The sequence below is a fragment of the Oenanthe melanoleuca genome, chromosome 1A (genome assembly GCF_029582105.1).
Source record: "Oenanthe melanoleuca isolate GR-GAL-2019-014 chromosome 1A, OMel1.0, whole genome shotgun sequence".
Classification (NCBI taxonomy): domain Eukaryota; kingdom Metazoa; phylum Chordata; class Aves; order Passeriformes; family Muscicapidae; genus Oenanthe; species Oenanthe melanoleuca.
The window spans coordinates 47,373,115-47,517,293 of record NC_079334.1 but is presented as its reverse complement, the minus strand read 5'-3'; the positions used below and the strand labels follow the sequence as shown (position 1 = coordinate 47,517,293).

The window sequence follows — 144,179 nt, the reverse complement described above, 5'->3', positions numbered from 1 at the left end:
TTTTATTAATGTTGATTTAAAAGGTATTCTTGTAGTGGGCATGGAATATTAGAGTTTAATAATGCAATGGCACTACCTGTAGATAACATTCAAGAAGATACTATTTTGCTGTCATTAACTTGCTGACAAAATCAGTGCTAATTGCAGTCACTTCGATTCTGGTATGCTATTTTCTATAAAAATTGGCCAAAAAGAAAGAAGTTTCGTTTGATTTTCATCTCACAGTATTGATTATAACTCTATTTCTAAATTGTATAAGTCTCCGGGGGAAATTTTGTCCTTTGTATTGACATAACAACTATTTTAAAACTTAATCTTCAATAGTCACTCTTGCTTCAAATTGGGGAACAAAGTTTTTCAGGTATTTCACACACATTCACTTGTGACCCCTGTAGCTTCAGAATCATTCCTAAGTACCCTGCCATATGTCAAGAGGCTTTATTAATTACTCCTATTTGGTTGAAGATGCCCTCATTGCCCGTTTGCAAAACAAGGCTATGCATTTTACATAAATGTAGATTTTTCTTCATGTTTGGTGAGCTAGCTGGAGAAGCTAAGCATCTCCTCTAGGGCCCCAGGAACTCACTGTTAAGGATTAAGATACAGGAATAGAGTTAACTGCTGATACTAGATAAATAAATTAAAGTCACTTTTAACAAACACCAGCCCAAGACAGAAGTCAAAACAATTGTGTACTTACTAAATTCAAGATGCTAATTGTTTTCAAAGATTTCTCAAGAGAAATGCACACTGAAAAAAGTGAAACTAAAGACCCCTCCATCATTCTGGTATTCATAGCAATTTAAGTCAAAATAATTCAGAACACACATTAAAACACGTCTGTTCAGGGTATCAGGATTGATCCTTATTACTTTAAACATTTAACTAGTAGTTTTCCATGCCTAAGACACCCGTTGGCAGACAATTATTTTGAATATTTGTTTACTTGATTAAACAATGACAGATGACAATGGATTCACACTGCTAGTTGTTTGGGAGTTTGCATGAAAACACAGTGTGTTTATTCTCCTAAGCTATATATAGAATGTAGAATAATGGAACAGTTTGGGTTGGAAGGGATCGTAAAGATCACCTGTCTTAAAGATCATCATTCCAACAACCCCATGTAGAATTATTGAATCATTTAGATTGGAAAGTACTGCTGAGAGGCTGAATATGTAAAAGAATAAATACAATTTTTTGTCCAAACAGCCTGTCTAGTGATCACTAGCAGCCACGTAGACAACAGGAAATGAAACTTTGGGGAAGATCTTCCAAAATTCACAAAAAAAAAAAAAAAAAAAAGTTTAGGACATGTTATACATTCTCCAGTAACATATTACTTATATTTCAGTCAGCAAGTCTGATCTCTTTCCAGGTTAGAATCTTCCTGCATCTTTATCTTCCATATTTGATCTGATTTTATATGGAGAACAGGTGCAAATCAAAACCAAAAACAAAAATCAAATTATAGTAGATCCTCATATTTTCTCAATTATTTTCAAGGTGCCTTGAAGTCTTGCTTCTTCAAATTAAATTTTCCAGGTTCTCCCGGATCAATAATAGAACTGAATGCTCAGATTGGAATGAACATGTCTTCCTTTTCATCTCTTCAAACAATATAGATGCTTCTGGCACTTCTGATACTTTTTTCCTCAGAAAGTGTGTCTCACTATGCAGATTTATATATTTTAATAGGAATTATTAAGGTGTGGTATTCTAATTTTGTGATGAAATTCTGGCATTATATTACTACTATTTCTTCACATAGAAAATAACATAATCTTTGGACATTTCACCCCAAGCTAGACAAATGAGAAGTAACTTCCAGCATTTTTCAACACCTTATAGTGTCACAGTATTAGTGTACTGGACATGGGGAGTGCACCAAAAATCTTATTAATCTATGAATCAACTCATAGAATGGATTTTTTTGCATATATATACATATATATGACATATATATCTGGGACTAATCAAAAGTACTCAAACTATTAAGTAGGTACTATCAAATGTGTTTAGAATTCTGTGTTCACCAACAAAGGAAAGAGGGATAACATTTTTTTAAACATCCATAGATCCTCCTAAAACCAAAAGGAAATCACTGTAAGAGTCAAAACAAAATATCCCCTCATTACTATCATGGGAAAAAATATATAGGGAGTTTGATTGTGTAGGGCTGTAACTCTGTTGCCTTTGTTGAAGTTGCACTCTAGATCAAGTTGAGGGAGGATTAGGTCTTTATGACTGCATAGTATTTAGCAGATGCCACTACAATAGTCAAACAATGCCTTTATTACTTAAAAAAATTTAGAAACAGAAATGATCATATAAAATATTCAAATATTATTTTAATCTTTTCCCAGTATTTTTTTATTTCAAATATCAAATTGAGTAATTCCTTATATTTTATCTTTATTTCCCAGTCTTACTTAGAGGTTCTGGAGAATAAACTGAAAGCAGATGGCTGGGTTTACAAAGATTTACCTTACACAGTAAAATGAGGCTCTGTGCAGATGGACCTGTAGATACTAGTGCCAGTATTATACCTTATCCATATGGATCACAAGAGTTATGGCAGAAGTAATTATTTTCAAATTCATCCTTGGATACAAGCTAATAGCTCCCTGTTCACATGACTCTATTCTTTCTAGTTAGTAGCATTGGAATAGCAGGAAAAAGCTAAATAAATATTGACGTGTTTGCATGATAAGTCAGACACAATACATTAACTAGTAGTTCAATATTTTTCAAGAAAATACTTTTTCTCTGGGTGTAGCAACATAAAGCATTCAGGGGAGCATGCATTGTGTCAGATCAGTGTTTTCACATCAGAGGATTCAGGTTGCTGTGAAATTTTATGGGATAAAGTCTGTGGAGCTAACAGGCAAGAGGCAGTAAGTTGATGGCATTATCTATGACAGGAAAAAGTTGCTGCAAAACCTTTAAGAACTGAACTCCATTTAATCATAAGTCTGTCCTCCAGGACATACTATATTCAATAGTATACTGGGAATATTCTTAAATCATACTTTTCACTAAATCTGGTGTCTTGCTACCAGCCAGGTACAGATCCTGCAGCATGTTAGGTGGAGATCCAGTGGGTTGGGTATAGTGTAAGAACCATGGGATGGACTAATCTTATCACTTAAATGAAAGACTCCTCTAGTGGTTACCTTAAAGACTGATAAAGGATTTAGGATTAGGTTTTTGAGAAAGATTTTGGAAGAACAAATGTAAAGGCACCAGCAGGATTTTTGGACCATCTTGTAGCTAAGGCTTTTTCTATGGCTTGGTTAATATATGGGAATATTCATATTTCAGACTTACTTAACAGAAACTGCAAACAGGAAAAAATAAATACAGAAATGCAATTTCTAACAATCACAAACACAGAGGTGTCCCTTCCCAGATGTTGTTATGGTCTCTTTTAATAAGAGTATGATTTTAAATGTTGATGCTGTCATTCACAGATCTCTAAAGAGACAATGCACAGGGTTTCCAGTTTCTAGTGTATCTGAAATACACAAATCCATAAATAAAGAGCCAATGATCTTTACAGAAAGAAAATCATAGATGATACTTTTTCATTTAAATATTCCATTGCTCTTAAAACATAGTTTTTCCTATTTTCTTCTTCAGTTGCTTTGTGAAGCAAAAAAACTTTATGAAGTTTTTATTGTCTGATCACAAAATCACAGATCAGTTAGGCTGGAAAAGACTTTTGAGATCATCAAGTCCAAATTATGACCTAACATCATCTTTTCAACTAGAGTGTCACTGAGTGTCACACCCATTTTTCCTTAAACACATCCAGGGACAGCAAATCTATCACCTTCCTGGGCAGCCCACTCCAACGCTCAGTCACCCTTTCTATGACAAACTTCTTTCTAATGTCCAGCCTAACTTCCCCTGGCCCAGCTTAAGCCTGTGTCCTCTTGTCCTGTCTCTGGTTCCCTGGGAGAAGAGACTGATCCCCCCTGGCTGATGCTCCTTCCAGGTGGTTGTAGAGAGCAATAAGGTCTGTCCTGAGCCTCCTCTTCTCCAGGATAACCAACCCCATCTCCCTCAGCTGCTGCTCACAGGACCTGTGTTCCAGACCCTTCCCCAGCCTTGCTGCCCTTCTCTGGACATGCTCCAGCTCCTCAACATCCCTCCTGAGCTGGGGCCAGAGCTGGGCACAGCACTCACAGCACTCACAGTGCCAAGTGCAGGAAAGGAATCACCCCCTGCTCCTGCTGGCCCCTCCATCTCTGACCCAGCCCAGGATGCCCTTGGCCTTCTTGGCCCCCTGGGCACACCCTGGCTCATGTTCAGCTGCTGGCACTCAGCACCCCAGGGCTTTGTGTGCCTGGGCACTGCCAGCCACTCTGCCCCAGTGCACTGCATGGGGAGGAGATTTTATATATTTTGTCTTCAGGACTGACAAAAATGCCATATATAACAGCAACAGAAGTACATAAAATCTATCTGAACAACTTAATAAAAAATTCTGAAAGAACAAAACAATATAGAACAATACAAATTCTCCCACATGAAATTTTACTTAGAGTAGTTCAGCTAACAGCATAGCAATAAATGGTTAGCTTGAAATACTTGCAGAGGTAATAACATTTTAGAGAAATTTGTTTCTGAAGGTATGTCAAAAATACACTGGTTTCAGATGAAGATGTTTTTTTTCTCTACCAAAAGAAATAATTTTCAGTTTAAAAATAACTTCTGCTTTCTATTGATCTAATTTTGCCCTTGGCTACCACAGGCATGATTTGCTTAAGCTGAAAGAAAATAACAGCTGTGAAGTTGTTCATATATGATGAATGAGAGCATAATGTGTAACAAAGTACCTAAACCATAATAAGCAACAGAATATTGCTCAGTTTAAAGCCTAAATCAACACTACATCCTTATTATTTACTGAGGACAATTTTGTGCATTTGCCCTCAGAGGCCCAAGAGTTTCTTGCTTAACATGCCACTAAAATTGTAAAATCCAACTATCATATGAAGAAAGTCACAAAGAAACAAGTAAGCATAATATTAACTGATAAATACATGGAATATAATGAATAATTTCTAAAAGAGGAACTACCACTCACCTCTGAAGATTGCTAATCTGAATGCGAAGCATTTAGCAACAATCCCAGCTCCCTGAACTGTTCCTCATCAGTGCTTGGGCTTCAGATCCTCCCCTGGCTTTGCTGCCCTTCTCTGGACACACTCCAGCCCCTCAGTGTCTTTCTTGCAGTGAGGGGCCAACACTGGACACAGAACTCGAGGTGTGGCACCAGTGACAAGTACAGGGAGACAATCACTGCCCTAGTCCCTTGGCCACACTCTTTCTGATCCAAGCAGGATGCCATTGGCCCTCCTGGCCACCTGGGCACACACACTGGCTCATGTATGACAGACTGCCAAGGAGCATGCCCAGGTCCTTTACCACCATGCAGCTTTACAGCAATTCTGCCCAAACCCATAGTGTTGCATGCCATTGTTGTGACCCAAGGGCAGGACCTGGCACTTCTGCTCACTGAACCTCATCCAGTTGCCTCAGAACATGAATCCAGCCTGTCCAGATCCCTCTGCAGAACCTCCTGCCCTCCAGCAGCTTAACAATCCTGCCTAACTTAGTGTCATTTGCAAACTTACAGAGCAACCCTCAGCCCCTTGTCTAGGTCACAATACAGATAATAAAACACACCACTGGTGACCAGACACCAGCTGAATGTAACTCCATTCACCTCCATCTCTGGTCTTCAGCATCCAGCCAGTTTTTAATCCAGCAAAGAATGCACCTATCAAGGCATGAGCTGCCAGTTTCTCCAGCAGAATGCTATGGGAGATAGTGTCAAAGGTTTTGATAAAGTCCCAGTAGCTTTTTGCTCATCCACTAGCCAGTCACCTTGTCAAGGAAGGTGATCAAGTTAGTCAAGCAGGACCTGCCTTTCCTAAATCCATGCTGAGTTGATCCCCTGGTTGTTCTGCACAAGCTGCAACATGGCACTGCAGATGATCTGTCACTTGACCCTACCCAGCAATGAGAACAGGCTGAAACCCTCTAGTCCCCCAGATCCTCCTTTCAACCCTTCTTGTAAACACAACTGCTAATAAATCACAGAATCACAACTCACAGATTATGCTGAGTTGGAAGGGCCCCAACAAGGATCAGCCTGTTCAGCTCCTGGCCCTGCACAGAACATCCCCAAGGGTCACATCCTGCCCCTGAGAATATTGTCCAAACACTTCTTGAATTCTGTCAGGCTGGTGCTATGACCACTGCCCTGGGGAGCCCGTTCAGTGCCCAAACACCCTCTGGGGGAAGAACCTTTTCATAATATCCAATCTAAACCTACTCTGAAACAACTTCAGGCCATTCATTCAGGTCCTGCTGCTGATCACCACAAAGAATCAGTGTCTGCCCCTCCTCTCCCCCTCATGAGGAAGCTGTAACTGCAGTGAGGTCTCTCCTCAGTCTCCTCCAGGCTGAACAGACCAAGTGACCTCAGCCACTCCTCACACAGCTTCCCCTCAAGGCCCTTCACCATCTTCATTGCCCTCCTCTGGCCACTCTCTCATAGCTTTATATCTTTCTTATGTTGTGGCACCCAAAACTGCCCAGAATATTCAAGGTGAGACCACTACCAGAGAGTGTAGGACTGGACACCCACCTCCCCCTTGCCCAGCTGTGATGCTGTGCCTGATGCACCCCAGGACAGGTTTGTCCCTCCTGGCTGCCAGGGCTCTGCTGACTCACATTCAAATTTCCATTGACCAGCACTCCCAAATCTCTTTCCACGGTGCTGCTTTCCAGTATCTCATTCCTCAGTCTGTACATGCAGAGCTGCCCATCCCAGGTGCAGAATCCAGCACTTTCCCTTGCTGAACTTCACATGGTTGGTGATTGCCCTGTTCTCATTTATTGAGGTCTCTCTTCAGGGCCTCCTTGTCTTTGAAGGAGTCAACAGCTCCTCCCAGTTTTGTATCCTCTGAAAACTTGCTCAGTATCCTTTCCTGTACAATGTCCAAGTCATTTATGAGGATGATGAAGAGCACAGGGCTGAGGATGGAGCCCTGTGGAACCCCACAGTGACAGGTTCCCAGTCTGATATCACCCCATCCCCTGTAACCCTTTGTGCCCATTCCATGAGCCAGTTGCTCACCCATCACATAAAGTGATTACCCAGCTGTGGGATGGACATTTTGTACTAAGAGTTAGCTCAAAGCTAGTGTTTCCTCATTGATTACTGTGGGCTACTATTTGATAAAAAAATATGAATTTTGTTTCTTTTTAAATCATAGGATTTAAATAGGTCTAGTTTACTACTGTACTTCCCCTTACAGTTTTGTTCTTAAGCAGAAGAAATGTATCATAATGTTTTAACATTAAAAGTATTTTACAGTAGCAAGATTGACTTCATGCCAAGCAAATTTTATTCCCTTACATTAGCTTTTGGAAACTAAAGCAAACACATCAGTGATTTTATGTCATTCTCTGCAAGACAGGAAAGAAATGTGCAATTAACGCTGCAAGCAGCTTTAAAAGCTTTTCTCCTAGCAGCAAACACAACTAATAAAATCAACAGCTCACTTTTTTACAGGATTTTTTAAGGATTTTCAGCTTACATGTTTGCTGACATAATTTGTAATAATTAAAATAATTCTGAAATTGTTGTCATTATGAACTCTGGAATATGATATTGTGATAAAACTATGTCTCTCATACTTCATACTGTAATGAGAAGATAGTCCACTATTTTAACAGTCACAGATGGGTCTTTTTTGCTTTATAACTCCACTCCTTCCAAATCAGTAAATTCTAATTAGATGTGTATAGAACACAGAAGACTTGATCAGATTTTCAGCATTGTCCACTCAATGAATTTCCAATAAGATTTTTAGAATGTTTAAGGCTTGAGGTATGAAATAATTATTGCATTAAATAAAAGCTGCAACTAAAAATAATAATAAAAAGCAACAGCAGAAACTAATTTTTTAGCAGAAATGTTTCTTTTAGTGTCCATATTGTCATGCATAAATATTATGTTTAAAATGGATACTAGAATTCAAGGTGGTTTCTTATAGAGATGTTCCCTTTTAAGAAGATCAGTAAAGTATAAGTTTCTCCTTTTTTTCTTTTTTTTTTTTTTTTTTTTGGGGGGGGAAGTTGTTTTTTTTGTTTGTTTTCAAAGTTATGAACTCTAACAATTAAAAAACACTTCACTGGAATGTAATGTTGTCTTCCATATGCCCTAGGGGAACAGCATGCTGAAAATGCTGACACTACATTCTGTAAAGAGGAAAAATACCAGTACTTGTAAGTAAAATCTACAGTGATAATGCTGAAGGAGACAGCAAACATGCTGCAAACAAGGCTCTCTGCAGAAAGGAGGAAGCCAGAAAGCTTTCAGAAAATAAGGCAAGTCAGAACTTCAGATGTTCTGTATGAGAAATATGCTGAGTAAAAGGTGGGGGGACATTAACAAAGCTGTGGCCATTGTTCAGTGGTGGTTGGATGTATTGTGGATATTCTCATACAACCAGGGTGGCAACAGGTAACTTTTAGAGATCTTCGTGAACCTGGACAAATCAAATGAATGTGAAAAGAAGATTCACAAAGTTAAATTGTTCAAAGTTTCTCCCTGGGGCTAAATAGGCTTTCTGCTTTTCTTATATGACCAAGAAATACTTGCCAAGTGGATGTAGCAGTGTTAGGTTAATTCCTTATGAACTGAGTTATGGACCTTTCTAGTTCTTGTGGTTTAACCTGCCAGGCAGCTGAAAGCACAACCATTCACTTGCTTGCCCACAGTGGGGTGGGGGAGCAAATTAGAAAAAAGTTAAAACTCATGGGTCAGGATAAGGATAGCTTATTATGACAGACAAGAAATGGAAAATAATAACAGCTATAAAAGAATATACAAAACAAGCGAGGCACAATACACTTTCTCACCACCCACTAATAAATGCCCAGCCAATCCCTGAGTAATATTTGCTGCCTCCCAAGAATTTCCCTCAATTTTACTATCTACCATGATTCCATATGTCTGAAATATTCCTTAGGCCAGTTGAGGTCAGCTGTCCTGGCTGTATCCACTCCCAGCCTCTTGTGCCATCATCCTCTCTGACAGGGAATAATGAGAAGCTGAAAAGTCTCTGACTTAGTGTAAGTGCTCAGCAAAACCATCAGTGTGTTACCAACATTATTGTTATCCTGGATCAAACCACCACACTGTACCAGCTACCAGGTAGAAAACCAGCCCTGCCCCAGCTGAAATCAGGGCACTAACCAAGATGAGAGCTGCTTATTCTAGGACACCTATGGCTTGTACTCTTTATTAGAGACTTTATTATATGTGTCTTTGTATTTTAAGACTCAAATAAGCCCTTATTTTTTTTTTTATTAGCTATGCTTTCATCTGAGCTAAAGGGATGGTAATATGGTTTCATATGCAAATATTGCAATAAAATCTCTTCTAAGTAAGTGGAATATCCTATTTTGTCACCTCACTGTATGATAAGCAAAGAAAGATAAATTAAAGTACTTGTTTAGGTCTGTACCAAAAAGGTATTATTTTAGGGTTTTATTTGAAAAAAATAAAATAAAATATTTCTTTCTTTTTCAAGAAAAGCTTTTTTTTTACAAAAAATGTACAATATTCCAGAACTGCATTTCCTAATGCTCCTTAATTTTGTTTCATATTTTCATTTGCAGAGACTAGTCCCTCATTCTGCAACCATCTCTACTGCATATATTTGCATGAACACACAATCAGGAAAATAATGTTGTTTCTAATTGAAGTGTATCTTTTAGCCTGAGTGAGACAATTTCCATCTTTTGCTTTTACAAAATATTTATGAATAGCTTTGAAATAAGCTTTGAATCACCGAAATATTAATTTCAATATTATTAAATGCTATACCAAAATTATATTTTGTATTTACTTCAAGTGTTTTGCTCTGCTGAAACAAGACATTTAGGTCAACACAAGTTTGGTCAACACTTTAGCCAGACCAAAGCTGTTCTTTGCTGGTGAAAAGAATTGAGGCTGAAATATTTGTTTTTAAGCATATGCCATTGCTCTTGCATGGTGTGCAGCCAGCCTAGGCAGCTGGCTCACTCTTAAATGGGACATCTGCTGGAGAAAATCCAGCCAGGCTCACAAAAAACTGGTTTTGCTCTGCAGAAGCAAGTGTGAGACCTGCCTTTAAAGTCTGGTGGAGGAGTACTAAATAAGCTGGCTGATGCACAGAAAATTTGTTAGGTCTGGGTAATCTCCAAACTGAGAAGATATGTGCCACTTTGTGAATTGTAGGCATAAGAGGATAGAGAGAATTGTTCACCACTTTGCTATGTTCCAGATTACTCTACAAGGGATTGCTACATTTAAATGAGTTTGGTTACAGAGAAACGATGTGGAGCATTGTTCCCACACTTAGCATCATGTGGTTAGATGATTGAGGTTATAGTTGGGTTATAGCCATCCAGTTCTGACCCTAAGGGCAGGAGAGATGTCAGCAACCAGTGAGACAAGAGGTAAAGAGTAATAAACCCCAAGTATCCATATACTGAGGCATCAAAGCATGTCTAAATTACAACTCTAATACTGATTAGAAACAAATCCTCTCCCAAGCACAGTGCAAACTGCCACACAAGAAATTAATAACCTTAACAAAGCCTTTAACCCGTTCTAGGAAAGGAACTGCTAGAAAGGATCACAAAATTTATCAACAGCTCAGAAATATCTCACTTGTTTCAGAGTAGCATTCAACCAAATGGTGTGTTATTGTAAACTGTCTATGTTTTCAATTTTTCTCTCTCACTCTAAGTTCCTCTCTCCATGTCTCACAGAGCACTTTATGTCATATATTGTGTGATACTATTCATGTGTCATTATGTCAGAATCCATCCATATAGATTACTATTCTCCATCACAGAATAATAAACAAAACCATGGAAAAGTTGTTCCCTATTTCTTTGAATTGTTCTAGCCATCAGTGCTAAACTATAATGGCTTCTAGTCATCTGCAAATAGATATGTCCTTAGGGCTTGGAGGGCAGTTTATTTTTCCTGAATCACAGTATAAATGTGATGCAGTTGAATAGACATTGTAAATGTACCCAAACTGCTATAGGGCCTTCACAATGCCAAAATGAGGACCATAAAATTTTCTCTTTTTTTTATCTTCATAAATGGAGCTAATTTTTGTTTTAGAAATAAAACTAACTAGAACAAACTAGAATTACATTGAGCTGGAAGGCAGAGACAGAGAGTAAAGTGAAGTACTCATAATCCAAGGGAAAATGGTCAGTGACATGCCACACTACTGAGACACACATAAATCTGTAGGGATCCACTCAAGGGCACTGAGGAAAGTGCCAGGAGAGATCACTAAGCCCCTTCCCACCATTTGCCAGCCAGTCAAGGGGGAGCTGGTTGTCCAGCCCTACCCTCTACTAGTGTGGTCTTACCTTGAATATTCTGGGCAGTTTTGGGTGCCACAATATAAGAAAGATGTAAAGCTATGAGAGAGTGGCCAGAGGGCAATGAAGATGGTGAAGGGCCTTGAGGGGAAGCTGGTTGAGGTCACTTGGTCTGTTCAGCCTGGAGGAGACTGAGGAGAGACCTCACTGCAGTTACAGCTTCCTTGGGAGGGAAAGAGGAGGGGCAGGCACTGAACTCTTTGTGGTGATCAGCAGCAGAACCTGAAGGAATGGCCTGAAGTTGTTTAAGGGTAGGTTTAGATTGGGTATTATGAAAAGATTCTTCCCCCAGAGGGTGTTTGGGCACTGAACAGGCTCCCCAGGGCAGTGGTCACAGCACCAGCCTGACAGAATTCAAGAAGTGTTTGGACAATATTCTCAGGGGCAGGATGTGACCCTTGGGGATGTTCTGTGCAGGGCCAGGAGCTGAACTGGCTGATCCTTGTGGGATCCTTCCAACTCAGCATATTCTGTAATTCTGAGATAGCACAAATAGATTGCTCATTCCACTCAACCAAAACAGATTACTGTACAGACCAGTACACTGTGGTAAGAGTTAGAATAGGCTAAAGATTACAAAATTGTTTTGCTTTGTTCATAAGAGACTGAGGAAAAAAAAAAGTCCATCAGCCATAAAATAATGAAATCATAAAGTAGGAAATTAAGTCTATTTCCTTATTACTGGTGGTCTTCCAAGCTTAAAATGTGGAAAAGCTAGAGGATGTGTATATGGGGAAGGTCAAGGTTAGTAAAATCAAATAGCTGCTGAAAGAACCCTTTACTTAGAGGCATTTGCTTTAGAGCTTCAAGTTACTTTTCTTCTGTACCTGCAAAATACCACTACTGTGCTTCTTATAACGTGTGCTCCTGTAGACAAGGAGTTTTGACACACATGCTCCTTCCTTAGGCTTTTCATAATGTATGTACTTACGTCCTAAATACAGTCACAAACTCTGTAATAATCAGTGGGCCATACCAGTCTGGGAAGCTTCTTGAAGTGTCTCTTACCTGGTTCCCCAGGAAGGCAACAAATCTTCCTTTATTAATTATGGAATTAGTCCATAATTCTCAACAGTTAATCCCAGAGGCTGTTCCCACCAAAAGTAACACCCCAACAGGCTGTGAACTGCAGCAAATGGATGAATGTGCACCATATGGAGAGACAGACTCCTCTCCTGTCTTCTCAGTTTTCTCCTCTGAAACAGCTGGAACCTACATTTGCTTTTTGACATTTCCGTTATTATCTTCAACATGATCTTGCTGTTTATCTATTGTTTTCTCACTTAGTCTTTTCCCTTCTCTGTCCTTTGCTTTAAAGTGCTTTCCTTCACTTTATATAGGAGATTTTGTCTCTTTCACACCTTCAGGTTCATTAAAATTTTACTAGACAGAAGAATAAAGGTAACTTCTTTTGCAACTCCACAGTGGGCTAGGGTCTAGATATTGAATGGCATTGACATCAAAAAACAGATTCTGGTCAAAGGATATCTGTGATACTATAGCACGTTTGAAGAAATGGTAAGACTATTAAGAGGTAAGAATAAAATATTAAATTCAAAGAGCCTGCATTATTCAATAAACCTGAGACCTTGCTGATGAACACAGGTTAGCTAACACACTGTGAAAAAGGGATTCTTGTGTATTGTGAGAACAGACCCCACTTTGAAACTTGCTGCGTCTCAACAAAATCATGATATCAAACAGCCAGTCACACATAGGTACATACATTAAACTGCACCACTTCTATTGAAACTGTTTGAAAATAGCACTTTCTTCTGCCTCAGATCTGTTTCCTCTACATCCTCAGTGTAACACCTGCATACTCCAGGGAAAAGCTAAGTTTGCCACTATTGGACTTTGAAGTGAAAATAGCAACGAGGAGCTGAATTAGCTTCTACATCTTTATGGATCATCAAAAAAATTCGCATTTTATGCTCCAGAAATATGATTCAACCATCTTTACTGTTTCATAATTTAACATCAATGAGACTATGCCTTGAAGGCATTTACTGATCAATAGAACTATTATTACAGTTTATAATAATTGAGAAATAGGTAACTTTAGGGAAGTTTGTAGGCATGTCAATTAAAAATTAAACACATGTAATTAAAACTCATTCTAAAACAGCAAAGACAATCCACCAAGTTTTGTCCTTTGCAGCCATTTTTCTGCACAATCTTTCCCCTTAGAAAGAGTGACATGAATGGAGCATTGACCCAGTTATTAACCTACTGTACTTGTTCTACAAAGAACAGCTGTTGTCCATCTCAGAAAATTGAAAGCACCTTAATTCCCATTGTAATGAAGGCCTCACAGCTCCATTCCGAGAAATTCTTGTCAAATATAAAATACCATCTAATTAATCCAAGTGTTTTTGTGTCTTTAAATATGCAGTTGGCAATTTTTTACAATGTAATAGAATAGCTTAGTGTACACTGTCTGCTACTTGCAAAAAGAACAGACAATATATAAATACTGAATAAAATTGCAAATGTCAAATTTGAGAGAAAAAATATGTTGCTTGTTCAAAATTGAATGAACACTTTATAGAAATGTAGAACGTTCTGCCCCAGCAGGTTTAGTTACTCAGACTTCATTTTACTATATTGTGCTAGGACAAAGATTTATGTCTCCATTAGAATAAAAGAGAACTAACACAGACTACATTGGTTTTAAAGTAGAAAAACAGGAAAAGTAACATATTGCCAGGACCAGTGTTGAATATCACCAACAGAGACAAACCCATTGCTAAGAATTTCTGGAAGATTATCCAAGTTCCTCATCCAGTTCTGAGCTCTATTGCAATGAATTATCAAGCTTTCCTCTTCCCTGTGGCACAGTAGGGACACACTGGTTCCAGCAACTGTTTTCCCAGGTTAATCTAACCTCTAACATTTCATAATCCTGGGACAGGGAATGTCTGAGAATCCAGCATCTTTACAATTCCTTGTACCTAGGAGTTAAAGTTTGGGTATTTGTGATGTCACTTCTGACCACAGATAGTTTATACAGTCATCCAAATGCACAATTTTACCTATTTCATTATTGTCTTCTTTTGTAGTAATTCAGTATCCGTACATACTGAATTAAAGAAAATGGAAAATCAGCATAGTCACAAATATAGCTAACATGATTACCACTAAAATCAAAATAAAGAACCGTGACAATAGTTTAAATAATCCTGTAGAAAATAGAAATTCCCACTGTCTGAATATCATATTACTAGAAAAGAGTAGCTTGTGAAAACCAAAATGAGAAAAAACATACTTTTTTTGAAATATTCCAATTACTGTATTATTTTATTAAATGTGTTGTATGCTATCTTATTTTATAAAATATGCTGTTATATGATGAAGGCAGCATTGAAAATAAAAATGAGGAAGTTTACACATAGAACAGATTTCTCTGAAGTACATACAAAGTTTTCTAGTTTATGTAAGTGAAGTGGTTACTAGATTGTCATTTGCTAGTTCATTTTAAGCAGTGTTTACATATATTTTTCCACAGAGTCAGAATGCATTAGAATGTAGATTTGTGAGCATGTTTTCTGTGCTGGGCTGGCTCACCATTTAAAGTTAGGTCTGCTACTTAAAGCAACAGATTACATTAGAGTACCACATCCCCCTATTCTATTATTTCCAGTACATCAGAATGCAGACAGCAGAGGATTAAATGGGATGGACCAAACTGCTTCTGACCATTTTTTCCTTGTGTGATGGCAAGGGCCCCAAATCCATCTATTTAACCTCTCCCCTCCGAAGCTCTCCATCACATCTACAGCCTTTCTTTTTCCTTCTGCATTTCTAAGGTGATCACACAAATTCCACAGTAATATCATACATATTGTAAACTTTAGAAATCTATTGCATTATCTTTAAAGAAATATATGCCTTAAAGCAATTTAACACAGTCTACCAATGCCAATTCAGCTGAAGAACATACATCTGTTTACTGAAAGGCTTCTGTTCCCCTCCTTTGCAGCACAAAGAGAAAATACCATCTTTAAACAGGATGTTGAACAGAATGCTGCTCATAATTCAGTAAGCAACACACTTCCTTCTGAGCCAGAACTGGAGTACTGACTCAGCACACTGTTTTAAAAGGTTTCTTTTTACTGTAGCTGCCATCTTTCAAAATTATTTTTACAGGTGACATTCTTTGTACTGGTGGACTCACTCTTTCCTCTCAAGTGGTCCATTTTATCTTTCATTCATGTAGTTATTTATTTCTTAAGCAATGTCCTAACATTTCTTAGTCATATTTGCAAAAACATATGGGAAAATAAAAACAAGCAACTTTGGGTTGCTTTTAATTATTTAAATAATTTTAAATTATTATCTATTTAGTATGTGCTCCATGCAAGAACTTTCCAGCACTCTGCCTCAACAGACTTGTAAAATTACCTGGCAAGCATTTCACAGTATGTAAAGGGTTACTGTTAAGGTACTCTCTTTGTCATCTCTTCATAAAGATTTCTTCTTCATAAATGAATAAAACCTAGCTACAAGAAATGGCAGAAGAATTGAAAAAGGTTCTGACAGAGGACCTTTAACAGGTCATAAGCACAGCCCAACTGACAAGTAGCACTTTGTCCGTGCCAAAAGAAGGTTTCTGGTTCAAAGAATCACTGAAGTTCAGGGTTTGGATGGATTTGTGAGAGTGTTGTCAGTCTCTTCTCTTGTCTGTAAACTCTCCCATAGCAAAGGCCACTGTGGAGGTGAAAGGAAACATTCAAGTCAAGATGGTGACAGCCATTCGGGATAAAGGCAGAAAGTTAGAAATTATTATCTAAGCCCTGCCTAAAACACATAATTCTTGAACAATAAAAATTGTTAGTAAATTATATTTTTCAGAATATTTTTCAGTTAGCTAAGTTGAAATTTCGTTGGCCAAGATTTCAATCTTGCATAAACATGCGCCAAAGAAATAAAACACTAAACAAGCCAGTTTAGTTGTACTTTCAATTCTTTTTGTCATATTTATTATTTTGGCAATCATCTATGTACATTCTTCAAAAGTCATAAGTTTGGACAAACATTTTGCATTTGTTCTTCTTTTTTTCACCTCAGGGGTCACAAGGAGTTTACTTGTTGCTCTTGTACCCTATGAATTGGGGGTAGTCTTGCCAGTACTGATGCAGCATCATCCTGTAGAAACAGAATGTACATGACCCTTAGCACGTGTTTTGTTCAGCTTTCCTTTCCTTAGTTTATTTCTTCCCTCCTGTATTCTCAACTGTACAATCCATTTCAACTCCTTGACTGCATTTCTTTTTCTATTTTTTCATTCTGTTCATATTTTTTCTGTTTCTTTTTTATTTGCCCTCCTTTTCCACCAGTTCTGTGTTATCTCCATGTTTTCTCAAGAACTAGTCTTCCTTTGTGTTTTTTCTCACATCTTTGTCCAATTTTCAGTGCTAGGCTCTTTTTTCCCTTTTGTCTTGCAATTTAGAAAGCTCTTGAAGCCAAAGCTCTCCAGCTTATGGTTAACCTATGAGAGCATCTATTCCTTCCTAGTTCATTGTGTTTTTTCACTGGTTTTTTTTCCAGAATGCTTCTGTAAATTAAAAGGCCAAGACTAGACCATTTTTCTCTTGGCTAGAAAAGAACAGATTCACATCATGCAGTCTTAGTCCATTTCCATCACCAGCAAGCTCACAGGGATCATAGCTGGAATAGGATTCTAGCAGCTGCAGCTGGTAAATCAGGATCCAAAATTTATATGAGCCCTGATGGACTCCTGATGGGGTGAAGTTGGCATGATAATGTGTATATCCTGCCATAAGGAGAAATATAACTCTAAAAAACATTGTTAAACATTGCATCATGGTGTCTGTCATTCTGGGAGAACTAAAGGGCTTTTTTTCTCCTCCTGGATTTTCCTGTTGTGTTACAGCCAAGACAACCATTTGACCATAGCCTTTTGAGGATTTCTTCATGCAATGAATATCATTGGTGTATAATTTAGTAGAAGACACTAGAGATCCTGACAATCAGTGCTTTTTGTTTTCTTATCCTCTACTACTATTCCTTTTCATATTTCAGAAAGAATATTAATATATCCCTGAGTAAGAACACAGAGTGAAGTAATATCACTGGGGAAGAAAGTTTACTTATTAGCACAGTCTCTGCAGATGTACATACTCTCATCAGATACAACTGTACTTCTAACTCAGCAAGACCAGAATTTTACCATTTTGCCATTTACCAATTTTTTGCTGCCTCTGTGTGGCCAACTGTTCAGTAACCACAGGTCAAAGAGTCAGACATCAAAGAGGGTATACATCAATTATGCAAGGAGCTGAGCAAAACTGTACATACAGCTCTTGCCATTCAGTCATTTCAGCAGTGTTAATGTTATCAGCTCTCTGTAACTCAGTGATACCTGCAAGTAGCCCCAAAGTCCCTCTGGACTGATCATACAGGAACACAGCCCTATTCTAAAGACATTACCATAATTTTTAAGCAAGACACCAGTGACTGTGATAATCCAAGTGAAAATATAGTGATGAATGGTTAATGCAATGCAACCATCATAAAACTACATATGCATGAAAATCATTAATTTATATCTTACTGATTTATTCAGATTCCATCCATCACAGAGCCTAGTCACACTGGCTTGGTTGATGCATTGCTGACTGTAGGCAGGTTCATTCATTTAAGCAGGAGTTACAAGCAGATGGTATGTGCTTTTAGCAAAGATTAAGGCCACAGTTTTGTGCATGGCAATGTGTATAATGCTGTGAGTACATCACGTACATGAGTTCCTTAGTACGTCACATGCATTTAAGCATGGCTTTCCAGAAATCACTTTTCCAGAACCAGATCCTTTCCATATACTCTATACAAGGGCCAAAATCTTGAAAGGAGACATTGCTTTTATTTATGAAGCTTTTTATTCTTTTTACTTTTGTATTGCTTCTGTGGCTTTCTTTTTAAGATATTTCTATTGCTATTAAAAGTCCATGTATGTGTATTTATAAACCTGTGATTACCATACTACCAAAATTTTACAATTATGATGAATCCTTCAGCCAAGCCTGCATACTTCCACCCAATCTGGTTGGGAAAGAAATTCTCTTTCTACACTAGGTATATGAAGCACTGCAGTTACCTCCCTGTACTTACTGGAAGTCTCTCATTCTCAAATCTAAAGAGTAAGGATCTGTCCTGGATAACCCAAAATGCTATTGTATTCCATAGCTATCTGTGCTATTGTCATATGCCCAAAACCATTACTGTCTCTTGAAGACCAGCTGCCAGAAACAAACTGAGGATGTCAGAGGGTGCCAGCACCTTCTTAAGGTCAGGGCCACTCAGGCAGAAGCATCTTGTATTTGTCTTTTGTTCTCAGAGGGGAGGGGAGACAGTGCAAGGCAGAAACCTTCTTTTGTTTCTTTCTGGGCTCTGGAGGAGGTTGCTGTCGTTGGATACTGCTAGGAACCAGGGAAGCAGCTTGGATTTCTCACACTGCTCAAGGAAAACATAAAAGAATTATAACAATGACTATGCACCTGAAGGGTGTGTGAGAGACATGATGTTTACAAGAAAGCATGTTTACTAGGGGTATCACCTCTCTTGGACCAATGGAATCATTTCTATCCTTGGTACTATGAACTACCCTATATAAATGTAGTGTTTCTTTAAATAAAGGCTCTTTTTGCTTCTCCATTGCACGAAGAACTTTGTCACTATATTCTTTTCGCTGCTCCCATGGCCCAAATGCAACAGGTTGCTTCATGAGAGGCTGTATTTTGCAATCCAAAACTGTTTCAGAGTGGATTTCACAACATCTGTCCCCAGTGTGGAGCTGGTCAGGGCTAGGCCACCATTCTTGACTGGTGGATTTTCTTCCTCCCCACACTGAGGCAGTGGCCTGAGCACCAACCCCAGCAGGTGCAGCAGGAGCAGGAGGAGGCAGCAAGCAGCAGCACTGACCCCACACAGGCACAGACCCAGAATTGGGGAGGGTGACACGGCCAGGCCAGAGCTCCAGGCACTGCCAGCACCCCCATCTGGAGCCAGAATGGCTTCATGAGCTCCTGCCTTCCTGCTCCTCTATTCCAGGGGAGGGCTGAGCCCAGCAGGACTGGTCTGCCACCTTTGCCTTTGTCTCTTGGGCCATCTTGGAGGAAGGGTTTGTCCCTTTTGTGCCCTTGTCTCCTGGAGGTCACCTATGGAGCACACCATCTTGGGGGAGAGCTTTCTCCACCATTTTGTTTCTCTTTGTTCCAGGGAGTCAGGGAGGTTGAGCAACTTATAACTAGTGATTATCACCATTATTTTTCGCCTGTTGCTGTTTCATTTTTAAGTAAACTGTTACTTTTTCACTTATATCTACTCACATTTGTCTCTCCTTAGTTGTGAAAAAGGAACGGTTAAGACTAAAAGGGGAGACGATTAATTTTAGAGTGTCCTCCCCTGAAATTGTCTTAAATCAAGACAGGATCACACATGGAAATTAATCTCCCTGGCCAGAGATATATGCAAGAGTGACATGTATCTTCATTTAAAGATCCTCAAACTTCATAACTCTCTTGATGCAGGTGGAAATGCATCTAGTAGTTATATCATGATAGTATTTACCACACTACCATATCCTTTTTCAGGTATTCTCTGCCATTCCCTTGCTTGATTATTCATCACAGAGCATATATTATTCAGATAAGTTCCTGCTGATTAAAAAAAAACATGTTAGAAGTACACAACTTGAAATTTCACTGCTTAAAACTCTGTCATCCTAGTGTGATTCTCTTCCCTCCTCAGTTCTCTTTCTATTGCTGCAGGGAATGAGTATTTCAAGGGCTCACTGTGACCAGGCTATGGCACCATAAAGTATACATGCTTAGCATTATTTAGAGGGAAAATTGCCTTGCAAACAATAGCAAAAACTCACCCTGAGGTTTGTTCAAAGTCCTGTGGGTTTCCTCCAATCTTAAATTTTGGGAATGCACTGCCATCCACAAAATACACATTTTAAAGATATATATATATGTGTATTTATATATATGTATATATATGTATATATGTATATGTGTGTGTGTATATATATATAACACATATATATTTAATATATCTTTCTACAGCCTATCACTACTACTGCAATTAGTTTGCATTCATGGTACGTGGTGCAGCATGGAAGAGGGTAGAGACATTTATTCTCAGCAGCAGTTATGGCATGTGAATATAAAATACAGACATCAATTTAAAATAGTGCTGACATGTCTTATACCTCCCATATATAAAAAATAGTGTAGGTATACAGCAGAGTTGTCTCTCATAATAATTTTCTTCTCATCTACCACCACTGATTTTAATGAAGTTACTTTGGATTTACATTGGTATGCTAAGACAGGAGGTCTACATTATAAAAATATATAAATGTAAGGGGTTGAAAGAGGCAGACAGCTTAAAAGCTCAGAGACCTTAAAAAATGTGATTATGTAGGAGGACACACTAAATCATGGTAATTTGTGTGTACTTGTCTCAGATGACAAGCCATGTTTGAATGTTTGAAAACTTATCTCTAGAAATACATGACAACAATTGCTACAGCTATATACTTTCTGGATATATCCTAGTGGTAAAAAACTGTAGAGATAAACAAGGCAGTATATCTGTGTACAACTGCTGTTTAAGTGAATGAAGTAAATATTACAGTCTGCTAGTAAATTCAATACAACTCTGTATTACTTATAACATTAAACTTGATATATCATATACCACAAAGAAAAGCATTTATGATGGACAGCTGTGATGTGAGAAAAATAACAGGTGCTAGAGATCAAGCCTGAGGAAAAATCAAGGAAGAGTTCTCTTCAAAAGCACTTTCAGCTACAACTTGTTTTTTTCCAGGTTATTAAGAGAAATGCCAATTCTCCAATTCAGATAGTTCCAGGCAAGAAAATATTAGTGTTAATGTAACTTCCAAAAAAAACCCAAAACAAAACAAAGTAAAACAAAACAACAACAACAAACAAACAAAAAAAAAAACCCACACACACACTGAACCTTTTCTCATTTCTCATTTTCTTTCCAGTTCACCTCATGAGCATGTGGTCTCCCAGAAACTCTGCAGGTTCTCTCCTCTGACTGTAATATAGATAACTTTGCTTGAAGGTGCTTCAAAAAAACCCACCCAGCTCTACAGAAAAAGCTGAAAAATATATGATCTTATCAATACTCTCTATAATATCATTTCAGTAATCACAAATCTTGAACAGCAACTGGTAAAAAAGAAAGAGGCAACAAGGAATATTTGTTACCCTAGTGTGTAATATGAAAAAGTGGAAGTTTTCTCATAGTCTTCTTTCAGTTAATCTAAAAACAGTTGTCCCCTTCAATTTTTTACTATTTTTTATAGTATGCCAGACTTAACACAAAGATAACTTCTTTTACACTGTTATTCAGTAAATACCAAACATGGTAGCTTAAGGTACCCCATTTTTAGGATTCAGTTGCTTACATCTGAATTCACAATGCCTCAATCCCAAAATGAAGAAATTTGAACAAAATCATACATGTGTTTATTTAGGCTATTACTTTTCACCTGGGGTTAATTTGACCTTTTCAAAATAAGCTATTGTTCTATATGATATTTCTGTGTCTACATCATTGTTGCACCTGAGAACTGAATGTTAACACCACTTTATAGGTGTAAATAGCAAAAAGATTGCTTCTCCTGGTCAGTTTGGGATTTTGGTGGATTTTTCCCCTAAGGATGTATGTTTAACTGTTCTATATCACTATTTAACTACAAAAAAGAAGATTGTTAACTGGGAAGATGCAAAATTCTTTTTTTCACAGACATGCTGGTTTTCTTCTGGCTAAACACTAGAAAATGCTACAACAAGCTCACATTATAGTGCAGATGACTAATAACTTGCTTAATCACTCACTACTGCTAGTTAAATATGAAAATAGTAATTGAACAACTTTTTCATATTTGGAGGCAATGACCTGCCAATGCAATAGGTATTTTTAGTTTTATATAAATCTCTAAAAGACACACCATGTGTGAAGGCCTACAAGACATTAAGTAAGTCTCTGGGGTTTTAAGTTGCATACATCCAAATAGGAGCTTCCCAAAAAACACCTTATTGCACTGAACTTTCTTCTTAGCCTTATTTCTGCTACAATGCAAATTGCTCAAGAAATTGCAACTTTGGTATGTTCATGGACAGGAAAAAAGTGAGATCTTGGTGGCTGATGATGAGCAAGGAAGCTAGGTAAATGTCCATGGGTTGTGTTTATATTTTTATTTTTTTAGGTTTTATTCAACCATAAAAAAGGACAGTACTAAAAATAAATCTGAGCAAATAGCCAAATTTAAATAGTGTAATTATATACAAAACATAAAAACATCTCCCCACTCACAGAAAGTCACTGGCAGGCCCTACAAACTTGTCATTTAGTACAAGGGTCTTCCTCAGCTGATGACTGTATTGCACCTTTCCCAATTTTACCATGTCTGGCTTTTTCCTATTTATTCACCTTGCTCTACAATAGTTATTTAAGAACACTACTGATGATTTATTTTTTTAAATTTGCATATTTGTGATCTATAGCATGGCACACTCTGGTGCAGATTCCAGGTTTAAAGCTGGTTCTGTTTTCAGAGAATTTTGGAGCAGTGGTCTACCAGTCCTTATTTCACAACTGATTTACCAGATAGATTATGCTTTGTGAGGAGTACTTGTGCTGTCTGAAGGGAGACAAGAGCTGATTTTCTTACTAAGACCTTCTACACAGTCAATGGGTATCAGTAGTCTGAAAGAAAGCAGAAAGAAAGAAGCAGAGATTGCTACAAGCCATATCTGTATTTCTGAACAGAAAACTAGCTTTTATTATTTGTTATGTCTCGGCTCAGGAGGTAGAGATTCATCTCCTTCCTTGTATGTAAATAAGATTGTACCATAATTATACTTGACTCTCATCAGTTTATCTTCTTCAAGAAACAACCTATCAACTCCTTTGTTTATTGGCCATTTTATTGATAATGGGTGCTATTAGTCAATATTGATACAACTATATGTTAGTAAAGACATAAAGTTGAAATATTGACTACAAAACAAAAATATTTAGTTTGGAGGAAAGAAAAAAGACTTTGAATTTCCCCTTAAGAAAAATGCTGCATTAAATTTAGCAGTCATGAGACAGTCATATGTCCCAGAAATCTATCTTGAGACAGAAATACTTTTCTGCAGTCCATACTGATCACAGTTCATAGAATTGCTGAAAATTAGAGGTTAGGAAACATTATTCTCCAAGTGTTATTGTATGTCAAGTCTCTTATTCAGGAGTTAAGAAATTATTTACAATTATTTTCATTTTACTTCACATTGATTCTATTTGTATAAGTAGCCAAGATTTTCTTGTCTTTTAAATATTAAAACCACAACAACAAAAATAAAACAAAAAACCCAAACAAACAAAACACTCCAGTAATCCCAGTACTGTCAGTTACCAAATTTAGAAAACCAAATATACATAATGAAGTTTTTATCTAGACAAGAGAATTGTAGCATTTTTTTCAAAAAAAACCTCTCTACTAGATTAAACTGGATTAAACAATTGTCTAATCAGGTAGCATCATCTGGTAACAGAAAAGGTCACCGTGGTGACAGAAAATCATTATCCTACATACCAGCATTGCCCCTTTGACTCCAATTTTTGTGACTCCCATAATACAGAATCAGAGAATTGTTATCGTTAGTAGGGACCTCTGGAGGTCATCTGCAAACCTTCCACATTCACAAGTGCTCCATCATTGCTTGGTCAAATCCTTGTGTGAACCAGCTGTTTTACAAGATCTCACAGGATAAGTTTTACCTTTATGATTTCAAAACATGCTCTGAAATGCAAATTGAGTTAAGATTATACTTATGGTAAGAGTTAGGATTTGCAAAATGGGCTTCTCTGTGTACTGCAAAAGTTGCCTACACAAAGCAACTAAGAAAAAAAGGGTTACATGGCTAAGTAAACAATCTGATTAATTACTAAGACCACTGCTAAAATTAAAATTTGGGTTGTCCTCAGTGTGATGGTCTGAAAGTTTTCATGGATCTTGGAAAATCCGTAGGGATAAAACAAGGAAAAACACTAGCCTAGTCTTTATAGGCAACATGAGCCCTGGCCTCTGAGTAGATTGCATGTTAAGGTCCCAATTTATACAAGCTGGCTTCACTAATCCACCATAAAGGTCAGTCCTGAGATTAAGACTTGGATAAGGGCAGTTGTAATGGCATGTTCCATGTCCAGTTTAATGCCAAATCCCCAAGATTCCAATCAATAAGGACTGAATTTCATAGAGACTAGCTACTGCTGACAGTCCAACGCTAACAGGTTTGCCTAGTCAGTGTCTAAGGCTGGGCTTTAGCACGAGACTGAAAGCCAAATTGTAAACTGAAGAATTGTCTCTCCTTTGGGATTTTGAAGGGCCTGGAGGAAGAAGTACAAATTAGGGACTAGTAATAATGGACTCTGGAGTTATATACTTCTCACTTTAAAGTCAGGATAAAACTTAAGGAATGAAAAGTGTGAGTCACAGAGCTGTGTTGTGTTGTTTCTAAATAATTTTCTACACAGGTTAAAGGAGAATTGGACTCCTATTAGGATTTCTGATGGTGTTATAAACTACTCTCAGATTAGAATTGCAATCAGATTAGGACTACATATGGAAATGCTGTTTTAATTGATGAACCTACAAAAGGTGAATAATGTTTCTTATTATATGCTGTCTATTTTATGTTTTACATCCAGGTTAGGCTTAGAAATAAGGTTAGGATTTTGGAAAATCTAGATTGAAGAACTGGTTTTGTAATCTATTCTAGGAATCTTACTGTAATAAAAAAAGAGCTAATGGTAACATGCAGTTATTTGTCCTGCTGTGTGTGTAGATAACTATAAGTAATAAAAATGTCAAGGTCCAAGATCAGAATCCCAGGGTGAAGGTTCCAGGGCTCTGTTGGCTAATTAGTTCTGCAGATAGTTCCAGGGTGAAATGAGGACTGCCTCAAGTAAGAAGGCACATCTTTCAGTTTGACTGCTTGGAATAGAATTGCAGAATCATTAAGGATGGAAAATACCTCCAATATCATAGAGTCCAACCTTTGAGTGATCTCCACCACATCAGCAAAACCACAGCACTAAAGTGCCACACCCAGGCATTTCTTGACCACTTCCAGGGACAGTGACTCCATCACCTCCCTGGAAAGCCTGTTCCAATGTTTGACCATATTTTCAGTGAAGAAATTTCTCCTGATGTCCAACCTGAACGTCATTTGTGTCATCTTGAGAACATTTCCTCTCCTTCTGTTGGTAGTTGTCTGGGACAAGAGACTAACACCCAACTGGTTACTCCCTCCTTTCAGGGAGTTGTAGAGTGATAAGGTCTTCCCTGAGCCCCCTCTTCTCCAGGCTAAAGAACCCCAGCTTCCTCAGCTGACCCTCTTATGACTCAATCTCTAGACCCTTCACCACCTCCATTGCCCTTCTCTGTATATCTCCAGGCCCTCAATGTCTTTCTTGTAGTGAGGGGCCCAGAACTGGACACAGGACTTGAGGGTGCAGCCTTGATAGTGCCAGGAATAGAGGGACAAGGTAGAGGTTTTGTTGATCCCCTTCCATTCTTCACCAAGAATCAAAAACTTTATCATTCCATTGGCTGTGCCCAAGGCAGCCTCTGGCCACCTCATCTCCCACCAGCCCTTCTCTGTTCATAAGTATCAGGTGTAGCAGGGCACTTCCCCTGGTAGGCTCAGAATATAGTCAGAATGAGAATTTAATGTACTATTTAAATAAATTGTATTTCTCACATCTCCTGCAAGGCCTCCAGTTCCTGACAGACTATACAAAAGATGTCAGGGGCCTTATTTCCATTACTACATTAATTGTGTTACTGATCAAAGATACATTTAGGGGCATTAGATTTCAGGTTTTTAAAGTCTAGTCCAAACATCTGCAAAAACCTTCAACTATACAGGATGATGACACCTCATCATATAATTTTCAGTGCCAGGAAAAACAGGTTTGTCCAGTTTATGACTATGGTTAGGCAGAACATTAATAAAAGTAGCTCAGAGGCATATTACTGATTATTCTATAAAAGCTGGAAAAGAGAGATGTGGAATGGTGACAGCAGGAACTGATGGGCTATTGCTAGTATTAATTTAAATATGGTTGATTAACCCTAATTTTGGTCTAAATTTTAAACCAGAGTTAGACTGTCCTCCTAATTCAGGTCTACCTGTTTGAATTTAGTGGTGGGTCCAGTACAGTTTACAGATATAATCCTGGCTAATAGAAAGAAATTATTTTTCCAAACAAGGTGCAGTTACACAGCCTTTGAATAAAATTCAGCACTATGCTGAGTTTACAAGTTGACAAAGCAGAAGCTGAGAGATTTGTGTTTATTGATTGATCTTGGAAGGTCTTTTATTGCAATATAAGGGAAGATAATAAGAGACTTATTGCTCTTTTAGACATGGGTCTTATTGCTTGATCAGTAACTTAGATCTGTGAAGGGTGAAGATTACCATGGAATATTTCAGAAAGAAAAATGATGTCTGTGTCTACCTGAGATTTTTGCCATTTGTACAGGAGGAAAGACTGCATTGTATTCAATCTTGGTTTACAGTTTGGATCAATGAGAACATTGGTCTTAGGGACAGAAAAACAGGCTGAAAGTAGGGGTTTTATTCTTCTGATTAATCCCAGAAGTCCTGTGGAACTAAAAAAAGTTACTGAAGAAAATCAGAAGCTAAACCCTTCTAGAAGATCTAACTGGTGAGGGGACACATGGCTGGTAAGTCAGGCCACTATTCAGGCTAGGCCTGGTTGAGCTAGCTTCAGGCTAAATGTGGAAAAACAAAGTGTTTATTAGAGTTTCCTCTCTTGTTTCAAAACAAGTCCAGCTTGTTTTGAAAGAGCCAATTTGAACTGAGGTGATAAAATTTTACTGCCAAAAAAAAGGCTGACCAATGTTTATTAGGCTCCAGTCACATAAATGTACATGGAGACTAAAATTAACTTAGCCTGCTGGTTCTGGCTGAGATGGAATTCATTGTCTTCATAGCATATATGGGACTTTGTTTTGGATTTCATGCTGAAATCAGGGTTGATAACACATTGATCACATTGATGCTTTAGCTACTGCTCAGCAGCACTTAAATGTCAAGTCCTTTTCTGCCTCTCAGCCCTCTAGTGAGGAGGCTGGGAGTGCACAAGCAGCTGGGAGAGAGCACAGCTGGGATAGCTAACCCCAGGTGATCAGAGCTGATCCCATCATGCTGAACAATAAAACCTGCAGCAAGAAGGAAGCAAAAAAGTTCAAAGTTAGGGAATTTGTCTTCCCCAGCCACTGTTATGTCTGACAGAACCCTGCTTTCCTCAGGATGGCTGAACCCCTGCCTGCCCATGGAGAGTGATGGATCAATTCCATGCTTTAGTTGCATGAGTAACTTTTGTTACACTGCCTTTCTCTCAACCCATGAGTTTCCTCAGTTTTATCCTTCAGATTCTCTCCTGCATCCCATTTGTGGGAGAAGGAAGGAGGGAGTGTAAATAGCTGTGTGAGGCTGTGCCTACTGGGGTTAACTCTCAAAACCTTGTCAAGAGCAGCCCTTCAGGCAGAGGTGAGAGCACTGTGAGTTGAACCATTTTGTTAGCAGTAAGACTGATGATCAGTCTGGATCCTCACATAAAACAGATCTTGCTTTATAGCAAAGCTTAGCATTACGATTCAGAATTACTGATAATCTTCAATTGCATTTTCAACTAAAAAAATAATACTTCAGGATAAACCTTAAGCAGGTACAGCTTGAGCAATTCTCATGGGTATCCGGTACAGAAGGGAGAAAGTCTTCAATTTCATTGAGATGAGACTTTAAAGTTGAGCTGAAAATAGATGTCATCTTAAGAAAGGACTAAAAGTACATTTCATTCCCCAATATTTTAAGTGGACTTTCAATAGCCCTAAACTCTGCTAATCTACAAAACTTCAGCTTAAAAGTTGTTTTTACTTAAAAGTTAGACAGAAAATTCTGTGGGGTTTTTTTTTTGGGGGGGCGGGGGGGGGGTTGTTTGTTTCCAAATTTGGTTTACAAATGAACTTCAAACAAGACAGCAGTTCTTTAACGGATTTCTTGAATTCATTTGAATAATGATTTTTGTTTAAGCTTTAGGGTGGCTTCAGAAAATCAAAAAACATAGAAGCAATTTAATTTTTAACAGTATTCAGAACTGACATTAAGAGACATATTGGTTTGATTTAGGTTTGATTAGGTCTCACAGGGCTAATATATCTCTAAACAAGCCTAGGGGATAGGATGATGGTTATGGTTCTATAACCAGGGAATGATGCTAAAGCCTAATTGAAAGAAGCCTTTGAGACAGATGGGAACAAGCATGTAGTTGATGTAATTGACAAAACAACTTTGTCTTCAGACACAAAACAGGTAGAGAGCTAAAGTTATAGGTGGAGTTTGGATTCATTTACAGGAAAGAAATCATAGAAATATATTGTACCGAGGAGACCTTTAAAAAAAACAAACTATACAGGCTCAAATTTCGATTGAAAAATGTTTACCTGATTTCATTTAATGTCCTAGATTGGCCTAGGCAACCCTGGGTTAAACTACATAATTCTAAGTTGCCAGATAACTGACAACCTGACAAATTTCTATCACATTGGCACAGACCAAACTATACTTCTCCTTTTCTCAGCTACCCAGGGCACATCAAAGAGGTATGGAACAGTTATGCTTTTTTTTTTTTTTAAGCTAACATTTTTGGAGGTTGAGGGAGTTTTTTATTCTTCTTTTTTCTTTTTTTCTTTCTTTCTAAATTGGGAACATTTTATTTTTGTTTGGATAATATGCTTATTGTTTCACAGGTTTTGGACAAGAGAAAATGAACTTTTCTGGAGACCTTTTGACAAGATGTTTTTGTGACTTCTCCCTGCTAGAAGACATCTGCTGAAAACAGATCTTGAAGACAGACCTGTCTTTCAGATGTCTTTTGATGCACAGTGTTTGAAGTGAACACTCCATGAAAAATTTTCCCTATCTACCAGATATCAACAGAATGTTTCCTCCAGGTGGGCACTGCAGGTTCTCACTGCAAGGGGGTAGAGGAAGGATGAAGGGCTAGAGACTGTGCTTTATCTGTAAGCCTCAGAACCAACAATAATTCATAAGTCTAGACAGGAAAGGGAGAAGGAAAGAACCCATCCATACCTTATATCAAAAAAATATCAACCAACACCATCCACTCCAAAAAAACATACCTCAGTTATGTGAATCACAAATAGAGAGCATGAAGAGTGGAATGCTTAGTTTCAGAGCTCAGAAAGGGAAAACATCTGGGCAGACAATGACCAGTGTTTCTCAAGTTCACTTTATTCTGCTTCATACTACTCCTCAAAGATCTGAAAGCTTGTGTCTTGGCCACATTTGGGAGGACTTTTACATGGCTAACCCAAAGGTCAGCTTCAGACCAAATATCTATTGCCTCATCTAATACCACAGAGAACCTACAGCATCTAAGGAAAGGTCCCTGGTGTTTTCTCTTAATGTTGCTCTTGAAATAGCTTTGCTGTCTTGGCTGAAGAATCCAAAAGGGAAATCCAGTTGGATACAGACATTTTTCATAAAAGTTTCAGCACCATATTGCAGAATTTTGACAGACTACAAAATCTGAAATGATGCTAAAATTACATCTCCCAGCCCCTTCAAGAATAATGACTAGATAAGTAATATGTTCTGCATGCTTTTTTAACAAGTTAAAAAAAACCAAAACCCCAGCCAATTAAATGAAAGTGGAAAATAATTTATCTCACTTTAATATTTTAGCCTTAAAAAGAGAGAAAACATGGAAAACTTGACAATGTAACAAATCTTGCAAACTGCCACCTATTAACTAACTCTAGATACACATTGAAAAACTAGAAAATTTCTGAGTTGAGTCGGTATGGTAAACAAGACAGCATCACCTCCTCAGATTTAGGAAAGAAAAAAGCATTCAAATGCCTTTGCTGAAATAAGATCCCCTCTAATCTAATGGGTCATGGCTTAAGAACAAATTCCAGATAGTTTTCCCAACCAATATCAAATGCACTAATGGAATCACCTTCATTTTTATTCAGTATGGTAGTAATAATAAAAAACCTTTGCAATCTGCTCTGGAACCAATTATGTATTAGAGAACCTGGAGCATTTCCAAATGTGAGGAGGAGAACCTTGGGGTCAATAGGATTAACTCCCATTTCTTCAGCTTTACTGTGCAAAGAGCACAGAGAGCATGATAGGTTTCTTCAGCAATTCAGTGGTAGTTTTACAGGAGCTGGCAGAGTAACTAATAAATCCAGAGGCACTTCTGCTGCTGTTCATCCTGCTTGTGGTGGGTACCAGACAACAACACATTATCCTCAGGAAAACAGCTGATGCTCTTCAAAATGCTAAAAGGGCATTTTTTATTTGGAGATTTTATGGGGGGCTGTTTGGGGGGGGATTTTAAGGTTTTTTTATCTGCTACTCTTACTACTTTAAACTATTACTCAGTACTTGATCTTTACTAGGGAGAGGCAGGTGATAAAGTAGAAGGGAAAAACTGCTTGTGATCTAACACTAGTCTGCTTTCAACAAGCAGATTTTTATTAACCTAATGTTAGGCAAAAAATTCATCATAATGTTCTGTGTAACAAACAGAACGTAAAATAAATTCTGAACTACTGAAAGATGAAATTATATGTTTCAAATTCATATTAAATTTAAGCCAGTACTATGGAAATTTTCACCAACAAGCTAATCCAAAAAATTTGAGCAATAAAGTAACATCCACCATAAAGAACTGAAGTAAAATTAGTTCCTATTCACCAAAAGCCTACTTTTAGGCTTTTATTTCTTAATTCCAAAGAATCACCTCAATATGCAAAACAAAAATGCTGAAAAAATGCTATTCTGGTGTTTTGAGTTACTTGTATGTGTTTGACATAGAGCATCAGAGGAGGGGAAAAGGTTCTGGAACTGCTGGTAAAATTGAAAAATGAGATGTAAATGCTCATTGATCTGAAGCTAAGTCTTCTGATAAATGCACTACCTGTTCAGAATGGCTTATTGAACAGAACTAAGTGTTTAAAAGCCTGAAGATGCTTGATTTTTATCCTATCTATAGGGACAGGGTACAGCTATGAAAATAACCCTAATATTCACCAAAGTTTTGGAAATATTTTGGTGCAGAGTCCAAGTCTTGCCATACATTAACATTTTCCAATGAAAAGGCAAGGTTAAATATGCCCTGAGAGTGCTACTGCAAAGAGAAGGAAAGGCAAGTTTCATCCTGGCCTCATCTAAGCTGCAATGGGGTGCACATATGCACATATGGTGAGGATAATTGAGAAGCATTGATACTCTCAATTCCATGTGCAGGAGGTGGTGAAATGCCAGCATCAGACAAAAACTAATTTTTTTCCTAAAGGGCAAACACTGTCTGCCCTCTCAAAGGGTCCATGAATAGAGAAGTAGAATAGGGAAAGAGCATATTGTCCCCAAAGTATATGGTGGATTACTGGCAGAGAGGATTGCTTGTAGGCTAGACACGTCCACTATTGATTTAAAGTTCCTTCTTTCTATCTCCGGGGCAGATTTGAAGTAGTCATTCCCTTATGTCCAAATGCAAAGATGATATTTTTGTGGAAATATCAGTTGCTTCATGGTTTGTAGACTGAAAAAAGCACTAAATTGGGAGAAAGGCGAGGTGTCCTCATGCCTGCTGATACTCTGCCCTGAAACTAGCATACATTTCCATCACCTGATTGGCACAGACTTAGGGAGAAATCAACTGGTGATGTGAAACCATGGCTGCTATCATGAGACAGCAGATCTCAGAGCTGGCTACATACAGGCTGGTCTTTCTCATTCTAAGAAATCCTATTTTCCTGCCTTGAGACACAGCAATGACTTTTACAAGGTGACTACCAAAATCCTGTCATAAGCAAAAACGTGGTCCTGTGTTTCAAACACTTAGAGACTGATTCAAACGCTACCAGCATTAGAATGTCTTCAAATTTATTGAGATTTTTGTATATTCTAACATGAAAAGGGAAAACTTCTTACACCAGAGGCAGGATTAATCAATAAGTGTTGAATTGGTTCATATAATGACATTTCCCCCTAGCTATTCTGAAGAATTTCATTCACGAAAGAGAATGAGACAGTCATTTTCATTTACCAGTATGTCAGGGATTTCTAAACAGGCTTTGAATGTGTACATTCATTTAGCTGTATCCCTGTTTGAATGAGCCTTAGAGTGATTCACCAAAGCATTTGAGCAGTCATTTCCCCCTGAATTCTGGAGGTTAAGTTTCCACTCTGCAATCATAATGAAAATACATAAAATAAAAGGATGCACTAGCTACTGATAAAGTCAGTAGTCAGTACAAATTCAATACAACTGATAATTTTTTCATAAGCAATACTAATACAAGGTTATGACATTTCCTGTACTTTATCACTTTAGCTATCTTTTTAAATTGCCAATTACATCACTACTAAGGCTGAATATTTTCAAGCAGTTCAGTGGAACCAATACAATGCTTATGGGTTTTTCAGCTTTCTTATAAAAATTTTTCATCTCAGAGTCTATATAACACACTGTGGTATTTTTTACTTCAGGTGTTACCTTTTTTTGAGAGAAAATGTAGATAAAGAGGTTTTGCACTGAAAGTGACCAAATTTGTGTGGAAAAAAAATCTGTGCTTAAAAACTAGAAGTTTTCACTTTGCAGTAGAAAAAGAAATTATTCATTTTTCAAAGGACAAAAATGATGGTGAGAGCATGGGCATGCCCCTGAAGTGCACAAGAAGTGATAGCAGTGGTCCCCAGACCACTGTTCAGACTCTGCAAAGGAAATTGAGGACACCAGTACCCCCAGCCTCTACATACCCTGAAAGGCATACACTGGGAAGAAGGGCACGTGCCTCATCACTTGTCTCTCAGCAGAGCTGGAGCCCCTCTCTCCAGCACCAGGACACATCTGCCCCAGTCAGGACATGAAAACCTCTCAGAAAGTGGCACTTAAGCCACCTTGGTCCTTTCTCACACAACAGACACCAGGAAGAGAGGGACGTGCATAAAAGAAAGAGACCAGCACAACTGTCAGAAACACTCTGACAGAGCTCCCCTGGTACACTGACACCAGCTCAGCATCTGCTTTAATTTCTTCTTCCCCTGGGTTAAGTAAGAAGGCTTTTTGTCCCAGTCCTTCTTGCAGGCTGGCATGTTTGGGCACCTTCAGTGGCTGTTTGGAGGAAAGCATTAAAAGGAGAAGAGAATTCATTCAAGTGACCTTGCAGCTGGGAATGCCAAGGCCTGGAGAACAACAGTGTGGAAAACCACACACATTGTGCCTTTTGGTGTTCATCCTCTGACTGCTTTGAGGAGTGGGATCTCTGTGTAGAGATAACATAGGTGTTTACAGAGGCTTGGAGGCACTCTCACAGACCTGCTTGAGCTCCCAGTCTTGGCAGAGAGACTATTAAAGCTCAGAGATCATAAAAGAGCCTAAGGGAGATCACAGCAGCCTCACCAATCACCAGGATGGAGCAAGCCTGACAGTGCCAGCATTCCCACTTGTGTCTCCACTCAGCAAGGTTAGTGAAGTAATAACATAAATTTAATCTATGCATTCACATTTCACTCACACAGCAGCAGATGCAAAGACTCTGAGCAGGATACACAGTGTTGAAGTAGCAAGCAGTGGCTTGCTGGTTAAGTCACACAAAAGGCAGCTGGGACTGGGTGAGCTATAAGGCCAGACTTTAGCTGGTCCCAGCCCAATGAGGGCCCTGAGGATCTTTGCTGACCAGATGGGCACTGACCTGTAAGGTCAGGTCAGCCTGCAAAGCCCCAGGACTGGCTCTCTGCAGTGCCAAGCTGCCATTATTCAGCTGCTCCATCAACACCAATAACTCAAACCAATTACCAAATTGTCCTGGCTAGCTTCCTTTCCCCCTTAACCACTCTTCTTTTTAGGGTTTTGTCTTTCTATATTGCTTTTTATGCTCCTGAATCTATGAGCTACTTGGTAATCTGGTCTTGACTCTCTTACTGCTGGCTACAATTTTATCCTTCTTACATTTCAACAGAATTTCTCACAAGCTTTCTTCTTCAGTACTGTGAGCAAGGTTGTGCAGCTGAGACAAAGCAGAGCTGGACCTTGGAGCTTTGGGACACAGGCAATTAAACATTTTATAAAAGAGGGTGGTTCCAGCAATAGTTCTTCTCTCACCTTTTCCTAGCATGATCTGCATGGTCTATGATCATGCAGGAGATAATCAGTGGTTCACAACTGTTAAAATATATCTTCAATAGCACAGATTTATGATCTTACCAAATGCAATATAAAAGCCTGCAGAGCATACAGGATTTTTAAGGCACTGTATTTAAAGTAAGAAGCAGAGATCTAAACAATCCCTAGTGATTCAATGGTGTAGAGTTTGTTTTTTTTTCATGTTGAAGGCAACTTAAAAGGGGAAAAACAACACTTACTTCAAGGTACATAGCAAAGGAGAAAGAGGCCTCAAAGCACATTCTGGTGTAGCTTCTTGACTTTTTCCAGCAGACACAAAACTTATAAGCCCCTTGGCTTACAAGAACAGAATTTTTCTGCCCATTTGTTATTCATCCTCTGCTCTTTTTGGGAAGAAAATTCTAGAAATATCTGCTAGCACTTATAATTGCAGAAAATCAGATACTCCAGTACAGAAGAAAAGCAATTCAGGCCAGGAATAACAACAAATATTCCATTTTCCTTTATAGAAGTAGACAATATCTGTAATAAACTGCTTCTGCATGTCTCCAGAAAATAAATGGTTGTGTTTGCTCAAACCATATTTGAGTCAGCTTCAAAAGAAAAGTTTCATTTATGTCCATTAATTCACCTCCAGTTTCAGAGGAAGGGTCCAGTGTGTTCGTATTTCCTCTGAAGTACTGAGCTAGGCAATTATGAAGTCCCAGAGCTGCAAGAGGTACCCAGGTGCTTCACATATTTCGATCTTTATCCAAGCTTTACACTTCTGGTAATTGACTTGTAAGGAAAATCATAATCACCATCCATCAAAGTTGTTTCAGCATGTGCCTAGCCATGTACACTCAAAGAGACTTCAAAAAGAATAAGTGCCAGACTGAAAAGGGAATATAGGGCTTGTCCAAACAGTGGAAGTCAAGAGGCTGCACACTTCTAAGGACATGGGCTTGAAGTTTCATTCAAAAAAATAGAACTAATTTGATCTTCAGGAATGGACTCATAGCACTGCATTTCACAGTTTATTGTGTTGGCTAGACTTCACTTTACCATTCACGATTACCTTTATAATCTGTAAAAAAAACAAAGATATTTTCTAAGACTCAGTTAAAGTTTATATATAAATTAGATCACAGAGTCAGTTGTGTGGGATACATTTCCATATTCACTTTCCTCAGGTTAAAAGGCCCTTATTGCAATCTCTGTCATTGCATACTTTTTGTTTGATGAATACAGCATGTCAGGGGGCCACATTCTGATTATTGTTACATTGAACAATGTATGAGATGTAGAGAACTGTAAGAATCACTGTATTTCATTCACAGCCTGATCATAGCATCTAAACCTAAAAACAAACTGTCCAGCTCAGGACAGCAATCTGTTATTCCCTGTCTACATCTTTCCAGCATTCCAACTCTTCATTGAAAAGACAGCAGGAAAAATTATGCAAGCTGAAGAAGAAAGAGGGGATGCTAAACACTACATGATATCCATGAATGCTGCTAGCTCACATTTTAAACTGCCTGTTTCTAGCAGGTTTCTATCTCTGTGAGCCACTGGCTTATCTTGAAGCACTAGGAAAGCTGCACTAGAAAAGACAGCTGAGACAAGAACCATGAGGCAGCCACACCTTTCAACACAGATTTAATTCACTTAGCCAACAGCCCTGTTTAATATCCTCTAATGCAGAGCAGCATACTAAAAATTCAGATGAAGTATCTCACATGAGAAAATAATAACATTACTGCTAATTATTAAGTATGTACAGTCTAGAAAACCTGAACAGCTCTTCTACTTCCCTGACACATTTTTCTGTAACAGAAAGAGAAAAATCAGTTAAAAATACTGTTTAATGCCCATCTTGAGATACCTCACTAATTAAGGCAGATTTCAGATTTCACTACTTATAGTTCCACAAATTACTCTACTACTACTAAGTAATTGAGTCTAAGGTACAGAAGTAAAAATGTAATAGGATTTAATGATGAGCTTTATACTCATAATGGTCTCTACTCTCATGAAATGTTACAATAGGCTCTTTCAGAACCATCTAGATATCTCCCAATAGGTACAATTCTATGGTTTCAGATTATTTTTTAAAACTTTATAGCTAAAACTTGGTTATAATGTCTCCGTTGCAAGCCAGGCATTTAAGAAATAAAAATGCTGACCATCCCAAACTAAAAAAGCCACGTTTCAAAGGCTTGTAAACATTAAATTATTTTATTATTTAATGCATTTTTTTATCAGAGTAGCAGTTTTAAACATAGATTTAAAAGCCCAGGCTGGACAGCTGATCCAATATATCTGGCTGGTAAAACTGCTTTTGACAAACACATTTGATGAGCAAACATGTCCTCCTAGCCACCTACACTCATACCCATCTGTTCAGATGGCAACATGCCCCTGCACTAGGTAAGATGCCAGTATTAGAAGGCCAGAGAAAAAAAGCCAAAAGTAGGGCTAAGGAGAAATCTAAATAACACTGCACTTACCATGTCTTCTTCCTGAATTTCATCCTATTTGTAAGAAGAATTATACTATTGCACACTGACTTTTAGAATTTTATTCCCTGTTGCATACAATTACAGGATTAGCAGCACAGAGGAAAAGACAATTGCTTAGCTGGGGATACTCACAGCTGCTAAAAACTCTTGAGATGAATTGCAGCTAGCATTTGAGAACACCTTAAGAACATCTGTCAATTTACTTTGAAGAGGTGGAGACAGCAGGTTCTGCAGGTGAAGATAGTTCCCTGGAAGACAGTCATCACCTGGGACAGTCACAGTCAGTGCTGAGTCTGCACTACAAGTTCTGTATCTATGATGACAGCTTGGAGTGGCAAGCAGTCTAGAATTCACCCACTCCGAATCATAAACTTTGTCATATGTTTGTTTTTCAAACGTGCATTGTACTTCTTAAAAAGCACAAAATCTGAGAAAAATGTATTTATCCTGAGTCTGCAGCTGATGCATTCACTGCAGTTGTGTGTCTTTGCCACTGTGAAGTGGGTAGAAATTATTCAGTATTCTGGGGGCAAAAAAAAATGGAAGAAATTGATTTTACATTTCAAAGTATATAATGAGTAGAAGTTTCCTAATTTTAAGTTTTTACATTACCAAAAATAATTTCTCTTTTGGTAGAAGTGATTTCTTTTTTTTGATAATTCTAATATTGCCCCAAACAGTTTTTAGCATACGTAGGCACTTCTTTAGAAACCACGTTTAAAATAAAAAGGCAAAATTTACAAAATGCTTCTTAGCAAAACTAATGACTAACAAAGTTTTCTTTTATATATGACCTATACATATTTGAGATGATATTAGAAAAGCATTTTTCATTTTGGCACCCAAGCCCCATATTCTAAGCTTTGGAAAATGCTGGTTTTAATTAGTGGGCCATATGCTGCTGTGTATACCTCTTTCTAAGCAGAATGCCTTTGCTTTGGGATCTCTCTGACACTTGGCCACCCAGACATATCCAAGTCTCCCACTGACTGTACAAAATATTTAGGTACTATTCCAAATCCCAGTGGAAAAGGCTGTTATTATACTTACCCTATTGCCACGAGAGCTGTGCACAGTGGGGAGGGACAGTCCCACCCCTCAATAGGATTAGAGTTATCTCAGATTCTTCATCCTTTCTGTAAGAGCAGAGACAGGTGAAGTTATTCATTTTTAAATGTTTTGAATTGTGAGAAATCCATGCCAAGAAGATGAATCTTCCAGTCCTCTCTGGGAGGGACAATGCCAAGTGTTACAGCCAGCCCATGACTGGAGAAAGTGACCAAGAGAGGATGACTGCACAAAAGGAGGACAGGGACTGCATAAGCAAATCTTCAGTCATGTCAACACCCCTTAAGCTTTTCTTCCAAACTCCAAGCAATTCAGGGCTATTTTTTTCAAGAACATTGTAGAATCTGTAAGAATCTAGCTTCTTGATTAAATTTTGTTAAAGAAAAAGAAAGCAGGAGGAAGAAAACAGAGATCGGAGGTCCTTCACTAAATCACAAAAGAGGAACCTCAAATACTGGTCTGTTTTCTACTCTCATCTCTATGGATAGTCTATATACTGTGTTGAACCACTGTCAGCATCGTGCCCTCTACAGTAGTTAATTTGCTCTTTGTATAATTGAAATTGTCTAATCTCAATTTTACATTATAAAAAGGACTTCAGTTGCAAAAGAATCCAGCCCTGAGTTCTTCTGTAGCCCAAGAGAGCATTCAGCCTCATCCTTTCAAGGCTAGCATCATAAAATAATGTGATCAATAATGCTAACTGTGTTCTGTTGTTTCAACACTTTAAAAGAGACATTGAGAAAATCAACATCTTACCGTCATAAAAACCACTTCTCTAGCAAATGTACTTGAGGAAAGATCAGTCATATATAATCTAGAAAAATCTCAGACTTAACAGAGAAATAGTAGGGTCATTTCCCAATGTTGAGGTGAATTTCTCCTGTACTATTTGTTTTCTAAACAAACATTGCTTTGTACCTGTAGGTTCTATTTCTCACTGTCTGAAAAAACAACTCCTTCTTCTTATTTCTTGCGAGCTTCTACTTAGAAATTTTGAAAAATAACTACTCTGGAGTTAGATGGGATAATGTAATTTGGACTAGTAGACTAGTTTGGGCTATGGGGTTGTAGGACAGAATATGTCCATTAAATTATTATTGATTTGAGAGAGAGGAAAAAAGCTCATTCTTGTTAAATCCACTAAAACAACCCCAAAGGACAAAGTGCTCACAATGTAAAAAAAAAAAAAAAAAAAAAAAAAGAAGAAAATTTTTCTGTCTCAGCTCCAGAACTGTCTTCTAATCATGTGCTGCATTAGTATTCTACTAGCAATATTCTTAAATTTCAGATATACAACCAGCCTCATACCTTGCTGTTAATCTTCTTAATGTACTAGACCTATCTCTAAAGCCAGTACTGTTGTTCAACTGTGCAGCAAACTACACAAGAAATAAATACAATTATAGAGACAATGCAATTTACTTGTATCCATTATCCTTCATACCTGAGGTAAAAAGTGCTTTGTAGACCTGATCAGGAATATTTTAAGAAGTGATTTAATTAGAAGGAGTAATTCATATATCAGAGGGCAAAAAGTTCCCTATTGTATTTTTTTAAGTTACAGGATAGCTGGGAGAGAGCAGAAAGATCAAATGAAGATTCAAATGCAGATGTGAGTTGAAGAGAAGGTTGGGAAGAGCAGACTGTGAAAGCAAACCCGAGCAAAGCCATGAAGAATTTTAACAGAGAAGCCCAGCATATAGCACATCATTCTTCCATAAAGCATAGTGTTGTACTGCCTGTAAATTCAATTGAATTAAATATCAAGGCACTTCTGAAAAGTTCACTTAGCTTCCATTTACATATTTATCCAATGGAACACTGTTGCAGATCTGATACTTGGCACAATAGCAGAAGCACACAACTGATAAAAGGTTGGAAGTCAATATGAACGTTGTGCTATGAACAATCTTTGTTACAATTTCATGGCAAAGGAGAAAGCATATAGCTGGTAAGTGGACATGATGAGTGGTTTTCTTTGCTTACAATTTGCAAGGTGTTTCAGCAGCTTTGGAAAAATTGTACCTACCTAGGTCTCTTAAGGAACGTATTGAATAGACAGGCCAAGAAGATTGTGGACTGAGAGAATCATCAAAAAAGGGGAAAGAACTTAAATTTTAACATTAGTTTTGTACAGTCCTATTCCAAAGAATAACTGGATTATATTATGAAAAATACCTCCCTCATAAAAGATCCAGGAAAACTGAGAGAGCAGGATTTCATCACCAAACAACATTAAGAAAATGTTGGTCTATGGCAATGGTTCTGATCTCGTGTTCTTGTTTATCCAAGCAAAATTTGGAGAAGGTGTTCCCTATAAATATCAGGAAAACAGCATCAAAAACATTTAGAAGCCACCACAGAGGGGGCAGTTTTCTCAGAGAGGGATTGTCCAGTTCTTCTCCTAACACAGAGTAGACAATAGACAGATAGTTTTCAGGTTTCTGGGAAATTCTATACTGTCACACTTTGCTTTTCAGTTTGTTTTCTTTCCTACAATACAGTTTCAGAAAATAAGTCTTCGTTTTCTGTTTAGAGTTTCAGTCAGTAGTAAAATCTTTGAGAAGACATTCTAAATGTCTCTTGACTTATTCCTACAGTCTCAAAGAGGCAAGTTACCTGCAATATCACTGTAAAAAAAACAGACAAAACTTACTAATTCTGATGAAATCAAACTTTAATAAACACATCATATAGCCCTACAGTCAGAGAAGCAGCAGAGCCTTCCAGAACAGCCTGTATTATGCTGGCACTCCTAGTTATGCATCTTGCCTTTTTTTTCTCCAGAGAAACAAAAGTACTCCTTTAAAAATGAATGAAGTTAGGACCAAGCAAAGACTTTTTCAGCAATTGCTTTCATCATTCAACAATTTTTCTGAAGCACAGCAGTTTCTCATGAATAATCTCAACAGTGTCCAGGGGCCTGGTGATTATTCCATGATTGAATAAATGTGACTGATGGGAAATCAGAAAACTAAAACACTTGAGCATTGTGCAATCTGACCAGGTAGAACTGCTGTGAAATTGTTTGGCATGTTTCATTATTCTTGAAATTGAAACTACAAATGCATTTTAAGACCCTCTAGAAACCCAATTCTATCTTTCTTTTCTATGTATACAAAAAAAACAAAGAAGGAATTCCATTCTTGTAGCTTTTAAGAACCACCCTACACCTATGTTTTGACTTACATTGATCATTTCAATAATATTAGCTGACTAATATTTAATTTCTGAATAGAATATAGTTCCACTCAGTATCAACACTTTTCTGAGTAGTAGGAATATGTACTAAAGAAATTAATATGATTCATCCATTTCAAGAATATTCTTCTCATGTCTTTTACTGTGTCACCTGAAATAAATGTCCATACTCTGCAAAGCTGCATATGAATCTCTGTTTCTGTTTTTGGATGTGTAAATAACATCACAGGAGAGCCACAGAAAGACTGCTGAGCACCTGATAGAAACATTTTGATGCATAGCGGGAAGGAGGCTCGGACTTCCAGGTTTGTGCTTAGGCTGCATTTTCTTCATATATGCTCAACTGTAAAAAGATTTTCTTCAACATATATCCTGCTCTAGAAACTCTATTTGGTGTATTGAATATCATACCTAGAAACAAAAAAAGCAAACTTGAGAACAAATTTTCAATTCCATTCATCCTGTGGTATATTAAAACTACTGTAACTCTTCATTTTCAAAGCCTTTATTTAGAGTGCTCACTCAGATTTATCAGATTTAGTGTCAGCCTTCTTAAGGGACAAGTTAAAAGTTTAAAATTTTACTTTAAATATAATTTTAATTAAGTTTAAAACTCTATTTAGGACATTAAAATGAATGCAATCTATGTATAATCATTATTCCTTGTCATACTTATTACAGGCTAAGAGCCAAAAACTACAAAATTGCAGAATACTGGTATTTGAAGATGAGAAATTATCCTTGTTCAAATAGCTACAAATCTCAATCAACAAAGAAGGATAGGTGGAAGGAAAAGAATATACCTTTCATGCCAATACAATAGAGTATGGCTGGGAGCTCCATGATAATTCCATGACTGATTCATTTTTATTTCATTATTTCACTTTTGGGGTGAGAATCACAGAAACCAGCTGCATCCTTTAGCCTCTGTGTGAACAGTTTTGTGCAGCTTTCCTTCCAGCTCCCTTTTCAGGTAGAAAATGTGATTTCTGCTTACAAATCAAATTGTTTCCATATTTCATACAAGAAATAACAGGAATTTGCATCCTTTGGAACTTCCTAGTCTTTATCAAAGTCTACAACTACAGTTAGATCAAAGTCTACAACTGCAATTAGGTGATAGAGTCAGTAGGGAATTAGGAAAATATGTCCTTTAGAAGAAACTGAGAAGTCTGGTAATGAAGGGAACTTCATAAATGACATGCTTTAGTTATATTCAGTGCTTGAAAAGCAGAAGAATTAAACTTTCTACTGTGCTGTCTTCTTTCATGCTGTGCATCACACTGGAAGGGACAGAGGGGAAGGGAGAACAGCTGCCTTGGACACCAGCAGGAATTCAGAATCAACAAAAGATCCCACTGAGCTCCTGCTCTGTGAACTACCAATGACTTCCAATCCAGATGCACACTTGTGCCACTACCCTTGCCTGCCTGCAGTAAGCACTGAATAAAAAATTGTCTCCTTCCACTTCTGTCCTGCTCTCCACAGTCACCCCCACCCATTTGCTTCTTTTTGATCTTTAATGCAGCCACTTTGATGGTGACTGGGTTTTTTCACTGCTCAGTGTAAACAAAATCCAGAATTATAAGCAAACACCTGAGAACAACCTGAAAGTGCTTGCAGCTGCCTAATTTACAGTGTCATTCAGCTGGACACAAGATGAAAGAGTTTTGAAATAACTTTGGGAATCCTCAAGAAGGAACTCGTTCCTGATGTCCCAGGACAGCAGCTCTTGGAACATCTATCACCATCACCTCCCACACCCAATCAGCATTTAAGTCACTTCAGATATGTTAAGAGGTGGTTTTGGACCAGGAGTGTTGGTTCCCAAACACATACTCTCATCTGGATTATGTCATTAATAATGAGTTTTCATGTTCCCCTTTCTGATTCTTTTCAAGTTGAAGGGTAGGTAAGGAGCTTCCTTCACAGAAGCAAGCCAAAATTATCCAAAACAAAGGTCCTTACTAACTTTAGTATCTCACATTCCCCTCATTTAAAGAGTAGCAGTGTTAGAAGTGTTAAGGGTCCTTTCAGTCTAGGAAGACAACAAGCTCATTTTGAGCTAAAAGGAGATTAAGGAGTAACACACCAAAACCAAAAATGGAAACTAAAATCTGAGAACTCTTTTTACTTAAAACCAGTTTGGAAACCTTTAATCTTTCTCTTCAGAACAAATCTGGCAACTTTCAAGCTAAGGCAGTTTTGGAATGGATTAAAGCAAGGTTTATCTTAAGAGTTTTTAGCAGTAACTTTAGAGAGCAGAATGGATTGGTGAAGCTTTAGATGGAATTCAGCTCCCCTGGAATATGCTATTTCAGAAAACTATTTCAGAAAACTAGATATGCTCAACAAAGAGAATACAATGTAAAAATTTTGGTGATTCATTTTGAAATAGCTTCACACTGATTTTTTAACCCTAACTTATAACATTAAAAAATATTTAAAAATTCAAAGATGAAAAGAAACATTTCTACTCTATTGAAATTAAATGTTTAGTATGAAATTTAAAATATTGAGGTGGGATTTATTTTTTTTTCTTTTTCCTTTATGAAAAACTTTGACATTTGAGAGTATATTTCACCTTAGAAATTTTGACAAATTTTGACAACTTCTGAAAACAGAATGTTCATTGTACAGATAGTTGCAGTTATTGGCTTTCCAGTTAGCACAAGACTTTAACCTGTACCACGCATGCTGTGCTTTTTAAGCTATATAAATATTAGTTAATGCTTCTGAACATTTTGAAATCAATTTTAAGGTAACTGAATGTACAGCAAACTAGGTACAGTCAGAATATGTACAAGAAAGGCAGAGAAAGCACAGGGAGGACATTAAAGTCACCTGAGACAAAAATAATTTAAAATCTTTGAAAAAAAAAAAAAAAAAAGAGAGAAATTTGTGTTTCTGAGCTTTTATATTGTCATAGAGGTGATTGTTACTGATAAAGCCATCTTTATTACCAGCATTTTGCAAAAATTTATCCTTAGCTTTGAACTGGTTCATCCTCATAAACTCTTGTATGTGACTACTGAAGTTACCTATTATGAAAGAAGTGTAAACATCTGTTTCATAGAACAATAAATCATTACTTGTATTGGTTTCAATAAATTGTTAATCCATTGTTCTAGATTGTAAAAGTCAATGACTTGTTTAAAATTAAAGCTTCTTACTGTAAAAACACCTTTTACCAGTACACTAAAAGGACTTTAGCACTTATGTCTCCTCTATGCAAGATACTTAGGACATGTGCTTCAGGAATTTGAGATGGAAACATGCAATGGACAAGTTAGCATTGGAAAGCAGGCTGCTGTTAACATCCTAACTGAAACAACAGAACAGCAAGCAAATATAATCACGTTGCATCTATATAGATATTAGAACTTTAGCAGATTTGTGCTCTTTTCTTTGACTTCACAACACAATCAAGGACTCTCAGCTGAAGATGAATGAATGAGACAATTTCTGTTTTTGCTTTCATATGGAGAAAAAAAGCATATATATTTTCCCAAACCTTTTGTTTCCAAAGAGACTGAATTCCTTACTGAGCTCCTAAATGTGTCAAGGCATCCCCTGTGTTCCTGCTCCTCAAATCCACCAAACCAGAGGACCTCAGGATTGCACTGCCATTTGAACCAGTTCTGAGAAGTAAAGTTTCCTTGACTTGAGAAATAGCACAGACAAGAGTGAAAGGGATACATGCCCAGTTCTCATATCTTCCAATAGATAATGGTCAGATAAACACTCCAGCACAGACCTAGGAAGGTCTCCAAGGCCAAATAACCTAGGTCTAGTCATAGAAACACAGACATCTGGCTTGGAATACAATAATAAGAGAACTATTAAGGAAAAATAATTATAATTATAATTTTATAAAATCAAGTCTTTTGTGAGTCCTGACAGTATTTTGATTTGGTTCTGCCCAGCAGTGGTTTTAGTATGGGCCAACAAGAGGAGGTCACCTTCCCCTACACCTGCACTACTGTGGTGTAGCATAACTAAGTTGGGTAGATGAAGGAACATGAACCACTCTCTGTTCAGAAAATTGCATTCACTTCTGTTTTGTGACAGCAAAATGTTTATGCTTCTTGCCATTCTACCAGCCAGTCTGAGTTTTCTGCAAAAGTCCACTGTAAAATGCACAGAATTTCTCCAGCATTTATTTCTGCCCTTTTTTTTGTAATAACTGACTCACTGCAACTTTGAGAAGGTCTTTAATAATTGACTTTATTTCTATCAGTCACAGAAAATAGAACTTTTCTTTAAAAAATAGATTAAAAACTCCTGATTCTGTTTGATAAAAAGTGAGTTAATTATACCACACTAAATTGCAGAAGGTCATACTGACATCTGGCGGCCTTTCAGAGACACTAAAATTGCTCCCAGCAAATACTCAATGCAAGAACAGTAACAATATAAAAAATGGCATTGTGGTTCTCTTTGTATCTGTTCACATTTTGCAAGTATTATTCAAGACCTGAGTGAAGAGTTAATGAGTCCCCACTGAAGTATGACATTTAACTAACTGCCATATTAAGTCACATTTGATGCTGCCCTGGCTGCAGGCATCAGAAAGCCTCAAGCTTTCATAAATAGCAATGAAGGGTGGCAAAGCTGTCACCACCACTCTGCAACTGCTCTGGGAGTCATCAGGATATTTCACCGTGCCACACTTTATTAAACAGAACTGCAGCCAGTGGGAGTAAAAGCATGTTATTAGTAATACTGCTATCATGGGATCTGGTAGATCTAATCATGGACCAGAACTCCATCACATAAAGCACTATACAAACCATGAAAATGATGGGCCTGTCCTTAGTAGACTATAGTCTAATTATAAGACAAGCAACAGTCAACAGATTGAAGCAGATTGAAGTTGCTACAGGCCAACACATTAGAGCCCAGTCTCTGAGAAAATTTCACTAAATAAAACACTTTAAAAAAAAAAATAAGCAGAACTCTCCTGTGGTAGTGTAAGAGAACCAAACTCTGAGAAGGAAGAGTCTCTTTCCTGTTAAAACAGCATATATTTCGGGGGGAAAATATCTCTGCTTCATCTATGGAAGGGATTATTTATGTAGCAGGAGAAGTTCCCCTAAATCAGGTACAGCAAAGGTCTTGGGAGACACACTGCATCACTACTGCTGCTGAAAGAGGAAAGAAAATATTGCCTTCTCCCCTCTGAAACAAGAGTATTGTGTGGTTTTGCACTCATTGTCATGAAGTCTGCTGATGTTGCTAATGTTGAAATACACTAAATGCCAGTTGGAGAGGGGGAAAGAAGTGATCTGAGTTGCTTCTCCATGCACTAAAACACACAAAGAAAATCAGATGAGTCTTTGCTGTTAGCTGTCATCAAGAATTTCATTTTAGATCAAGAGAACAAAATCCTGTCAGCAAAGGTTTCCCTGCCGATTCCCAGGCTGCTGATTCCATCACAAGAGATTATCAAAAACTAAGGTCTCCATCACAGAGATACAAAGTGCACCAGAAAGTGTATAATAAATGATATAAAATTCATCCTGAATCTGCTCAAGGAATGTGAAGATATTTCCCACACAGAGGAAATTCTGAAGGACATTTCATTACATTTCATTTTAAAAATCTTTGGGTTTTTTGTGACATTTTGGTTAATTTATTTTTTTCTGCCACAATGTTTTAAGATTAAGCGTGAGGTAGCCTACCTATGGTTTATGGGCTAGATCTACAATACTGCCTGAATGATTCATTCTGTTTGCAACCTACCAGCTTACCAGATCCTTTCCCTGTGTCCTTCAGATGCAGGCAGAAAACATATAATAATCCAAATAAGTTATTGCCATAGCTCAGCACTTGTTTCCTGAAGATTGGCATTTTGTGCTCCTTATCCATACAATCAAAAGGAAAGAACCTTCTGACTGCAAAACCAACACCCACGAACACTTGGCTGTTACAGGTCCATTGCATGAAGGGGCACAAACACTTTTTGTGGTCCATCCAAAAGTCCTGCTTACTGCTTTGCTTCCTCCATGCAGGATCCAGAGTTCCACCATCTCATGACAGAAAGGTGCCAGAAAAAGTGCCCAACTTCTGGGATGGGAGAAGATGTGAGAGCAGGTTTGTGAGGACAGGTTTGGGCAGCATGATGCAGCAAGGAAAGGAAACAAGAGAGCTGAGATGAGGAATAGCCTCAGGAGTCTGTTTTGTTAAGGACCCTCATCCATGAAGGGTCCGCAAATGATCCCAGAGGGGAGCAAGAAAGAGATGCTTTTGAAGGAAGAAAAAAATTCTTTAGGCACACAAGTCCAGCAAAAAAGGGAGGCATGGCATAGAAATAAAAATATAATCTAGATGTAAAGAATTAGTTTCTTAATATGCATGGAAGAGAAATCTTCTAAGCAGATGCTGATGAGTTTGCAGAATATGACTGCATATTATGATTGCCCTGCAGCCACAGTTCTTCATTTGAAATAAAAAATATCGATGGAGCTTTTTATTGTAACCACCCACTGAAACAAACACATTAGGCTAATGACCTAAAATAAAATAACCAATGACCACTAAAATATCCCAGTTAGCCCAATGTTTAAGAATTGTTAGACAGCACATTTCATGTTACCAAAAAAGCACCTGCACCTGTAGTAACCTTTAAAATTTAGTTAATCTTTGCTTCTTACTGATCCATGGGCTTTTAAAATCTTGCAGTTTGCACTAAGTTACCCAGTTGATACTTAGAATAAAGATATGTGATTGTTAATATAGGACTATTTCTAAGGGGAATTTTTTAAAACAAGCATGATATCATATTTTAAGGACTTATAAGAAAATCTTTGTGGCACATTCATCATACTTGTTAACCAGTACAGTTCACTGGCTATATATTTAAAAGCCAGAGAATCAACTGAAGTTATTATCACTAGTGCTAAATTCAAAGGTGTATTGAGTTTGAAAAATTAGTATGGTTTATGCATGTCCTAGCCTGCTAAACCAGGAAAGCTACCAGTGTTGGTGAAAGCCTAAATCCCAGTAGGAAAACTGTGAAGATTTATAATCACTGAGAAACACATTCATCTTTTTCTCTATTAATATAAAATCTACAAGTCTTCAAAAAACTCGAGTATCCCTGAAACAAATGAATCCAAACCTGAAGAACTTACCAGTCACAACCACATTCAAAAAACGAATGCATTCTGAAAACTAAGAGAATTTGATACGGATAAATCAGAGGAGTCCAATTATTAGATTCAGTAACATGCTACTGCCCCAGTATGATTTCAAAAACCCAAATCTTTGTACATAATGATCAGATTTTCAAATAAGAGCTCAAAAGACACTGCACAGGACCTGTAGATCAAGCCTCCAGCAAAATAAAATGCAAAGTTGAAACTGTTGTGGACAGCAGCTTTAACATCTGTTTCACAAACACAGCCTCAAGGGACTGCTGGAGAGAATCTTTTAGCAAAATATATACTGACTTGGTCAGGAAATTCGTATTGCTCATCATCTCAGCTCCTCATAAACAAAAGTTCTTTCTCAGTTCAGGCCACTGAGGACAGCCTACCACTCTGGAGCTCTTAAGATGATGATGATGTTTGTAACTGAGTTACACATATACTTTCTAAACAAATTAATTAATAGAAGCTACATCTGATAGAAAACTTTAGGCAAAAATCAGTCAAGCATTACTGAACTATTCAATATACAGTAGCAGAACACAAGGAATAGTTGTCTGTATCTAATTGGTATGCTATTAGGAAAGGATACTCAAAAGAACTTGCATATTACTTTGAACTTTGATATTTATATATTACTTTATAATGCTTCTTTCCCTTCAAAACATAACTCCAGAAGAATTCTTGAACTATTCAGGAGCATGTCATAATAAGCCCACCAAGTACTGAAGTCCTGCTTACCATTGAACTGAAATTCTGGTTTACAGTCTATATGGAATGGTGCCAGTGGAGTGCAGACATGTGGCCTCTGTCAGTCCTAACACAGCAAGTCCTGCTGGGTCACTCCAAATGTCCAGCAGCACATGTGGCAGCAAGAGCTGACTGCAGGGGTAAAAGGCCTCTGAGCACTGAGACCCTGGAATTCTTTTATTCCACTTTTTAAAAACCTATTGTTTTGAGGACATTCACACAGAATATGTAAAAGAATGCACCTACAATGTAATTGGCTTACCACACTCCTGTATCTGCATACAAATCTTAATACAATACTAAGTAAATCCTATGAAAGAGAAAAATTTTACATTTTTACAGTCTCCCAATTATAGAAAATATATGTGTCTCCAGGTGTATATATCACACATGAAGCTATTGCACCGGCTGATTTTAATAGAAATTATTTTATATAAAGGAATACTGGAGGTGAAAATAGGGGAGGTAAGCCTAGAAAAATTAAGAAATTAATATGTGTATCTACATTTATCGATTACTCCATAAGGCAGAAATATTAGCTAGTCAGAATTATTATCTCCCAAACTGCACTTTAATATTCACTATGCTCACTTTCACAGCAGCAGAAGCAAGAGTGCACATATGCCCCAGCTCTATCTCAGGACATTAGTTCATTAATTCAAATAATGGGTGTTAGAGCAGCATTAACCTTGGGATACTTTCTGTTAGAAAATACTCCCCACACTATCTTAACTATTAGCAATTCTACTTACACAATATGATAGAATTGTTATCACTCCCAATTTAAGAACAACTTTTTATCCTTGAAAAATTTAAATTGCTGCTGTACAGCTTTATTGACATAAAGAGCCCAGGTAGTGCAACAGTTTAACAATGAAAAAAATATTTTAAATATTTAATCTGAATCTCCCGTCTCATCATAAGGCCATTTCCTCAAGTCCTGTTACTGCAGGTGTGGCAGGAGAACCAACCTCTGCCTCACAACAGCCTCCTTTCAGGTAATTGTAGAGAGTGATGAACTCCTCCCTGAGCTTCTTCTTTTCAAGACTCAACAAACTCACCCAGCTCCCTCAGCCACTGCTCATAAAACACGTTCTAGATGTCACAGAAGCCTTACTGCACCTCCATGTCCTGTTTAAAGTAAGAGGCCCAGAACTGAATACAGGACTTGAGGTGCAGCCTCACCAATGCTGACTACAGGGGATGACCACTGCCCTGGTACTGCTGGCCACACCATTCTTGCTACAAGCCAAGATACCATTGGCCTTTCTGGCCACTTGGGCACACACTGGCTCACGTTCAGCTGGCTGAACCCACAAGTCCCTTTCTGCCAAACAACTTTCAAGTCACTCCTTCCCAGGCCTGTAGTGCTGCAGCCAGCTGCTGCAAAATGAGTGGGAGGACCTGGCACCTCATTGAACCTCTTGCAATTGTCCTCAGCCCATTGATGGAGCCTGCCCAGTTCCCTCTGCAGTGCCCGCTGCCTTTGAGCAGATCAACACTCCTACCCAACTTAGGTTTACAAGGGTGCACTCAATCCCCACATCCACACCATCAATAAAGGGGTTAGACAGGACCAGCCCTAAAACTAAAGCCTGGAGAACACTGTGAGTGACCAGCTGCCAGCTGGATTTAATTCCATTTGCCACAATTCTCTGGGCCTGGCCATCCAGCCAGGATTTTACCCATCAAAGGGTTCACCCATCCAAGCTGTGAGCAGACAGTTTTTCTAGGAGGTTGGTGTGGGAGACAGTGCTAAACACTTCACTGAAGTCTAGACAGACTACATCCACAGCCTTTCCCTCATCTACTAACTGGGTCCCTTTTCACAGAAGAAGACCAGGCTGGGTGTATTTGTGTGGTCTGGATCCAACTTACCATGTCCTGCTGAGGGGTGGAAGAGAGCAATGCCAGCACAGCCATGCATAAATACATAATTATCAAGCACCCAGAAAGATTCTTGCTGGTGCCTCACCATGCTGTATCCTTCTGTAAAGATTTGCCCTAAACTACTTTGGTAAACCACATACTTGTGTATGAAAGAAAGCTACACATTAGGAAGCTCAGAATCTGAAGTGCTGGGGTCAGAGACCTCACCTCATTTGGGCATTGTATACTTGGATAAAACATCATCAGCTGGGGGTCTCTTCAGAGCCAGAGGAGAGGCAGATCAGAGAACAGTCCACTGTAAAGGCTCTAGGGCAGAAAAAATGAATCCTGTTGTGCAGCTGTTTCTTTCTCCCAAATATCTGGAAGCCAAAGATAACTGATTTAATTTTCAATTAACCTGTACACTCCAACATATAGCAAGATGATCTGCCTGATCACTTTATCTTCTTGAATTTTTAGCTACTTATGGAAATAGAGGTAAAACATTATCAATAGCAGCTTAGATTCCTTAGGCATAAAATCTTACATCATCAGTTCTAATCCTTCACTCCATTATAAGAAAAAAAATATATATATAGACCATTCTTAAGAGACATCAGTCTGATTTGCCCTCAGAAACTTTCATTAATGGGAATCCCATCCCATGCATTGGTAGTTTGTTCCTGAGGAATCCTCATAGCTAGAAATTGCCCCAATATCAACTCTCCCTTGGAGAAAAGTAAGGAAGTTAAATTCTTGCACACAATGGACACGTGGAGGTCACTTTCTAGTTTCCTTTTGCAACCACTTTTCATCTCTACTATTTCTTTTCTAGAAGAAAACAACTAAATGTCCAGCCTTTCATCCTAAATTTTATACTGTAAATTTCTGATTATTTTTATTACTCTCTTAATCTGCTCTCTGCAATTTTTCAGCATCTGCTTTAGCATGAAATACCCAGTATGGTGATCAAACTCCAGCTGAAACCTTACTACTGCCTGCCAACTTAGCAGAATGATTAGTTGCCATGCCCTCAATACAAAACTTGCATTAGCATATCCCAGAACAACACCTCTTGTGAACGGCTTAGCATTGCGCTGTTTAGTCATAAACAGCTTGTATTCTCTCAAATCCTTCTTTTCTGTGTTAAGTGTAGTACTCTGCTATATACTAATTCTTAGCAATGAATTCCTGTTCTGCCATTTTGTGCAATGTCATCTTAATATCCATCATTAAATCATCCTGACACAGAACAGTTGTTTTCTCCTTATCCGCACCATGCACTCAGATGTATCATACACAAGGGAGGAGTGTTTGCTACACAATCATTTCACTTTCAATGCAACTTTAGCAAAATAATGAGTAAAATTACAGAAATTATACAGCCAAATATATTCTATACCAGGGACATTGATGACAACCCATGAAACAAAAATTCTTCCCAAAAGAAGAAAGCTTTCCAAATTCATGAACTATGTAACTGGGACAAGTAGAACCTATTAATTAATACAAAATGCTGTAAGAGACGACAGCTTATTTGTCTCACATGCTTAATTGCTTATGTGTAAACTATAAAACATTTTAAATTAGAACAAGACAGAAAAAAACAAGATGGAGGCTAAATGTTAAAATACAGACATGTATCTCTAAGAGATATTCAGGCTAAGGAATGTAATATCAAAATATTTGTAAAATGAAAAGGAAAGTGAACTGTAAAAAAATGGAAGCATCTTAACCAGGGCAAGAGTGATATGGTACCAGTCTGCAGCAAAAATTAAAAAAAAAAACATAGAAAAGTGATTCTGCATTTAAACACAGTGTGTCAACTCAACTGAAAGGAAGAAAGTCCTATAAGGCAGACTTGGAATCCAAAACAGGATTTTTTATTGATGCCACTAATAGACATGAGCTAATAACAGTAACAAAACAAATAAATATCCTCACCAGTGCCAGGTACTCTGAGATGCACAGTATGGAACAATGGTGAACTAATCAAGAGCCTGACAGATACACTGAATAATCCAGCCTCAAGAAGTAGACTATATTATAAATTTCCAAATAATTTAGTCCAAATATTCAGTAAATGTCACTGAAGTCATTACACAGTAAATTGCCAGGGAGTATTTTATGTCTTATGAAGAGGTCTAGAAATGCCATCAAGATATGAAGACTGTATTTCTGGAGATCTTCTTTTTCTTAACTATGTTTTTACTATTTTTAATATTCTCTTGTTTGTAAACTATATTCACATATGCATTTCACAGAAAATATGTTTTTCTTTGGTAAGGGGGAAAAAAAGCAAGGGAAAATGTTTTCCTTGTAACTTGCATTTGACATAATGAGTGAAAACAACGGCTGCAGTTCAGTAGTCTACAGGCTTTGTACTCTAGAGAATAAAACAAGATACTGCAGTCTTAAAAGGAATCCCTTTCTCCAGGATCTCCTAAAAAAATGCAATTATACAAATCTTGTCTGTTTATTGCAGATGTTTGGGTAAGGAACAGATGTGCTTTTTGGCAATACAAATATTAGGACACGGCATAATTACTTTGTCCAAGGATCTGTGTAGAGAAATATTTCACTGGGTTTCATTTCATCACTTCCCCATTTTAGTGTCAAAGAAAAGACACAAAGAGGTTCAAGTCTATACAGTTATCAAAATTCAAGAAGATTTTGCTACACACACTTTTCTTCAAATAGTATTTTTCAGTTTAACTGATCATCCAAAAGTAGAATTAACTCTAATGAGTTAAACCAGAATGTTTTCACTAGGGCAACTAAAGGAATTTCCTGAGTCAGGTTTCAGTCAAATCCACAGCTAAAGGACATTCACAAACAGCAGTGACTACTGTCAATATTCATAACCTCCAAGTTCTCAGAAAGCTTCATGATTTTTTCCAGTGTAAGGTTTTCAGAATTCGCCTGTTCTTATACATTAGTTCCAAACTGAACTCTAGAAGGTTTTGACTTTAGCTCACTTTAAAACTAGAGCTCCTTTAGAGTGCATTTCTCCAAATTCAGACTAGTACAAATTCCTACAGACAGGAATCATCTCCTCTGAGGTCTGAGTATGACCTCCCTGATCTGACAGCACAACTCAAAACACTGGTCACTGTGTTCAAAGACTCAAAACCATGGAACCTGAACTCTGAAAAAAACTATCATCTCTTATTATTCTTATTGAATACCTTGAAAACCACCCTGGAGCCTCATTCTGCTGTCATGACCGTTGTGCTCCTTTTCTGCCTGTCCCAAAGAACATGCAACTCACTGTCTCCACTGCTTTGGAGTCTGTCTGCAGCCACCATGCACTGCTCATCTCTATGTGCCTTCTTTTTCCTTCCATCTCTTTTCACCTGAATATTTTTCCTACTATGAAATTTTGGTCTAATATACTTTACTCTATGAGAAGGGGCCTCTTGGGATCAAGTTGCTTTCCTGCTGGTCAGCCCCTACATACTGATGCTGGGGCTGTGTCTTACCCAGTGCAGAGCTGAACTTTATGAGGTTCCCATCAGCCCAATTCTCCAGCCTGTTAAGATCACTCTGGATCACAGCACAACCCTCTTGTATGTAAGTCACTCCTCCCTGTGCCATCAGCATACATGGTGAGGGTATGTCCTGCCCCATCATCCAGATCATCAGTGAAGATGCTGACCAGGAGCTGCTAAGCACCAGATTCCAGCTGGATGTTGCACCCTCTGGGCCCAGCAGTTTTCAACCCTCCTTCTGTCTGTTCATCCAGCCCATACTTCATCAGCTTCTCTATGAGGAAGTCTGTGTCCACTAGTATACACATTTTTTTTGATTTTTAAAAATCAGTAGAAATGAGTATTTTAACACCTGGATTATTTTTCAAAGGGAAATGAAATTCAGGGTTCCTAATTTTAATTATCACCTTCCACATGATACTAACTTATATCTAATAAAAATAAGACAGAATCGACTTTTAGAGGTTTAAAAATACCTTAAAACTTGGGTACCTTCAGCAATTAACCTACATGCTTTATTTACACATCTGAATTACAGACTTGGCTGTGACAGAATTAATGCTTTCAAGCTCTATTGTGAGGCATTGTTTGAGCAGAGTGTTTTGAAGATTTTTTTTCATCAGAAACGAAACATATGATGTTTCCATTTCAGCCTTGCTTGCTTCAGCTGCACCTGAAGGCCTTCCTACAATTGTGTTGCCTCCAGAAGAAGAGCAACAAATAACTTCATAAGATTGCATTTCAGGTGACTGTCTCTTACTAGTCCTGATAAGATCTAATTTACTGAAGTGAGAACACAGAAGGATGGAGAAAAGTGAAAACAATTTGTTCCTGACCACAAAGCTCAGTGTAAATGATTGCCCTATTCAAGGCAGAGATTTAATACTAATACTGCTGAAGACATGTCATTATTACTCATTAAGTTCTCTGAAAGCAAGGAAACTGCATCTTATCTATGTCTGCTTACCAATTCACCAGGAGCTTTCTACAAACTACTGCAGCTTTTGCTTTGCCAAATGCTTTGTCAGCTGCAAATTTTTTTAAGTATTCTTTTAATTACAAGTAGAACTGATGAATAAGGTAAGTTTCTGCACTTGCAAATATTTGAAATTGTTCAAAGTTTTATAAAAATTCATTGTGTTTTATTTATAAGATATACAATTTATAAGATACACAGGCTGAAATAATTCATAACATGTATGGACAGCAATTGTTTCCTTAATTAAGTCCTAAAACACACAAGTTTATTTATGCTTTGCCATTAAGTTTAGCTACGTTTCATCTTACCATATATCAAAGAAAAAGTCAAAACATTCAGTTTAACTGATGCCAAACAGAAGCCATGTATATTTTTATGGTTCTTGGACATCTTTTTCCATTGAACTGTTTCACCTAATTTTTGGGAATGATTTGGACTTATTTTGATCTATCCAATCATGCAACAGGAGTGAAGTGCCTGCTTTGACATAAATGTCACCTAGCTGTACTCATGCACAGAAAAGGATGCATGGCTCCCCATGTCACTAGACTTATCTACTGCACATTTCACATGTTCACTGAACCTGAAATTCCTCACATTGTCACCCTGCCATGGTCAACAGCAATGTGTGAGGAAGATAAAGTGTGGGAATAGATGTCTTCAATAAGAAAACAAGGTTTTAGTTGGTTATTATTAATCCATAACAATGATTCCTCTCTGACCATGAGACCTTATAAAGAAATCCAGGAAAAGGATCCTGGGAAGCTTGTAACATCTGGTGGTTATTTTAATGACATTGGTCACTCTTTGCTCTTTGGTGGATGCAAGTGGCATGGAAGTAAATACACCCTTCAGCAACCTCAGTCCAAATATCAGAAGCTGTTCCAAGACAGTGGCTATCCACTTGCTTGATAAAGTAGAATATAAACCAGTTAAAATCAATCCAAGGTTCTGCTACAAGCCCAGAAATTAACATTCCATTTCAAAAACTATTAAGCTTGTTGAAGTCTAAGAATTATTCAGTGCCTAACAGGACATCAGGGCTTACATGCAACAATCATATTGACGCAATTTACATCTATTCAAGACAAGATTTGGGTATTTTGAGCAAGCTCATAGTACTTCTCAGTATATAGAGATGAATCCTGTTATTACTAGAGACTTGTTGAGCCTTTAATGACCCTAAGTTGTTTGTTAGAAATTGCTTGCTAGTAAGAAGTTATATCATTCCTATTGCTAGAAACTCAAAACTAGGCTACACAGAATATAATAAAGTGCAGTGTGTGAATCAATCCTGAATTGGCATAAATCTCAACTTTAGAAAGCCTAATTTCTAAGTTTCAACTCTTAACTTCTACATTTCTTTGCTGTGGCTTTCATTGTTTATGCAGTAAGACCATGATTGATCATTAATACCATGTTTTCATGAGTTTGAGCTGTGATGCTAGCTTTAATAATTCTCCAAATCTGCTCTTACCTGTAAATACACGATATCTCTGTTCTGCAAGCTGTCTCCCCCTAGGAATTTCTGGTGATTTTTTTTGTTCCTTTAAAAAAGAAGAAGGGTAAGAACATTCAGACTATCACCACCCCCAAAACAAATCTCTCCTTACTTTGTAAGACCTACAAAGCCATTGTACAAAACTGCTATAAGCCACTGTGTCCTCCTCAGGCTGAGAAAACGGAGGGAAAACACTGAGACTGATAAACTTAATTTCAACTAATAAGATTTTCTAAATCTAAAATATGTATAAATAACAATATTCTTAAATAAAATTTTAACTAAGATCTTATTTTACCTGTCATACCACTTGACCTTAGAGTGCCACAAACCAGTCATCCAACATTGCAGGACAAGGGACATGTTCATGGAAAAATCATTCTCAGTCACTATCCAAAATTGCTCAGTGGATTATTCTTAATTTGTTTTTAGCTGTAAAAATTACTTATAGTAAGTTCATTAATACTTATCCAATGCTCAGCAATCAGAATTTAAAATCAGTAATAGAAGCAGCACAATTATCACACATGTCCAAAGTAAAAAGGGTTATTACTGTGGTTAAGTAGAGTTAAAGAAACATTTTCTACAACTCAGAATTCATGCTAGTAGGAAAAAGCAGTGCTTAGACTCAATTTTCTCCCATTAAAGGGGACAGGAGTTTTGACACTGAGTTCAAGGACAGCAGAATCATGCCCCAGAAGGAGAGACATCAAGAGTCAAACTCAGAAGTCATGAATTAATATGAACTTAGCAGTAGAAGTTTATACTCTCATCCATAAGAAATGAACCATGCTATGGTTTTTAATCTACTTAAGACTATTTCCAGGAAAATGATATATCTTAATCTTGATATGCTTTGTTTTAGATATTGTGCATTGAATACTCAAAGTGCTCTTCAATAGTCTAAACCAAAAATCAGACAGTGCTTTTGCTTCACCTTAGGTTTAACCTAATTATGGCAGGGCAGATGTTTCTAGGGTTTGTAGGTGCCAACATAAAGTCAATTAATAAATGTGGTGATAACTAGGATTAAGAAATCCCCAGGGGGGGTGGGGGGGTGATGTGCTTCTTAGTACAATAAGTATCCTCCTGCTACTTCTTAATCCCCTAGCAATTATATTACCATGAAATGATAAATGATGATTTAATATTTGTACTGTTGCATGTAACCAGTAAGTGCTTCCATCCTCCAATATATGAATAAGGAACAGTACATCAGTCAAACCCTGTCAAATAACCCATCCAAAAAGAGTATTATTTTGTGTTCTTGTGTTCATAGGCAGAGGCATGAAAGTAGCCCTACTCTAAATGGCAGAGTGACAATGCACCATGCAAGAAAGACACTGCACCTATGGCATGGAGCCAGCAGGCTTTAGGGAAGGCCACAGGCAAGCCAGAAGCTCTGTGCTTTGCTCTGCACATCCACAGAAACCCTGCCCATGTGTTTACATGTGTGAATATTGCACATACACTTCTACCTAATCAGGTATCCCACACTGCATGTATACTCTGTATGAAAAATATAAGATGCTGTCCTGGCTTCTCCTTCATTTCCAGAGGTAGTGACACAGGAATATATTTGTGCAGGCTGTAGCACCCTTTTTCCTCATTTAAACCTGGAAAATTCTGATCAGCACATCCCAGGGTATGCAAGAGATTGATGTAATGTCCCTATTTCTAGCAACAAATCAACTCTTCAGTGTGATACCCATACCTATTAATTATGTAGTGCTCCCATTTTATAAAATCTGTTTGCAGACTCTGTCTGGAATACTAATTAATTATACAGTGCATATTATATGCTTTATTTCTCTCCAGCCTACATTCAGCTAGCCACTGTTACTCATTATGGCTGTATTTGTATGCCATTTGCACTGTTTAACCCTTAGCTCTTCCTGCACTGTACTGAACCCCTAAGACTCAGCTACAGAATCCCCAACCAGAGTTCCTGAAGGAGCTCAGGTCATTGCCTGAGCCTGGAACTTGGGCAAGGGAGGAGGACTTCACAGTCAGCAACACAGGTAAGAGAGATGGTAAGAAACATGACTGACACAGAGAGGGAAAAGAAAGGGTCATCATGCTCTCCAGGCCAAACCCAGGGGCCAAGACTAGATTAAACATATTTTGTGCAGACATTTATGCCACCTTCCAGGTGTATTGTGTAGTCATTGCCTGATTGATATCACATGTTTCTAATTTGAAATCACAAGGCTTATATACTCGTATTTCACAGTAATTTATCCTGTAGCCCCTGATCTTTTAACAAGACACTTGATATTTGCATTTCAATCTTTTCAAATATATTTCATTTCTTTTCAAATATATCATTCTCTATTCAAAATGGTGGGGAAATTTCAGCTTTTAGTGGTGAGCAAGATATTTCCCAATTGTCATTATGGGATTTATCACTACCTACATGACCAGCCTGTCCTTGTCCCATTAACAGAAAAAAAGTCCAACTAAATGATTCAAACCCACAGTATGAATGAAAGAAATGACAACTGTAATTTTTTCTGTTGTTCCAGTTCTTATTTTGTCCAAACCATACAGACACACAAAAATATATTTTGATTCAGATAAGATAGAAAATGAGAAGTCTTAGTTCCCCTATGGTATTTTTAAGCAAAAGCAGAAGAAAAAATTGAAATAAAAAATATTCTAGCTGCTGAGACACTGCTGCCCTAGTTCTCCAGGAAAATTGCTATTTGAGATTGATTAGAAAATTAGATGTTCAAAAGCAACAGGGTCTAATTAATAAGGAGCAGGAATATCACTTCAGATGCTTTCAAGTAACACATGTAAAAGATTAGAATAACTTATCTGCACTATGTAATGTGACCATAGAAAGAGTCATTGTGGTGTTTTCTTTCAGTAGTTCTCCCATTAGTTAATATACTTCATGTAACACAGAAAGCACTGCATAGCCTCAATGTCACATGGGAAACACAGATTTCCCCATAATTTCTGTACATCAGTGGATAAAACTAATTGAATTGCATCTCATCCTACGCAAGAGAAAGTAGAATTTTGTACTAAGATATTGACTAAATGAATACTGTAATTTACATGGAAGTCTCAGAGGTGTCATCCTGTAACATTTCTTTGTTATGAGACAGATTATGGAAAAACCTCTGACACACTGTGACTTGTCCCCAACATTTTTTCAGACAGTTTTCATGGAATCTATGTAGCTCTTTTTTCTCACCCCAGTTTCCATTTTCTTACCTATTCTTTGCTTTCCAACCTAACTTTTGCAGAGATTACATCTTACTAGTGCTGGGATCAGAATGTTTTTCTATTCCATCCATACATCTAGAATATTTAAAATTACTTTCAGAAATCTACAGACAGGTTCTGCAAGTCTCTTGACTAATCTGCAGTTGTTGAGACTAATCTGCAGCATGTTCTTATTTTAGGTCTCCAGATAAGTCTACATCATAAAGTTACAAAGAATCACTGAATGAACTAAAATTCAGTGCTCCAGTTCTTCACTTCATAGGATCTGCATGCAGTTAAATGTTGAAGAATTGTTTAAAAAAGGCATTTAAATTCCATAAGGAGACAATCAATCTGGTTTTGACAGCAGAGATGTATTTGTTCGTTCCCCCTCTTACAGTGAGTTACGAGGTCCAAATTAAACCCTTCTGGCAAAGAATGATATTCCCTTCTCCCCTTCATTTCAGGCAATATTTTTATTTTCTAAGGCCACTTTCAGCTCCCTTTTCACAACATGTGGGCATGAATGTAAAACATTCATTGATCAATTTTCAGTCCAAACAGGGCAGGTTATGAGAAGCTTGTGCTCTTCCACACTATGCCCTGAACATTAAAAGCCTTTCAGGGACTGCTCTTTCAAACACTTATTCATGCAATCAAGTTTTAAAGAGCTTCTTAGATGCTTGAAATTAAGCACCTACTTCAGTATCATGCTGAACTAGACTCTAACTCTTCTTTATTACCAACAATTACCAAAGCCCCATTTTTTCTTTTAATTTTACCTAGCCTGTCAGACAAACACACCCATAAAACCCAATCTGTTATTGACACTCATATATACAATAAGCCCCAGCTGACATCATCTGAGCCTGAAGTAGATAATAAATTTAAAAACTTACACCTGCCAGGGATAAAACAAGACAGTTACAGCAATGAATTTGAGCTCTAAACATTTTAAATATTTTTAGATTATAGCAAGTATAGTCTTATCCTCAAGAAAAGGAATACAAATTAACGTTGCTTTAGTATTAGCTCTGGAACTATCAAAGAAATCTTTGATATCATGAAACAGGATAAAAGAAGCCTGCAAAACAGTTCTGTGATGATGATCCAATGCCTGATGGCAACATTGTCCACATTTGCACAATCTGATATGAAACTTTAATTTGAATGAAGACCCAACCCTGCAAATCTGTGCAAGTAACCAATTTCCATCCAATTTCTGGGAGTTTATGACATCATGTGCACCTGAATTTTGAAGGATATAGCCAATGTCCCTCACACCTTCTTATAACTGCCCATCATACAAAATTACTGATCAGAAAAAGCAGTGGAGCTTTAAATTCATCCTTTAATTTTTTGCAAAAATCTGGGTATGACATTTAAGCATATCTCATTTGATGCAAGCCAATGACCTTTATACTTTCCCACTCTGTACTTAATGTCTCCAAGGCTTTTATCAAAGTTAGTAGGCTGATACCTTTCAAAACATATAAATTCATACCTGTCAAAATACATGGGTGCACACCTCTGCCTCCTTCCACACTCCATCTGCTGCTTTGGTTATTTCTGACCACACTTCCTTCCATGCCACCTCCCACTTGGGCCAATTTGCCTGTAAACTGAGCTCAGTCAGAAATTAGGAATGATTCTGAACTTTCTTGTTCTTCCTCTGTCTGTGTTTCTGATATTAGATGTGGGCTAAGTCACCACCAGGATACTTTCCTCTTATGATACAACACAAAATCTTAATCCTGTTATTACACTAGACCTTCTGCAGAGTTACACAAAGGTTTGTTAAATTTTGATTTTTTTTTTTTTTTTTTTTTAATTTTTGATTAATTTGATTGATGAGTATTAATTGTTAACACTCACAGACTCAAAATTGGGAGACCATCTAGATGCCCAGGCAGCTGAGGACAACACCCACATCTAGCCCAGTGGAAGCGTGTGCAGATCAGCAAGCAAAGAATCTATTTCCAGATTCCATCATGAATCATTCAAAGTGATTCAAGTTTTGCAATGAGGGTAGACTTTTCACTATTTTTATTATCACTGCATTGAAGTGATACCAGTAAAACTAAACAACACGGGATGTAGCCTCTTCAAATAGTTACCATGACGATACTCATTAGAAGTTCCATGCCAAAACAAAATGCTTCAAGTTACTTTGAAAATGTGAAAAAAAACCCTGAAATTGTTCAGTTTTGTCCTAATTCTGTCACAGCAGGTATGATACAAAATAAGCTTACTTTGATATATTTTTTCTTTTTCTTTTCTTACTTTTATAGCATTATTTTCCCAAAATAAGATGCTTCGCTTATGCCTTGAATTAAAAAGAGAGGGAGCAGAATAGGATATATCATTAGGGACACAGAAGCAGAAGTCAAAATAGCATTAAAAAAGAGGGAAAAAGAAGAAGAAAGAGCACAACAGTAGTTGAGAGAAAAGAAGCATTTCACTTCACAGTGATGTAAGGAAAAGAGAAAATCCTCTATAAAGGCAAGCTATCTCTTCACTTATGTTTAAGAAAGAGGAATTGAAATGGGAACAGATTCAAAGAATCCCTAGCACAATGATTATGAGAATGGAGAATTTTTGAGAATGCTTAAAATGTCTTATGATACAAGTTAAATTACTTTTATCTGCTTATACTAGAAAAGGAATATGATAAGCTTTTATAAACATATTAAGAGCAGTATTTGAAAGGGTGGAGAAGTATCCAAATTAAAGGATAACAAATAGTACAGACACAAAACCAACTTAATTAATCAGCCAGAAATAAATTTGCACCAAAAAACAGAAGTGTTTTTGTTATGTGCAGGGCTGATTAACCTATGATGCTATGATTTTTCCAAAGGAAAATTAAGATATTTAAAGCTGAGTGCAGGCTCTAAGGTAGGGGCTCTTACAGAGCATCTTTAGGAATGTTTCATGTAAGAAAATTTGTAGTAGTTCTGCTAAGCTACATGGGTATTAAGAAGCTTCCCCTGCATTTTTCTAATAATAGGTTTGTATGAGGCACTAACCTGTTTGCTTAACAATTGCTACTGGCATTGTTCTGACAGCAAAAGTGACAGGTGATCCTAAATCTGATCTCCCAAACAAAACTCTTACACCACCCTGAATCTGATCTCTCAGAGCAGCAGCAGCCAGGGCAGAGTGGCTTATTACAGAAACATTTGTGAGCTGGGGAGAGGTGAAGTAACTCCTCCCCATGTCTGGGGAAAACCTGAGGCTTCCTCGCTGCACCCAACCAAGCAGCACCAGCAGCTTTTCCTTTGCTGATCGACAAAACAGCTCAGCCATAAACAGAAGGCATCCTCCCCTACAGGCATAGCTACAAGCTGTGCCCTGCATTGTTTGGAGAGGCACAGTTGGCATGGGCCAAAGCCAGGACAGGGGAAGAGTGAAAAGTTAGAGTACAGCACGTCCTTGATGCACATAGCTGCCACATACAGGTTTAGCTGGAGGGAATTTGCCCTGTGCCTTGTGACCCATTACAGCACTGCAGCAACCCTGTCCTGTTTGTCCCCATAATAGAAAGTGCACAGTTTTAGCAACAGTGCTCTCAGGTGAATAAAATTCAGCTGACACCACTTAGTTATATTGCTTCTGAAGTGCTAGCAAGACTGAAAAACTAGTAAAAATTATTTGTAACACTCACAGGCATGTTTATGAACAGAGAGAGGGGAACAGATCTGCTGAGTATGGAGGTGCTGGTGTATTTGAGAACACAGCTTCTTGTAGGCATCCATATTGCCTAAATTTAGCATATATAATATTATCCACCATCATATCAGCAAGTACTCTATGAGTGAGATCAGCACAGACAATTTTTCTACATGAGACAATCTTTAATGCAGTGCTGGGTGAAAAACACTTTTTTTAATCTATTTTCAGAACAGGACAATGTTTCTTATTTACAAATAACACCACCAGTCACTACTTTAATCTACACCTTTCATTCATTATGGATAGGCTACAGTATATAGTGATAGATCTCACAGGCTGGGGATCCATTAATCTGCAGTGAGTTGAGAGGTGATTTATCTGTGGGATAGAGGAGTCTCCTGGGCTCCCAGAGAGTTGACAGTGGTACCACTGACTTACTGTTATTCCCTCACAGTTGCTCACAACCAAGCCTGCACCTCTCCAGCCAGCAATGCAATCTCCAGCCCCAAGGATGCAAGGCTCAGTTACAGTCTGGATGAAAACTGGTGGTGTGTTTGACACACAGAAAAAATCCCAAGCTCCATGTCAAAACTCAGCAGTAGCAGCCTGCCTATATAGGACACATGCAGAAGGTCACACCACAGGGATTTTGCACCATAACATGCAAGTCTACTGCACCCTGGGCTGTTGTTATTGTTGGGGTGCAGGGGAAATGTCCCCTGGTGTTGCATGTCCTCACTGTCCTCACTGCAGCAGCAGAGCTCCAGAGTTCTGCCACCACAGCCCCTGGAGCACACTGAAAATTAGCAGGTTTCAAAACACTTCTCTCCTTGTTTTTTTCCTTCAATGCATAAATACCAAGCAGCCACATTCTTAGCTCCACCCACACCTACCACCAAATTCCTACCTATTATCTTTCTTGACAGAGAGGAAAATTCTGTTCATGAGGTGCTCTAGATACACAGAACTAAGACAGGATTTTCTTGCCCAAAAGTACACTGATGGTTAATTTTTTTTGTCAATTTATGGCTATATCAGTTAAACTTTCTGTCATCTACAACTGGACCTGAAAGTATTGTCTTCTCCATTTCAGAGCCCTGGGCTATAACCATTCATGCCAGAAGTTTCTTTTGTCTGAAAGGACACTAAGCCTTGCTACACATTGCAGCTGTCAGTTTGACTGAATGTCAGAAGCAGCTGGGTTGATAATAGAAGCAGTTGTTTAGGGAGCTGCTTGATTTGCAAACATCTCCTGATTTTACTTTAATTGTCCCAGAGCACCTGAACTGTAATGGCAATAATAGTGGGTAGCCACCACAGAAAGCTATGTAACACACAAGAGATTTAATCAACAGAGGGAGGAGTATATTTTTCATTTTCCATTAAGATAAATATGCTTTCAGGTCTGATTGTGTGCCACAGTTTACTACAGATAATCAAAACCGCCTCCAGCCTGAGAATTAACAAATGCCCTACATCATTATGCATCTCACTTTTCCTCAGGTTTAAGGCCAGCATTCATGCTGACTGTCCTAGGAGCTCTGACTGCTCAGCACTGCCTGAAAATGAGAGCCTTCAGTTATATACAATTTAAGTGAATGCCAGCTAGGGAATCAGGTGGCTGTGCACTGCTGCTCTCCTGTGGTCTAGAATGGAGTTTCCTTGGAGAGAGCTGGGAAGTAAACAAAGTAGGGTTCACATGGAGAAGGTCTTCACAAGGGACAGACAGGTGGTAAAGGATGCTGTACACACAGGGCAGAACTGGGCTGCTGAACAAACATCAGGAGCCCTTTCTCCTGGGGACAGGAGACAGAAGAACAGAGTCGAGGGCAGGAGGAGAGGGCTCTCTCTTGCATTTCCTCTCAAAACTGCAGGCAGAGAGCAGCACAGTGCCCTGCAGTCAGGAGAAGCAGAGGAAGGGAGGGGCTGGGCAACCTATCATCCCAAAGTAGCATCATCATCATCTGGTAATGGACTTTCTTCAGAGGTTTTCCACCAGCCAACTCAGCAAAAGTGCTCACTGCTCTGCCCTGGGCAGGGCAGGCACTGAGGCACAGCTGATCCATACCTGCCTTCCACATATATTTGTGTAACTGCTGCAATTAATTCAATACCCAGTGCTTTACAGGAAGCAAATATGATTGGTATGTATACATTAATAAATTCAGTTAACCACTGAATTTCTTTGACACATTAAGGGTACACCTAGAAGTGCAGCCTGGAAGGAGGTAGACAGCAGGCAAGTGAAGTATGATTTTGTGCCTTATGTTCTCAGAAAGATAAGTGAGATAAGGGAGGAGAAACAGGGCACATGAAGCTCCTGAGTGCAGTTATAATAGCAACTAAACTGCTTAGATAAATCTGTAGCAAAGTGGTAAGGGTGTAATGGACTGCTATATTTTATGTTGTGTTCTGCCTTTAAATGGAACCATTCATTTAAGGAAGGACTATAAGATATTAGGACTAAATATAAATGAGAGGGAAACCAAGGAATTTGTTACTAGGAGGAATAAGGTATATCCAAGTGGACTTCACTTATGCACATTCAGACAGATATAGACTCCAGATAACCACAGCAAGGCTGCAGAACAACAAGCATTTATAAAATTTTAGAAGCCACCACAATCCCAGAGGAGGAAAGCTGTATTTGTGAAATGGACTTCAGCATCAAGCTTACATTTAAGGAGTCTATAAGTTTCTGAGACTTGGGCAGGAGACTAAAGGGCAATGCAAAATATGGTGTTTGGAGGCAAGGAGAGTTAAAATCCCTCAAACAGCAAAACAAGACTGAGAAACTCCCCACTCTTTGGTCTGCAGATTTTCTTTCTAGACAGGTATCTTTTTGAGTTATACTGTATGCTCCTGTAGGTTTGTGAATCTTCTTCTGCTCACCTTCTGGTTTGCCTATATTTCCTAACTCATGGCTAGCTCAGGAGATAAAGCAAAATACACCCGACTACCTGGACACACAGCAGTTTGCACCAACTACATCTTAGGATCAAGAGATCAGAGCAAAAGAGAATGTGTCCATCTTCCTTGGGACCTCCTCATGGAGGAGCCAGAATTAGTTTGTGAGGCTTGTTCCTACATGAGCCTAAAATCACCAAAAGCAGAGGGAATGGGGTCTTCATATGCCTCTAACTTGCATTACCACCCACAGACTCTCTGCAGGTAGTGGCCATCAGTCTTGCCTTGTAGGTAAGCACAAAGTACACATTAAAATACCCAGGTTTTGTTAAGTACTGTGCATTAGAATCAGAATCTTACATAAAAAGATAGAAAACTAGCAAAGATAATGTGTCTAGTGCATTAAAAACCGCATAAACTCAGACCTAGATTCATCCTAGCTAAATGTCAGAATCAGCTGAGGATCCTCCATAATCCACAGGTGGGGAGTACGAGGTATCTCCAGGAGCCATCCGAAATCTGAGTGCTGACAATCTGCAGTCTCCCTGGAGCCCTGTAGGACCTGGGCCTTCTCAGGTCAGAACTAGTTTCTGCAGACACTTATATTCAATAAATGCTAAGCATTGCTAAATGTGAAGGCTTGGCCCCAGGATGAGAGATACTTTCTTATTGTCTTTCTTCACAGAAAAAAAGAAAAGGAAAAAAAAAAAAAGTTTAAAAGCAGAAATCCAAAACATTGTTTAGTAACGACAAAGAGCTGAGGACTTTTTAACATACAATAGCAGAAACTAACTTAGTGAGGTTTCATTTGCTGGCTGTGTGATCAGACCACATTCCTGATGATGATTTTGGGATTATAGGAGCAAAAGCAGAAATTTTCAAAAGGACAGTATTTGCCATGGAAAGTAATAAAATCATTTAGATTAATGGAGTAGCACATTAACTGTGTAAAAGTCATGCATCCATCATGTTACTGCACATATCATAATACAGACTGCTCAAAAGATGCTGGTTTAAAAAAACAAGACAAAACAAACAAACAAACAAACAAAAAAAAAAAAAAAAAACAAAAAAAACAGAATGGCAAAATACTGAAGTAAAATGGGTTTATTCCATACATAAAAATGTAAAAGCGCTGTCAAGGGTAAGCCTGAAAAAAGAAGAAACTTCTGGATTATAACAATAGCCCCATGCTTGAACAAATGCATTAAAACAGTAAAAAGCCTTCACTGTACAATGAGTAAAAACAGTTCTCGATCATTGTATAGTAACATGCAATATTAGTATTATACTATTGGACTCCCTTGTCTCTCCAAAAAGCATCTGTCAGCAAAAAACATAAAGAAAAAAAACTTCTTCCCAAAACTAGACTTCTCAGAGTTCATGGATTTTGCAAAAGGAGCCTGGTCTTTTTCAATTATCAAGGAGGACAAGTTTCATTGCAGAGAAGAAAGAGTACATGCAATTATTGAATCAGATACACAGATGAGCATGGTGTGCAGAAAATGCTAATTTGACTAATGCCTTCTTGCATTTCAGTATCTCTACCATATGGTGAGGGTTGAAGATAAATAGGTGCTCCTGTTTTTTAATAGAAAGTGACATGGTTGAACTATGATATCAAATTATGATGAAACTTAAGTAGCACAGTGAAAATAGCACACGATGGAAAGTCATCTGTCTGTGTTCTCAAAAGAACATAGCTGGTACAGCACTTAGAGCAGAAGGAACAATTATGTCCAGAATTACAAACAGGCTGAAATGATTTAACCAAATATTCTTAAAAAATATTCTGAAATTGCAAGAAATTTTATTTTAAAAGTGTATATCAGCATTTTTGCCATGATGACACCCACACAGATGTACCACATTACTTAAGCTTAATCTTAAGTAAAATACTTTGATGTTTCATAACTGCCTCTGTAGTCAAAAATCAAGCTTATTTTTACCTAATTCCTGACTTGCTGAATTTTATACTCATATGTAAAAGAGTACTTTATACCCACATGTGAAAAAGTAAAAGAGACTGACAAAGACACAGAAATGTTAAAAATATTTTAATTAAAATAGCATTGATATAATGACAGTACTCTGAGATATTAACTTTAGATTCAGGAGACCACTTCATTCCATCAGTTCCAGGAAGAATTCTATGAGACTAAACAAATAATAAAGGTTGGAGAGGTTGCTCACTTTCTAATAATTCTCCATTATAAACACAGAAATATAGAAATTTCACACTTAGAAGAAACACTTTTTAAAGTAGGGGAGAAAGAAGACCTTTGAACAGACAGGTGAGGGAGATAAAATCAGGCATGGGAAAGTAAAATACTAGAACTAAAATTATTTTGGCAACAATGCCTTCTTCCCCTTATGTCTGCATAGTATGACATTTTTCAATTATATCATGAACTACTGCCTTGCTTGAAGATGTCTGCCTCTCCCATTGCACTGTGGTACAATTTCCAAGCAAAGGATCATAGGAGAGAGAATGTCCTTCTTCCATACTGAAGATGTACTCACCCACTGTCTACATATGACATGGAAAAACAAGCAGACCATCTTTACCTCTCTTCTCATCTCTCACTAACTGGAAAATAGCTGGAAATTTAATTAAGCACTTTTAATGGAGGACAGATGTGACAGATTCAAGCTGCAAAATTATGTTTGGTTTTACCTATAAAATGTACAGTGTGGAATCACAAGGTTACACTGTTTCATGAGGTCACCAAAAAAGATCAGAGACCCTGACAGGTCTTGTGACATGAGCAGTCATTCACAACATCATTTAGCTCGCTTATTATGGGAGGGAAGAAGTTAAGTCTTAGTAAATGGACTCACTCTGCACGAAGGCAAGAAGCCATTGCTGCTGCTATAAGTGCTGAGAAACAACAGACACATAGAGAACCCTATGAGATGGATTTGTGTCACAACCAATGCCTACTTTACAGATATTTGTACATAGAGATATGCAGGCTAAATTTTAATTTATGAAAATAGAAAAAGCTTCAGTTTTTTCATCAACATAATGAAGAAGTATGTAAAATGTGTAATGTAATCTGTCCTATAACTAAGAACAGTTTGCCTGACAGGCCATTCACTGATACACATGATGCTATGTTTTTATATGGTGGTCTTCTTGGCATGTAGTATAACCAAACACTTCAAGAGAAAACTTTTCTCCTCAGATATATGCCCATTTTGAATAACATTTGAATGACTGAAAAAGGGAGGGGAAAAGAGACATCTTCGTTATTTAAGCTGTTTTTAATAACTCTTTTTAACTGTTGAAATTATGGTGAATGAGGGCAGACAAAACAGCAAGCCAGACCAACTTTGCCTTTTATTTCATAGGCTATGTATTTTGCTGAAAATTGCTCGTTAAATCACTCATTAAATCATCAATCACTTTCACTGGCCAAAATATGTCCAAACTCTATTTCTCATGAAGCAATTCTTAATTGCTATGTTAGAACTATCTCAAGTAAAAGTGTTATAGGTAAAACTCATCACAAGCTTTAGAATATGCTTGGATGTATCCTAAAAATTATTTCCTTTTACAGCTAGGACATAGACTGAATTTTTATTGAGCACCATATACCTGCCAAGCAGACAGCTTTGTTCAATATCTGAACTTATTTTAATTATTCACAACTTTTAAATGAGCAGAGGTTCTAACAAGAAATATTACATGAAAATTGCACCAGCTGAATAATAACTTCTGCACCAGTTAAACGCTTGGTTGAGTAAACAAGACCTATTACAACTGCCTCCTGAGGAGAAAAACAGCCCAACAACTTTTGTTTTCAATGAGCTGTCCTGTCTTCTTTTTAACCATGATGGAACACATTGTTCCAAAACTAATCAATAAAAGACAGCCTTGCCTGTAAAGACAGCACTATGTCTGCCCTCTATCTAACATCCCACAGAACAGAAAGCTTTTCAGGGAGACTCTTACATATGTTGATGTGACAGAAATATAGAAGAAGAAAAACTATGGTAATTAGTTATTTTAGTCTCTAGAATAATCTCTTCCTGTAGTGATTTCCAGTAGCATGAATGAGTTTGAGATAACAGTGGAGGGAACAGGCTAGAAACAGATTTGCATGAATGCTTTACACTAGTTAGGCTTAATACTCCTTTCAGCTGAGGCATTTTTGTGTATGTACTCAGGTTAGAAAGACTATACAAACCCTGCCTTGTAGGTGGAATCACAACAGAATAAAGTCATATTTCTGAAAGGGGAATAAATCCTGCACCAGACACTGACTCAGCTGGTTCCCAATATTTTCAATTTAATGATGCACCTTTCATGTATATTTGACAGAGGTGAACTGTTAGAAGACAAGTACATATAACCTAAAATTAAGAGCTAAACCCAGAACTAATTCACCCCTGACAGTCTTTGAAGGCTCTCAACACAGTATCAAAGACTCTCAACACAAAATCCACAGGAAAAGTTTAGTTTGGTAATGTCTCTCATGTGCCCTTAAGTCAGTGTAATCTTCCCTGTGTATCAACTGTTCTATTAATTATTTACTCCTGGACAAATAAATCCTTTTTAGCACTGCAGTAATAGTACTTCTAACATGATTTAGAATTGAGCTGTATAATTCAAAAAACTCTGGTTGATGTTTTAAAACATCTGTTCCACACCTGGGAAAATATCATACTTCAACACACACATTTAGTAGAACTGGATGCATACAGAAACAAATCTGTCTGTGAAGATGATAGGTGTACCCAGTTCTGTCAATGGGTACATACAAACTCTCTGCTTTATGGACACCCTCCAAGTAAAGAAATGCTGGCATTATTATGACTATCTTATAACATTACATGGATATATTGCTTCGCCAAAGGTGGCATTTCACTTTAGAAATTATGACCTAGCTGACTTTAAGGTTGCTATGTGAAAATTTTTAATTTTAAAGCTTCCCTTTGATTAATAAATGTCTGGGCTAATTAATTTTAAGTCATGTATGATATTCCCTTAGAAGTTAAATCCCTTCTCTATCAGCACTACTGTCATAAACTCAGTCACAACCTCAGAATTCAGCTAAGCATTTCCACATAAAAACACAATTCTATAGCAGTAAAGATCAGAAAAAAATATAGCATAATTTTTTCATATCATGTTTATGGATTCCTCTCATAGGAATTTTTCATGCTTGGAAAAAATCAGAGATAGATATGACTCAAAACTTCTGGAACCACTGATGGGGATCCTATCAGTTGCTGTACAGATGCTCTGATAGCATTCATAAAAACCACTACTATCCATTCTGCAAGGAATAGAAGAGACTGATACAATCAGAAAGTTATTTTCAAACCTCTATGTAAACTCCAGAGGCTGCATTCTTAGTCTCAAGCAAACCTTAGCCCATATGAGTTCAGACTGGACAAATGTTTTCAGAAATAATGTGATGGATTTTTCCCTAGCAAATACTCACCAAAGCTAACAAAACAAACTTGCAAACGACAAAGAATACTCACTCTTTATACAGTACTTGTTCTTAGTAATCCAGCTACTCATCATCCATTTGCTCCCTAAAAATTTCAGGTGTTCAAATGAGAAGCAGTAACAATACTGCTTGAATTCAATGCCAAGTCTCAAGATGAATAGTAACAGTGCCTTCAAATGGGAACATTTTGGAAGTGATCCATGGGAGGAATGGCTTGAGGCATCCAAACAATCAGGAAAAGTCACCTCCTAAGGACAGCTCTTAAGTGTTAACACTCCATTCAGGCCAACCAACAGCTTTAGCCACAGGCAGAGAGACCCTGCAAGCATATATCTTTTTAAACTAAAGAGAAAATTTTTATTGGCCAAAAAAACATAACTCTCCTGTATTTCTCTACTCTGAGGTTGTACATATTTTCAAAATGGCTTTTATTTTCTTCTCAATCTCTGCCTCAACAACCCTACATCTCATTGCAATTTCACATTTCTTATCTTTCTGTAGACTTCTCATAGCTAGTTCTCCCCATAAGGAAATTTCTTCAGCAAAGTGAGCCATGATTATGCATCTGGCCTGTGCAAAGTAAAACCAAGGATCTTTGGGCATCACCAGTGCAAGCCTGGGCCAGGGGGAAGGGTACAGAGGGGGCTACAGTGTAAGCAGACTATGTAAATGGCTACTTAAATGAAATGCTAAATTATTCTTTCTAAGTAAAAATATAGTCCTAGTTCTTGTCCTACTGAAAGGGAATGTTTTCCTTCCCACTAGCAGCCAAGCACCCCATCCTATTTCAGAGGCAGCACTCAGAATGACCAGCTTCAGAGAACAACCTCTTCTGAGTCCTTCCAAAAACAGTGCAGTCAAAGTGAACTTTGCACTACAAGGATATGCCAAATACAATATGAAAATGAAAAAGGAAAATTAAATACTCAGGGCTTCCAGGCACGCAGCTCCTCCCATCTTATATTGTTTCCTGACACTAGATTTGTCCACAAGATTGTGGGAATCTTTCAAAAACATAGGGGTCTTGATGCGGTTAACTTCCATTTGATGCCTGTGAAAATTTGAGGTCTTACAGTTTTTTTACCTCTCAAGATGTCACTAAAATTACTTTTGATTGAATTATTATATGAAAGGATAATAAAGTTAATTCTGCTTTGTGCTGTTAACAATCTGTGTCCCAAATTACACAGCCTACATGTTACATTAATAATCCTTCTGCCATTTAATTTCTCTTGACTAGCTCTTCAGAATTGATTAACTTATTCCTCAAGCATTACAATGACCTTGGGCACACAACAGAATACATTCAGGATTAGACTTTACATTTTTTATAGTATTTTCAGGCTCCTGAACATTCAAAACTAGTAAAAGCATTTCTACAGACAATTCGGCTTCTTATTTGTACAATTCCTCCATGCTTTTAGCTTACAAGTAAAGAGGTGTAGGTTATAAATATTTGCAAAATATAACTTAATTATGGAAAATTTAATCAAGAAATTACGGGGGTTTTTATAGCTTGAAGTAATTCCTAAAAATCTAATTAAAATCTCCTTAATTAATGCTGGCAAAATTGCTCAGGCGTCAAAGGAGATCATATTTCCCACCTCTAGCAGAAATGATAAAATCATTCAACAATTTATATGCACTGTCACTTCTGGGGAAAATATGGCCATTTGACACTTTCTAAACACTCTGTTCAAAAATGTTGAAAGAGAAACTGTGCAATGAGTCATACTGGCATTGCACTGCACATGACAAGAATAAAAAAATCGTGATTATTATGGCAAAAACAGTGTTCTGAGATGTCAAACACAGTGTCAAGTCAGCAATGTCATCTGGAGTGTACACTGATTTATTAACAATTGGGTGAGGCATAGTGCTCCATTCTGTCTAATATGGATTCTTGTTTATTCATTCAACAATAACATTTGAAAGTTATGTCTGATCACTGTCGAAAATTCAGGGAATGACTAGCTAAACACTGGCTGCTGTTATGGTTTTTACTACTATAATTAATGCTAACAGTGGTAATAATAATATTATCTAAAGCTTGGTAGAGTTCTCAATTAGTAGATCTCATAATACTTCCCAGGAACCATTAACTCTTCAGTTTGTCAGTGGCATAAATGAGACAAACTAAAGAACCATTAACTTTCAAACGTGCATCACTGTCTGACACTAATAGGACAGGCAATTGCCTTTATCCATATGTGTGAACATAATTACTTATGGTTGTCTGAAGTATTGCCATAAACTAAGAATTTAAAAGTCTCACATGCTTTTAAATAAGCGGCCTGCCAGAAGAATCAGAAGGGACATCAGCGTACAAAATCTTTAGAGATGTAATTTAGACAGCAAAATGTTTCAGTCGGTTTTTCATATTTTCTTTCTACCAAATTGCAAATGGAAACTTTCCATTATTATCAGAAAATTTTCTTATTGCACATTTCTGTTTAAAAATTTCTGCATAGAATTAGTCCATGACTGGTGCAAAACCAATGGCAGCTTTGTGCTTGGGTATCCATGCACCAGTGCAAACCACTGTGCTAGTACAGAGCATCAATACCACTGCCATTTCCACAGAAGCCAGCCCAGCTCAGAACATATACACCCTTATCCTCCCTAATAAGCTCTGCTAAGAAAAGTAATTACCTGAAGGATATGGCCACCTGAATGAAGGCAAATGGTGTTTAAGTGAGAACTTTTTGTGAGTTTTGATGTGCTTTAGGAATTGAAGTTACTGAAACCATTTTTACTGAAAACCTTTTTTTGCGTTTCTTGTTCCTTTTATTATGGGTATGAGCAGGGGATCAAAGGTCCTAAGAATGAGTTAGAAGAGCATCATTTATGTATATGCAATGTAAAATTATCTGCTGGAAGCATGTTGCCAAGCAGAATAATAAGTGTTGTATTAAAATTTGCAGGATTATAGGATTATATCTAGTATCTTCATTTCTCTTTTATAGTCAAATAAAAAATTATCTTTATTGTATAATGATGATATATTCCAAAAAATTATTACATTTTTAATTAATTTTGACAAAGTTATGCACTGCAGGATTTAGAACAGGCTGGTAGAGATTAAGAACTATGCTATTAGTTGACTCATGTATTTCATAATATAAAAACACATAACAAACATAGTGTTTATAAAATTTATCCTGGGAATAAAATTTTAAAAATTAATACACAGGCTGCTAACTTGGTCATTGCAAATAAAAAAAAAACATTCAGTTATGCATGCAAGCTGGACGCAGATGAGGTTGAACACTGCGGCCAAGTAATCAAGGTGCCTTTTGCTTCCAAAAATGAGTAATTTTCACACTGTACTCAGTGCAGCTACTCACAGCATTATCTTTAGCTTCAGTTGCAATAATGCATTGGAGTATCTGCTCTGAGCTATGAGTTTGTGACAGTACAAGTGAGTCTTGTGCAGACTCATTACAAGGCCCAGCCATGACCTAGCAACTCTGTATCCTCATGTTGAAGGCAAAGCTTATTAAAAATTGCTAAAAAAAGTTGTTGGAAAACTGCATGAGACCAGATGTAATATGAAGATGTGCAAGATGTGTGTTCCTATTGCATTCTTTTCATGGACACACTAAGATAGCCAAGGTATTTCTTTCTGGTTTACATTTTTTTAATTGCAAGACTGGATGTGCCCAGTCTTGCTATTAAAATTGTGTGAGATTAAAATTTATTTCCTCCAAATGTCTGTGCCAAAATTTCCCCCTCAACACCTCCCCTGATCATGCAGAAGTGTTGCACTGACTGAATGGAAAATCGCAAAAGCATCATTGTAGGAAAAAAATGTTGGAAAAGGTAGTAAATGCACAATCTTTTCCTCATGAACATGCTCTGATTCCTGTTAACAGCAGAGCTGCATACTGCAAAATATTTTTGGGGGTTTTTTAGACTGAAACAGCCCATTACTAGCAGCTCATTCACTCATTAATTACTGTGGAAACCGTAACTCTACTTGTATGAATTACCTCCTTATGTATGCTAAATATGGACAACAGCTACATTTAGCAGATTTCATTGATTGCTCAGTGCTCCTGAAGGGTAGAGAATGCTGAGTACATTTAGGCATAAACATTTAAAAGCTTCTTTTTTTGCTAGTAGCCAAGGGCAGTTAATCCCTGGAGGAGAGAGGGTACAATGTGGTTTTAGTTTGCTCTTCTCAGTATCAAACTTGTCTTTAATTCTCCTCCATTCCCTTCTAAAGCAAACAACTGGTTGCCTGCTTCCTATTCCCCAGTGGCTCTGCTATTTCAGGCTGCTTGTCTGAATTTCCTTGAAGAATCCTCTTTTTTCCAGTCAGACTTCAAAAGAGATTTATCAATGTAACTAAAGATTACTTTTCCACTTCACATTCTCCTCATGTTTTCCCATACACTAAATTTTTTTCAAAATCTCAGCTTCCTCTGTACTTTGAACAAAATCAAAATCTTCTTTCTCTGTCCTGTATTTGTCTCCAGTTGCATGGAGACAGAAGTTTGATGGGAGCACACAGCTGTGATGATTACTGAGGGACTGTCTGAGAAAGGAAGAAGCTGGAGATGATGGTTCTTAGCACAAAGACTGCTGTTAGCAGAAGTTCGAGATGAGGTCCTGAGGGATGCACTCCTGCTAGGAGAAGTGCTTTGAGGAAGAGGATGAGACAATTTAAGGTGGGACTGTAGGAAATTAAAAAATTGGGAAAGATTAGGAGAGGAGGAGAATACAGTGGTGAAATCACAGCAGGATGAGAAAGAAATAGTAAGAACAATTCAGCTTCTGAAAGAGAGGCATTTAGTGCTATTTGAGACACTCTATAGTACTTTAGACATCTCCATGGAACTGGCAGCTAAAATACAGAACACCAGTGAGCTTTCCTGGACTTGCAGGGGAAGATTTCCAAGGGCATTTCAAAGCAAAATAAATCCCTATGAGTATTTGATTGAACTATTCCTGGCATATGTGGCAAGACATAGAAATTAGGGACAAATAAAGACCACTCTATAAGGAAAGCACAAAAAAGTAATCACAGAAAATGGTAAAAGCAAAGTAGAAAAAAAAAATCTTGAAAAGTCATATTGAAAAGAGAATATGCTGAAGAGCAGAAAGCACAGAAGCAAGGAAGACACTTACTACAACAAATCAGACTGAACTTTGAAAATATCTGTGTCACACAAGCCCTCGAGTTCAGTGCAGCTCTTATTCTGTAATGTCAGAACCTGATCCATGGGTATATTGAATTACCATGTTGAGATTCAAATTAAACATTTTACTTAAACGTAATACATTTACTATTTTCTAAGTTAAAAGCTAAAACTAAAAAGATTCTATGAATGAAAAACAATTATCTTTCTGAGTTCCTGTAGCATGACTGCACATTACAAGTACCCAAATATCTGGCCTATTATCCTATATACTCAAGAATGTACATACATTGTCAAAAAAGTAAGATGATGTAGAGTGTCAAATACTTTTTAAAAGATTGACCTGAAGTAATAATGTTATAGCACCACACTCTGTTTGGTTCATATTTCAATTTTTTATTCACCTCTCAAACTTGGGGAAAAAAAAAGATAAAATTAATTTCCCAAAAAAATATAGAAAGAAATATTACAAAATGAAAGAAAAAAGAGGAATGGAGGGAAGGAAAGGAGAGGAGGGAGGGAGGATACAGGAAGGCAGGAAGGCTGAAGCAATGGGCATATTTCTTGTTTGAAGAAAGCTTGCAAAGGATTGAAGACATGAGATATAAATGTGTTGGGTTATTGTTTCCCCTATTCACGAATGACAGAATAGTAGGATTTTGTTAGGGATGGCGGAATTCCTAATACAGAATAAAATGAATTTTCATCTGCTCTTATAGAGACAGTACTGGATATTCAAGAATGTATTTTTCTGTTGTAATATCCATTTCCTAGTTTGTCTGACAGGAGATTTACAGGGATGTAGGTGGCAAATTTGGAATTAGTATCATACAGTTTTTCTTCTGGAATATTATTCACATATAGTACTACATATTTTGAAGACAGTAGGTCAGCCACTGAAGCACAAGACTCACCATGTAACTAAAATTCTGTACACATAAATTGTTCTGTACAAGGCACTTTAGCAGACAAGGAACTGCATTAAGCACCAAACTAGCTCTGGCCATGGCTTGACATGCAAATGATTTCATGTGCAATTCTGCTGGTACCCACTACTCCCAAACTCTACTTTATCAAACCAAATTGGTAATTAGTGGTCTGAAGTTAAAATTCTGGATTCAGTTCTCAACAGAGATGTTATAAATCCTCAGATAACACTAAATCTTGTAGGTGACACACGATCCTTCTGAAAAAACAATTCATAAACTTGCAGTCCCTGTCAGAGTCTAGTTACTACATACAATTCAGAGGAGAAGATAACAATAAAAAGTGGCATCCCATCCAAAAGATGTTAAATGAAACAGCAGTTGTTAGTACAAAGTACAAGCAACAGTGCAATCATCTGTCAGTTTGAAGAGGACACAGTTTAATACTAAATGTTATACATAATAATATCAAGAAGGTAAAACAAAGAAAAATACAACAAGAAAAGGTTTTTTTCAGTGAATATGAGGATAAAGGTCACAATGAATATAAGAACTGGTAAAGTCATCACTGCAAAGCAGTTACAGAAGAGGAAATCAAGTAAGTGAAGAAACTGCCTTTTAGAAATGTTTCTATGCTTTTATTACAGAATCAGCACCAAGTGAAATTTAAATCTCGGGGTTTTTTTCACATTTATTGCTATTTAAATTGCTAATGTTTCAACTGGAATAAAACTCCAGCTTTTAGTGTAGGTGAAAGGGGAGGAAAGCATAACATTTCTAAAATAGGAACTTCTGTATTGCACCAAGCTCTGGAACAAAATCTCACCGCTGGGGCTCATGTTAAACTCTTACAGCTACCAACTTAATTGAAAAGGTTCATCTTCCTACAAAGAAGACAACTTTCACTGAACTACTGCAAAGGGCATTTCTCACCATTTCCTCCCAGTTTCTCTTGGCTGCCATCAGTAGGTCATATATAGCTGCTGTGCTGCAATATGCAGTGGGCTTTAAAGCCTTTTCCACAGGGACTAGTGGCATGTACACTTTTACCATTGCATCATGTCATTAAAAGCAGAATAAATTTTGGGGCCATTGCACTGGCATGTATCTGAAATAGGAAAAATGTGTTACAGCAGAATTATTTATATGATCCATTCAGCTCCTCAGAGATACACCTGGTATTGGCCTCACACAATTACTACCATCTCTATTTTTGCTTCTAGAATACAGGTTGTATTCATAGTTGTAAAACACCATGCTAAACATTACATGGTCGAGGTCTGCAGTGGAGAATACACATTTGTTCATTAGATGCTCTTGAGATTTGAGCAATCAGTATGGAAACAAAGATTTCCTCTTGGCTTCATAAATTTTTTGGTTCCCTTTTGGTTTACTGGCTCACACTAGACAATAATGAGAAACTTTCTCCACTTACAGTCAAAGAGAAATATGCTTTACAGTCACGGAGAGTGATAATATTCGGATTTGAATGTGAAGCCAGTTTAAGCTCAATAATCAAATTTTAAAGAAGAATCTGAAAATTTGAACATAGCTCTAATGATATTAGAATAACAGCGTGTGAAATCTAACTCCAAAATAGCTAAAGTCTCCTGAGTTTATGCATACATAAGACCAAATGTAAGAAAGAAATTTTTCACTATGAGGGTGGTGAAACACTGGCATGGGTTGCCCAGAGAGCTGGTGATGTCCCATCCCTGGAAATATTCAAGGTCAAGTTGGACAGGGCTCTCAGCAACTGATCTAGTTGAGGATGTCCTGCTCATTGCAGGGGTGGTGGGACTAGATGACCTTTAAAGGTCCAAGGACACACCTACTTAAGCATTACTGTCATTAAAATAAAATAAACTCATCAGATGTGCAAGTTTCAGCTGGGAGAGAGTTAATTTTCTTCTCAGTATCTGGTACAGTGATGTGTTTTGTATTTAGTACGAGAATAATATTGATAATACACAGATGTTTTAGATGTTACTAAGTAGCAGCTACTCTAAGCCAGGGACTTTTCAGTGTCTCATGCTCTGCCGATGAGGAGCTGCACAAGAAGTTGGGAGAGAGCATGGCCAGGACACAGGGATCTTCCACACCACAAATGTCATGCCCAGTATATAAACTGGAGGAAGCTGGCTCAGATTTCTGCTTGGGGACAGGCTGGGCATCAGCAGCCGGTGAGCAATTGTATTGTTCATCACTTTTTCTTTATTTCTATCTTTTTTGTTGTCTCCCTTTTCATTACACGATCATCATCAATATTATTGGGGCTTTGTTATTATTAGTATAAATACATCTATAAATATCATTTCAATTCTTACACTGTTCTTACCTCAACCCACAGGCTTCACTTTTTTCCCAATTCTCTACCCTATCCCACTGGGGCAGAGGTGATGTGCAGTGGGGTAAGCTAGTGGCTGCATGGTATTTAGTTCCTGGCTTGGGTTAAACCATGACACCAGTTAACTCAGCACTTTTTTCTTGAGGCTAGGAAAGCCAGTTGATCATTGCCATTACTGCTTTTAAATCTCTGGGAGGCACTCTGATACTCCAGTGACAGAAGCACACAAAGTCTGTGACAAGTAAATAGATTTTCTAACTGAAATCTAAAATATTATCAGGTTTTCCAGATGTTAGTCCCAAGGGCAATACAGTGATGGAGAGACATTGCTTGGTGTTATACATCCCATACAGTTTTTCATTTCTGCCCCTTTCATCTCCATTGTAACATGACCCATCCACATGCAGAGAACTGAATGGAAAGGACTTTTTGCTGGGAAGGTTTGCACGTGGAAGAAATGAAACACACTTCCTTTGTTATCTCTGTGAACAATGGATGATCTTTCCTGCAACAGCGATTAACTAGGCACTACTCAATCCAGACATTAAGTCATGAACATTTCACAGTATTTTCAGACATGGGCAAGCAGTTGTAGGGGCCAGAAACATTGCAAGTAGATGACATCACACAAAGCAGCTCCGGGCGGTGACCTTGCCTTCTCCGTTATTTTTCCCAGCTGTGGGACGCTATTTTCAGTCTTAGATGTTATTTGGGCTCGTTATTTTGGGGGTTTCAGCTCTGAATGGTGTCCCAGCATTCTCTGCGTCTTTCATTCGCATGTACTCCACTGACGTCACTCCTCCTCCTCTGTCACAGGCGCCATTTTAGGGAAGCAGCGAGGGCATTAACCCGACGAGAGGGGAAAGGGATAGGGGATAAGACAATTGGGGCCGAAAACAGCTGGGGCCTCACCTCTTGGTGAGGCCAAGAACTCAACATTAACAATTAACATTACCGACAACTGGAAACATTTATAAAAACATGCAACTTTAACCACTGTAAAACTTTCTCTGGGGAACGTCCCCACAAATTTTTTTATCCCTGTGAAACCACTTGCCCTGCCCAGAATTCCAGAGCGGGGCCGAAGGCACGGGCAGCATCCCCCTCCCTCCCGCGGGAACGGGACTGGGGTCGGGATCGGCATTAGGGACAGGAAGGAGAACGGGAACCGGATCGGCATTAGGGACAAGAAGGGGAATGGGAACGGGATCGGGATCGGCTGCAGTCCCGCGGGGACAGGAGCGAGGACGGGACCAGTCCCGAGGAGACAGGAGCAGGGAGCTGGATCGGGATCCGGGGCAGCCGTCCCGCGCAGACAGGAGCAGGCAGCGGGGTAAAACTTCCTCTGAAGGATTTATTCATGCATGCATCTGCGGTGGGTGATTTAGGATGATCCTGCCCCTGTGGTTTTGCCTTCCACTCAGAATGAAAAAGGTTGCCTGTATTCCTTCATGGGCTTTCCCCTGAAAAGTGAACTGACTCGATTCTGCCTGAAGCAGTTGTGGAAGTACTCACCAAAACAACCCATAGGCTCAGGGTAATAGCTTTAAATGTGGATACTGGCTGCTATTTTTTATCTGGAATACTTCAAGGTCAATTTTGGAGAAATCAGAACATACCCAAAATAATCCACAAATATATGCAGTTTATGTCATGTCTAGTACTGTGTGAAGCAACTGTCCCAAAGAACCACAGATTTATGTGCTATGGACTTCTTGCATGTACCACCCATGTCAGGACTCAGTTCCTCAGCAGTAATATGGATGGAGATTATTGCTATCACACTTGCAAAATGGTGGGACTTCAGCATGTTTCGCATATGGAGTAACCAAGAGCAGGTCTTTAATTTTGGGATGTGAAAAGAACATATTTTAATAGCCTCATAACAGGTGCTAGAACAAATTATAAATAAAGACAAATCTAGTTTCAGTTCATATCCTGGTTCAAAAGTGGACAGAAGCTCAGGAAAATGGCCACATACAATCCCTACAGATTTGCAGAACACTTTCCTGGAGTTGTTTTAAGTACTTACATGTCCAACACACCTGCTGCATTTCAGAGATGCAGCATACCTAATGGTTATGGGAGGCACTCATTGAACACACATTCCCATCAAAACACAGCTTTTCACTTTAGGGGCTCTACAATCATAGAATTGCAGGATTGTTTAGGTTGAAAAACATCCTTAAGGTTGTCAAATCCCAGTGTCAACCCAGCACTGCCAAGTCCACCACTGAACAATGTCCCTGAGTGCCACATCTGCACTTTTAAATAATTTAAATAGTTCCAGGGATGGTGACTCAGCCACTTCCCTAGGTAGCCTCTTCCAATGCTTGACAAACCCTTCTGTGATTAATTTTTTTCTTATTATTCAGTATAAACTTACCCTGCTACAACTTGAAGCATTTCCTTTTGTCCTCTGACTTGTTACCTGGCATAAGAGACTGACCCCCCACCTGGCTACAAGTTCCTTTTCAGATCATGGAGAGCGATAAGGTCTCCCTGCTGTTTCCTTTTCCTTAGGCTAAATGCCCCCAGTTCCCTCAGTCATTCCTCATAAGACTTACTACGTTCCAGGACACATCCCTAAATCAGCAACCACACTTCCAGATGATCACATAAATATTCGGCTAATTAACTCACAACTCCATTAAACTTCAGAAAAACACCGATTTTGAGCACTCCTGTGGTTTTACTTGACAGTGGATACTTCTCCCAACTTGACCATTCCATCTAGTCTACTGACCCTTCATCACACAGTCAGTAGCATGGATGGAGAGTTGCACCTTGCTGCTTGATGGAAAAGTCGTACAACAAACAATTTTGCACCATGCTTAAAAAGTAAAATTGTGAAGCAAACAATTCACGAAGACTGCTGCCACTAGATGGCAAAAAGTGCCCATGAAATCAGTAACACTTTTTTGAGAGCACAACTAACAGTCTCTTTCACTCAGTGGAGTTTACTCCTTCATAGGGAAAGAGAGGCAGGAAGACAACAGACAGCACAAAAGCCCTGCCTGAGTACATACTGTGCCTTTTAAAAACTTGCACTGTATCCCAACGCTGTCTAATTCTCCATTGCATCAAGCTAAATAGAGAGAAAAGGAAAAAGCTGCTGCTAGAGGAGCCCCAAAGGCTGTTCAGGGAAGCTTAAAGACAGTGTACAACAGAGTTCAGAAATCTGAGCAAGAGACTATGAATTTGTGAGGATAGTGAAAGAGGGGGAACATAGGAAAATCCTTAGCCATTTAAAAGGATTTTTTCCAGAAGTCTTCTTGTTGACTTGTAGGGTGTTTATGGGACACACCACATGATTTGAACGGACTTAAATAAAACAAAATAACCTCACTTACACTAGGCCTGTGGGAGTCACTTGGGAGAACACTGGCATCAAACACTAATTACCACAAGTATGGTGGTGTAAGTTTTCCAAACATACTGGGGAACAGATCTCCCAACATAGTTCCCCCATCTATACAGCATCATCTCCTTTTAACACTGGGTTGTCATTACATCTCTGTGAACACAAACTGAGATGTCGCTGAGGGCTGAATGACTGCAAGGGTCACAGGTTAATATGGCAGCAAGGACTTGTGCCATATGTTCTGGCAGGTCTGCTACAGAGGACTGTATTAGCGGCGAGTTTCGTTTATTCTGACACAGTGCTACAGACAGAGCCCACTCATGCCCTTTTCGCATCCACTAACTTTCTTCATGTCAAAACCCCCTAACTAATACTTCTTCGGTTTAAAAGACTTCGCAACACCTTGCAAAGCACAGTGACACAAGAAAGAGCAAACTGAAGCCACCCAGAAAGCAAGTGCAGAACCTCTGGGCCTTCACGTTCTGTTGTGACAGGGACAAAGAGGGGCGGGTTTTATGCGTGTTTGTAGCGGGCCACGGGCTGTCGCTTGCTTGGTGGAGCGGCAAAACACAAAATCAGCGTTGGCAGCTGGCAAAGCGGCATTAGTTAAGATGGCGTAGGGGGGCTAAGGGGTCTGTCTGGTCTTCAAGAGGCACAAGACAGAGGAGCTACGGAATTGGTATTGCTGCCTTGGAACCATCATCTCGAGAGCTCCAGCGGCTCCTGCTCGCTCGGACTGGGATCCGACCCCACCCTGAGCTCCCTTTCGGGGACGTGTGCGCAGCAGCACCCTGGCCATGCGCTGAGGGAAGAACGCAGCGCAAGAGAGGCGAGAGCTGCTCGACCGCTGCCGCAGCCTCGGGCCCAGCCAGAGCAGCCTGGACCTGAGGGCAGGCAGAGCCCCGGGCCACCTGCCGCCTCACGGGCCCAGGCAGCCTCCTTCGGGGGGCCCGCCGAGGCCGCCCTCACGGCCACGCCTGTGCCCGTGCCATTTCTGTCCCCGTGCCATTTCTGTCCCCGTGTCCGTGCCATATGTTTACGCCCTCGGTTGTTCCCCGCGTGCCGCTGGCCATTGTGGCACCGCAGACGCGTGGTGGCCGCAGTTCTCTTGCTGCCCGTGGTTCTCTCGTTGCCCATGGTTCTGTTGCTGCCGCGGTTCTGTTGTTACCCGGAGCCGGCGCTCAGAGCTGCCCAACCCTCTACGGGAGCAGCAGCTCGTTCCGTGTTGGGAGCACTGCGCATCCTTGCCGCCGTCTCGGAGGCTCCTGGCCGCAGCGTGGGGCGACTTCGTCTATCGTGGGCCTAGTGCCTGTTCTCGTCCCCTTCATCCCTCATTCCCATCACCTCCCGGAGGCAAGCAGCGCCCGGGTGCTTCCTGCTGCTGGATCGCCCCCAGCAAGGCCATGGCGTGGCACGCCCTGCAGAAGAGAGTCAGGGGGCTCTTCAGCAGTAGGCGACAGCAGTCGCCATCCAGTAGCCCGTCTGGTCAGCCCTGTGCCAACACCACCGGTGCCTCCGAGCACAAGGAGAAGGTCCAGGGCAGGCTGCACCGCGCGGCTGCCTGTGGCAACCTGGCCTGGCTGAGACGGTGGCGCTGGTATTACAAGAGAGTCGCCTTCGACCTACCAGACCAGCAGAGGTGGTCAGTTCTATGGGCCACTGAGCGGACACCTTGGCTGCTTCTGCAGGCGCTGCTGCGGCATTTTCTGAGCCGAGCTAGTTCTCGGCAGGCTTCTCGTAAGGGAAAGGCAGAACGAGAGCATCAGCATGGTGCTGATGACCAACCGCCCCCCAGCAGCTTTGGATGCCATGTGGAAGCAGCGCTCTTAAGGCCGTGGGTGGGATCGCGTTCAAGCTAATGGCTTGAAAAGTGAGATTTGTCCTCTCAGCTGGACAAGAATGAACTCTAGAGCTTTTCACGGCTTGGAGCTGCCTTCTCGGCTCGAGCACTGTTGGAAGTGCATGCTGCCGGCCTGCCGCTTTGCCGTGGTGTCTCTGTGGGGCTGTTCGCAGCTGCTCGGACCTCGCCCATTCTCTTCTGCCCGGTGGCTGATGCAGCAGCAGCAAGTGGGAGGAATAGAGGCTGGGCAAGGTCCCCAAGGCTGTGTAAAGACACTGATTTTATCATCTTTCTTTCTGTGTTGAGACTATCTGTTTCATTTTTAGGACGTCTATGCATCTTGCTTCTGTGAATGGCCACACAGATGTCATTAGATATCTAGCAGGAAAGAACTGCAAACTGGATGTGGCTGATAACTTAAAAAGAACTCCACTGATGAGGGTAAGTGGACTGTGTTCTGATCTTGTAAGTGGAACTTATTTACAGTGCATTACAGGAGAGGTGTCTTGCATGATTCCTTTGGATCCTTTGGATCATTCTTTGGAATACAGGCTTCTCAGCTCTTGGAGCAGCAGTGTCAGTGCTTAGAACCAGGCTCTAGGAAATCTGTAGATGGATGGCAGTGGCTGCTGTAGAAGTGTGGAGACCCAGAAAGGCATTCCCAGTTAAGGAAAATGAGGCCTCTTTCAGCTGCCTTCTCTTGATAGCAGATCTTGTTTTATCTGGCCAAGGCAAGCCCTGTTCTGTTTTCTAGCCAGACCTGTGCCCCCTCTCCCTGTCCATCAGCCTTTCAGTCACCCCACCTAGTTTCCCTGTCCACTGGTAATTGTTCCCTGAAGTTTTCCCCGCCATGCTCATCCCATGTAACAAACCTGAACCCCCACACAAGCCCCATCACCTTTGTTCCCTGAACTGTGGACAGTGCACATGTGTAGCTGAAATAAACATCACTGTAAAACCCTTGCAAAGGCCTTTCCTGCTCCTTTACTTGCTATCACCCCAAGCAACAACTAGACGCAACATAGAAGAATAGGAAGTAACAAAGCTTGTGTTCATTTGCTAGTAGAAGCAAAGCTCTGAAGATACTTGACACGATTACATTTCCTTTGTCAGAGGGTATGGGCTGGTATCTGCAGCAGTGAATCCTCTGTATAAAAGCTCACCTAACAACTGTGGATTCTTTCTGTTTCTTTACAGTTGCAGGAGGTGGAAGAAAAATATCTAAATTCTCAGCGTTGTGTTCAGAATTTGATGGCTGCCTTGGAGGAGAAGGAAAGAGAAACAACAGCTTCTGCCATGAAACTGCAGGACCAGGTGTTGGAATATTTGGAGACTGTGAAACAACTGGAAGAATACATGGAACGGTAAGAGAACAACACAGTGGGACCACGTGTCTATTGCCTACACAAGTTGATTTAAACCACAATAGATAGCTAGGTAGTCTTGTTGTATCACAGCAAATCATTATGGTTTTGAAGGATGTTTTTGATTTTGTATGTTTTACTCTGTACTTTTGGATACGGTGCTCTTATTTTATAATAAGGCCTTTATTTCTTGTTAAGCCTTGAATTTGAAAATACCTGTTTGGTAGCAACTGTCCAGCAACAAAGGAAGACGACTGAAGCCCTGCAGAGAAACCTGCAAGCCACTACCTCAGTAAGCGGCTCATAAATTTCTCTTTTCATGACTCCTGAGCCTAGTTACCTATTTCTATAGGGAAATGTTATGGTGTATTTTTCCCAGAGAGCCAAGGGGAGATCAGTTCCTTCTCTATTCTGCTGAATAGAGGCTGCTCAGAAAGCAGCTGAGGATCTACCTGGCTTTCATAGCAAGTGGCCTTAGAGTGTTCTCTATGCCCTGTCCTACAGAGCTACAGGGCTTCATCCTGAGTGAAAAGAATTACAGTAGTAGCTCAGGGTTCTGCCTTGATTGCTGATGGTAGTGAGGAGGCACAGCTACCTCTCTGAGCCAAGCTGGGCCCTTGAACTTGGGTACATGCAATTGTTAGGTGTCCTTGGAAATTTTGAAGTCTTATTCCAGTTTAGAAACCCACAAGTTATTTAAAATCTTCTTACAGTGCTTTATTTCTTCCTGTATGCTATAAAAGTACGAATCTTGTCTCCTTTCCCCACAGCCACTACTGAGGTTGAAACTGGATTTGCTTAACATTCAAAGAAGTTTTCATTTGCCCAAGGATCCCGTTTGCAGAGCAAAAGTACCATGATGTTTTAACCAAAAATTAAAAATTTTGAATGAAATGTTGTGGACAGTTTTTGCTTTTATAGAGCATCTATAGTTTCCCTTCGCTTCAGATGTGAAAACTTGTTTATAAACTCTAAGTCTATTAAATGGATGTCAAGTACAGTGCTGCTGGGACTGAGAGACGGGACTTCAGTATTGGAAAAGAGTGCAAAATTAATCCAAGCAAGAAAACAAAGCCTGAGCAAAAGAAGTCCGAGTTGAAGTTTTATTGAAGTTAAAGCATCTTGAAGTCCAAAGTCAGAGCAAAAATAGTTTACTGAAGCTACTGAAGCCATTGAAGTCCTCACAGTTCAGCCTTCCACACTGTTACAGTTACAAGCAGTTCTCGTTCCGTATTTCCCGTGCAGTAAACACAGAACAGCTCAAGCTGCTGCCTCTGAGGAGAGCACCTACATAACCCAGTCTCTCTCTTCCGCCCGAGTCTTGGACTCTTCCCCCCCTCTCCACGTCCAACGTCTTCGCCGGTTGTCACCAGTCTTCATCTCCTTTGTAACCCAAAAGGTCGGCAATTCCAGGCTCCAGCTGTGTCTGAGTCTGTTCACGAGACTAGTGTCACCCATCTTCGCGCCCTTGGATATCCCCTCTTGCCTCGGGCTCCCACCCAACGCTAAACCTGCATCAGTCGGCAGCTTGCGAGCCCAGCTACCTGAACCAGACGTGTTCCTCAGCATCTAATCAGGCACCTTACTAGATGGTATCTGAAGCTCCTCTCCATCCTCTTTCCTCCTGCATTAATCCTTGCTGTCTGTTCTTGCCACCCATTCGCCCAAGGCTGACAGCAGCACCTACGCAGCACTAAATCCCCCGAGACACTAATTCCATGCGAGCGCGATTCCGTCCCCAACTCCCCCGCGCCTGCGCGGGCCCGCCCGCCGCTGCCCTCCTGCGCCTGCGCGAGGCCGGCCGTGCACGAGTGGGGGTCGGGGCTGCCGGGGGCTGTTCCCCGGAGCTTTGCTGAGCCTGAGGTGTGCTCCGAAGGGGCCGCATCGAGTCGAGATAGCAGCCGGGACCTCCCTTCCCCTGTCCCTGGTGAGGCACGATACAGCCCGCCGGCGCTCTCTCTAGCCGGGACTGTGCCCGCGTTCCTGCTGCGGGATGAAGAGGATCTTCGGGTTCGGGAGGAAGAGGAAGGGGCAGCCGCCGTCCGGCAGCGCCTCCCTTCCCTGCCCCGCCGGTGCCTATGAGCTTCGGCAGAAGGACCTGGGCAAGCTACACCGTGCGGCCGCCAGCGGCGACCTGGCCCAGGTGCGGCAGGGACTGAAGAAGTACGGCATCGACGGGCGGGACAAGGCGGAGCGGTAAGGGCGGGGGCCGCGGGACGGTCTCGGGAGTCCCAGGTGCAGCTGCAGCAGCCCCGGGAGCTCCCCTGCTCAGGAGCGGACCGGCAGCGTCGCTGGGAGGAGTGGGAGTGCGGGCGCCGCTGCCCTTGGCTGGCTGTGGGAATCAGGCTTGTGCTGCCAAAAACCCCTTGAATTCGGCCGACTGTTGCCTTACCTTTTTGACCCGGCCTCCTCAGTGCCCTCATTGCCTTGACCAGGGGCGCAGGGGTGGAAGTGCGCTCCTAGCCTGGCAAAGGAGGAGCCTTGTGGCCATTTTTCAGCCAGGCTTTGAAGTCTGAGTGTAATCGCACCTATCTACTCACCTCAGCGTGGGGGTTTAGTAGTTGGGCGCGAAGGATGCACTGTCTTAGCTGGAGCAACTTAAAGAAAGGTGGACACTGCAATTAGGAAGGATTCATAATGCAGAATAAACATACAGTGTATTGATGCTGCACGCATAGCTGCCTTTTGTGAGTGTAATGTGGCAGCCTAAGCCACAGTGTGGTTTTAGGTGGCAGGTTTTTTTTTGCTCTTTTTTTTGCTTTGGTACAGCTAATTAGTACCTTGGACTAGAATATCTGGTCAGTGACTTGTAGGAGAAGCTGTTGCTTCTGATAGGTGAGTCAAGCACAGCAAGCACTTAACAGTCCTACCTTAGGAGAAGCCCTGGGCTGCAGCATAGTTCCTAGTGATAAGCAAAAGGAATCACCTTTTCTGAAAAGGCTCAGAGTCAAATCCTTTGTCATATTCTGAAGAGATGCTGGTTTTAGCAGAGTAGCTCAGCTTCCTAGGCTGGCTGTCTAGAAGGCTGGACTTCTGGCAGCAATAAAACTCATCTAGTTCTATTGCCCTAAAAACACCTAGCTTTATAGGAGGAAACACATGCAAGGACTTCCTCGATGATAGTGTCTTTGTGTACAACTAAACTGGGTAATTGACATCAGACCTAGAATGGTGTGGTTTGAATGACTGCTTTTCTTTCTGGCAAGAAATTGTATGAAAAAGTTAAGTTTTCTTGTGCTGGTTACATATTGTGGAAAGATAGTATTGCCCCCTTGTAGAGGACTTCCTCTGTAGTAGGATTTTTTTTACTATGATAGTTTAACATTACAGGAAAGTCAAAAATTACTTTCCTGTAGTCAGGATTAGAGTGTTCTGCTCTCTGGTTTGCTACATGTTGTTAGAGGCACTTTGGTGCAAGTCTGTTTCTGGTTTTGCTTCAGTAGTAAAAAAAGCTAGAGGAAAAGGAGAAATTCTCAAAGTGCAGGGAAGCTCTCTCAAATGCACTTCTGATCATGAATGATTAAAGAAAAACTGAGAAGTTGACTTGCCATAGTCCTCAGATTCCCTGGCTTTGGTCTCTGTTGCTGTGCCATGTATGAAGTCCCACTGAGGGCAGCACCCAACACCTGGAATGTCTGCAGATTCAATTCTACCGTGAAGAAAATGTCCCCTTACTAAGCAGATCCTGGGGAGGGTTTTTGGTTAGCAAATCCCAAGCATTTGGTGTGCAGCTGCTGGTAATGGAGTGGGTTCTTTAGCTTGAAATTTGCAAAGTGAAACTTGTGGTCGTATGTTTATCAAAAATGCCTGAAATTATCCCTGCCTGTGCTAATTCAATTTATTTACTTTTCAGGACAGCTCTGCATCTTGCTTGTGCAAATGGCCATGTGGATGTAGTTATGTATCTAGTAGAAAACAAGTGTAAGCTAAATCTTTTTGACAGTGATAACAGATCGCCACTGATGAAGGTACGTGGATTGTGGTATATTCTTGCAAGAGCTAAGATTTTGAGCTAAACGGTGTATTTGTCAGTATTCTTTATGTAGACCTTTGTAAAATCATGCATATTGTGATTGGTGTGCAATGGGCATATGTTAGCTAATCTAACATATTCTAACATAATCTAATTATGAGGTGCTCGTAATTCCCAGTATTAGGAAGATGGAGAAATCGCAACAGAGTGAAATGTAAATTCTGGTAGTTTTTGTCTTGTTTCCAGGCAGTACAGTGCCAGCAAGAAAAATGTGTGGTTATTCTACTAGAACACGGTGCTGACCCGAATCTGGCAGATGCTGATGGCAACACTGCCCTTCACCTGGCTGTCCTGTCTAGCAATACTACTGTAGCAGGGCTGTTACTTGAGCACAATGCCAATATTGATGCCCAAAATAAGGTAATTTTTTATATTTGTTAATGAATTGCTTTCCAAAAGTTGCCTTCCTATTTTTCTTGAAGTTTTGTTTGTTTGTTGTTTTTTTTAAAATTTGATTTGTAACTTTGTCTGGCCTTTTAGGAGGGATATACTCCTCTTATTCTTGCTGTCTCCGAACATCATGAAGAAATAGTGGAGTTTCTCCTTAAAAAAGGAGCTGATGTGCACGCTCGAGATCAGTGTGAAAGGTGAGGGGCTGTCAAAACTTCACATTGGTCTCTTTAATATTCTTCAGATTGGTTTGAGAGTGGCATGGGAATGAGGTCTGAAAAAGGACAAAACAAGGAGCCACACAGAAGCAGTTACTTCTGTGTGATTTGTGAAAGACGGTCATACCTCAGTTACTTGCTGTTATATCTCGTTTGATGTTTCACACAACAGAATGTTTGCAAAGTGTTATTGTCTGTGATGGCCTTTCTGGCAGGAAGCCTGTCACTAGCTCAGTGATATTCCCTCAAATTGAAAAGCTATCTCCTGCATAGTAGTAGAGTTTGTAAGTGTTGTCTGTGTGGAAGCTTTAAGATTAAACATGTAATTGTTTTGAGACCCTCTCCCATTTCATTGTTTCTCTTAATGAAAAATGCTTTTTCTTTTCCATTTTTCACTTTAAAATAATAAGAGAATGCTTTTTTGAGGGCAAACAGAAACAAAAATACTTACAGTCACTGTGTAAAGCAATCTATTTCATATCATATTTCTTGGATCCTTCAGAACTCCACTTATGACTGCTGCTTCTGGTGGAGAGCTTAGTCTCATAAAGGTTCTTCTTCAGTATGGTGCTGATGTTTCCCAGAAAGACACTAACGGATGGACAGCTGAGGATTATGCTGTTATTCATGGATATTCCAGGTAAATTCTAAACTGTATCATTAGAGTAAGGTGTCAGTTATCAGTGTAGTTTTTGATAACAGGACCAAGGTTTAATAGTGTTCTAGAACTTGTGTTAAAAGTGTGCTCAGTGATGTCTTTATAGAATCATTTAGATAAGAAAAGATCTCTAAGAATCAACCTAACACTGCAAGCCCACCACTAAACCATGTCTCTAAGTGCCAATCTACAACATCTTTCAAATACCTCCAGGGCTGGTGGCTCAACAACTTCCTGGTCAGTCTGTTCTAATGCCTGATAGCCCTTTCACTGAAGTAATTTTTCCTAATATCCAGTTTAACGTTCCCTGGCACAACTTGTGGCCATTTCCTCTTGTCTTCTGATACGTATCATTCCAGTGTCTAGTGTCTACTTGGAAGTTGGGGAAATTTTTCCCCAGAGTTCTCTGTTAGATTTTAGGTTTTATTTCTAAGCTCACATTTGCTCAGTATAAACTCTAAAATATGTCTGTGTCCAGTTATCCAAAGGTGAAACTTGACAGGTACCAAGCAGGAGTTAATACCTTCATAGGTTTGAATATGACTATAGAGTGAACCTGACTGCAGTGGATACTGAAATGTGTAATAGTCATGCAGTAAGGGCATATGAGTATATAAATCTATATGGCTAATGACAGGATAAGAGTAGATTGGTAAGAAGTGGCTGTTAACTCTTAAATAGTATATGCAGGTATGTGATTATTTTTTACCTAATGTATTTCTTCTCTTTCTCTGTACAGTCTTAGTAAACAACTGGCAGAATATGCAGACTGGGAGAACACAGGAGAAGCTTCTACGGGTGGTGGTGCGCGAGGCATCACAGCACTTGGCACTCCACACCGGGCAGCAGCTGCTGGCTTTACATTGGGGGCACCTGCTGTGGACAGAGGAGGTAAGACCCTTCACCATGGAGTAGCTCACGAGGAGAATCAGTGTGGCCTTTTCTTAGTTGGTTTGTGTTGTTAGTGCTTACTGTGTTCACCATTGGTTTTAGTGGAGGCATCAGATGGAATAGCACAAGCTTTGTGAGTGTGGTTATTTGATGATAGTTTGAAGTGTTGCTTGTCAGCCTGTGAAAGCGTTTGTTTTGCATTCTGTGTTCACTTCTTAGAGTTGTTTTTCCTTGAGAGAGAAGGAGGATAGGGAAGGAACTAGGCAAAATGTGAAAGCGTTTGTTTTGCATTCTGTGTTCACTTCTTAGAGTTGTTTTTCCTTGAGAGAGAAGGAGGATAGGGAAGGAACTAGGCAAAAGTGTTTTTACTTTTTAAGTGTGTACTATTACGTAGAGATGGCAACTCAGATTGTGAAAATCCAATTACAAAAGCAGTGGGTTCCACCTGAGTAGTTGTTCCTCTTTCTGTAGTTGGGAAGCAGCAGAGAAATGAGCAGAAAGGTACATGTCTTGTTGATTTTCATGGAGTTTGTGTCTTCATTTTAATATTAATAGTTCCACTTGCACTAAGGTCCTTTTTGCATGTCCTATTTCTCAAAATCAGTTACAACCATTTCCACATAGAGACATACTTAGCAAGTATTATCTTGGAAAAGTAACTTTGTTGGCAATAACATTGCAGCGACTGTGTTTGATGTATTTGCTAGAACATAGTTTGATTTACAATAAAGATAATGCTCTTCTTCCACTTTCAGTAATTTTTATGAATTTTTTTTAGAAAATAATTATTACCTTGTGATCCAGAAAAGCAATTAAATTGCCTTGTGATCAAAAAATTAGCTCCTTCAGGAGCCCTAGAGGAATTTTAGAATTCCTAGAATGAGCTCAGAGTCTTAGACGGATCTTAGAAAATGAATGCCTTAGTAAAAATGAAATAGTTTGCCTTGTACTTTGCATCTCAAGCCCTACAAATGGGAGATTTTATTCCTTCCAGATTTTTAAGGGTGTTGCTTGGGGACTATGTGGCAAATGGGCAGAAGACAGTGGTCAAACACAGTTCATTTTTCCTTTTAATGCAGTTCCTTCATTTTTAAATATGTCAAGAAAAATGAGCAAAATACGGGATATTTTTCCTCACTGACTTTTCCTAAATACAAGAATTTAATTTAGAGTCAGACTTTGTTCCTTTGATTTAGGAACACTTGATTTGACCTAGTCAGTAATTTGGAAAGTTTCTTGTTAAATTGCAGGAAATTTTTCTATTATAAAGGTTTTGGTACAGGTGGTTTAATCAGGAAAATGTTAATTTTGCCCAAACAGTGCACACTGTTACTGTCTCTGAGAGATTGCTACCATACAGAGAATATTTACCTGCATTAATTCTGCAATCTCTAGCTTGCACACAGAAAGTACAGGTCCTGTATCGTGAGAGTCCTACTGATATGCTGCAGTAACAGACTTCAAAGCCTCTGTTAGAGGAAAATTTGGAATGATCTCAGGAGAGCAGAGAAACCCATTTTGGAATTATTTTCATTTCTGTTGCTCTTCTGCACAATTTTTGTGGGATCTTCAGTGTTGTCCTTGTTCCTTTTGCTGCCTTTGCACTTGATGAATATTTTTCAAAATATTCTCTTCTAATGAGCAATTCAGCCTACTTCAAAAGTTGGCTTTTGTTTATTTAAATATTTATTGTGTGATGTATTGTTCCTTTCATGTTCCTGGATCCCTACGGAAACTTGGGTTTCCATCATAGAGCTCTTAGAAAAGAATTAAGTGCTTCGAAGGTCAGTAGAAAGCTCTCTTCAGAAAACTCAGAAATGTAGAAGGGATGAGAAACCATCATGAGGTCCTTTCTTAACTCTTTAAATGTATTTTGTTTTGCTACAAGTAATTTTGCCATATTCATCCCATGTGGTAAAATCCATATAAGCAGCACTCTGTTCTGCTCTGAGATAAATGTTACATCCTGAAGAAATTTGGTGTCAGCTGCAATAACAGAATGATTTGTTGCCTTAAAATAGAGAATTTTACTGAATGGGACAGGTAGAGCAGATGCATAGTGGTTTATATTCTGAACTTGTGTTCCACAGCACATAGATAGGTACACACAAACACATATGCATGATACATCCATTTTGGTCCAGTTGTGGCCTGCTATATATATAGCCCCCTGTATATAGGGGGAACATGCTGCCTTCTTGTAGTGTCTGTGTTCTGGCTGGTGGCATAGCTTTTGTTTGTGGATGGTGCAGCATGGTCAAATGAGTGTAAGCAGGACTCTTCAAGCTGAGGTAGAAGTAGCCTATGTTTGTATTAGGCACCAGCCGACACAACTTTTAAGATGAGCTGGTTTAAGGCAACAAGTGTCTGGGTTCCTTTTCTAGGGAGGGATAACTAAAGACTGTGTTAAAACTGTAACTTAAGATGAGTATGTGTAAATAACATAATGTCTTAAAGTTGCATGCTGGTCTGAGCACAAGGAGCCAGGATTTCCTTGAAACTTCTGGATAGTCTCTAAAGTTTGGCTCTTTACACATATGGATTTTGAGATGCTTAGAATAAGGAATTTTGTGTGCTGGATGTGTAATGCACTCTACAGCCATGAAGGAATTTGTTTTTCATCTCTGCTAGACAAGTAGTTGTTGAGGGAAATAGAAAATTGTTAGGCGAGTATATTTCTGATAATGTGTTTCAGTGTTTCAAAATACTGAAATATGGATGTTTTATGTGGAGCAAGTACGTTAAGTTAGTTTGACACTGTCCCTTGAGAGTAGAGTTCTGTAGATTGTGGTTGGGTTCTTTCTAGCACTTCTAACTGTAGAATAGGCTGATAGTCACAGTATGTTCTCCCATTGCTGTAGCTGTTTTGACGTACTGCTTATGTTTTCCAAGTTTCTGGAAATTCCAGTTTATTCTGATGTCATTGTTCCATCTGTCCTTTCCATGCCTTTTCCTAAATGGATATAGGAATGCAACAATCTCCTAACCAGACATCAAGAACAGGAAAATCAAGGAAAGGTACTTTATGCAGTAGCATTTAAAATATGAAACATGTTGTACAGTATACAAATATCAACACATCTATGATGTTTATTATCCTGGAGGTCCCTATTTTGATGGTACTGGTCCCATTAACTACATTAGAGGACAGGCTTTGCGTGATTTTTTTGTTTGTTTGCATGTTTTGCCTTGGTTTTTTATTTTAGAATTTAGTGTTTGCTTTGCATCATTAGTCATAGTAAATAATTTTTTAAATAAGCCCTTCTGTTACTCTGAAATGGAAATGGGCTTGAATTAAAGTAGAAGCAAGCTATCCCCAGAGACTGCTTTTTTAGATCCCATTTCTATTGTAATCAGAGTTCTGTCTGAAAGGTAGCTCATAAACTTTATCTCTTGCCTTCTAAAGGATGATGTGACCTGGTTTTGATCATTGCTTAAAGTTACTATTCACAGATGACTGAATATTCGGAGTTAGAAGGAACCCACAAAGATCATCAGGTTCAGTTCTTAAGTGAATGGCCCATACAGGGGTTGAACCCACAAACTTGGTATTATTAGCACCATGCTCTACCCAGCTGACCTCATCTATTCATTGGAATCAAAATTTCAGAAAACTTAATAGCTCTTTTGATTACTTATAACTGTACTAGTTTTAAGTATAACTGAAGTCACCCATCAGGACTGATAACTGACTGCTCCACACTGATGGAGAAATTTTTATTGGGCTTGGGACATCAGCAGGTAGGTTAGACTGCTGGTACTGAGTGAGTTTACAGGAAGCTGTGGTATGTACAACTAACTAATATTATTTAAATATTGTGTGCTTGCAATAGGAAACAGTAGAAATTAGAGACTGTGTTGGTATTTTAACTGTTACCTTGTCCTTGTTTCAGTTTCTAGGTTTTCTCCACGTGACATACACTGTATTTCATTGTCCAAAAGTCCAGTGCAGGTCAGGAGAGGTACTCATTAATATGTTCCCATGTGTACTCTGTCTTTGGAACAGACAGAACTTCCAGGCTCTTACGTGTTTAATGCTAGCAGAGGAGAACAGGCATGATATGCCTTTGTTTTCTATTCCCTTTAATGATTCTTCCAAAGTCCTTGGATTGGCTGTTACGGTAGTTAACAAGAACTAGTTGTCAAGAACTTGAGGAATTCTGAAATAGCTATTGTGTGGGAGTTGTATTTATTTTCCCCTTCTGTTTTTGAAATTGAAGTGCCCTTTTATTTAATCTTAACTGTTGATAATTGAGAGGTTCTAGCACTCTTGAAGCTGGATTCCTAGAGTTCAGGTTTCTTTGGTAGATCAGTGATGTGCTAGATTGTGCTCTCATCAAGCTTGCAAATAGCCCTAAGTTGGGAGGATCAGTAGATGCACTTCTGGACAGTGCAGTAGTTCAGAGGCTTTTAATCTGACAGGCTGTGTAAATGAACTGTCTGTCAGGCCTGTCTAGCAAAATTCAGCCAGGGCAAATGCAAAGTGTGCACGCAGAGGTACAATCCCTTGTTACAAAGCATGCTGGCACTGTCTGGCAGGAGAGATGCTTTGGTGAGAAAGCCTAGTGGGTCTTGGCAGAGTCAACTGAGAATGAGCCAGCGGCTGGGTGCCCTGGCAACAGTGTCCTAAGTTGTATTAAGAGCAGCATAGCCAAGAGATTGAGGAAAGTGATTATCCAGCTCTACTTGGCACTCTCTGGATTGTGTCCAGTGCTCTGGGTGAAATTTGAGCCTCCAGTGCAAGAGAGATCTGTCTTTCAACAGTGAGCAAGTTCAGTAGAAGGCCATCAGATTCATCAGGGACAGGAATATTTGCCCTTTGAGGACAGGTTGAGAAAACTGGGATTTTTTTCAGTCTAGAGAAGTGAATTTGCAGGGGACCTAGCAGCAGCTTCTAGTACAGATGAGAAGACAAAGCCAGGTGCTTTCCAGTGGTACATGACAGGTGGCAGAGATAATAACAGGCATAAATGAAACGAAATAGTTTCTAATTGAGTGGGAACCATAAAACAGAGAGGTTGTACAGTCTCCCTCCTTGGAGGTGTTTAAGACCAGACTGGATCAAGCCCTGAACAACCTTATCTGACCTCATAGCTGAGCTCACTTTGAGAAGGCTGGCTAGAAGACTTCCTGAGGTTCCTTCTGACATGATTTATCCTATTATCCTACGTGCAAGTCATGTTTGTAACACTGCTGAAAGCTTGGAATGTGCTATAGAGTGCCCTGGGTTTCCGTTTTTTTTCTGCTGAGTTCTCTTTTTGATGCAGTGTACAGTTGGTGATTCTTCTGCTTGAGCTTTAGAACTTGATTATGCTTTTTGATTTTCATTATCTTTGCAAATTAATCTGTAACTGGGTAGACCAGCAGATAGTGTAATACCTAGTGTAATGTTATATATAATGCTACATAAAATAATAAATCTCTGCTAGTGATGTGTACTTGTGTGTAAGATAAGTACTTTGTAAGTTCTTAATGTCTTGCTAAACCACCACCATTTCGTTAATTGTTTACTAATGTAGGATATTAAAGGTATGCTTTTTAAATTTTTTTCTTTTAGTTTAGGTGTGTTTTTATGTTTTCTAAACTTCTAGGTATAAGAGTCCAAAAGAGATACAGCTCTGGTCTTTTTTTTTTTTTTTTTAATTCAGTGTTGTTTTGGAAGTGCAGTCATTTATGCCTCCTTGTACTGAATTTACTTCCCAAAGCATCGTTCTGTTATGATGTGTAAAGTTGTCCATGTTCAATATTTAATTTTAAATGGTTAATTTTTAGCATGCTAAATTTAATTTCAACTTGTTGATTAATGTTTGAACAGCAATAGATGACTTCTCCCAAGGAGATTCAATAAGGTGAGACTTGAAAAATATCTGACACTTACCTGAGGAATGACTTGAGAGACACAGTACTCATTTTGCTTTGCTTTTAAAGAAGCTCTGAGAAAGAGGGGAACGATGACAGTTGGCATACCTCTGAGGAAGAGGAACTTGATTTTACCCCCAAGGTATGGTGCATTTACAGGAAAAATATCCTGTAAAAATAAGGGGTTTGAAGGCAAATTTTCTTTGGAACTGAAAGAAACTGCAGCTCCAGCCAATATTATTTTCTGTTTAAAGCAATCTCTGGCCTACTGGCCTTCCTTCTGCTGTGAGTTTTTTCTAAAGGACCTGTAGCTGTGACAGAGTATGCAGTAGATTTGTAATTTGGAGCCAAAATGCAGTAGGTGACAGGATAACCATATAGTTCTATTTTTTTCTTGTTCATGTGAGTCAGATTTGCAGACTTCAAAAATTTGCAAGTTATTATTGTAACCTGTCCTGTTCTGCTCTAATCATTGTTACTGTTTTCTGTAAATTTGGGGATAGATTCCTAAGTGATAAAGGACATTTATTTATCAAGATCTACAAAAATCCTTCATTGCCTAGTTCTCCTTTCCTCAGCAGGTTCTTCAAGAGTGCTCAGTGAGCAGATGAGTTACTCAAATGGGTCATCTATTTTCTTCTATAAGATGACATTCAGTACTTGCGTGTGATCTCATACTGCATGTTTTTCCTCTTTTTTTTTTTTTTCAATGCTTGGGTAGTATTCTTTTTGTTAGTTACAAGCTCTCATGCCTGCTCTTTTTACTAATGATCCTTATAATTATCAGCTTCTGAGTGATGTCTGGAGCATCAACTCTGTTGCACTGGCATTGTGCAGTGATGTAGAACCTGAGTGTGACAGTTCAACCCACTCCGTAATGCTGGAGATGCAAGCATGTTTAGATTTTACTTGATTTCATTTTCTTGCACTGATTTAAATAGAAATGACACATTTTTCTGCCATGATTTTGAAATTTAAGGGGTTTTTTTATTTTTAATGTACTTGCAGGGACTAAATTCATGCATTAAGTATGGGGATCTTAATAGTTACTTACTTTCCACACATTTGCAAGTAAGCATCCTGAAAATGCACTTTTAAATCTAATTTAATTTTACTTAAGTATTGCAAATATTAGAAACAGCTTTTTAGAATGGTTATGCACATGAGCATTTTTGAAAACAGTTTGCAGAAGGGTGCCTGCACAGTGTGAAATACTTACTGAATTGGATATGAGAGGAGTGTAGTTAGAAGTATAGGATGGAGCTGGCACTATCATAAGGACAGTCTGATTATATTTGCTGTTCAAGATTTAATGTGAACAAAGGATTTGTTGTTGTTACCGTTTAAAAAAAAAAAAAAATCTTACTTCTTTATTTACAGAAGCTGCAGAAGCCAAACCTGACACTGTTAATGAGTGCTTCACAGCAGTTCAGGAAAAACAGTAAGTTATTTGCAAAAGGTTGCATGATGTACTGATACATAACATAGATTTGCTAAGTGGTTTTTTTTGGTTGATTTCGGGGGTTTTTTTTTAATAGTAAATGAGGAAAGTAGCATTTTGTAAACATTTATTATGTTAATAATTCAGAATAAAATAAGTCATTAAAATGAAGATATTAATCCCCTCTTAAGTCCTTTTCATTCATCAAGGTCATCATCCATCCTGCCCAACCTAATTTCTCCATTTCTAAATATTCCCAAATCCTCTCTTGTGCATTAATCTGATAACATGCCAGTTACTGTTTACATAATTCCTTCTGTTCATATGCATTTTTCTTTTTTTGTACTTTAAGATGATGGTGGTGGTTCTAGAATTGAAAGTCCTAATTCGCCAAAGAAAAGTCTCAAACAAAGAATCCCATCAGGTGCAAATGTGAACAAAGGAGTCAGTGAAGAATTTTTTAATCAAGATGTCTCAGCTGCATGCAACCTGGATGAAGAAGAATTGGAGGAGGAAGAGGAGGAGGAGGAGGAAGAGGATGAAAATGACAGTGGAGATGGTGATGAAGATTATGAGGAAGAAGAGGAGGAAGAGGAAGAGGAGGAAGATTTTACTGAAGATGAAAAGGAGGAGGAAGAGCTGGAAGATGAAGAAACTCAGTCTAATGAAATACTGGAAGAAGAGAAAACAGAATCTAAAGGGGAAATTAATCAGAAATTAGAGTATTTCAGTAAAGCAAAGCATGAAGGAGCTGCTCAGTGTGGAACTGGAGATGTCTGTGAAGATCATGAAATAACTAAAGAACATGATGAAAAAGTAAAGGTTTCTGTTGATACTCCAGTGTCTTTCATAGCTGGGTCTTGTGAAGAGTTTCAAGAAAATAAAACTGCAGTGTCTCCTAAGATCATGAATAATGAAATATCTTGCAAGTCAGTACCAAAACAAGCTGTCTTTCAAAATCTAAATAATCTGCAAGATATGCAGGAAAGCTTGAACAGGAAGAACGTGATTGAGGAGACGTTTCACAGGAAGGCTGACTCCTGTTTTGCAGGCTCTGAAATGACAGACTGGAAAAAAGAGATACCTCAGCCTCTCTTAGATAGTTGTGGTGTTAAGGAGGAAAAGTCAGACTTCAGTGATAGCTTTGAAAGTAGTAATAATTCTTGGTTAGCAGAAAAAACCCCAGGACCTGAAGGTGAAAGACCAACCTCTGTCATACTTGAACACATGGATGGTGAAGATACTGAAGAGGAATATGAAGGAGTAGATGATAAAGTCTGTAAACCACTGAAACAAGAAAGTGAAAACTTGCACTTAAATGAGCAAGAGGATTTGAAAGCAGCATTTCATTCAAGCACTGAAGTAAGTATATAAGGATGATTCAATCACAAGGGTATTTTTAAGGGTCATATAGGTAAGAAACACATAGTAAACTGGATTTATTTTAATGCTTATCTTTCACATATATCCATCTTTTCATCATCCCTTTTTAATGTTAGTGTCTTACTTGGAGTCAAAACAGTTTCTTTGCTATGGTATGGTAATATAGTATGGAGAAAGAGTAAGCAGTAGACTCTGGAATCGGTTAGATTTTTATCAGTTCTGTTACAGTTTTTATCCGTGAAGTTTTACTACCATTTAGGAAAATTCATGGTGTGATAGCTGAAAGTGAGGAAACAAAAAGAATTTTGAATAAGATTGAGAGCAGGAAACTAATGATTTTCTGTGGAGTAAAGTAGAGGGGAAAAAAGAAATATGCTCTGGAATGTTGTAACTTAAATGAAGCTAGAAGTTAGACTGACACGAGGAATTGCTTATGGAGGAACAGCAAAGATGATGTTTGTTACTGTTCTTTACAGCTGTTTTGGTTGATCTCTTTTAGGAAGAATCATCTGACTACAAAGAAGAGGAGAAGGATAGTGCTGGCAGAAAGCTACAAACTACAGGTGTTGAGGATGTGAAAAATTCTGTTTGTAATGATAGACATGAAGTCCACAAAGCTTCAAAGGACAACTCTGGTGAGAGAAATGACTTTGTAAATCCTGACCCTAGTTCTTCATCTACAAATATTAATGCATAGAAAATGAATTTAAATGGTGATTGATTCCTATGATAGCAAAATATTCTCTTGCCTGTGAGTCCTAATGAGCATTGGCAGAGAAGGAAAGCAGATTGTGTTGCTTTTCATTCATTCTTAAAAGAACTGAGATTGTATGCCAAGCAATGCACTATGGAGCAAGTGCCATTCTTGATTTGTTCTGCATTCTCCCTGAAGTGGTCTAAACAAAATGCACAGATGAAAAAGAGAAGGAGGACTAGAATGTTGAGTGACAGCAGTATTCCCTTTTATGACGAGCACTGTCACATTGAAAGGCTGTGGACTGATCTTGGCTGAAGCCAGGGGAGGATTTGAGTCAAGCTGAGAGAAAGCTGTTCCAGTGCCTCACCTTGTCCAGTTTTAAAATGTAGGTGGTCTCTCCAGCACCACTTGTGTGTGCTTGAAAAGAATACCAGCCCAGTCAGAGTAGAGCACTTTGATACTGATCTGAGGTCTGACAGTTAGAAGAGAAAGCACCATTTCCATAGTCTGTCTCCAGAGGGCAGCTTGTTTAAGTAGATGTTACTAGAGCACATGTAGCTGCTGTTCAGATGCTGTGCAGGGGGCACTGGCAGAACCTGCTGTTGTGCCCATACCTGCTCATCTGTCTGTATTTGTTTTACCATAAGTGTGTATTTGGCATAGAGTAAGTAGTCACAGTTCAGATTGGAACCAGCAGTTGCGTCTTGTATGGGGAGTGCCCTCACAGGCATTCAGCTCCTTCCCCCTTCTCTATGTATATGTGTCCACACAATTGAATACTGAATCAGTTTTTCCTAATGGAGTAGCTTAAAATAGAAATACTATAGTAAAATCTGGCTAGGAACCCCCTGAGACTGAACTTTAAAATCGTCTGTTAGAGAAGAGGTTTGAATTTTAACCCCCCCATACAAGAAATGGCTTTTATGTGTTTGGGTTAAGTATTTGAGATCTGAGCCTCTATTTTTAAATAGCAATACTTAGGTGTCTAGCACCTGGGAAGGGGCCAGGTAACAACTTTGTCAGGGAAGATCTTTCCTAATAGTACATCAAAGGGAGCATTGTTTCTTGGTGACTTTGTGGATGTTAGTGTGAGGAGGTTTTGGATGGTATTTCTATGGTACCCCCTGTACAGTGGAAAGTGATAGTAAATGCCAAATTTTGGAATTGTAGGCTGAGAGACCTTAACTGTGTATACAACAGAACTGCAGGATACTGGAGTATCTTCCTGAGTGTTACCCAAGCATATTTGATATTGCCTGCAGCTTTGTCAGCTGTTGTGCATAGCCATCTTCTGATAGACAGGAAGCAAAAGGAGCTGGAAGTGTAAAGGAGATAACATGATGTGTCTGGATGGGAAGAAGCACTTGAATAAGACTTGGTTCTTAGTTTGTCCTCATCGATGGAACCTGCATCTTTGGATGTACAAACACTCAAGCATCTTACTTCTTACCTTATTTACAGGTACCCTTCCAACAGTGGGAGCAGAGCAAGAGGAAGATGCTGAATCTCCCTGGGATTCAGAGGTATATTTTGTGAAGGACACAAGGGTTTCCACTGCAGAAAGTAGGAGTAAGATCCAGAATCACTTGAGAGCTTCCTTTTGATTTGAACACTGCTGTTGATAAGGCGTATTTCATCTTCTTTTCCTTTTGCTGTATGTTTGTAACTGGAGGCACTTGAAATACTTCTGCTCTAAGCCAGCTGCTCAGTTAGGATTGGGATGAAGTTCAACTGAGCTAATGGCTTGAATCTCAGCAATTGCCCTTAGAATTTTGTTTCTAGTATAGCAGTGAAGCTGTGAAGTTCCTTGCTACTTAAAATACTCTGACCTTTTCACAGAGGTTGGCAGGATTATTGCTTTTTCACCTTACAGCCCTAGTCTGCTGACCTGGTTAGCTGTTGCCCTTGAGGTCTACAACCTAGATGTCATCTAGCTGCTTCTGCACAGATCCTCTCTACCTTTTGTAGGTGTACTCTGGCCCTCTTTAAAGTCATGTTCAACAGAGACACTGCACATGCTGACCTTGTTTGCCTTTTTTGTTCTTCCTGTCTGTGGTAATCAGCAAGATCTGTAGCTAAGTCCCTCTGGTTCTTCTTTTGATAAGAAAGAACTCTTCCCATCCCCTTCTTAAAAATACAAGGTTAAAATATTAGTTTTAAGGTAGTTGTAAGCTCTGCCTTGCTAATCTTTGTTCAATCCAAATGGTTCATGCAGTTGGGAGCAGCAGTGTGTTCGTTTACCACCGCAGGATATAAGCCTAGGGAATGTCAGTACCAACTTGAGTGTCATTTACAAGTTCAGTACAAATGTTGGACCACTGCAGACATGCAGATGTTGGTTCACAACCTGTATCTTGAGCTACCATTGAGTTAATTCTTGTTTGAGCTTGTCCAGTTTGTCAAGGTTTGGCAGTGTGGCTGAATAGTGGTGTGAAGGTTTTGCCTAAGATCTGAAAACAAGCACAATTGCTGTGATTTTCCAATACATTGTGTTTCGATGGATTCTTGTCAAGGACCTTAAAGATGTTTTTGTATCTAGAATATACTTGATACCATGCTACATTAATTGATCTAGCAGGAGCTTTTTGTGTAGAAATGAGTTGAAAATGCATTTGTACCTATTCTTATTCATGTGTTTTAGGCTACGCAGGCAGATTCTGAAATGCCAAGAAATATACCATGTGGTGTGCTGCTGCCAGCTGCAGAGAGACATGGACCGTGCTCCCAGTTTGTTTCAGGGGAAAGTGACAATGGTAACTTCCTGGTGGGCTAGTGTTTATCTGTAAGAATTTATAGGCTAAAGTAAACTTTTATCTGTGTCTGTCTTAGAAATGCTGTCATTGTGTGAGAGCAAACCATGCCAATGAAGTGCTTACTGTTTGGTAATTAATGCCATTAATGCCAGTAATCATAGCACTTGCTGGTCAGTTTGTAAAGGAAATTCTTTGCATTATTTGTGTTCTTCAGGTGAGTATGTAGTGCTTTTGATTCAGGTTCTTGTTTCATAGCAATGGCAGTGTATGTCTATTAGGGCTGACATTTCTCAGCATTTGACATTCTTAGATGATAATGCAGCATAAGACAGCTATAATCTGGCTTTGCATTTTTGCCCCCCCTAGCTACTTGGTAGCATTTTGATAGCTTTATGTTGTGCTTTGCCTACAATCTAAAATAGGACTGCAAGTGCAGGGGTTTTTGGTGAGGATTTCTGCCTGTAGTTTGTGATGCTGTCTCTTGAGCATCTTGAGAAAACTTTACAAGCTTCCAGGAGCTTCAAATGTAATTGTTAGCTATTTGTCATGGAATTCTGCTTACACAAGAGTTCTACTAAGACAAGTTTAGGATCAGTGCGAGAAGATAGTAAAAGGTGGTTATAGTAATCTTTCCACACTGCTGGACCACCATGTTTACTGAAATTGAATGCTGTTTGTTTTTTAATGTTGGTTTGAGGGGGTTTTTTCATATAAAAAATGTATTTGAATACAAAATTTTTGCCATGGGGCCATTTTTAATAATTCTAAGTATTCTTTCATACACTTACTTAGCGAGAGGACTCAAACTATAAGATGACTTAAGCAGAGAATTTAAGAAATGTAGGTGGGATTGTGTGGGTTTGGAAATTATTTGGTGTTGGACAAAATTTTAAAAAATATTTGGAACTATCTTATAAATGTATGTTAAAACCATACATTTGTTTCTGCTGTTCCCCTGCTTGCTAAACCACAACAATCTGATGAACACTGACATGATTTTACCTTGTTAGACATATATGGTGTCTGCACCCATGTTTTCTTAGCTCCACCAATGGAAAGGAAAATTCTCCTCAATATTAAGAACTTGCAGAATAATCACAGTCATAATGCTGTTTTATGATCATTCGTTACAGCAGACCAGCTTTGGCTTTTGAAATAATCCTTTTAGAAAGCAGGATTCAGCTCCTCAAAAGGACTAAATATTTTAATCTTGTTCTGTTAGCAAGCATGACCTTACTGCTTAACCTATATTGTCCTAGTTCTGTGATAATTATTTTTTAAATTCAAAGGGCATGGTGGGAAGTAGGCATTGTTCTTTTCTTGTATGCTATGACACATGCTGCATGATGAGGTAAATGGAATGATCAGTATTGTACTCTTGATGAAATAATGCTTGTGGCTAATGCTTAGTTGTAGAAACTACTGATGTTGAATGGAGTAAAAGGGACCCACAATTTTAAAAAATAACATTTCTCAAAATATTTTTCACTTTTAGGCATTTTGGAGAAACCTAACAATTCACAGGTAAGCATTTGTTCCTGTCAGACTGACCAATTACTCTGCTCTTTAAATAGTTTGTAGTTACTTTGAATTTGTTGTTTTATCATTGAATTGTCTTTCATAGCTGAGGACTCCCATATCTGCTTTGAAAATGCATGAAACTTCTCCTAAAAAGAGGCAGCAGAAATCAGGTAATATTTGCATTAAGTGATTCTGGGTTTAGCTTCATAATCTTTCAGGAGTATTTAATATGGCATCTGTTTTATGTTTTGCAGATCTGTTGCAGGAATTTGATTTAGAAGATGTCGAGGATATTGAAGGTATTCATGACCATCTCTGTCCTGTTCTTTCATGGACAGACACATAGTAATTGCAAATCTTTTCCTCATTTTAAATTATTCCTCAAATTATTATATGTTTTAACAAGGTGTTCTGGAAACGGAAGGACTACTGAAATATGCACCTGTAAATGTTTGCTGCCTCCTGTTGTCTACTTTTCTGTGGTGTTGGCTTCCTCCAGCATACATGTTGTCATCTCCCCTTTTCAGGCAGTCCTGAAGATGGAAGAACATTGTTGCCCTGTGTCTTTTCTGCCTTTTCCCTTGTTCTCTGCCAGTTACACAGGAATTCCAAGACTGATTAAGCGCTATGTCAAATAGATCTTAAGGGCTCCAAAGATCCTAAATCTTACTTGAAGACTTGCTTACTTGAAACTCAGCATAGCTGCTGTTGAAAACTTCTCTGATGGGCAAGACTAAATAGTTGCTTCTGATTACAGCAGTCTTGGTAGTGATAACTTAGGACACTCTCTGCAGTAATTTCTGTGATACTACCTACAAATGTTCCTCGACCACCAGCACATCTGTCTAGTTTTACTTCTGGCTGGAGCTTTCATCTGCTCCAGCAAATGGCTTGGTGTTGGGATATCTACAAGCATGAGTAAAGTCTAAAGCTCCTCTCATTGAGAAGCAAGGAAAAGGGAAAAATGCCTATGTTCCTTGTAGAACGTTATTCTTATATAATCTCTAATTATTGCTGTTATTATTGTGTTTAGTATTTATCAGACTATCTGAAATGCATCAGAGTTATCAAGAGATCATCGTAACAGCCCTGTGAAATAAGTGCAGTCAGTCCACTAATGACTATTGTGTGTTGTAAAATGCCTTGTGCTGAAATACCCAACAGTCAAATCTACAAAAAAAAACTCAGAAATTTTAACCAGCAGTGAGGTGGGAGGAAAAGGTTGTTACTTCACACTGTAGCTTGGGGCCAGAATTGACTTCTGGAGAGCTTTATGACTGACTGACTGAGGAGCTCAGACTCCAGTTCAAACATAAAGTTGTAACTCTGAGTTTTTATCAAATGTTAAGAACCCTTCAAGGAATGAAGGTTTGCAAAAGTACTCACCTAAAGCAGAAAATGCCAAGTGAGGTTGTGCCTTTTTATATTTTTATGATGATACCTACCTATTTTTCTCAGTGTTGCTCATTTTTCTTGTGGGAAGGATATCATGTCCTTCTTTAGCAGTGAAACTTTGTGTATAGAAAGGCTATTGTTTAGAATCAGTGGCATTATGGAGCAAGACAGGAGGTGCAGAGTGATAAGGCTGAAAAGCCTCCATCTTTTTGTTTTTAGATTCCCCACTTGAGTTGCTAGGACTTGTTTCTTTCTGAAAACTTATCACTTGAAAGTGTACAACATGTCTTCTACAAGAACAATGACAGTGAGGTGCTGCTTCTAGATTGTATCTGGGATTATCTGGAATCCAGTTTTCTGGGGTAACAGAGATTCAGGGTAGCTGCCAGAGTGAGTGCTTCTGGGAAGTTTTTGACCTGCCCATATTATATAGAAATTCTGAGTGAGTGGAATCTGGTTTTCAACAGTATGAGCGAAGTGTTCAGATCATGGATTGTTTCTCAGCATTACAGAACTCTGTCTTTCAGTTCCCATCTGTGTCTTCTGCAAGAGATAAGGTACCAGTTTGAAATACTCAAATTTGTTTCATAGGGTGAAGCTGGGATCTAAAAATATTTCAAAGCTGTGATTTTTTTCATGACTTTTTTGTGCACTGCATGCATGCACATAGGGAAATCACAGTTACTGGAGCCATGTAACTAGTTACTCTATGGTACACAGTATTTCAAAGAGAGAGATCGGGATAATACACCTTTAAGGAACAGGATTGGTTGATTTGTGACCACTTACAGTGATTTTCAGCAAATTTCCTTTAAATGCCCTGTAAGAAAGAAATGTACACAGATGCATCTCTAGTTTGTTTTGTGGTAATTTTTGTATTTAGGAACTCACACATTAGAGGGGATGCATTATTTTGTGTTAAAATTTTTCTCACAAATATGATTCAAGATGCACTCCAAATGTAAATAAGTAATATTAGGTCTTGATGGTTATCAAAATACAGTTTTCTCACTGTAGGTGAGTACTCGGGATCTACTTTTCATATGTCATCAGCAGCTGAAAAAGAAGATGATAAGGATGCCGTTGAAAACTACGGAGTGTCGGTATGTAACACCTAAGATTTAGAATTAAGAGTCTTAATCAGTAAATTGTATTACACACTGTAAAGTAAAGAATTATGTATTATACACATGTAAAGTAAAGGAAACTTACCAGTCAGTGAATAATTCTGGAGAATCCTGTAGATAAAGGTTGTCTAACAGCCTGAAGTAAAATACGATGCAGACTTCTTATGATGGGGAAAAATGCTTATCATTATATTGAATACTTGCTGTTACACTAATTTTTTTCTGCCTGGTTTGCTTAGACTTTGTTCAGTGTTTTTCCTTTTGGATGGTACTGAGAAACAGTGCAGTCAAATTCATCTTTTTCTCTGCAAAATGCACATTCAAGTAAAGAAGGAAACTTGTCTTTATAGTATACTGATACATTTGACTAAGTATGCTTGGTCTTCCACTTCATAAGAGAAGAAGAAACAAAAAAAAGTTAAATTTTTTGATCTTCTCACTGGTTTCCCTACCTCTGCAAAATATGTGCTTGTTTGGCCATGTAAGTGTTTGAAAAGTTTTTTTCAGAGGGCAGTTTAGACAGGAATAAGGCAGGTGTCCTGTTAGGCCTACAACAGGAGAGGCAGAGGCCTGGATAGAGGGGTTTGGAATCTTCTGTAGCACTTCAAGGGGCAGTGGAGCAAATTACTTCTACCCCACACCCAGGTGTGCTGAAATATTAACAGGGCATGGAACTTAGGTCTACTGGGAGGTGGTGGTGGTTGGGCAGTGAACTTGGGGAATGGAGAGGCTGACACAGATGGTAGTTGGCTGAGGTGCTCCTTCCCTGTTTTGAAAGCAGGAATTTTTGCAGAGAAGGGCTTGGCTATCAAGAAGAGAGAGAAGAGTTGGATGGTCTTAGCCCTGTATGGAAGGCACTAGGAAGCATATGGGGAAGGAGCATTTTGGGAGAAATGTAACACATGATGGAAGCAGCCAGAGGTGTTGAGGAGCAGGGCCATGGGGTGAGGGACATGAGAAGACTGGGCGGGGTTGAGAGAGGCATGGTATGGTTTTCACATAAGTTTGGGTTCATGACTTTTGGGATAAGGGAAGGAATGGACAAGTTTCCCTAATAAATGCTTTTTCTTTGGAGCTCAGAATGGAATTTAACATTTCGGCACCTTGGGTGAAGAAATAGGCCCAGTTCTCTATGTGGTGGACAATGAAAAGGTTGTCATGTTCATTAACACTGTATTAGCTTGGCTGGCAGGGAATTGTAAAATGCTGGACAGTAGAATAATGGGGGAAAAAGATGAGGAAATATTGGCAGTTCTAAAGTAAAATTGTATTAAAGCAATAAAACATGAAAAAATAAATTGCTTTCTAACAAAGGCCACTGGTGGCAGAAAGCAGGCAGGCCTAAAGTAACCCTCATTGAGACAACTCCAGTCCTAGAAAAACTGTTGTCTCTCATAAGTGCTAGTAGCTAGTAACTCCTTTATAACTCCTTTATTCTTAAGAAAAAGGTTTCAGTGAACCTTTAATTTAGTATCCCTTGATTTATATTATAAAAATTGCTTTTAAAATATCTAGATGTTGCTATTTCTGTTACATGATAGGATGAGTTTGCAATGGAAATTACCTAGACTAACTGTAACTTCCTTTTTCTTGATAATCTTTTTGTCTGTACCTGTTTACTTAAGGATAAATATATTTTAGAAACTACCAGCCTGATAGAAAAATCAGCACATGAAAATCAGACTGACAAAGCAGAAGTTTCACATCAGAAAGCCTTAACAAAAAGGGAGGAATCGCACAGTGCTGGCACGGAGTCAAATCTAAAAACTTGGGAAGAAAGATATGAAAGAATGTGGGTTGAAAGTGAGAAAAGGGAATTGAAAACAAATTTTAAAAACATTACAGCAGAGCTGAAACAGTTGTTTGGTGAAAATGAAGCTGGGAAAACTGCTTCCCTTGTGGAAGAAATACCAGAAGATGGCTTTGGTGAAGAATTGAAGAGTTCTCACATTATTTCATCTCCTGTGACAGAATCATGTGATAAGTTAGAAAGCCAAGGTGAATTTGGAGATACTAAACTTAAACTGGGCGGAAAAGTACCTAAAATGGAAATTGTACTTCCAATTCTTCCTGATTGTAATACCTTAAAGACAAATGTAGAAGATACCTGGAATACAGATGAAGAAACTGGCATTAACAGTGTAGATAACAGAAAGGTGTCTCTAGGAAAAGGAGAGAAAAAGAAAATGCCTACTATGGAAACAGAAGAGAATGATAATGGAAGTAGTAAAAATGCAGAGGAAGGTCCTGCTTACTCCCTGAGATATAGCTTAAAATCAAGTATTTTGGGTGACATTTCTAATACTCTTCCTAAAATAAGACCTGTTTGTACAAGTGATGAAAATGCACATTCTGTAACAGAAATGAAACTTGAAAAATACTCTGGATTTAATAATGATGTTCCCAAGGATTGCCTTATCAACAGTAATATAGGAGAAACAGAAACAAAAAGTCTTTTCACTAGTGCTCAGGAATCATGTGGCGTGCTGGAAAAGAGTCTTGATGAAGAGCTAAAACGAGATATGGAAAGATTTAAGAGTAAGGTAGGAATGCTGCAAACAGTGTTCCTGGCTTTGGAGAAAGAAAAGATACAGCTGCAAAAAGAGGTAGTTCAACTGCTACTCCTTATTCTTTAGTCTTTCTCCATATCAATGGTCCTGTTCACTTCAGCTATTCATCATTAAATGAAGATGCTTTGTGCAAATTTTTTTTTTTTTAAATGAAAATACAATACTTATGAATAGAATGAGTAGTGGAGAGTTGCCTTTTCCCCCTTTTTCAGAAAACACAGAATGCACTATTTTTCCAGTTTAACAGTATGTTGCACTCAGGTCCAGTGTAAGAAGTTATCACTTCATTGACATTAAAAAAGTACACAATTAAATCAGTTTTGGTTCTGAAACAGAGAATGAAAATAGCTTCTGAACAGGGTCTTGACTGAACTTTCCATTTGCTGTGATTTCTCCATGATGTGTTTTCATTCCCCTTCACTTGAATTCCTGTTTGCTGTGAGTGGAGTTGTTTTTGCTTGTGGGTTTGGAATCTTCTTCCCTGCTACCCTACCTGTCCTCCATGAGGGAAGCAGTAACCAAACACATTTCCACTTGATTTTTTTAACTTCTGTTTTTATAACTGACATTGTGCAGTTCTTCTAACTCTTTAATCCATCAGTAATGCTTTTACATTTTTGTTGTTCATAAGATACACTGTTGTTCTCTTCCTAAAGACTGTACTTCTGTTACATCACAGAATCATGAGTGAATTTGAAGTGTTTTCAATGACAATACTCTTTGTAATGTAATTTTTGTGGAAATACTTGTCTATAAATACTTTTCATTTTACACTTTCTCAGAGGGAAATTCTGAATTGATATTGTGTTTCTCTTTTATGGAAATACTGATTAATACTTGAAACTTAACTTTGTAGGTTGAGAAGGAAAAAAGCAAAGAAAGATGTTTCAATATGCAGACAGTGGCAAAAGAGGAAAATGATGATAAATTAAATACACAACCCAGAAGCATTACTAATCAGCAAATGAAAGAAAAGCTTATACTAAAGAAGAATGACTGTTTAAAAATGGAGGATGAAAACACTACAGAAGAGAAAGTCATCAAGAATTTTTCACCTGAGGAGAGGTCAGAAATTATTAAAATGCCAGTGAAAGTATAAACTGAAGTCATCATCTCTAATTCTGATTTGTAGGATTACTTAAGTATCCTTAGGGTTTTCTAATATTGTACTAGTTGAAGCAGTTTCTAATGTTGAAAGCAATACTGAGTAGTCCACTGCTTCAGAAACATTTAAGAAAAATATTTTTTTTTAGGAAGAGAAAATATATTACCAAATGAATCTCAAAAATTTGAAGAAGGCATTGATATTTTTATGAAATCCTAAGCAGGAGTGTTTTTCTGTCTGTCCTTCAAAGGAATCTCTGCTCTTAATACTTCCTCTAATGTGGATATAAGTTACTGCCTGAATCTAGTTCAGGTTCCACATTCCCCCCCTCATTACTGGGGCAAGGTTTTTTAAATACTTTTAAATATTCCACAATCCTTGGAGTTAAGTGTGTGTTTTGTCAGAGATATTTTTCATCTCAGTTGCTTCTGGAATCATCTTAATTATGTCTGTTTCAAAGAAATATTTTCTGTGATGTTACTCAATTGGTAGTTTTTTTATCTTTCTGTTTAATGTAGTGAATTTGGCCTGAATCATGATGTTGCAAAGAAAGATAAAGGACAGACTTTAAAGCAGAAGGCTAATCAGCAGATGAGCTCTTCCAGTGGGAATAATTTTCAAGTACCAGATGATAGCACTTCCAGTGAAATATCTCAAGAGGAAGAAAGGTACTGAATATAAGGAATGTTAGAACTAAAAGTTACTTAATGATAAAAACTGACCTAAAGCTAAAGGTAAGTTTTTTGTAAACCTGATGTGCACACTGGTTCCTTCATCTGGCAAAATGACCTGATGCCTTTTGTGTTCCAGAACACATCTTTTTTGCTTAGTGTGCTTTGAACATCTTGGCCAAGCTCGTTAAAAAGGCAATGTGCACAAGTGCTGTAAAATTACCTGAGTGTCAGTGTATATGTAAACATGTATTTCATATTTTTTAAAAGGGAGAGGAGAGACTTTTACTAGAACAAAGTTGCTATTTCATCACATACTTCTTAGGGTTTTTGTTTTTTCCTTTTTAATGTTTTTTTCTTCAGCTGTGTGTCCTCTTGACTTCTTGCCTACCTCAGACTTAGCTGTAGGGGGCAAAATGAGAAACAGAAATTGTTGACAGGGTACAAGCACTGTTTGGCATTAGCTAAAGCACTACTGTGTTGTCAACACTGTTTTGGTCAGAAATCGAACACACAGAATTGTGTGGGCTGCTCTGAAATAAATTAACTCCATTCCAGTCAGCCTAAGTAGAGTAGAGAATCCAAAATTGCAGTTCTTTGACCTCTAAGGGAAACAGTCTAAATACTGAAGAGAACTAAACCTCTAGTGTTAAACAGGGAATGCACATAGCTGTGTATTTGTATATCTCCATGTCTGTAGCTGTATGATTCCTATCACTTTGGGTGAACAGTTATTTCAACTATTTGCTTAATATCTTGTGAAAAAAATCATCTTCCAATAATGATGATAATTTTTTCCAGTATTCACCTAATCTAAAAAAATTCTTGTATTAAATTTTACTTTAATTAAACTTTTAATTAAACTTCTTTTCCCTACTGAAATTAGATTTCCAAAACAACTTTAGATATTGTTCTTAATGCAAGATAAACACTCCTGAACTGAAATATATTTCTGTTTTCCAGACCTGCAGCAAAAACAGCAAGTGAAAGGAATAAGGTACTGTAAAATTAGTTTCTTGATAAATAGTTTTATCACCTTTTAATCACTCAGATGGGATCTATCAGATATGGACTGTGACTGAAAGAATGAGTCATTTATGCATCTGTACAATTACATAGTTATATACAGAAAATACTTCATTGTTTGTAGGTCTGCATACAAATGGATGTAACTGATGACCTTGATTTAACTCATTCATCTGACACAACATCAGAGGATGTCAAAATACCAACATCCACCTACAAAGAGGCTGTGTTGCTCTTAGAACAGCTTACTGTGGATCATACAGGTATGTTCTAAAGTCACTTTTTCCTCAGATGTTTCTCTGAGGAAAAGTTTCTCTTTTAAAACATGTTGTATTTGTGTGCAGTCCTAGGTATCTTGATTCCCCTTTCACTGACCTGTGTGTACACAGAGCAGCTATTTGTTTTTGCTATTTGTTTCCTTTTCCTTTGCCTGAGTGGTTGTTTTGTCTTCTCCTAAATATATTTTTCTGAAGTGCCACAAGCAGGGCTGAAAGGCTCAGCTGTGCCCTGCAGTGGGTCCATTGTCACTGTCTGGTATGGTGCAACCCGTGGCCTCTTCTCACAGAGAATTTCCACTACCTAAACTTTATCACCTACACCAAATCAAATAATTTACACATTAGAAAGTATTTATGTATATGTGTATCTTTGTCTTTTCTATCTCAAAATAGGTTCTGCTATTTTGCTGAAAATTCAAAACATACTTCTTAAATATGAACAAATAATAGAGCATGAAAAAAATCGATATGCAGTGATCTCAAGAGAAGTAAGAAAGTTGGAAAGTGAAAAGGAGAAATCAAAATTAATAGCAGAAGAGACTCAAGATTTAAAATCTGTATTGGCTCATCAAGAAGTGGAATGGAAGAGTGATATCCAAAGCCTTAAGTATGTAATCTTGTGTTCTGATAATGTGTTACCTTGTCACTGTTAATGTGCCAGAAGGTGCTGATGATACACATGGGATGGATGAGAAGCTTGTAGTCTTGATTTATTTTATTTTGAATCCCATGGGCAAGTTATGCTATAAAGGAAGGATGAAATGTCAGGAAAAAACACCTGAATATCAGCGCCATCTGTGATCATCTGGGTGTTTTCACAATTTTTTAATAGCAAGAGAAGAGAACAAGAAAGTTTGTATGGGAGAATGAGATTTACAAGAGAGGTGATATATATGAGATGTGGTTTTGTCTTTGCGGTTTCTGTTGATCTGTATTAAAAATCCAGGTAACTCTGACAGAGTTCTAAACTCAGAAGTTTTTAGAGAAGCATAGAGTACTTATTTGCTTGTATGTTTGTTTAGTTGAAAAGTCAAATTCAGGGTTTCCCCATTCTCTGTAATCCTGAGCTAGACTTGGATGATTTGAGGTTTTTAACCACTGTTGCATCACTTCAGACAGGAATAACTGGTACACAGTGTAGGAAGTTCAGCAAAAGCAAGTACAGAGCCTTGCTCTTGGGACGGAATATCCTCTTGTGATGATATCCTGGTGATAGCCTGCCCAGGGAGCTTGCTGAGAAGACCTTAGTGGTCTTGCTAGAAGAGCAAGATGAACATGAACCAGTATGAGCTGGCAGCTGAGAAGGCAAATGGCAGCAGATCAGGAGATGGAAAGGAGTGATTACTTGCCCCTACTGAGCACTTACGGAATGTCATCTAGAGCACAGTGTCCAGTTTTTGGCCTTCTAGTACCAGGGGGATCTTAACTGATATGTGTGAGTTCAGCAGAGAAATAGCAAACTGCTCAGGGAGCAGGAACACCAGCTCTGTGAGGAGAGACTGAGGGAACTGAGCTTTGAGTTGTGCCTCCTGGTATGTGGAAGAGCATTATGAGGAAGACAGAGCCAGTCCCAGCTTTGCCTCAGTTGGACTCTAGCAGTTTATCATGGTTTAAGCCCAGCTGGCAACTACACCCCATGCAGCTGCTCACTCACTTCCCCACGAGTGGGATGGCAAGAAGAGAATCAGGATGGTAAAATTGAGAAAGCTCATGAGTTGAGATAAAGACAGTGTAATAAGGAAATAAAAAGCCATGAGCACAAGCAAAGCAAAACAAGGAATCTGTTCACCACTACCCATGGACAGGCAGGTGTTCATCCATCCCTCGGAGAGCAGGGTTCCATCACATGTAACAGTTACTTGGGAAGACAAATGCAATCACTCTGAATGATCCCCCCCTTCCTCCTTCTTCTGCCCACTACCTGTACTGAGCATGATGTCATATGGTTTGGAAAATAACCTTGTGTCAGTTAGGTCACCTATCCCAGCCCCCTTGCTGGTAGGGCAGTAGGAGAAGCAGAAAATGTCTTGTTGTTGTGCAGATGTTGCTCAGCATCTAGGAAAAAAATCCATATTATCAACTGTTTTCAGCACCAATTGAAGAATAGATCCATGTGAAGAAAATTAACTTTACCCTAGCTGCTATTTTTCAAAATTCCAAAGTATCTAACAAGTGTGAATAATTATTATTTTCATTCTTAATAAATTGTGAAAGCAATTACATTTTTATCCTTACAGAAGCTTTATTCATAGAAGCTTTATTTTTTTTGTTGAATTACCCTAAAAATTATATGTAAAGCTTTCTTCCTTGCAATATAAACCATTGAAACGCAAATCTTACTATCAGTCTTTTGAACAATTTATTAGTGGCTGCTGCCATTATTTTTTGCAGAATTTCTAAAGAAGATTTGTACTTGCCAGCTCTGTCCTTATGTTAATGCTACTTTTTTCTTGTTACTGTTGCAAGGATATGAATAAAAATACTCAAAATAATTTTGAAACACAAAACTGCTTTTTTGTTTGAGTACCGTGGACCACTTCTTACCATGTTGGTGCTTACTGTTATTTGTTTCAGTTAGTAATAAAGTTAATATTACTCAATGGTTTTTCTATAGATTATCTTCAAAATCAAACTGCTGTTATTTCTTCCAGATGTAGATCCTTAGAAGTTTAAAATTATTTCTAATAACATTAAACTTAAACCCTCTGCATTTCTTAATAAGTTTTTGAAATCGATCTTATTCCTGAGCAAATACAAATGGTGTGCTTTTCCTAGGGTCAGCCAGTGTTTAAGCCTTAGGCTTGTTAAAAAATTGGTGGGTCTGTCAGAGAGAAGTGATGTACTGTTTCATCAGCATTACCTGCAGCCACTGAATCCATAATATGCAGGCAATGCTCATCATGTTAAGAAAATGTATGTTAATCATAGTCCAAATGTTGCTTTGATTGCTAAGACAACAAACTCCTCTTGATCTAAGTGTCTGTAATATCAAGATGACTTCTTCAAAAGTAACAGAAATGTGCATACTTCAGTATATTTACCTAGATAAACTTAAAAGTGATAAAACAGTCAATGGTTCATTTCCATATATTGTAAAACTGATACAATGGATAATGGAATGAAGTACTAATTCTTTAAAAAGTTAAAAAACAGAGTAAAAATATAAAGTCTGAAAATATGTAACATTTTTATGGTTCGAGTTGGTTTCTGCAAGTTCATAGTGTAGAATATGTAATTTTTATATCAGTGCTTTAATTTCTCAGTTATATTGTTAAATCCCAGGTTTACTTTGAAACAAGAAGAAGAAAAGAGGCTCAGAGCAGAAACACTGTATGAGAAAACAAGAGAAAAACTCAGAAGGAAAGAAGAGGAATATTGTAAAGAGATGGAGGAGAAACAGCAACTTGAGTTACAATCCAGGAATTTAGAAATGGAGTTGGTAACCCTGAGAAAGCTCCTCAAACAGGTATATTAGATAATGACTTAAACACTTACCTTATTTCTGCTTCTTCTTAATTGGTGTTGTATTCCAGTATGCCTGAAGAAGAGGTAGTACTTTGTTCATGGAAGAGGCATTGGATAACTTTTGCCAGATTTTTCAACAGCTGGTTTCCAAGTAGTCTGTTCCTTTTTTCTGTTTGTATTTCAAAGCTTGAGTTACTTTTCTCAATTATTACAAACCATTCTGTATTTCTTCTTAATTTTTCAGAAGAAAATTGAAATTTATAGATGGATTATTGTAGCTGTGGAAAGCAAAAATATTTACAAAAATAAAAGGGAGAGTAGGGTAATATTGCTAGCTTTGATTTTTCTGAAGGTGCAAGTAATTGAATTGTATTATTATAGGTTGAAGAGGAGCGTGATGAAACACAGAGACAGCTCTCTCAGGAAAAGAGTGCCAGAGCCCTGCAAGAAGGCATTTTGAACAACCACCTTTGGAGACAAAAGGAACTAGAAGAAGAGACAAGAAGAACTGTAGGAAAAAGTTCAGATGTAAGCAGAATTTTTTCTAATTAACTAAATTTCACTATGTTTGCTATAAAGTTTTATTGTAACTTAGATATTTTTTCTGCTTCCTGATGGATTATTTACAGTTTACCAGTGTAATTTTACTGTGCAAATACCCCTTCTGCTTTTCCTTTTGCCTTTTAAAAGTTCTGTATCGGTGCTGTATGTACTTACACTGCAGGTTCAAGAAAGCTAAAAGAAAACACTCTTTACACCGTTTTTTAAACTGTCTTGTTTTTATTTCCTTGGCATTTTATCATCACTTTTTAAGGTTTCTCACAGGGAAACACCTAGCTACCTACATCCAGACTGACCAGGAAGGAAGTTGTTTGACACTCTGTGTTCCCAGCACTTGGGTTTTTTTAATTATTTATTCCCTTATCAAACTCAAAGTATGAAGTTCTTTCCCCCCTCCACATATTATATGAAGAAAGGTCAGCAGTGAATTAAACTCTCAATACTAATCAGAATAATTGAAGGAGAATAAGCAATCATAAACACTATTAAATGAAAAAAGTCTTGAAAAGTTTACTGAATTTACTAAGAATCTGAAATTCTTAGAAGAATGATTTGTTCTTGGCTATGTTTCCCAATAAATATAGGGTGAATATGTTTGCATGGAAAAAAAATTGTATACTAAACAGGCACTACACAAGACTCATGCATTCCAGGGATGATTCACTGTATAGCAAACTTTCAGTAATGCTAAAAAAAGTGTTAAGAAGACATTTAAAAAGGAAAATAGCCTTTTTAGCCTGGTAAACAGAGATTTTACCTCTGGTAAACAGAGATTTTACCAGATTGGTAAGACAGCTAAACTAATCTAAAAGGGAATATTTTAAAGGCATGCACACACAAGAAACCACTGTAATTTTATAATAAAATACTTTATACCTGAAACATTTTAAATAATTTTATTATATACTCTCTAGTTTATGGAAAAAAATGGCATTATGTATTTGGTATGTTTATTTATGAATATATTACACTTTGATTCTGTGCCTGCATTGGGCACATGAACTGGTTCATAGAGTAGCTTATGCCTTATCTGAAATTTTACTCTCATCTTTGAAGTCATGTTGCAATGTTAGAAATGTTAAAATCCAGTTTAATGCTGAAGTGATTTTGTAGATTTATTTCTCACCCGGATATTTATTCATGTTCCCTCTCATTCAGGAATCCGACACTGAGAGAGAAAAGGATCTGTTGTACAAAAATCAGTTACTGCAAGATGAGATTGCCATGCTAAGACTAGAACTTGATCAAATAAGACTTAGGCACCGGGAGGAAGAAGGAAAATATTTAGAGGAAAATGAGACTTTGAAGGAAAAAAATGAAGATCTCCAAAAAGAACTTAAGCTGAATGAGGAGGCCTTAACACAAACAGTTTTTCAGTACAATGGACAACTGAACTTACTAAAGACAGAATCTGCAATGCTAACTTCCAAACTTGAGCAGACAAAAGAAAGCAAAGACAGACTAGAGACAGAAATTGAATCATTTCGTTCCCGCTTGAACAGTACTGTTCAAGAGCTTGAACGTCACCAGTCATCTAAAAGTGATGTGGAGCGAGCATTTCAGAGGGAACGTGATGAATGGCTTCGCTTGCAAGACAAGCTCCATCATGACCTCTCAGATGTGCGAGAAGCCAACAAGAGCTTGTCCCAGCAGCTGAGTAAAGCTGAAAGCAAAGCTAACAGTCTAGAAAATGAGCTTCATCAGTTAAAACAAACTCTCAGAGAAAAAACACTGTTTTTAGAAATGGCACAAAAAGAATTAAGTCAAACGCAGTGTCAGGCAAAGGAATATGATCATGCTCGACAACTTGAGAAAGACCAAGTCAACAAACTTACAATAAAGCAGGAATCCATGCAGGAGCGATTAGCCCAGCTCCAGAGTGAAAACCTTTTGCTCCGTCAGCAGCTGGAAGACCTGCAGAACAAGGGGATCATCAAAGAAAAAGTAGTGAATGATGTGCAAGATCGGTTTAATGATATTTTCAACAAACTCAGAGCTGATACTGAAAAGCAAGTTTACCTAGTGGAAGAGAGAAACAAGGAATTAAATGCCAAGTGTATTGATTTAAGAGAGCAAGTCTTCAAATACGAGACTGACAAAATAGAGAGAGAGGTAAAATACAGACTTAGAGTAATTTCAAGTTTTCCAGTTTTTGCAATTATTTTGTTTCTAAAGTGGATTAATTATAAGCCATATGCATGGGACCAGATGATGATGGTTTATTCTGATTTGTTGTGTTTCTCTTGAAATTGTGGTAAGGTTTTGGTAAATGGGATGTTACTGCTTGGATCTGAGCAGAGAGCAGAGCAAAGGTATCCAAGTGTGCTTTGATCAAGAAAGGTGATTCTTCTCTAGAACTTCTTTCATCTCTTTTCTTTAGTCCATTTTTTGCCCTATAGAATTATTTTAGATATTTGATGATTTTTTTAAAGTATTGTGCTGCTGACACAAGAGTGATGTAAAAGGAAGAATGTGGAGGTTGAGAAATGAAGATGCAGATGAGTGAATTGTGTGAGATGGACTTAATATATTAAGTTCTTACAGAGGAAAAATGTTGCTTCTCCCTAAGTTGCTATCAAAATTGAAGAGTATTATAGTGTCCAGGTGTTAATTTATGAATATTCTGGGGGCTCTAAGGATGCCTGGAGAATGCATCATTATCTGTGTTCCTAGGAGTAGATAGGGTATTCTGTAATGATAGCATATTCTGGTAAATTCAGGTAGAGTAATGACTTAAAAATTGCCTTACCTATTTTGTTTAATCTCCCTTACTTTCTAGACAATAGGAACTAATAAAAGTCAATATTTAGACACACTGCTGTACGGTTTGCCTCCCTTAATGATTCAAATAGTGATTTTAAATTACACTTCCTTCTTCCTAACAAGTCTGGAATCTTGGAGTGAGATGAATACAGGCATGTGTGACATAACTGCTTTATTCTTTGTCGGTTACTGTAAGGTGTGTGTGGGGAGAGAACTCCAGCAATATTGTCAGTCATTTTAATCTGTGAATTGCTGTGTATTCTTCATACCAAAACAGCAGGTTCCCTCTGTACATTTATGTAACTGTATGAACTATCCAGATTTTAGGAAACCTAATATATCAGTATAAAGGCAGTTGTTACTCTAAAACATTAAGACAGCTGTAAGAAGATGTGATTCAACATATTCTTAAAGTATATCTAAAAAGAGCTTTTAGATATAGGTATTCATTTAATTATATTTGTAAAATGTAGGAATAGAACAAAGAATGATGTGATACCAAGTCCTGCCTTTGGTCAACAAAGTAGTATCTGCAGTCAGATTATGGCTCTTGCATCATAACAGATTTCTTTGGATTTTGTTAGAAAAATTCCCACAATTGCAGTGTGTGCTTATGCATAGTTTCAAGTAGAACAATATCTGAGTCTTTTTTATGTATTAGGAAACCACAATCCTCATGAACAGCTGCTGACAGTTTAGGGGTGCTCAGCTGAGAAGGATAGAGAGGTGATTGTGTATATGCGTGCCGGTGACAGACAATTTCACTTGAGTTCATTCCGAAGATAAGTCTAACTCCATAATCAAAAAATCAAATAAGTGAAAGTAAAGGCATTTTTTATGTTCTCACAACTTTATTCATGCTCATTTAATTGTTTCATTAGGGCATGATCAGACAGCTGCAGCAGGAGCTTGCTGATGCTCTGAAAAAGCAATCTATGTCAGAAGCTTCACTGGAAGTTACTACGCGCTACCGCAGTGACCTGGAGGAAGACAAGCTGCGCTTGCAAAAGGAATTGGAAAAGGCTAAAACCAAGGTACATAGTGTCTGTAATTGTATGAATAAATCTTAGAGTGGTTATTGAAAGTAGGTCCTAAAACCCCAGGAAAAAAATGCAACAGGATAGATTTAGTGATGTGGGAATCAATTGCATTGTTTTATGAACTTGGTGTCCATGTCTTTGATATGTGGACGTTATGTCCTTACGTGGACAAAATTTTATTTTCAAAAGTGCTTTTCACAATAAATTTGTGTCTGTATTTATGTCTTGTTGCCTTTTAGTCAAGTAAATTGTCTGATTTCTGAAGAGCAGTAAAGCACTGGACTGCTGTGTTTGGCTGTTTTTATGCTGTCCTGCTTTTCCCTTTGCCCCACCCTGACCTGTCATGAGGTAGCACATCAAATTCTGACTGTTTTTGTAACTTACTCTGCATTTTCACCCCTTATTTGGCACTGTTATAATTTTCCATTCTTAAGTGGTTTTCCTGCAAGGGAGGTAAAGTATTTCCGAGTTAGGGATCACCTTTCACAGTGTTTTTCCAAGGTATGGACATATAGAGGCCTTGGAGTTCTAAAAGGAAGATTTAAAATCTGATCCTTATGAGGGACTTCAGCAGTCACTACAGACAGATGAACTTCTTAATTCATGTTTTCACAATCAGCAAACAAGTGAATGCAAAGAGCATCCTAAGTCACCAAAAGGGTCAGAGCGGCAGTGTCAGTGTTTAGGAAAATCATGGATTGATGAATCCGTGAATTGCTCTCCATGGGAGAGGCTGCTGTAAAAGATGGCAAAGCAGCACAGCTTGTGTTCATTTACTAGTAGAAGCAAAGCTTTAAAAGTACTTGAGACAATTACAGTTTTTTGGGCAAAGGTAGGGCAGATACCAGCAGCACATGAATCCTTGGGCAGCTGCTGACTCCTCTGTATAAAAGCTCACCTGACAACTGTGCATTCTTTGTGTGATTTCACAGTTGCGGGAGGTGGAAGAAAAATATCTTCAGTCTGAGTGTTGTGTTCGTGACTTGAAGACTGCCTTGGATGATAAGGAAAGAGAAGCAACAGCTTCTGCCCAGAAACTGCAGGACCAGCTGTTGGCATCTTCTGAAACTAACACTACTATAAAACAACTGGAAGAACACGTGCAACAGTAAGAGAACACAGTGGGGCGAGGTATCTGTCACTTGCAGGGATTGGCTGGAAACCACAGCAGAGATTGGTAGTCTTGTTTCATCACAGCAAATAATTAAGATTTTGAAGGATGTTCTTGTATTTTGTTATTTTACAGTCATCTGTTGGAATCTGTGCTCTGGCAGATTTTTATAATAAGACCTGTATTTCTTTTAAAGCCTTGAAATTGAAAACACCAAATTGGAAGCCACCGTCCAGCAACAAAGCAACAGGATTGAAACCCTGCAGAGAGACCTGCAAGCTTCTGCTTCAGTAAGATACTCATAAATTTCCTTTTTGGTGACTTCTGAGCCTAGTTACCTATTTCTGTGGGGAAATGTTATGGTGAGGTTTTCCTGGAGAGCCAAGGGAAGCTCAGTTCCTGCATTTTTCTGAATGGAGGCTGCTCAGAAAGCAGTCTGCTCTACTTCCCAGCCATCCAGTTTTGAAAATCTTCCTGTGCTATAGCAAACACTCTAAAAGGTAAGGATTTGACAGGAATACACTGGTGTAGCTATTGTCTGCTTTAGACCCTTCATAACATCAGATGGCTGCTTTGGGGACTGGGATGTGTTTCATTTAAGGTATTCAAGTTAACTGAGTATATTGATGCCACAACCACGGGGTGTATTATGCCAGAGACCTGGCTGACCTCATCAGACTGAAACAAAATTACATGTCCCAGAGCTTTTGCTGTACAGAATTTCTTTTCCTTTGGCTACTTGCTGTCTGTCTGTTCTCATGAAACAGTGAAGAGGACTGCCTGTGTTATCTACAAAACTCAGTGTTAGCCTTGGAATTTACCACTGCTTCTACACAGTGGTTAATTTTAGCTCAGATAAGGACTACATCTGTGGCCTGAATTAAGAGATATTTTTTATTGTTGTTGTTTTTAATATTGTAGCCAGTGAACTAGGGTTCTTGTTATGACCGTAGTTGTCAATTACAGCTGAAGGTATTTATAAAATCACTGCATGTGATAATCAAATTTTGTGATGTACTTAGACTGTCAAGAGAAGTGGGAAGGCAGTCAAAAATCCTTCCACTTTGATAATAGGGCATGATTTCCAAGTTACCACGTGGTCTTTTCTCTCCCTCTCTCTCCCCCCAAGTGCACCAAATGACCGAGGTGATGATTGCTAACAATTTTACAGTGGCATCAGACTAAAGCTGTTTTGATTGTTGTTGCTGGGTGTAAATAGTGTAGGAATAAAGAGGTGAAGAGGTTGTGTAATACTTTTGTCAGTGAGGTGTAACTTCAGTCTAGAAAGTCATAGTGTGCCTTCTTGCTTCTTGTAATGTTTCTATAGGTTCATAACCGCCTGGAAGACTTGATAATGAACTTACAGACAGCACAGGCAGCTGCAGAAGACCACCACAAGCAGGTACATGACAGGCTTCTGTGAATGACTTTTAGTCTTTGAATTTTTTGTGTGTCGGTAATTGATGGAAAGATCATATGGGCTGTGTAAGCAGACAGCTGTTAAATGCCCATCTGGCTTTAGGGCAAGGCACCCTCAGGGGAAAAGGTTGTAAACTGCCTCATTTTTCTACTGCTGTGTTTTGTATATGTTGTGGTGCGGAAGATAGTTGTGTTCATCAGTGTGATTCATCTGATGAATTCTCTTCCCCATCCCACCTGCAGGGAGTGAGCAAGTGGCTGCTTATGCTTAGCTGCCTCTCAGCCATAGCAGATGACTGATTGAATGGGTGTTGTGGACAGCTTGGAGATCTGTGGATGAAAGCTGAGAGAGGAGACTGGACTTGACAGACCCATATTAGATTTTAAATTTTGTCTTGAGGCCATGTGAGGTTTTGTCGTCAGGCCCAGTGTTTTACTTCCTCTGTAAGGACTTGAGAAAGTCATACACCCTAAGGATTTTTTTTATCTGAGACTATGCTAAGTGTTTTGTCACTTTCTGTAGCCAGTAAACATCTCTTGTTTTTTCCTTTTTTCTTTTGTAATTTTCTATTTTTTTCCTTAAAAAATGCTACTTAATGCAACTAGTCAACTTCCAGTCTTTTTACTTGAACTGAATCAGCAAGTTCTGTTCAATTCAAATGCATCTATTTGGCAAATCTTTGTCCCTTTAGACAGAACCATCAATACCGTTGTCAATTTCAAAACATTTTCTTGCTCTCAGGAGATGTACAGCTGTTAAAGAAGCCATGAGGGTAGGGTATATTCTGTGGTGGGCTCTAGAAATGAATACATTAGAAAGTATGTCATGAGCTCTGGAGAACCTTTGGGAGAAGCTACAGGGTGATTTTGTGTGCATGTTTGTTATTCCCCAAAGTTCAACCTCATCTCACCATCCTTATAGCATTCATTCTTTTTGCCATCTTCAATTTCTCATCTTGGTTATGTTTCCCAAGCTGTGTTTTACATTCCACATTACCATTAATGATAGACGTTGAATGGGGAGAGGAGAGACTTTCCATTTAAGTTACAGCCTTCTGTTGCAATGTTTTCTTTATGATCACCTTAGTTTTTTCTTCTGCCATTGTTGCTTTTACAGGTGCAAAAGCAGAATATGGCTCTGACATCAAAGGACTTGCAGAGCATGTGGGAAGAGCAGTTTAAGTCAAGATCCAGCCTTGAAGAGCGTGTTGCTCAACTTGACAGGGAAAAGGCAGATCTCTTTGAACAGGTAAATCCAGAAAATTCTCCAGAGACCTAAGCCAGTACCTGAGAGAACTACACAAACCTTTTGGCTGAGTTCTTACATAAAGAGCATTTTTTTATTGGTTTATGGTTTCCATCCGTTGAGCACATGAAGCAGGGCTGCAGTTCCCCACTTCTTTCTTGGATTCCTTCTGCCCATCTTCTGACCCCTTTGTTTTCTGGGCAGGGTTGAAGTATTTAATTTTTCCAGTGCAGTGCATGGAGAACAGCAGTATGTTTTCTGGGTAGTGGATGCTTAAAAGCCTTGCAGAAAAACGTACTGAAAGAATTCTGGGGAAATGAACTAGTGCTTGGGAAACAAGAAATAACTGACAGTTTTGAAGGGGCAGTCTTTCCCTCCTCATCCATAGAGGAATAAAGGAAGTACAAAGCAGCTAGCACATAAATAAGTAGCCACAAAGAAGAGGTGGAAGGAAATAGTATATTGAAAAAATTCCCAGAGATCAAATTCCAAGATCAAATCCTCTTCCTGCTGATCGATAAAAACTTTAGATTTATTTGTATTCTTCCATGATGAGCATACCTACATAATCTTTGCTATGATTTGAGAACTCATGAAAGTAGTCCAGCATCTCTTCTACCTTTGTTTCAGTGGAGGCATCTATTTTTGTTCTTCAGTATTGGCCAGTTTACTGTGAAACCTTATGTGAAACTTGGCTAACAGATGGAGGTAGACTGCAGCTTCTCTGTGGAGAATGCTAGAGAACATAGTTGTTGTTCTTACATTTTGTGTGTCATGTGTCTTTCCTGTTTTGAAAGTGTGAGAGTGAAAAAAAGAAAGTGAAGAAACTGATAGAGTTAAAACGCCCGGTGGAACTCCGTCTGGACCAAGAAATGAGAAGAAACTTAGAATTGCAGAAAGACTTTAAGAGGTATGCCTTTTTGATTGGTGAAGAGATATCCCTGAACAGAAGTCCAGCTTTATTGAACTGTGATGTAAGAATAGGCATACATACATTGTGAGCCAACTGGAGTCTCATATTAGTTCCTGCAAGGTGTATCTGTGCATGAGCCTATACTTACTGAGAGGTGCAAGAGGAATTGTCAGTCCAAGTTGCCCTGCAGTTCTCTAGGGGTGGGGAAGGAAGTCTTCATCTTTTCAGCTGAAATTTGGATGCCCAGGTGATTTGTGGCACAGGAAGAGCAGGTCTTTTCTCAGCAGTTCCTGGTACTATCAAGTATGTTAAAGGTGAAGAAAGCTATGTCTTCACTCCTTACTTGAGAGCATATAGGAAAGGTTGCTTATTCCTGTGTTTCATTGTTTTCTAAACTGATCTGTATAGGTTGAAGAGACTTCTCAGTAGAGCTACAAAAAAAATAAGGGTGTATGAGGAGAGAGAAGTGGAGTCCCAGCTTAATTTGAAGGGAGAAATGAAGAGCAGATATTCTGAAATGGTCACTGAAGTTGATAGATTGAGAACAAAGGTGAGTTCTCTTAATTTGGGGTTTGTTTGATTGTAGTGTTACTTTTTTTTCAAACCTGTGTGAAGCTTTCTCTGCATTTCTTATCATGTTGATGATTTTCTTTCCTTGGCTGTATTTTAGATTTGATTGATCTCTCTCAGTGCTTTTTGTACCGTTAGAGAAACAGGTAACTGTAACTAATACTGATGTAGTTATCATTATGGGTGAAGATGCAATCCATAAGTGCAAAGCAGCATCTTCAATGGCACAGTAAGAGGCAGACTGTCCTGCAGAGGAAGGGCAAGCCAAGAGTGGCAGCAAGGCTGGCAGGGTCCATGACCTCATGGGCTAGGGAGCTGTCTCACAGGCAGTCACCAAGAACAGAACAGGTCTTGTGACAGCAAGCAGGGTCAGCCAAGAGTGCAGATCCTCAGGCCGGGCAGTTCTGCCATCCTACCAGCACATCATGTGCAAGGGTGAGGGTCAGGGCTGAGAGCAGTGGGCCTCAGCTCAGGCCTGGCTGCAGTGTGAGGCTGTGGCAGCATCACCCAAGTCTGACAGATGGGTTCCTTCTCTGGAAAAGAGGAGTGTAATTCAAGAACAAACCTTGAGCCCTGTCTCAAGTTCAACCAGAGGCAGTTGGGACTTTCCTTTCCTGAAAAGTTGTTGCTGCGCAGGGTACGATGAGGAGAGATGACATAGGAGAAGTGCTGTAACTTACTGCTCACAGGTAGGTGTTTCAGTCCATCTTGGCATGGGGACCCAGAAGTATTGTTGCCAGAGATGTTTTTGAGGTTGCTCTGGTTGTTCAGTAGTAGCATGTAAACTTTATATATTTCTCCACCCATTACTCAGATTCGTTGCTAGAGAAGCAGCATTTCACTCAGCTTTAGAAGGCATCATTGTAGAATCAGTTACTGCCTTTGCAGTGACTCTTTCTTAGTCCAGAAGCTAATAGCATTTTTGCATTAAGAACTGTGAAAGGATTCCTCAGGTTCCCATCCTATCACAAATGATGTGAAGGTTGATCTTGTTGGAAAAGAAGAGCCCAGTTACATTTAAGTTTCTCATTGAATGTACACATGATAAATACAGTCTCCATGGACAACCTCTGTAGTGATTTTAACAGAATTCACTGCTTTTAGATGCCTTTGAGGTTGGTTGGTTTTTTTTTTCCCCCCTGTACAGGTTGCTGAACTTTCCCAGCAGCTGGACATGGAGTCTAAAAAAAGCATGCAGCTAGAAGCACAAAACCGGGACCTGCGAGAAGAGCTGTCTGCCCTGCAAGGGAACTGTGAAAAACTGGAGAAGAGCAAATGCCAGCTGAAAGAAGAGATGGCAAAACTCCAGCGTCACTTGGAGACTAACATGGTGGATCACAGCCAAATAGAACAGTATAAAAGAGAGGTTGATGAACGAGCAGGCCAAGAAATAAGACAAAAACTACAAGAAGTCAATCTGTTTTTGCAAGTGAGTGACTTTGACGTGTCTGTAGGTACTCTGTAGTCTTTGGTTGTGGCCATCATTTTTTAGTGTTTTGCTTTGGGTGCCTCATTCTGTGTGTTAGTGCTGCACTTGTATCTGTGCTAAAGGGCAGTGTTAGAAGGGTATATGGTTGGGCAGGAGTGCTCTTACTCTGTTTGATGTGCTAGCAGCTCTCTGAATCAAAATCTTGCCAAAGGTAGGTTTCCATTTTGCAGTGCTTGAGGCTGTCTCTGCTGCTGTGCTTCCCACTGTTTGTACTTGAAGAGGTTTTGAATCTTCCAGCTGTCAACAGCCAGACCTACAGGTCCGGTTTTGTCCTTGTACTCAGAAAGTAAGTGACTGAAGTTGCACCTTTGGGGATCAGGAGGAGAGGAGGCATCCTGCTAAGGTCTTTGAGGAATCCTGCCCTGTTCTCCATGCCCTGTCCTACAGAGATAGTGCCCTTTCATTAGTAGCTTTGAATAGTAGTACTGATTTGGGCTTCATCCTGAGTGAAAAGAATTACTTACAGTAGCAGCTCAGGGTTCTGCCTTGATTGCTGATGGTAGTGAGGAGGCACAGCTACCTCTCTGAGCCAAGCTGGGCCCTTGAACTTGGGTACATAAAATTGACAGGTGGGGAGAGTTCTCTTTTTCCTTGTGGTGGTTGAAGGTGCACTGTCTCTTTCAGGCACAGGCAGCCTCCCAGGACAGACTAGAACACATCAGAGCAAGTCATCATGCTTCTCTGAGAAACCAGCTAAAAGACAGAATTAGAGATCTTGAATGTGAATTGGACAAGATAAAAAACACTCAACAAGACAGTACTTTTCCAAAAGAATGTGCACAGGCAGAAGTGGAAAAGTACAAGGAGCTGTATCTGGAGGAAGTGAAAACTAGACGATGCCTAGCAAAGAAACTGGAAAGGTAAGTCTGTGCGTTTTTTTGGACTGGTAATAAGAACCTCCTTTTTCCTCACACATATTTCTTGATAATTCCTGTTCTGCACCTAGCCAGCATTGAAAACCTATGATGGTGTGTTCGTGGGAAAAGTACTGTAAGAGCCTTCCTGTTCGGCAAGCCTTCATTTCTCTTCAGTGTTTCAGCAGGAGCACAACTGATCATGGCATTAACAGGATATTTGTAAAGTTGATGGTGTTTTTGGCAGGTTTTTTTGCCAGTCTCTGTAATCTCATCCTCTGTACAACAGAAAAAATGTATTTCATGTCTTTTATTGCTTGAATAAGGGTAGGCTTCTCAGAACAGATTTCTGTTCTGTGAAGGAAAAATAGAAATCTTTTTCAGCTTCTGTTTAAGCAGTGGCTCTGAGCTTTGAGCTTCCCTTGGGAAGGGGACCAGCCCTTGTTATGCTGGTGCCTTCCAGAAGAAGCTATGTAAACACATGGCTTTCACAGAAGGCTTTGAAGCCCTCATGCTGAGCAGTCCTAAGTGTTGATGACGCTGCTCCTTGCACCTGGTGTGACGTCTTAGAAACAGGCCCTCCAAAAAGCTCAGGTCAAATGATGTGCTATTTTTGGAGGCTCTTCATCTCAGAAGTCAAATTGGGAAAGTGTTACTACCAAAGGTAACTGTTTGTGTGCTTTGGAATGTTTCAGAGCTAACGAGAGACTTGAGGAAGCCAATGCTAAGCTCCTCCGGGAGCGGCATAAAAACAAATCGTTAATCACGAGCAGCATTGTCAGTGGAGGTCTGGCTGCAACTCCAGTTCTCTATTCCACTGCACTGGGGCATCTTGGCAGCCATTTGGGGCTCAACAGAAGTCTCAGTCTAGGAGAAAGCTTCCTCAGCCCAACTGAGAACACATTATCCACAAGAAACAGGGTTGCAGCCTTTGTGGCCAAGGTAAGCATTTTGAAATACCATTCTCGACTCCTGCTGGAGAGTGGCAGTATGCAAGGTTGTCCTTTTTAGCCCGAAGTTAAAATCCATTTATTGGTCCGTATTGTCTAATGGGCCAAAGCAACTGCTAATCCTTAAAACAGTACACAGCTGTACAATGTAAGGCTGAAGACTTTTGGTCATCAGGGTTGTAAAAATTTTCAAGGGGGTCAAAGACCATAAAGTATTTAAGTCAAAGCAGTGAACTGTGTCATGACATTCTTTTCACAAGAGAAACTGACAAGGAGTACTGTGGCATAGGGAGTTCCCAGCTGAGCTCAACATGGAATTCCAATGTATGATTTTGTTAACTTGTTTAAAATGGCTAACATCACGTTGAATGACAAATCCAGTCAGACTTCTGAGACACTTTTCTTCTTCTTCCTTGATCTTCAGTCCAGCAGTTTCTTCATTAAACTTGCTTTAGTATGTTAATACCAACAAAAGAATGCTTCAAAAATAGGATGATAAGAATGGATGGCATAACTTTGCTCTTACACTTCAGTGCAGAACACAAAGGAAGGAAAATTCAGGGACCCACTGCGAAAGGGAAAAAAAGAGGAGACCAGGAGGAGTCAGGAGCACAGAACAAGAGAGAGAAAGGAAGAACCAAGAGATGGGAGCAAGATACTAAGAAAAAGGCAAAAGAGGAAACCATTCCTCTTCTAGGCAAAAGAGCTGCCCTAGTTTAAAATGAAAGGCTTAACAGTTGTGCCTTTTTTGAAGAAGAGCAAGGAAAACAGTGAATGGAAAGAAAGTGGAAGTACCCAATGCTTCGTAAAACTCAATTACAGCCACAGTTTTCAGGCAGTGCTTTTCATTTTCATTTTCCAGAAGACATTGGAACTCCCTGAGAATCTCCAAGTTTTGTCAGTATCAAGATAGACACCTTCAGGGGTTTGCTGCCTTCCCTTAAGTAGAGAAATTTAATTACAGAAGTTTTATGTTTCTCCAGGCTATTTCGTGGCTCATTCTTTTATACAGCTGCTAATAAATACAGATGTAAAGTTCAAACTGCTATATAGACCTCTTCAGTGTTTTGTGAAAAATGCTTCCAAATCCACTTGTGGAAAATGTCTGAGCTGATTCTAAGTCTGCATTAGATCTAAGAATGGTGATACTGTTCCCTCTCAGTGTCCTGACTTCAACAGCATCCAGAACATGTGTGTCTCACAACTCTGAGCATTCTCTCAACGAAGTTGTTGAACAATTATGTATGACATTTTCCCAGTCTTCAATTACTGATGTCCAGAGGGGATTTGCTTCTTAATTTGGGGGCTTTCTTCTGTACAAACATTTTTCCTTCCCAGTGCAGTTTGTTGGTAGGACCTAGTCCACTGAAGTTCTCTCTGCTCTTGATCATAACTTGTGGAGACTTTTAGTTTGTTGTCACTAGAGGAGCTGAGGATAATTCACTCTCCTAGTATACACAGTTTGTCTTCTTAGGATTCCGTTTGAACTCTAATAATGTATCAAACTCTGAAGTTTTCTTCCTTGAATAAGGGTGAGTCAACTGCTATATCCACAGAAAACTTCTTACCAATTCAGCCAGGTTCTCTTAATATGGGACTTTCAGCATGCCAGATTTCTCTAAATCAAAGGAGAAGTCTGGTGTCTAGGACTAAGATTTCCTGCTGTGAATTTATCCCCCCTTATACTAAATTGAGCTGCACATTCTATTGTGATAAGTCTTCCTGAAATTACCACTTAGGGAGCAGCTGAGACTGACATGGCACCACCTGTAGCCTCAAGTACCTCAATGTTCAGTGTGTTCAGGAAAGTCTTAAAACCTGGTCTTCCTTCTCCAAGTCATAAACAGGAAGTACTGTTAGTGTCTGTGTACCAGAATTTGAAAGATGGGTCTTCAGTGTATAGCCCAAGGCAGGGGATGTCTGTCTGCTGCAAGTATTGCAAGAAGATTTTGGGACTCGTGCCACTTGTTATATTTCCAAACTGTCATGCTTCAATCCTAACTACTGTGCCAAAGGCTGGTGCAAGTGAATGTGGGTGTCTTGTTGTGGGAAAGAATAGCGAACTCTGCTAGCTGCAACCAGTGTGAATCAGTGGATTTATGAAACCAGTTTACCTACAGAATGTGACAAGGGGAATTTCAGCTCCCTACACTCTCTCTCAACTTCTGTTCATTTTCTATTTCATTTTCCATCTGCCCGCTTGTATTTTAGTGGTCTTTCTATTGTGAGCTTTTTGCCTTGTCTCATGTACAGGTAGGCCATGTTCTTGTGTCTCACTGAAGACCTTTGAACTTCAGGCTCTTTTTCTGTCTTCTTAAGCTCCTTAATCAAAATTCTTCTCTCTCTTCTCTGCAGCCAGAGATGTGACAAGGTTTGTAGTCTGTACTGTTTAACCTTGAGTGCTACTGGAAATGTTTTGTCTTTTTATGCTGCTCGGATTTGATACAAACTTACTGATGCATTCCCATTGGCCTAAAGCTGGAAATGCTTGGGAGTTGCTGCTTTCTCTGAGTGAAAGAGTGACGTGCTGCTGAGTAGTTCTATGCTTTATGTCTTTGTGAAGTTATGGCTTCTGTGGTAGTTCAGCTTCTGTAAGATGGCACCGTATGTATGGATTTAATCTCTTCTCATGGAACTTAATTATACTAGAGGAGAAGTCTCTTTGCTGCCCTTGCTTGTTCTGACAGTCAGAAAGTTCTGGGTATCAACAGCAGTTGTGTGTGCAGTAGCAGTACTGCTCTGAAGTTCAGTTCCTATCATCTCATGGAGACTTAGAGGGTCTAGCTCACTCTGTGCACATGAAGCTCCGTGGATAAGCAGTACGTCAACATCGCTTCCTGGAACAGAACTCCTGAGATGGTGACTGCTGCAAGTGACCCAGGATGTTACTGCCTGAAGAGCTAAGCAGTGAGAGGTACCTGCTCAGGGCACAGACACCAGCTTGAGGAACAGTGGAATTCACTAAAATTCTGCAGTAAAAGTGCAGAGAATTCTGGAAGGATATGCTAAGCTAGTCAAAGCATATAATCATTAGAAATGAAAAGCAATGCACTTAATGATTATTACGAAAGAATGCCTGTAGTGATAAAGAAAGATACATCATCAGTTACCCCAATACTTTGCCATCATCCCAGTCTGAGACACCTCAGCTCTGGGGGGAAGGTGTCACAGTGAAGGATTGGAGAATCAAGGTTCTGGGAATTCCTGTGGTGCATCCACCTTGCAGGCCACCAGGCTCTCCCAACTTTGCTGTGACACTAGCCCTAACTAGTTGTTAATTAAACAAGTTTAACTAGTTGTTAGTTAAACAAACAAGCTGGCATAATGTGACACTTCATCTTCCTTGGCTTTCTTCCAGAGCCTGGCTCAAGGAGGAACCAAGGGAGTTGTCTTTGATCCTATAGCCCTGGTTAGGCCAGATGTGGCCTCATCCAGTTTCTAAATTCGGAAAGGTAAATACATGTTCTGCCAATAAATGCACACGTAACAATGCTTTGTTCACGAGCAAATATATATAGGTAACATCTGGTTGGAAATTTCATCTGTAGGTCAGCTTTGGCTCTGGGCCTTTTGTTCAGGACTTGGTACTTCAGGCCTTCTCCAGAGGGGGCAGGAGGACAGTGGAGACTGTCAGAGTCCTCGAAGGTGTCTTTTCATGCAAAGGCCTTTTCATGCCTTTTCAGAGAAATCCATGTCTTGGCTTTATTTCCACCTATTTCTCTTTCTCAGGCAGGGATGAGAATCACAAAAAAGGTTACTGGAATAAATAAGAGGCAAACAAGACCTTTTTCTTCTCTTGATTCATCAGCACCTTGCAGAGGGCCGTGTGGACCTTCTGGTTATTGTGAAAGCTTCTTAAATCAGGGAAAGTGCTTTCTTGCAACAGCTCAACTACTGCAGCTTTGCTCAGGATTAGTGCTGCTTTAGGTCATATTTTGGTCTAGGCCTTAGATTTCCTGCTTCCATCCACTACCCATGTGTCATTTCATGTTCTAGGGGGATCCCTTTCCCCAGGATTTTACTGCTGCTTGTCCATGCTTGAAAAATACTTGAGGCTTGTGGGCAGTTGTTCTTCTGGCACCACTGAGAAGAGTTTGGCTCCATCTCTGTTACTCCACCCTCCTGGTAGTTAATACACACAGCAGACAAGTTCACCTGAGCTTTGTCTACTCCAGGAAAAAAACAGGCACAGCTCTCTCAGCCTTTCCACACAGCTCACGTGGTCCAAGGCCTTTGGCATCTTCTTGCCCATCACAGGCCATCATCTCCATTTGCCATGATACTTTTGGGTTTTATCATGTTGTTTCTGGGGTGTAAGAATATTTTACGAGTTCTAGCAGTTACATTTGAGTCATATTATGTCTTAACTGTATATTTTTTGTGTAATTCTAGGTACGTCAGGAACTGGATGAAAAAATCACTAAGGAACTGAAAGAAGGTAATGTGTCATTACATTAGGAGTGTTTTTAAGGAAAAAGGTGACTTTCTGTCTTGACAGCTTTCAAGCCATTATTTTCAACTTCTCTGCTAAGCACAGAGATGTTTTTCTGCTAGCTGTCCAGTTTAGACTTGAATTTGAGAAGTTCCTGCTTCCCAAAATACTGCATAGAATGTTATGCACTTACCTAGAAAAAAACAAAAAGAAAATTCATCCACTGTCTCAAACAGAAACACTTGGTTGAAGATAAAGTTGCCCCTCACTAGAGTTAATTTCCAGCAAAAACATCAAAGAAGCCCCCAGATTTTTATAGATCTTTATAGATTTCAGCCATCCCTTCCTTTCCTGTACATGGATTGCATTCAGTACTAAACCATACCATACATGTTCTCTGCTGTTAGATCTTGATTTTTCTTGCTATGTTTCATGGCTTGTCTTTGTAGCCTAGGTGTTGGCAGTCTTGTTTTGAATAAGTAAGAAGTACTTGATCAGGGAAAAAAGACAACATTCCTTCAGGAAAAGATTGTTCAGTAGTGTTTAGGCAAACGTTCAGTGCTTGCAACATGGGGCATAAAACACCCTCTGCAATTTGAGGCCAGGCGTCCAAAGAGGAAATCCACCTGCTTCAGGGTAGCTGGTCCTCCAGAGTCTCTGCTTTGCAGGGACTGCAGCTATGTAGTTGTAGTGTTCCAATAAAGAACAGCTTTGAATGTTTAAGGAAAGCAAAGACTTGAGGCTGAAGAGCTCTGCAGGAGCTATGTTAATGGCACTGTTAAGGGCCACTGGAGTCATGGTGGAGTCCCAGATGTTCACTGTGTAGCCTCCAGAACATCTGTCATTAGTTTTACAAATGCTGTTGACTGATAAGCAAATGTGCAGAAAATGTGTTTCTTCCTTTTTGCCCAGCTCTTCCCTTGTTAGTTGTCCTTGGGAATTTTGAAGTCTCATTCCAGTTTGCAAACTTCTGTGTCGTGTAAAATGTTCTTTTAGTACCTTAATTTGCCCTGTCTGCTGTAAAAGTAACATAAGGACTGTTGTCTCTTTTCCCATCAGCCACTGCTGATCTTGAAACTGGATGTGCTGGATCTTCAAAAAACCTTCATGTGGACCAGGATCACCTTTGCAGAGCAATACATGATTTGAATGAAATGCTGTAGAAAGACTGTGGACATTTTTTGCTTTTATAGAGCATCTGTAGTTTTCTTTCTCCCCACCTTGGATGTGAAAACTTGTTTATTTTATTCTGAATAAACTCTAAGTCTGTTAAATGGATGTCAAGCACAGTGCACTCATCTGTTGGGTTTTTTCTGCCTAGCTAGCTTCTTTTGCGCTCACATTAAGAACCACGTCCATTTTTTCTGACCAGGAGATTGACTGGTCTGGATTCTTGAGCTTGATTAAACTGTCAAATGTTTCCTTTTACAGTAGCTGCATTATGTTGTTCCACTCATGTTCTGTGTTTTTACAAAAGCATTCCCTTTGTTCTGTTTAATCCTTTCGCTCAATGTGGTTTTAAGTTCTCCAGTGTTACTTCAGTGCTTAGGACATCATTTGATGTGCTTTGAGCCCAGTGCTTCAGCCCTGATGCAGTGACTAATTTCTGCTAATTAACTTATAGTGATGTTCAAGCTGGAGAAAAGAGCACTTTACATTGTTGTCACTTTATGCAACATAGGTTTAAAATTACTGAGTGTATAGTAGTGCCAAGACTTGTTTTATGGTCTTTTTGGTATTTTTATTTTGTATCACAGAATGAGTGAGCTTGGAAGGGACCCCTGAAGGCTATTTGTTCTAGCCCTCCTGCTCCAGGACCACACTTAGGTAGTTTCCCAGATCTGTATTGGTTTTTTAATTACTTAAAAATGGAAACTCCAAAGCCTCCATGGGCAACCTGGCCTCATGATCAGTCACTGTCAGAATACACTTGAGTATAATGAGGGATATTCAAACTCAGTACCTCTATGGTATTGGTTTCTGTATTAAAAATTGCTACAGCTTCAGACTTTGGCAGCTCTTGCTTAAACACTTGTGGTACACCTGAAAACTTCCAGTGGGAAGGGGAAAAAAGGAATATTAATATTACCAACTTACCTCAGTACTCTCTAGAACTTTTGTGATTGGATACCCAGCCTTTGTTGCTGCTAGCAGCTGAAGATGGTGTCTGTAGCCCAGATGTGGTGAAAAATAGATAGCAACCATATAAGTAGTTTTACTTATTTCAGGGAGTTACCAGTTTTTAATTAAGATATGAGTTGTAATTTCCCATCTGCAAAAGTCACCAGCAGAGTATAGAAGAAAGTCCCAGTTTTGGAAAAGTAAGAATGATTGTACTGAGATGAATCAAGACTGAAAGACTTTTAGAGTTTTGCCCACTATTTCAAGGACTTGAGTTGACAGGTAGTAAGAAAAACATTAAATGCTGCTGTGACACTTTCTTTTTATATTAATACATTTTTGTGAAGCTATTACACTGTATTTAATTGAACTTGATATTTAATAAACTTTGCAATCTAGAACATGGCTTTGTTTTATTGTTCCCTTTCTTGGCATGGCTTTCCACCCTGTCCCTGCTCATAGAACTCTCTAGAGCTCTCCTGTGCTCACAGATGCACCTTGCCTGTTCCCCTGCTGTTGGCCTGCTACAGATGAATGACTCAAACACTCAACCATTTGCAGTAACTGCCCAGGTGTGCTGTAAGAGACTGGCCTGGCTCAGTCAATCAGCTGGCTAGTGCTTGGCTAGTGATGCAGAGTGCATGTGCACACCTGAGGCTACAAACTGGGTTTCCAGATGAGGGAAGAAGCTGATGCAAGTCCTGCAAAGTGGGATAGTCCTTACTATGCCAATATCTTCCCTTACATAATGGCTCAGCTCTGAAGTACTACGCTTTATTTGAGATAATTTGGACCATTATGAACACAGCCGTGTATTGCAAATTACAAGAACAATTTTCAGTTTTTATCTTCTCATCACTTCTTTTTAACTGTAGAAACAGTAAAAAATCTGCTCCTACCTCAGAGGCCTATTACCAGACATCTATAGCAGCATCTCTATGTAAAAGAGGTCTAGGCATCTTTGTAAACAAAAATTCCTCTTTCACATTTATAAACACTTGTGATGCTTATGTGAACATTGCTGTCAGTCCCCTTCTTGCCTCTTCCATTTTGCAGGAATGGATACACAGCTACCATTCAACTCAAATGCTCCTCCTGGCTTTTTATGAAATGGAATCATGCTTACAGAGTTTTAGCACAACAAGGCAAAAGTAACACAGTACAAAGTTAACAGTCCTTTCATAGCTGCTAGGTAGCCACAGTAATTATTTACCATGAAATTCTGAGTGATATGGGATATTTCAGCTCCCTTTTCCACACAATTTTTCAACCAACCTACTCAACCAGGTGTTGTATTTACTCAAATTGTTTTATGCTGTCTTCTAATTTTCGAGAGTTGCAGGGCTGTATCCTGGGAATGTACTGGTATTTTGAAGAAGCTGGGTTTTAAAACCTGGTTAATTTCTTGGTATCCACAGTGGAGCCAAGTCTTCTTCCATTAAGAAAAGGACATATTTCGGGGTGAAGACTTAACGTTTACCCATTGTTTTTTGGGCAAAGAAGCAGTTACTTTAAAAATGGGCTGAGTTTTAATCTCCTTTTCTAAATGACTGTATTGCTTTCCAACTTTATTTCTAAATGAAATCTTGCAGTTTCATTTTGCCATGTGGACCTAAGTCACTGTGAGAAAAACCAACTTTGATTTTGAACATAGAAGACAAGATGTGTCGATGTTCTGGGAATGCAGTCAGGAAAAAACAGATAGAAATATGTACCAGAACTGCAGGGGAAAGAAATTGCTCACTGCCTTTTGTAACTCAGCTGTACTTCTCCATGTCTAGATTATCTTCGCTGATTAGGCCTTTTTGAGTCCTGTAGTAGAAGCTTTGTCATCTTAGAGGTTTGTTGTTTCATTAAGTTACTAAGGCTCAGGTGGCCCATGGCAGAGAGCATGGAAACTTCAGTACTTTCATAACTAACGCTCAGCTGCTCAAAGGCCCAAGACAGTGGAGGGCATTGCTCAGGCATACCTAAGTTGAAGAGTGGCATTAACAGTAGGATAGCCTGGTAATTCCCTTTTAGCTAAGGTCCATTTTGCTACCATCTGTACTTTGATGTTGAAACTCAGAAAAAGTATAATTAGAACCAAACTCAAAATTGACACATACAGTGTAGTTATAAAACATTGCACATGTCTTATTCATAAATGAAACAGATACATAACAAACATATTAATGTTTGTCTTTCTCACTGCTTTCTGCATTGGCTGGGCTTTTGTAAAATGGTGAAATCAGAAATTGCTTGATTGATTATGCAAGAAGTTAAACTAGTTCTCTAAACAAATCAGGAAGTTGTCCCCTTCATTCACATAATGATCATCACTTAAATTACAATTGCTCTGTTCCATTTCTTATTAGAGTTGGATCCTGACAATTTTAATTGAATATGAGCTGATGACTATTCACAGAAGCTCTCTTGAAAATCAGATGTGCAATTCCAGAGAGTGATCCTACCTTGTTATAGTTACACAAAATAATCTTAAGCCTTTCTTTTCTAAGTCCTTGACCATTTGCACTTCCTAGATTTAAGCTGCACTTATGCCTGACTCTTGTATCCAGGATGAGCTGGGACAACCCGTAGAAGAAACATGGCAAAGAGCAAGAAGGCTGTTTCCGTTTAGCATTGATGAGCACACGCTCATGGATTTTGCACTTGCACTTTAATCATGGACATCATTCTGCACGCTCCTACTGCTAATGATCTGATTGTTAGGAGAAAGGCTGGCCCCAGTTGTCTTGACTGTTTACATCCTAATGTGCTGGTTTTTAAATCTATTTCCAGGCTGACTGAGGTTCTATTGTCTGATATTTCCTCCACAGCATCACACATTTTCAATCAGCATCAGCTCCTTAGCCATAATCACTTCCTGCCTTGGCTTCTGACCAGTCTTGTAACTCAGTGCAAAGCAGAACTCCTGCACATTTGGTCTGTATGCATGAAATGGTACAGATGAGGTGATATTTACATGGCAGTTGGCAAGAAATGGTTTTATTTTCTGGAAATGCTACAAACCAAATTTGAAACGGTTATAGATAGCTTGGGGGTTTATTGCTGCATGTTTTTTCCTGGTCTTTTGCATGCATGCTGCTTTGAATACAAGCTTGACAACCTGTCCCCAGTATCCAAGGGCTCTACATCACACATGTTCATCAATGTGAATGCTGCAAATCCCAGCCATGCACCAGCAGCAGCTCTGGCCAGTTTGCAGAAACATGGCAGCACTTACGTGCACACAGCTTTCCATCTGCATCATAAACAGAGTTGAAGTCTGAAAATTACACAAGTAAGAATTGCCAAAAATTTAAGCATAAAAATACAAAGCAATAACAATTTTTCTGAGTAGAAAATGTTTTCTCACAATTTCTTAAAAGATGAATGATTTGCAGATACAGCAACTGTATCGGTGTTTAAGAGAATTTTGCTACAATGACCACTGCTGTAAAGCCCAATTTGTTCATATTCAACAGGTTTCCACCCTAGTTACTTGTATTACTTATGCATTAAAGTACTTCAGATCCAGCTTCTTCAATTTCTCCACCTGAATAACTTCCACTCCCATTTCTATGCAGAGCACTGTAATCATCACTGCTGGATTCGACACTAAAGATAAAATAAACCTAGAGTATAAAACGATGGCAGGGAAGCCACTATAGAGGTTTTAGCAGACAAAAGCAGTACATGCACATGTGCTTGTCCTACCCAAAGTAATGAAAGCCTTTCATCTAAAAGTGCAAGTAGCAGGAAAGAAGTTGAGCACTGAGTGAATTTTTTTGGCATCCGGTGGCACTATTACTGATGTAAGGCTAAACAGCAGCAGCACATTGTTCCAAGCAAGTTCCAGAGCTCCTGGAACGTGCTGTAAGGCTGCAGGAAGGAACATTAACAAGTAGATAAGTCCTGCTTTTAGGACTAGCAAGCAGGTTTTGGCAGAAGTCTGAATGCTGTTGTATTTTCAGCTGATTTTCACCTGCGTCAGTGGAGCTTTTATTTCCTTCAGGGAAAACGCTCCTGATATAATAAAAAACAGCATTTCTACTATTACTGTAAAAATTACAGAAAAAAAGCCCCTGAACAGGATCCTAAGGCAAAATACAGCAAGCTGAGAGAGGCTATCAGGAACAGAATTTGCCTGGCTCTTTACTATTTTCTGTCATGTATTTTTAACCTAAGTCTGGTAGAAGTTTTCCCTCCCAAACCTCAAGAACCTTAAACTTCTGGCACATCTGGGTTTCATAGTTATTTGTCCATGAATTAGATATTACTATATAGGTATTACTATACCTATAGTATAGTTATAGATACTTGAAGTTATAATGCCTTATTATTTAAGCAACAAAGAAGCTAAAAACTAATTGATGTGACACAGTTTTCCTAGCTACTGCAAGTTCCACTTAATCCTCCAAATTATTTTCATTATTCTTATCAATAAGCTGCAGTTCTCTCAACTGGAAAGCAGAAGTAAGAATCCATTAGTAAAAATTAGTAAGTAGCACACACAGGTGCTAGACCAAATCTAACTAGCAAACACATCTTGCTGTTTTAACTGGCATAACTCACATTCATTGTTTCCAGGTCTCTTCAACTGAGGCTTCTTCTTGAGAAGTGCCATTGTGGCTATTTTAATTTAATTCCTAAAGGAGCAACAGCACATAACCTAGTATTTGTTATGGTAACTATGGAAGAAATTAAATCCTTTCATACCAATGCACAGAGAATATAACCCTGATATTTCAGGATAATTTCTCTATTAATCTACAGAATAAAATTCCTAGCAGACAGCAGCAGCATGCAGCAGAGGCTGATTGGTGGAATTATGCTGCCATGGGTACAAAACACTTACTCAGACACACAGATCTGGTACATTTGCTATGATAGTATGACAATGGCCATGAGATAAATACCATCGACCTGCATTTACCTTCAGTTCCACCACAGTGTTTGATGTGTATCTCAGTTGTTTGCTTATAAAATGGACTGAAGAATGAACACTACCTCCAGGGCTAAGGACAACTGGCTGTAGTTGAAGCAAAGGTGAAGTTGTACAGAAATTGTCCACTGTAGGAATACATCCTCAAAACAGTACCCGTGTTCTTTCAATCCAGTACAGCCAGTAAACCACTTGCAGGCCACACAGTATTTGAAGCACTTTGACTCCAAGTATGTGAAAGGGACATGGAGGTACTTAACGAGGATTGCAGTTAGAGAAATTGCCCTTGGACCACAGAAGGTAGTTTTTGTGTTTCTTCATGAACACCAAATTAATTTGCTTAGTCTCTTTATAAACCAGCTCATTCATTTCACTGGAAGAATTCTTTTCCACTACCAGTCAAGAGTTGTCCTTTCATCTAAGATCTTTACTAACCATACAAAAGGAGGAAGTGACCAACCTATGACAATGCAGGAAATGGCATATGACAATTACCTCCAATTCAGCATTACTTCCTTTTGGCCTTAGTATCACCTCTCTTTACCCTTCTCATTTTTGTATAGTATGTTTTTTGTGACTGTTTAATGAAACTGATACTTTTGACATAATGAATTATAGACAGAGTTAGTACTGACTTCTGGTAATCACATTACACAAAAGAATTACAAAGAACAGTTTTCTACTTACAGCCACAACTACATTTAGAGATGGTTAAACTGATTGTGACACATCCACCTTCAAATAATGAAAAC

The 144,179-nt window shown here is 38.8% G+C and overlaps 2 protein-coding genes across 2 annotated transcripts; both read left to right on the top strand.

The window, feature by feature from the left end:
- The first annotated feature begins 85,535 nt into the window (after positions 1-85,535).
- On the top strand, positions 85,536-88,441 carry ANKRD7 (ankyrin repeat domain 7). The gene is made up of 5 exons (XM_056516328.1): positions 85,536-85,988; positions 86,513-86,627; positions 87,384-87,550; positions 87,749-87,842; positions 88,321-88,441. Exons 1-5 carry the CDS (start codon positions 85,750-85,752, stop codon positions 88,408-88,410), a joined length of 705 nt encoding a protein of 234 aa, XP_056372303.1. The 5' UTR covers positions 85,536-85,749; the 3' UTR covers positions 88,411-88,441.
- A 907-nt stretch (positions 88,442-89,348) lies between these two features.
- Positions 89,349-138,139, top strand: ANKRD26 (ankyrin repeat domain containing 26). Its single transcript, XM_056516327.1, has 38 exons — positions 89,349-89,746; positions 91,404-91,518; positions 91,770-91,943; positions 92,064-92,170; positions 92,694-92,831; positions 93,589-93,740; positions 96,708-96,758; positions 99,556-99,589; positions 99,669-99,741; positions 100,980-101,040; positions 101,393-102,402; positions 102,923-103,058; positions 104,582-104,643; positions 105,762-105,873; positions 107,369-107,397; positions 107,498-107,564; positions 107,649-107,693; positions 109,807-109,892; positions 113,343-113,551; positions 114,110-114,259; positions 115,226-115,259; positions 115,413-115,551; positions 115,960-116,173; positions 118,849-119,032; positions 119,413-119,559; positions 120,751-121,704; positions 123,237-123,389; positions 124,328-124,503; positions 124,703-124,796; positions 125,834-125,908; positions 127,043-127,174; positions 127,969-128,081; positions 128,493-128,634; positions 129,802-130,083; positions 130,768-131,003; positions 131,693-131,939; positions 136,340-136,385; positions 137,439-138,139. The coding sequence occupies exons 1-38, from the start codon at positions 89,544-89,546 to the stop codon at positions 137,540-137,542; spliced, it is 6,486 nt and encodes a 2,161-aa protein (XP_056372302.1). The 5' UTR covers positions 89,349-89,543; the 3' UTR covers positions 137,543-138,139.
- The last annotated feature ends 6,040 nt before the right edge of the window (positions 138,140-144,179 follow it).

What these genes read in the sequence shown, in the direction of transcription:
- ANKRD7 (XM_056516328.1), top strand. Translation starts at nt 85,750, where the DNA reads ATGGCGTGGCACGCCCTGCAGAAGAGAGTCAGGGGGCTCTTCAGCAGT. An exon ending in CTACCAGACCAGCAGAGGTG is followed by an intron (nt 85,989 to 86,512) that starts GTCAGTTCTATG and finishes TTTCATTTTTAG; the next exon opens with GACGTCTATGCATCTTGCTT. An exon ending in AAAGAACTCCACTGATGAGG is followed by an intron (nt 86,628 to 87,383) that starts GTAAGTGGACTG and finishes GTTTCTTTACAG; the next exon opens with TTGCAGGAGGTGGAAGAAAA.
- ANKRD26 (XM_056516327.1), top strand. Translation starts at nt 89,544, where the DNA reads ATGAAGAGGATCTTCGGGTTCGGGAGGAAGAGGAAGGGGCAGCCGCCG. An exon ending in GCTCGAGATCAGTGTGAAAG is followed by an intron (nt 92,171 to 92,693) that starts GTGAGGGGCTGT and finishes TGGATCCTTCAG; the next exon opens with AACTCCACTTATGACTGCTG. An exon ending in CTGGAAGAACACGTGCAACA is followed by an intron (nt 124,504 to 124,702) that starts GTAAGAGAACAC and finishes TTTCTTTTAAAG; the next exon opens with CCTTGAAATTGAAAACACCA.